The sequence below is a fragment of the Orbicella faveolata genome, unplaced genomic scaffold (assembly GCF_042242905.1).
Source record: "Orbicella faveolata isolate gen_17 unplaced genomic scaffold, um_ofav_v1 contig_12, whole genome shotgun sequence".
In the NCBI taxonomy this organism is placed as follows: domain Eukaryota; kingdom Metazoa; phylum Cnidaria; class Anthozoa; order Scleractinia; family Merulinidae; genus Orbicella; species Orbicella faveolata.
The window spans coordinates 7,977,501-8,097,500 of NW_028301539.1; the positions used below are offsets into that span (position 1 = coordinate 7,977,501).

The 120,000-nt window shown below is 39.0% G+C and overlaps 7 protein-coding genes, 2 long non-coding RNA genes and 1 pseudogene across 12 annotated transcripts in view; 8 read left to right on the forward strand and 2 right to left on the reverse strand.

Moving 5' to 3' along the window:
- Positions 1-1,791: 1,791 nt before the first annotated feature.
- LOC110047762 (uncharacterized) lies at positions 1,792-3,836 on the forward strand. The gene has a single exon (XM_020753510.2). It carries the CDS (start codon positions 2,359-2,361, stop codon positions 3,286-3,288), a length of 930 nt encoding a protein of 309 aa, XP_020609169.1. The 5' UTR covers positions 1,792-2,358; the 3' UTR covers positions 3,289-3,836.
- A 1,746-nt stretch (positions 3,837-5,582) lies between these two features.
- On the reverse strand, positions 5,583-32,745 carry LOC110047734 (uncharacterized). The gene is made up of 5 exons (XM_020753474.2): positions 32,635-32,745; positions 17,557-17,660; positions 14,705-15,417; positions 10,657-10,708; positions 5,583-7,396 (listed from the first exon to the last, which is right to left on the reverse strand). The coding sequence occupies exons 3-5, from the start codon at positions 15,387-15,389 to the stop codon at positions 6,679-6,681; spliced, it is 1,455 nt and encodes a 484-aa protein (XP_020609133.1). The 5' UTR covers positions 15,390-15,417; positions 17,557-17,660; positions 32,635-32,745; the 3' UTR covers positions 5,583-6,678.
- LOC110047733 (uncharacterized) lies at positions 25,345-28,661 on the forward strand (annotated as a pseudogene).
- Positions 32,746-34,769: 2,024 nt separating the features above from the next.
- Positions 34,770-41,106, forward strand: LOC110047742 (uncharacterized). 2 transcript variants are annotated; one of them, XM_020753486.2, is made up of 2 exons: positions 34,770-35,535; positions 39,844-40,036. In XM_020753486.2, exon 1 carries the CDS (start codon positions 34,870-34,872, stop codon positions 35,530-35,532), a length of 663 nt encoding a protein of 220 aa, XP_020609145.1. In that variant the 5' UTR covers positions 34,770-34,869; the 3' UTR covers positions 35,533-35,535; positions 39,844-40,036. The 2 variants fall into 2 exon arrangements, with proteins under 2 accessions (XP_020609145.1, XP_020609144.1); XM_020753485.2 differs by having other exon boundaries at positions 34,771-35,535; positions 39,949-41,106.
- Positions 41,107-42,347: 1,241 nt separating this feature from the next.
- LOC149116402 (uncharacterized) lies at positions 42,348-47,567 on the forward strand. The gene is made up of 2 exons (XM_089282316.1): positions 42,348-42,967; positions 44,921-47,567. The coding sequence occupies exon 1, from the start codon at positions 42,584-42,586 to the stop codon at positions 42,953-42,955; it is 372 nt and encodes a 123-aa protein (XP_089138442.1). The 5' UTR covers positions 42,348-42,583; the 3' UTR covers positions 42,956-42,967; positions 44,921-47,567.
- A 4,430-nt stretch (positions 47,568-51,997) lies between these two features.
- LOC149116403 (uncharacterized) lies at positions 51,998-61,944 on the forward strand. Its single transcript, XR_016205405.1, has 2 exons — positions 51,998-53,504; positions 60,815-61,944. It is a non-coding gene; the product is annotated as an uncharacterized LOC149116403 (long non-coding RNA).
- Positions 61,945-65,176: 3,232 nt separating this feature from the next.
- On the forward strand, positions 65,177-102,298 carry LOC110047749 (eukaryotic translation initiation factor 4 gamma 3-like). Of its 2 annotated transcripts, none has more exons than XM_089282319.1 (28): positions 65,177-65,493; positions 65,656-65,687; positions 65,848-65,888; positions 75,202-75,462; positions 76,431-77,913; positions 81,509-81,627; positions 82,723-82,828; positions 83,311-83,503; positions 83,859-83,922; positions 84,244-84,333; positions 85,064-85,144; positions 87,108-87,245; positions 87,382-87,441; positions 92,701-92,853; positions 93,619-93,726; positions 94,234-94,362; positions 94,817-95,054; positions 95,458-95,582; positions 95,973-96,148; positions 96,831-96,999; positions 97,108-97,284; positions 97,442-97,614; positions 98,274-98,481; positions 99,005-99,103; positions 99,477-99,620; positions 100,256-100,340; positions 100,716-100,862; positions 101,490-102,298. In XM_089282319.1, exons 1-28 carry the CDS (start codon positions 65,429-65,431, stop codon positions 101,666-101,668), a joined length of 5,043 nt encoding a protein of 1,680 aa, XP_089138445.1. In that variant the 5' UTR covers positions 65,177-65,428; the 3' UTR covers positions 101,669-102,298. The 2 variants fall into 2 exon arrangements, with proteins under 2 accessions (XP_089138445.1, XP_089138446.1); XM_089282320.1 differs by having other exon boundaries at positions 85,067-85,144.
- Positions 102,299-104,369: 2,071 nt separating this feature from the next.
- Positions 104,370-110,064, forward strand: LOC149116404 (uncharacterized). The gene is made up of 4 exons (XR_016204022.1): positions 104,370-104,865; positions 105,238-105,303; positions 105,545-105,626; positions 109,815-110,064. It is a non-coding gene; the product is annotated as an uncharacterized LOC149116404 (long non-coding RNA).
- Positions 110,065-118,462: 8,398 nt separating this feature from the next.
- Positions 118,463-120,000, reverse strand: part of LOC110060720 (uncharacterized) — a 38,313-nt gene continuing 36,775 nt past the window's right edge. For both annotated transcript variants that reach the window (XM_089282323.1, XM_089282322.1), the window contains exon 15: positions 118,463-120,000. This exon is cut by the window's right edge and continues 359 nt beyond it. The gene's annotated coding sequence lies outside the window, so the exon portion shown is untranslated.
- On the forward strand, positions 119,402-119,788 carry LOC149116405 (uncharacterized). Its single transcript, XM_089282335.1, has one exon. The coding sequence runs from the start codon at positions 119,402-119,404 to the stop codon at positions 119,786-119,788; it is 387 nt and encodes a 128-aa protein (XP_089138461.1).

Here is a 120,000-nt window from a genome sequence, read left to right on the forward strand (position 1 = left end):
TATCTAGAGAACAGAAAAACAGCAGTGACTATGAAAATGAAATAACAAAAAAGTTGTTTTAATAATGAAAATGGCAATAAAAACAAGGAAATATTTTCTGAATTATTTGAATATTTTTTTCTAAATAAATGAACAGAAAGGTTTGTAAAAATGTCAAAATTAGTTTTCACATTTTTTTTTTTATGCATCAAAGAAACCGATGAATCCATGACCAGAGTGGATTCATCAGTTCCTTTGATGAACCATGATCCGAGTGATCTTGGATCACTGATCCTGATCCAGATCACTCCAAAGGCACGCACCCTTAGTGTCAGCACCCCCATTCTTCCCTCCCCCCCCCCCCCCCCCCCCACCGGGCTTTCAATGTTGAAAAATGGTAAAATGAAAGCGTTTTGTCAACATTACACAGGGGTAGAGAGAGGCAGAATGCGTATAAAATGAATTTCTTTCGACCCTTATCACCAAGGCTGTTGGTGTGGTTGGCGCCGAAGAAGAAGAGAACAGGGGAAGAGAATTATTGACCACAATGGAACAACAAACACGACAAACAATTTAAATTTTCCTATTTTTCATTCTCATTGACTTCTGGCTAAGGTCAGCGCACATATTGAAGGATGCCTGGTATATTAACTTGTCATCTTGACCAGCAACGAAGAAGGTGAGAAAGATAAGAAGTAGGTTCTCCCAGCTATGACTAGGATAGGAAATTAAAAATGCTATTTTAAGAAAATTTTGCTTATCTTTTTAATGAGCTTAAATAGCTTTTTTTAATTACATTGAAACATATGAGTGGATGATCAATTTTTACAACGTAATGAGAGGACGAAAGAGGTTTCTGACACCAATTTAGGTTGAAAATTATACTATCTTGATGTATTTTTTGAAAACTTCAAAGTACCACTATTGGCCAAACTAGCTAATCAAACCGTCAATTTTCGTCCAAAAGAAAGGCTTATTTTCTATCGTTGTAAATATATTGTTGACCTGGTGATCCCAATTAAACACCGGTTCTTTTCAGAAGTTTACAGATAATACGGAGCCGACCATCTGTGGGCAATCCGAAAATAAACGTGCAACGCTTTAGATAAGTTAAACTCCGCGATGATCAACCTAAGAATTGTCATTAAAGTGCGTAACAAGTTTTGTATAATGGTCACATAGAGAGTGAGTTCAGTAAAGTTCACTAAGAGAATATGGCTAATGAACACGCATAAAAAGTTGGCGGGCCCACCATGCATAAGAATTATTAGCATTTATTAGCGTTTCGACGTTTTGCGCGTAGACTTCGAAAATTCAGTGTAGTCGGGTTAAAAAGTCTTACATTAAGGTTTTTCTCAAAGTATATAAAAGACTCGGTCTTTTCTATACTCCTTATCTTTCACACTCCCCATTTTCCATACACCGCGTCTTGTATACTCCATGTTTTCCTCGGGCCTCATTCTGCATTCCGCGTTCCACACTCCTTCTTTTCAATCCACATTCCATTAGAACTCACATTTGGGGGTCAGATAATCCCATTCAGTTTTGCCATCTACAGTATTAAACATAATTCCAAAAGTTACCTTCCCGCTTTGCCCGTTATTCAACCAACTGTGCGATGACCGGTTAACTTCATTTGTCGATCATGGACAAATCTTGGCCTGTACTTGTCATTTCGATAAACAGAAAGGGAATATTAGTTACGTGACGGTGTTCTAAACGAAGAACGAAGGGTTAAAAAAATAAATCGATGCTGGAACTCGGGAGAATTTGCATTCACATCGGGCTGAAATGGGTAATTAATTCACTAAGTCGATCATTTAATTCATTAATTAAGTGGAAATTGATTCCGCTATATATAAATGGTTGGACAGTTGCCTGACATACAAGAAAGACGATTTCGTGCTTGTTTACAAAGATATCGACTTAATGCAAACAATAGGTTCTTTAAATGTTATCTCGAGACATGCCAGTGATTTTCATACAGGGCTTGGCTTCCCGGAATATGTAAAACGCGATCCTAGCCTTAAATCGGCATCCTTCCACAAACAGCAGGTCACCAAACAAGTCTTGTTGCTAACTAAATTGTTTTCTCGAAATCACTAATCGTCTTAAAATAGCTGATCCCTCAATATTTATCTTTCGTCTTTCGGCGGGGTTTCAGTGAGGTGCAGAAGATTTAAATGCTTGTCAGCAATTATGTTCAGAGTGACAGTGTCATGTAGCTCCCTTGAGAATGCTAACACTTATTGGCTGAAAAGTTTCCCGTATTTGTTGATGTCTGAGACACCGCGATCATTGCAGCCAAAAAAATGCGTCTGGCAGTTTTAGTCTGAAGTGGAAGCGGTCGGTGAAACAGGCGCTTCGGCCGAAAGAAACATGCTTCAAGAAAAGAACAACCTCAAAGTTGGGTTTACGATCCGTAAAAATCGATTACTATGGTGCTTAATCGTTCTGTTAACAATCTTCTTAGTTGTGGCCATTGGAATGTTTGTTTTCCTTTCACTCAACGCCAAATACCAGTTTACGTGCCTGTTGGGATGTAAACAGTCTGAAGACCCATCGGCTCACGAACAGATTTCTGCTTCGGTGGCAACGACTGTCTCAGCGGGTACTCTTGGCAACTTCAAAACGTCGAGTCCTGAGATTCGACAAGGTGACAAACCAACGCAACAACAAGCAGTAAGCACCGACAAGTCGACAACGGTTATCAAGATTGACGGCGATACCGTGATCATCCGTTCGACAACGCCGATTATCCGTTCCAGCACACCGTCAACAAGAGCCAGCACGCACTCTGCAATCACCAAAGCCAACACGGCGATTGCCAAATCACGTTCACACGGGAAATCCACCACTGCACGCCGTGTAACTCCGCCAGCTAACACTTTGAATCTCCGAACCACAGCTAAACCGCACAGCCAGAGCGGTTACATCAACATAAGAGGTAAAATTTCTTTCCAAGGCAAAGCTCCAAAACGACTGCCGCGAAATTCGAGCTTGACAGTTGAGTTTGAAGATGTTTCCCGTATGGATGCACCTTCCCTTCTGCTCGCTAGAACTGACGTGGATTTGTCGCGGTATCGCCGAGGCAGACCTCTTTTCTACACGATCAACTGCAAGAGACCTGAGCTGGCGCACACATTTTACAGCATTTCAGCTGTTTTGAACATGGGCTGGAAACCAACTGGTAAAGACGACTGGCTGAGGAAAGGGGACTTCTTCAATGATATGTTTTTGCGAGTTCACATCAAAAACGGCAAGAGTCACTATGAAAGAAACATTCAGCTCATTAAATACAAACCGTAACCGAGGAGGGACGAAGATTGACGAACACAACCCGAGCCTTTACGAAGATTAACGAAACTAACTTCAAAATTTACGAAGATAAACTGACCTGACTCGAGCTTTTACGGTGTCCGCCGGAAATAACTGGGCTTGAAAGAAGTCTAACAAGCGTGTCTCGAATATTCACGAAATGAACTTTTGTCTAAAGTAATGTCCTCGGAATCTAAAATAGCTATGGGCAACTGAAACTGAAACATTGCCCTGTTCTGTACAGCTTTTTCAGAATTTGTTTGCGGTAAAAGGCATGCTGTAAATACCCACCCCTCCCCCCTTCAAGTATCATCAGTTTTAGCTTAGAGCTCACTAATAACTGGGTCAAGCCTAAGAGAAACTGGCCCCAATACTCCTATGCCTTAAAACTGTAAGCGACGCAACCTTTGTTTTGTTTTGTCACGTTCCAGTGAAGGCGAATTCACCCTCATATGTTCAATCATAGACATGGACAGCCTTGTTTCTGTAGAACTCACTGCCATTTACCTGATAGGAATAAATAACAATGTATATGGAAAGCGTTTCCACAAAACCTTTTGAAAGACACCTGTTTAGAGGGTGGCGGGGATTACCGAAGGGTTAGAGGAACATAAATGAAACTTGTGATACTTCTAAAAAATGTTCATACCTGTAAGGATAACGTCATCATAACACCGACCTGCAGTCAGACATGGTTTTTACGCGCCTCTATTCAATAAGGAGGGTTTTCTATAGTTTTTGCGTGAAGCGTGATTGGGGCTATTTATTTTTTAGTAAAACATTATTGAAGCTTTTATTTATTCGTGATTGCTAATTTAAAACTTTTTCACGTGCACGGCAGTTTTTGCCTGCAGCGTGATCCGTGATTCAACGTAATTCGTGAATCATCTGTTACTTTGCGCGAATTTTAGCGTCTACCCTGTGTGTTCAGCGCTGTGGCTGGGCGCTGCGATCTGGGCATCAAATTTCTGCGATTCTAACCCTTTTTCTACCTGTGAATTAGCCATCGGGTCTTCTTGGGCCCCGTCTACGCCGCAGGAATTTCAAAACGGACGTTTCACTCTGACAACGTACGCGTCAAACGTTTTCCGTCTACATTACGTCGCAGGACTTTAAAAACGGAACAATCATCAGTCATTTTGGATTTGCGTTTGCAAAAAAACTCGGGTAGGGAAATCACGAGATTATCGTGGGGTCATCGTTTTCAAAAAGCCCAGTTTTTAAAATGTTTTCTGTCCACACGAAAACAAAAAGTCGGCGTGTTTGAAGAGCGTTTTCGAAAAGCTCCGTTTTCGTGACGGCTTAGTGTGGACGGTACACCTAACAGTAGAAATAAAGCTGCGTTTTCAAATTCCTCCGGTTTGAAGAGCGTTTTCGAAAAGCTTCGTTGTCGTGACGGATTAGTGTGCACGGTAGGCCTAACAGTAGAAATATGAAGCTGCGTTTTCAAATTCCTCCGGTGTAGTGTGGAGGCGTCCTTAGCTTACGTCATTTGCTTACCATAACAGTCTAAACTGGTTGGAGAATGTGACAGTGTTAATTGTGGCTTTGTTTTCTCTTTATTACAATATAATGCAATACTTTATTTAGACACGTCACGTCTAAGAGCTGTACAAACTCGTTCAAAATACGTGTATTCCTACAATACAAAGATTTACGTAATTTGCAAAAAGTAATCGCATAAATTTTCGTGTGAACGTGAAAAAATTTGGGTTATATGTGCCACGTGAAAAGCCTCAATATTTCTACGTGACTGAATTTTGGAAGAGTATGAAACCCTCAATAAGAGTGTTATCACAAGGGTTATCATATGGCACGTAAATGATGTCATACGATTTAGCGAGATATTTCAGTCCAGTGGCCGGCCCAGACCAGATGACGATCAGGTGTGAAAGTGTGGGTTCGAATCTTGCATTTGCTTTCCGCCATTTTCTGAAGAGCTTTTGTCTACAAAGTTTGCCGTGTGTGATTTGACGGACACATTTATGGAAAATAAATAAATAAAAAAAAAAACGCTCGGAATCCAGGAACTAGTCTTTATTGGTGAAAGTCAGTTTTTTTTTGGGGGGGGGGGGGGAAGGACTGCGGGGTGTGCTTCTTGGAGGAGGGAGGGTGCACTTAATTTGATCAACTCTCGAAGCTCCCTAACAGATTGAATAATAATTCGTAGAAACAAAAAAATAAAATGAAGCAACCAGTGGCGGATCCAGACCTTGAGCTGCCGTGCGATTTTGATGCATTGTGGTTCTGAATCACGTTCCTTGATCACTTGCTCTAAAGATATGTAAGTAATCTTACTTTTAACTCTTACTTTTAACTCTTGTCTTTTCCTTTCTTCTCTTGGTTTAACGCTTCTCTGCAGGGTCGGTCTCTACTGGTATCACATTCAATTATTTTCCTTCTTCACATTTCACTGACCTGATAAACGTTCCTCTAGATTCTCTTTTGATTATCTTTTCCTTACAACTGATAGCTCAAAAGATAATCATCGTATGTTTATCACGCGATTTCAGTTGCTAACCAAAGTTTTTACACTAAGGTTAAACTTATACTTTAAATTATACAATACAGCTTTCACTAGTAAGAAAAAACACTAGATGTTACTAGAAACTATTTACCGGTGAGAAACCTAAGTTTAATCAAATAAACACATAGTTAGATCACGACTCAATTCTTAGCTGTTCTACAAAATTCTCAACAAGAGGCGACGCCCAAGTTGACATAAAAATGCTGAACTAAAAATGGATTGATATATCTAAAGGATACATCGGAAGTTTGTTTCCTTAAGTTATTTAGGCAATGCATATATGGGATTCAAGTTGGGAAAGTTTACTAAAAGCATATTCATAACTATAAATGTCAAAGTAGAGTCATGATGTCCCAAAATGGACGGAGCAAAATACATTATGTCTGTTACCAGTATATGCAGATCACGTAGAAAACCACGAAACTTCATAAGGACTTTTCCCCTAGACCTAAATCTCATCTAAAGTAACTAGAAACAAGTAAAATTCTTAAATGTCCGCAAATAGGCCTGGTCTAAGCCTCAGTCGAGTAGATACAAAAATAGTGTTTTTATTCTAACTTATTAATTGAAATATATTCCATCAACAATGTTCAAACTAGTTAAGTTGGAATTCTACAGGCGTTACGATTTCTGGTTATTTGTATTTGTAACTGTTTTAAATTATGCTGATAGAATAAACTATTGTTTGTTTGTTTGTTTGTTTGTTATAGAATGCTTTAGTTCCTGCAAAGTACTAAGCAATTACCAATTGAAAAGGCTTGATAATAATTCCACTGACCTCGACTTCTTCGACATTTAATTTAATCTAGGGGTGGCACTGTTGCCACGGCATCTGTTGCCATGTCGATAGTTTCTCACGTGTGGCTGAGGGGAGACATCAAGTATTTAAACATATCCCACCCCCTAAGGCCAATCACGATTGAGGAATAACCAAGCCCACCACTTGGGGGTAACTCCTTGAAAAGTCTGCCGGCGTTGACGCTGTATAAGTCACCACTCGCCAGGAACAAAAAATGATTGTAACCATACCAGCGCTCGCCACCGATAAAATCAGACGACCCCAGCCAGCTGTCATTTCTATCTACGGGGGGTTTCCGCTTATGACACTTGCCGTTTTCGACGCCATATAAGAAACCCTTTGGGTCGAAGAAGAGGAAATCGAAGTCGGACCACCCTGCCGCTCCAACCAGTGTGGCAGATCCAAGCCAGTGATCTTGGTCGCTGGACGGGGGGTCCCGCTTGTAAAGCCTGTCATCATGAACAGCATACAGCACTCCTTCCGGATCAAAGAACAGAAACTTGAAAGAATCCCATCCACCGTCGCCTATAAGAGTAGCTTGAGCGATCCACCCCTCAAATGATGAACTCTTGGGGGGTGGTGCCTTGTAGAACTTGTCATTCACCACGCCAAATAAGGTGCCGTCTGGATGGAAGAAAAGATGGCGGAAGTCGGCCCAACCTGTTGTTCCAATTTGTACGGCTGAGGTCATCCAGCTTTCAGAAGTACTCATGGGTGGAATTCCCTTATAAAATTCACCTCCGTGCGTGACTGCATAAAAATGTGCCATGGTGCTAAAACAAACAAAACAAGATCCAAGTTGAATGAAAATAACTTGTGTAAACAAGTAGCCTAGAGCGCCAATTTTCTCCTACGCTCAAGAGAAATTTTAGAGTTGGTCCAAAAAATTCCAAATTGATGACTTCACTCTACAGAGATCCATTTAAGGCCTCTGATTGACAGTTGCTCAGTATAAACTTTCCCGCGCGAGTAACAACCCACCAATCAGAGACAATTTACCGATCTCTTCAACGCACGTCGCCTGAATGGGCGTATGTAACTTTCGGTCTAAACTCCTCAGGGTACTCGTATAGTCGTGACTGATTCTTTGAATTTGGCAGCAGAGTAATAGACTAGTTTCTATAGGTAGGTCGACCAGAACATCAAAAGTATTACCTCTTATTTTTAATAACAAGAAAATCTGTAGGTGAAAACGTTCATGACTTTTAATGCTTAACTGAAGATAAGCCGGTCCTGACAGTGCGCTGGTATTTTTTACATCAATTCTGGGTGCGACCAGACACTGGGAAAGTGAGATGATTTTCCCACTAAGACTACTGAGACACACTGACTCCCATGCGGGCTCAAACCCTGACTGCTCAATGCTGAAGCCAGTGCACAAACCGCGATGAAACCATCGCGGCTCCCTTGTGGTGCAGCCAAAAAAAAATTCAGAAAGAATTCAGCATCATCCAGATGGGCAGTTCAGATTTATTCACCGTGCTTTTATAACTAAACTTAATACTCGGTCAATTTGTATGAAATTTAGGCACCAAACAGATCAGTTTGGACAGAGCTGCACATTGGAAGTGTAAAGTCGTAGCCCCACCAATATCAGACTTGACCAGATCGACAACCAGCCCTCAAAGTTCGCCAACTTTTGCCTGTTATACTTTTATGGTCAAGTGAATATCTGATTAAGAGCTGCAAAGGAAGCTATCGTATGGGGGTATACCCGATAAATGCAAAGAACAAGGTACATTGTATTTTTGAACGTTTTTCTTTTTTTCATTGTAGATATTCTTCAATCCAACCTGTGACATCCTACTTGTCTGTTGCGGTGATTTATGGTATACCCAAACGATACCTTTCAATTAGTATGTAACTTGTGGTCTTTAGGTACAGTTAAATATATTGATTCTCATTTTAGAAAGACTATTCCCACCGAGGCTTAAAAAGTTAAATCCTCGGGCACCCAAGAAAACAGAGCTAGCTGAGTGTATCATTTTCTGAAATACACTCGGCTTCCGTAGGATTGTGAGCAAATATTGTGCACAATGGCGCGCCACAGCCTTCAGCAATACTCTATTCCAAACACGACGCCTTTGTCTTTTTTAAAAATTTGTGGTCTGTCTTTACAAGTTTGACTTAAAGCAGCTCAGTCACGGTATTTTGAGTTATTTTGGCCACATACATAATAAAAGATAATGATAAACCACAAAGGAACAAGGATGGCTAAGGATGGAGAAGATTAACACGGATTAAAAACGACAAATTTGAAAAATTGAGGCTAAACTTTTCAATATGCGCAAATCGTGACTGAGCTCCTTTGACTTGCTTGCGCAGTCTTCAGAGCGGAAACGTACTGCGCAGCTTTCTGCGCATCCCTTGGACTGCTAATAAGGTACGCGAGGATGTAGTTCGGTTGATTTATTTATACTTGGGCAAGCTTGCATTTTTTTTTAGGCATTTTAGCGTTAAGAAAACAAGTCTTCCCCTGCCTGCTGAGGGTCTCTCTTTTTTATATATTCAGTGGGTTGCTTACATGGATGCAATACGTAAAGAGTGTTTGAGGGAAAAATGTGTCTTCGCACCGAAATTTCTTGTATACCGTGGGAAAATAAAAGGTTCGGACACTTTCTCTAGGTTAATTTTGTCCGAAAAAAAAATTGATTCTCGAAAAAACAATACACCAGCTTTCTGTTGGTGACGTTAAAATGTTGCTGCCGACCAGGAAAATTAGGAAAGCATATGAAGTTCGTAACTCTTTTGTTTACATGATCGACGAAATTCCCGCCATTTTTTCAAACTTGGAGTCTGGAGCACAGCCAAACCTCGCGCATGCTTATTGCGTTTTTCGTCTCTGAATGCGCAGTCCAGATAACTCGCGTATGACATTATGAGTAACTGTATTTCCGCTTGTCACGTACTCTCGTGTTACATAACAACGCGTTCAATCATCTTTATGATACCATGATCATATCATTTCGCTACCAGAAAATCAGCTTTATTACTGATCATGAAATTCCAGGCGAGCAAAGGCGCTCTTCTCCGTTACCCTACAATAGCAAAGATATACCTTAGAAAATCTCATACAGAAAACGAAATGTCCTACGTCACTTTACGAAGGCACATTTTCCTGCTCTGACCCCTTGGGTAGGCTGACTATTTTTCCGATAAGTTGTTATTGGAACACCGTGATGTGTTAAAAGTCACTACTATCATTATGTTGATTTTCTATTATTGTTAAAAATATTCTTGCACAAGCCATTACCCACCAAAAAATCATGCACAACCTTAGGGTGGGAAAGAAAGTTTTCAGGCCCCAGAAAACTCTCTGCCCCCACCCCCTTTGAAAAAAGAATTGTATTGTATCATATCATATCCCGTTGTGCGATATATTTCTTTTTGGGTGGCCCTGAAGAACAATTGAATTTTGACAGATATGATTGCAAAGTAAATAACGTTAATGAATAGTCGCACCGCGTGACCGAGCTCCTTTAACTGCGTATTGCGTGACATTACCGCGTGCTCGGGGCGGAGAGGAACTCCCTTTTGAAAGAGACATGGATGCTTATCATCTCGCTTAGGGGTCTAAATTTTGGATTTTTGGTGTTCATTTTAGCTGGTAGTGTGTAGCTTAAGGCAATAACTTGACTACAAATACACTAGTTTACAAATTACGTGTGCCACTTACGTCTGCTTACTGCTAAGATGATTTGGGTGTCCTATTACGCCCGCTACATTGTACGTGTGGTGGTTAAATATTTCACGCGGTGCACTTTTTTAATTGAAAGTTGACGTGGTGCATGAAGCAGCTTACTTTAATTTCTTAAGAGTAAAAACAACATAAACAGAAAGCAACTATGACTGAACACAAAGAATATGGCACACGGTGTAATATACAGGAATTTTAAGAGATCAAGTGAAACTTATGGCTTCCCTTGCACATTCTGTCACAATGAATTGTTCAAATTAATTATTATAACTTTTCAAATAAGTTTAAAATTACCATTTTGTAGATTACTGAACAACTGTTTAGTCTGGCACTAACCTCATTCCAATACCTTTGTGATTTTCTGTGTGACCTTCTGCTTTTACCCTTTCTGTTTGAAAAAAAAATAAATTCAAACCTAAATAGTTATGGAACAAAAGGGTATGTGCCAAATTACTTGAAAGCAACACTCGATACATCCCTGTAAGCCAACACAAAATCAGTTTGGAAACAAGTGTGTTTTGGCCAATCCCCCCTGAAAAAAAAGCTATAACCACAAACAGCTCAGATCTTATGAGTTGTATTTGATATGTTTGAGATAACTGGCCAGAACCGTAATTACATTTCTTGACCAAAAACACCACAACATTTTACTAAGCCTGTGACAAAGCCCCAGCATGCTTCACAGTTGACATGCTCAATCCAGACCTATTGTCCCTAAAAATAGTGCCTGCAGTCCCGCTTCGTTTAGCATCTGGATGGTCACTCTGTGAACTGTCTTTGCCTGTTAATGTGTCTAAAGACCTTTAAGAGAGAACCTGGTCAAACTGACCATCTTAAAAACTTAACACTTTATCACCAAGGGCAATCATGGGATTGTGCCCATTAAATAATTGGTGCCCATAAAAAAAATATCTGTTCTTTACAGCAACAAACTTGCTCTTAATTAAGATTTAAAAAGAAAACTTTACAAATACACTACTATATTTTTTAACACCAGTTGAAACTGCGGGGATAATATAGGATGTCCACAGAAACTCCGATTCTATCGGTGATACAAATACATAAACCCTCGTATGTGACACAGCCTTTTATATATTAGGAACTTTTCAGTTTTCCACACTTCCATTTTACTACAGTGTGATGGTATACCAGTTCTTATCAGTGCAAGTTAAACTTCGTTTAAACCAATTGGTCAGGAACATCAATCTTAACAGTGGTAACACAAAGGTACACAAAACTTTGGGGATCATTTGTTTTACAAGCCAATTGCTACTGATGATGGCCACCACTCTCAATTCCTGTTTTCCCGATGAACTGCTGAGCACATGTTCCACTGTTTAATGCCTCTCTCACAAATCGATTTTCTCAATAACAAGCATTAATTTTGGCTATTTTTGTGAACTCAAGACCCCTTATGATCCTTTTCTGGTTGTGAAATCCTTATTCCAGACTGTCATTTGAATATTTTTATAATATAGACATTGCGTGTTTAACAGGAAAATACACCATTCATAAACTTAAAGTTTTTTTTTTTTTTTTTTTAAATGAAACAACATTCGGGACCTGAGTAGTTTATTTTCCATATCCTCACTAGCGAGGATATTGATGACGTCATTTCCTGAGCTAGCTTTATCATGATAGTTTGTACAAAAAGTCAGTTTGTCTATGGTAGGTAGGTAAAGTCTGCATATGGGCCAAGTGGGCCACCAGGCCGGAGCTTATCCTGGTTTCTGTAACATGAAGCGGCTAGGATTATTTCTAATCCCCCCTGGATGGGATGCTAGTCCATTGCAGCGTTACCCCCAAGTAATCAGTTCGCCGTTACAAATTTATACATCTGGGTAGAGAGAGGCACTGTGAGAGTAAAGTGTCTTGCCCTATAACACAATGCAATGTCCCCGGTCAGGGCTCCAACCCGGACCACTTGATCAAGAGATAAGCACAGCAACCATGAGGCCACCCTAGTTTGGCTATAGTTATAATAAAAGGAAAATTAATATTGTGCACACGGTGGCTTGAAAACATGAATTTTAACTTCTCTCATAAAAAAAAAAAACAATATTTTACTCCCTTGCTGAGTTAATTCGTAAAATATTGTTTCGCGCTGCCGTGAAATATCATCTATTATAATCCATCAAATATTTTAGCTTGTGTGAGATTGGTGTAAAAGCGTCATATGGCTTAATATTCCCCAGCTAAAACCGCACAAGTGGCGAAATACATTTGAAGGTTAACAAACACAATAGCCTCCATTTGGCACAAAAATATGCTTGGATATTTGTCCTTGGACATTACCTGTTCCGCAGAGTTCACAGTTTTCCTTGAGCTATGCTCTCAGAAAACTGTTCTCTTCCCGGAACAGGTAATGTCCACGGACAAATATGCAAGCATATTTCGCACCAGATGGGAGCTATTGCTTACCAAAAATTGACAAGTGTCAATATCTTTCTTATTAATGCCCATTAAAGGGATGTGACATAAAGTACTTTTTTTCGCCATTTTAGTCTACTATATTACATTGCTTCCTAAATCAAACATTCTTGCCAACATAATGGTCTACCGTAAATCCTGAGGGATTAGCAATGCAGTGTATGATGAAAATCGCATCTTTCCTATCTAAGCCATTTTAAAACATAAACAAGTAGTCTGTTTGAGAAGAAAAATGCTGTTCACTTTTTCAAATGTCTCTTTCCGTTCCAGAGATATTCAAGTTTTTAAAATATGCAAATTAGCCAAGTGATGACAAATATGATGAAGAAAGATATCTCAGCCAATTTGTATCAGGAATGTTTGATTCTTTGCAGTAAGGTTTTTACTAATGTGTTCCACAATACGAGCTTAATAGTTTTGTTGCCCTGGCAAAATACTGGGCTCCAGACCTCCCCAACATTCAAGGCTTTTCTGGCAACCTTTGGAGTTCCATTTTGATATTTGCAAATGGTGCCTCAAGCATTTACACGTTAGCTCGAGGTTGTGACCTCGTTTAATGTTTGTCGAGCTGAAAATCACTATCATATTGAAATCAAGTGGGTGAGGACTGGAAAAGAGTGAGTTGCTAAGGAAACAGAATTTTTTATAGCCCAGATGTGTTTTCTTTAGAACTATTAGCCTACCGTGTTTCAATGGTCTGTGCTGCAAATTGGCCAACATAGCTCTATTTACATACTTGGTATAATATTGGGTTGAGCGTGTGACATCATCAATCATCTCATTTGCATATTTTGCACATTTTTCAAACTTAAATATCTCCGGAACTAATGCAGATGTTTGCAAACAGTAAACGGGGTTTTCATTCTTTCATGAAATTCTATGCACTGCACCTAAATATCAAGGGGTAAAAATTTGATCAAAGTACCACTTTAATATTTTTACCCAAGGCTTTAGATGAATTTTCATTAACCAATAAAGTTGTAGGCATCAAATTTTTGAGAACAAATAAGTTAGGGTCATCCATTCTTTGGCAAGTCCTTTTTTGCTGTGAAATAAACTGTTCTACACCTTCATGATTGTCACAGACATTTTCTGCTATGCCAGACCCTATTATATCCAGGGAAGGAACTTTTATGTTAAGTCACCCACAAGATGGTCATGGCCCCATTTAGGCATACACATTGTAAATTGTATACTTTGGTATTACTTAGGGTGTTCAGGACAGAATTCCAATGTTTTAACCCATCAAGTACCTTTTAATGTTAAATATTATTACATGACTAGCTCCGTGAGCGGGCAAGATCAACCAAATCCTGCGCTGTGATTGGCTACCCGAGTGGGCAAGATGGAGCTATCTTGCCCGCTGACTGCCCGCCGTGTCCTGCAAGAAAAATTTCTCCGAAAGCCATACAATAAATCTTTTATTGACCAAGCTTGTTCAGGATGAGTGGATATTGGCAAAAAAGAACTTATCAATATCCCGCTATCTTGACCTCACACTTGGTAAATAACCTATATATATGTACACATAAAGAAATAGAAAAAAAAAAACACCCATATCATATTGTGTTGATAGTTTAGATAAATGATAAAGGCATATTAATTTCAACAACAATGTATTTATCATTCTTAAAGACGTTATTAATTGCTGTTATTTGTGTGTCTGTTTTAGAATGGCAGCTTTCAACGATCAAATAAAGTATGAGACAAACCCAGATTGGTCTCCTTCAAGGGTCCATTTCAAATTTTTGGATGACGATCCCGACACATTACATGGAGAATCCCCATGGGACATTACATTTATATCAAATATTTGTTTGTAAAACTAAAAGAAAGTCATCACTCTAAAGGTGCAGCATGTCAATTTAAAGGTGCACCTCACCACTTTAAGGTGAGCTTCATTACTTTAAAGGTACTTTTTATAGAAGTAGATTTTTATCACTTCTTAACTCACCTGAACGAATTGTTTGATTGTCAATTTCTTGGTCTCCAAGCAATTGTTTTAGAAAGTCCTTTCTTGTTAAGAACAAGTGAATAATTGAAACTATGCAGAGAACAATGGATATTGCCATAATTGTAACAACGCCAATGTTCAGTTTGGATTTCTGCCTGTGATGTAAATCATTGCATGTCATATTCACTTGGTTGGTGGGAATTTGAGTGCTGTTCCCTTGTGAGCAGATGTACACCACTGGAAGATGAAGGGTCTGGAAGCCACAGAAGAGCCCCATCATCACACCAAGAGCAGCAAGTTGAATGCAAACATGAAAAAAAAACCTCCACATATATCGCTTTGACAGGCATTTCTTTTCATTGCTGTCCCCTTCCTTATTGATTTGCCGTAGTGCTAAGACACTGTAAAGAATAAAGACTACCCAAAAGAAACCCAAAATACCACCGATGATAAGAGCAAAATTAAGTGGTATTAACAATAGGCTCACGGTGGAAATGTAGTCATTATAACATAGTTGTTGCGTGACATCACTAGGCTTGGGGATACAGTTGAAATTCTCCTTATCTGTGTCATGCAAACCCTTCAGCAAACCAATTATTGTGGGCCAGGAGACCAGAAACAGAACAAAATGAACAGCACCACATACAGTTTGCGACTTGAAAGCAAGTTCAGTTATTTTATCCATTGTACAATGTGCTCCAACCGATCATGATCTAAGAGAAACAAAAATAAATCAGTATTCCAAAATGCATTTTACAGTTAGCTGTGACAATACTTAGTGCCAAAAATAGTCTTTAATCTCAGATTGCCATAAAGCAAATAGCTGACACCCACACGGTGCATTCAAGATTTATAGCGCAGTCACAGAATAATTACGAACTGTACATGACCGTATGTTTTTTTTACTAGTCACAAAGCACATTGCAGCCCTGTAGTTCATTTAGGAGAACAAGTGCCATTTAAGAACTCATCACAATACAGTACCGATCAGAAGGAACGCTTGACAGAACGCGTTCTGTTGCCATTCCACACGCGTTCCTGTTCCCGTTCTTTATCCGTTCCATATCCGTTCTCTATCCGTTCTGTTTTGGTCTGTTCCCGTTCTGTTAGCGTTCCATCGGTAAGCTGCGTTCTCGGAAGTTGTTCAGAAGAACGAGGTTTACGAGAACTCGTTTACAAGAATGCTTCCAAGAAATTAGCGACACTTGGTTAAAACTGTCGCCTTATGCGAGAATACAAACAATAAACTTAATGCATTTTCGTGGTGAAAATGTGAGTCCAGTTCCTTGAAAAATACGGGAAGAAGATGGTATTGTAACTTCAAGGCCAGTGAGGGAGTCTTTTTCCGAAACGATCCAAAGGGACCGGTAGTCTGACTGTGTGCCCAAGGAAAGGAAGAAGTAACCATTATTTGGATATATATATAGCTTGCCGGGGTTTGTTGACAATAACAAAATGGCCACGATGAACACGAAATGGACAAGAAGATGCAGATAAGATGATGCATAGTGCGTGTACAGAGAAATAAAAGAGGACATAAGATGATTCATTCTGCTGCGCGCGCCATTTTCACAAGATCGCTGGGCCAGACAAAATTTGGACGAAAGTGTATTGACAGTTGCATCGTTTCCAAATGCCTGGTAAGCACCCTGATAGCGTAACTTACTAGCGTGCATTCTGAAGAATGCGTTCTCTTATAGTTTTCCCTTTTTGTGATCCGTTAACGTTCCGTATCCGTTCCATTTCCGTTCGGTATCCATTCTGTATCCGTTCTGTACCCGTTCTGTACCCGTTCTCTACCCGTTCGCAAACGCATTCCCTGTTACAGAGTTTGTACTCTTTGAGGCTTTTAAAATTCCATGACTTTCCATGACCTTTCCGAGTTTTCCATGACCAAAGTTAGGCACTTATTCTCCCAGCAGTATCAAAACAATCATTTACTTAATGTATTTTCCAGCATTATAATGCATAAAATGTGTGCTTGTTTCTATTTCTACTGAAATTAAAGCCTGTTTCTGACTCGTCTGTTATTTTTTCTATTTTTTTAAAAAATATCTTTTTGCCAAGCACATTGCTTTTCCATGACTTTCCATGACCCTCACTTAAATTCCATGACTTTCCAGGTTTTCCATGACCTGTACGAACCCTGTGTTAGGTTTCTTCTGAGCGGTACTGCATTTACAGAGCAGCCACGTCAGCCGAATAGCTGTGAATCCTCCATTCTGGTCGAATTAGAATTATAAGATGTTGGTTTTTCTTGATCCCAGAGGAAAACTGGAGTACCCAGAGAAAAACCCGGAAGTTATCTCAGTGCCCTAGTTTTTGTGACGGATTACTGCGGACAGTAGGCTTAGAGTATCTTTAGAAATAACGAGCCCTGCATTTTCAAATTCCTCTAGTGTAATGTGGATGCAGCCTTTATCTACTATACGTTATGTCCTAATTTCATCAACACACCTACATGTGTATAAATTAATTAGGCAGAATTCCATCTGCTTAACAGCAACATCAGATAAACATATATACCGTTCTGTACACAGTTTTCAATATGCAGGGTACTGTTTTTAATTTTAATGAGCCACAAGCAACTTGCTTCATGGCTTTTTAAACTTACCAAAACAACGACTAACAGTAATTAATCTCTTGCAGGGTTGTGAGGACTTAACAAAATAAATGGATCTGACTAGGATGTCAATAGAGTGAATTGCAAGGTTTCAGTTTCTTTGTAAATTCTTTGCCAGGACTACATGTAGTATTAGTAAGACTGACACATTACAGTCAAATAACTTATGTTCTGAAAATTTAACGAACATACAATGATTACTGTATATCATTCTGAAGTAACAACTTACATTTATGATGTGCGTTTTCTAAGCTTTCAATTTTTTATCACACTCCCCATTTACTTCTACAGACTCAGACATGGCATCTGTTAGATTACAAGTCAGAGGTTAACCTGCAAAGAACACATCCATCAATTAATACATGGGTAACGCAATACTGTATGGCAAAATGATGAGTACAGCCTAAAACAGGGGGGGGGGGGGAGAGAAACAGGCAAGTCTGAACTTCTCTCCTCCTGTACCTCTTCAATAGACTACTTCGTGGCTCTTGCTTGGTGCAAAATATTGAGCAATGATTATTGTTGCAGAGTTACCCCCTATATCTTGAGCTTCTCACCACCTTAGAATTACACGTCCCACTTGTTCTTCTCCTGCCTTACTGAGGACTAATCTTTTTTGTTAGTTACTCTGACTAGACAAATAAATTTTAGCCAGCCATGTCTTGTCTCGTTCGCCAAAATTTATACTGAAAACCCACCTCCCCAGCATACTAGTCAGGTGTATGACAACCACTACACCATCAGGAGAACTATGCTAGGAACACAGCAATCGAAGCTCAAGGTGATTTTACAGTACAGCCCAAAAATAATGCACGTGCAAGAAGTGGCACAAGCCGCCGAAAGAAGTAAAGTTGTCGTGTTTTCACGGTTTACCCGCCATACAAGAACATTTAAAACGCAAGAAGTTGAAATTCCAACTGCAAGGAGCCGTAAGAAGTTGAAAATCTAACTGCAAGAAGCCGCAAGAACTTATGAATCTTAACGCAAGCTGCAACAAGGCGCAAGATGTTGCTACAGTGCAAAATATGCTCAGCGCTTCCTCGCAATGTTAACCATAAGATAAGTCACTACAGTGGGAAGAGATATATTTCGAACAGCTGAGACCAGATCTGGATTTATGTTTGCTTATACTGTGAAAATAAAATCGAGCGTACTCCCTTATTACGTACTTACGTGTCCATGACACCTACAGCAGGAAAAAAGCCTCTCGATCACTTGAACAGTCTGGTAGCAGATAATTACGCGACAATCACAAAACGTCTCCAAATAATGAGGCCCATAAAGAAACAGTCCATGTGGAAAAATTGAACTACGGTATACACTTGTAGTTAGCCTGGGTTCCAACGCTTTTTGCTTCTGAATGCCAAATTCATGATCTGTGAGCAAAGCTGACAACCTTCGTTCAAATCGCACACAGAATCGCAAAGACTTCGTGTGCCGTAAACAAATGAGACACTACAATGTTGTAAACTTCTTTAAGAACTTTTTGCAGAGTTATTATTACAGGTGAAAAGCTCTTGCAGAAAATATATTTTGTATTTCTAAACAGGCGATCAAAAGGCTCATCTCTGTCTCAATCTGTAAAGTTATTTGAGACACCCTTGATTCACAGGTTGCTCAGCACGAGACCAAAATCTTCCCACTGTCAGTGACAAAATCTACTGAATGATTTATTCGTGAACGAAATCTCCAGAAATGACTTCAACAGTGTTTGGACTTTATATGGCTTACACTTAAGAACTAAATATTAGTCACATCATTCAGAAACTTCCCAAGACCTCTTGTGTAAACGGAGAAGTGCATACGCCTGAAACTTCTTGTTGGAAGAGAACCTCTGTTCATATTAGGAATATGTGGGCAGATAAAACAACTCAGTAATCATAAGGTTCGAGATTTTGCTATGGCTTTCCGGGTGCGAAAATTCTTCGGGACCTTCGAGAAACGGGTCCTGGTAACTTGGCGAGTATCGTCTTGATAAGTATTTTCGCGTGGTAAGATGTTTGCGTAAAGAAGTTCTTGCGGTTTGAAAATCCTACCGCAAAGAAGTTCTTGCGTTTCGAAAATCCTACCGCAAAGAAATTCTTGCGGTTTTAAATTCTAACCGCAAAGAAGTTCTTGCGTCTCGCAGGATCCAAGCGCAATCGACCCGCAAGAACCTGAAGACGCAAAAAGAAGTTCTAGCACATGCATTATTCTTAGGCTGTACTGTAAATGATTAGGATGTGGGCTTCCCAGACAATTTTATTTTGAGGTGACAAGCCGGGCAGGGGAAGCCTATACTGTAACTCGGCTTCTCAAACTCATTAATAATTCATCAAGTTAAAACAAAGAAAATCACAACCGCGAAGGAGGTTTGGATACCCAGTCTTAATTCGCATAGATTTTGATGATTTTACTTCTCCGTTTACTCCTTAGTTTTTGTTTCAATTGAGAAGATACATCAAACACTCGAGACAGTGTTACATCAGCTATCCAAACACCTCGAATTTCAGTGTTTGGATATCCCAATGAAACACCGTCTTTCCTCTTACGTTTGAGATATTACTTGAAACCCAACTAAGGATCCAGTTGAGAATTCTTTCACTGCAAGTGCTGCGAACAACTGTTAAATGCAACAATTAGGGCGCGTTCGTTTGGGATCAATCCGGAATAGGAATAATTGGAATAATGCGAGCAAGCGTTTGTTTGGGAGCTATTGTCATTCCGGAATCCCTGGATTTCCATTCTGGCTGTTCTGCTTCCCTTTGCAGAAACAAAGATGGCGTCGTGTTCAGGTGAAAGTGTTCAGGCTGTCGATAACCTGCGATTATACCCTCCCTCCCTTATGTTCCCTTCTTCTTTCCAGAAAAAAAAAAAAAACGCCTGATCCCAGGTTAGTGAGAAGCAGGAACTTCAACTCAGCTTATCACAGCTAAAGTTTTCACCAAACACACGTGCCGTGATACGACAATTGACATCTTCGATAACGCACTGATCAATCTTCTGAACTCTCAGCTAGTTCGCTAATCGCCCAGTAAAAACTCAGGACGACTACAGCAATCATTGCAGGGCGTGTAGCTGGAAAAGGACTCGTTCCAAGTTACATCCGCGCGTTACCTGACAAAATATTGCGTGACTTACCAAACTAATTTGAATTCAGTGTCACGCGAGTAATTGAGAGTTTCAAAAACAGCAAACGATCGTAGTTCGGCAACTTCTCTGACTACTGTCTGCTCTATAAGGAGTGTGTAAAATACTGAAAGTTATACAGAGGATTCAAGCTACACAGAGATGTATACACTTGCTAGGAAAAAAAAAAAACATTAAGCTCAGGTTAAACATAGCAATGACAGTGTTCAGTTGCAAAGAAGATACGAAAAATTAGGCATTGCAGGTGGCCGTCGATAAAATCAGGAACATGGAACATTCCGGAACATCTCGGAACATCCCGGAACATCGAAAAATCATGATAATTATGAGAAAAATATGTAAATTTAAATTTTCGAAAATCAAATAAACAAACTGGTATCACCTCGAAATATGAAAAGATATTTTGGGGGGTAGGGGAGTTGGTAGGGGAGACCACAATGAGAGCAGGCTCCTCTTCTTTCCTGCCAATTGCGTCACGTGGTTTTACAGCACTCTGTTTATCAACACAAACATGGACGATTCGAACGATGAATGCCAGGTAATTCATTGTGTTTCCTTTGCTGATCCCTGATTTCTTCAACATATGAGGTGTTCGTGGCATCTGAGCATCATACGGTTACTTGTAAAGTCAGTAGCCATAGTTTTGTCACTATTCCGTCTTCATGTTGCAATTACCATTCCCAGTTTTGCGCTCTCCGCTAGGAACGCCTGGCACTATGACCCACCAAGTGCAGACTCGGTCTTTCCGGAAACCCGAGTAATCAAAGTGCGTCCACGCGCGTACTACGCATGTTTGGTCTACTTTGGTGGCGTTCGAATGGCTCGATAGGAAGCTAAGTTTGATCGAATGTCAGATAACGATCTGCACGCGAAGTTGAACTAGCGATGAATAGATTATAGCCTGCGGTTTTAATTAAATAAGTATTAACTTGTAGGCGAGAAAACATTTTCCAGTAAAGGCATTTGAACTGTTGGCGACACTTAGAATTCAGTTTCAGATCGCCAACATTTGTAACAAATATTTCTTGAGACAAGTAAGTTTTGACCAGCGACCCTGCAAGACAGCGCGTCGCCAAAAGTTTTTAGGTTTTCTGCTTGTATTTGCTTACACTGTCATCAGAGCTTAAGCAGTCCGACCTAGTTTACACAAGACACTCAATGCAGAAGAGTTCCTATTTCTATCTCATGGAGAAACTATCCCTTCGTCAGAAATCGTATGCGCATACCTTTGAATTGACGTAATGAATTGATCACCTTTACAGCGTGACTAGTTTCAATTATATGGAGGAGTTGGTACTTGTAGTTCTACTCCCTCATACTCCCTAATGGATGCTGGATGGGATGCCGCTAGTCCATCGCAGGGTTACTCCAGCATTAAATTCGCCGGCACCCATTTGTACACCTGGGTGGAGAGAGGCACTGTGAAAGTGTACAATATGTTCGTAACTAAGACTTGGAAAAGCAATCCGTCCAGCATTGTAGCTTACCGAGGAGTCACAGAGATACTAGCACTTTTGATGTCTCTTATTTATAATTTAAACCTATAAGATTTGTCTAGTTTTAATTTTAGGTAGCTTCTTTTTGCATTTACAGTACTTTTTCCGACTTTTTAGAAGGGGAAAAGGCACCAAATGTCGACAAGCTGACTGGTACAAATAAAAACGTGTAACCCGGCGGAATCGATCCGTCGAAATCAACAAAGGGTCCGGACGCACTGGACTGACAAAATTTGTTTGGCCCTTCCAAAAATCTCGACAAAATTTGTCTCTGCCAAATTTTTAATTTGTCGAGCGTGGGCGCACTGAATCACAGCAAAATATTTGTTAACCACAAGTGTCAATCACATGGAAATTAACACCATCGCTTGCGCGCTTTCAATTTGATTACGTGTAGTCGTGAAATTTGCACTTGTACTTGTACTCGGCTGACTCGGGTGGACATACGGATGTACAAATTGAGCAGAGCTTGGTCCTGGAGATGCAGCTGGAACGTTAACGTAGACTTGGGAACCGTAATAGTTGTACTGTGCGAACGGATCGTCATGGAGCATACCGAGGTACGAATCTTCCATGTTTATCGTTGATTGCGGCGCAAATATAAATTTAATTTTGGCGGGCTTCGGACTGAAATACTCCGACTAAAAATAGAGATCAAATTTTCTTGACTGACATTTTCCTTCAAATCATGGCGTGTAAATTGACAAATCTGTCAGATTTCACGCCTGACAAAAATTTGTCCTGCTCCGAGGCAGGACGACGGCGTCTTTGAGGTTTGGTAAGCCTTGACAAAATTTGGTAGATCTAAAAATCACCGGACGCACTTGTCTCAGGGAATTGATGACAGATTTTTTCGCAAAATAAACAAAAATTTGCCCAGTGCGTCCGGGCCCAAATTTAATCACTGCAGCGTTCCTTCAGATCACGTAAGGCTACAAACAATCGATATCAACTTGTTATTACGCTTAGCAAATGAACGTAGAACGATTTTCTTTCTAGAACTAGCCAGTCTTGTAATTTAAAAAATGATCAAAGAAAGAACGACAGCTTAAAACGAGATAGCAGTAACACACGAACTCCAAGTAAATTGCTTTTAACTGGCGTTTTTAATTACCGAAATTTCTAAAGCGATACCTTTCAAAAATATTAAAGTTAAAACGGGTCCATTCTGTTTTTCTTTATTCACCCAAATGTTCTAAGATACCCTTCTGCGGTTTGTTGGTTAAGATGGGCGGTCCCAAAGGGTCGCTTTTTCAGCCGTTTTGGTCATAAATGGGGCATAATTATCAACTTCTTCTCGCGAGGCGGAGAAATCAGATACAAACTATTTTTATGGCCAATAATTCTGGTGTCGTCAGAAGAAATGGGAAGCTTAGTAGTCCTATAAACACAAAGTGAGAAATCGATCCCTCAACATCTGCACGCGCTTCGATAAGGACGGTTTTTGGAAGGTTTCTTGGTCCCATCTTTTGAATTTCTTCCATTGTGTTTTCTATGAAAAACGAACGGCTGATAACGGGAAAGGAAAAGTAAATTTTAGGTCCATGTCTGCTTCCTCCGCCCTCATGTGATAGCAACTCCTTATATTTTCCGAGGAAAGGTAGATAAAAATTGAAAAGGTGCAATGATTGTCGTCGTCCGGTCATACTGAGAAGATTGCACTAGTCCAAAAAATTAATGGGTGGCTTTTTCATTATCAATATTGAAATGAGAAAATCTTGCCGGCGCGCGCGGGGTAGGGGATTTGCCCTCGGCCCCTGGTAATTGGCCCAGGGGGGGGGGGGGGGTACTTCCAGAAAAGTTGAGTGGGGGTGTGCGGCCCACTTCCCAGAACCCTTACCCTCTTTATGACCAAAATCTGCGTTTTTTGCTACCCTATTTATGACCTGACCAAAAATTCGATAGCCTATTTATGACCGTTGCGGCTGACACAGTTGCCCTAAACATACGTTATGAAGGGCTTTTGTTGAAGGTCTTATTGATAATGATGAAAAAGTAGCTTCTGCTAAGAAACATACCCAATTCAAGACTAGAGTGCTAAAACCATACCCAATTTCCAAAAGGTGTAGATAGCAGCAGACATGTAAAGATTTTAAGGAAAACGACCACTTTTTTAAGTTTAAAAAACATGTTTCGACAGAACTTCTGTCATCTTCAGTTGCATGAATGATTACAAAGCAAGTTGAATAATAAGTAGGCAAAAATGCTAATTAAGACAAATAGTAACAACAGAACGTGAAAAGGTGTAAATTAAAAGGATAATTTTAGATTTACATGGTGTAATTGTTGATTGAGGCAAGGTAGTTCTTTTTGAATATGGATAGCCTCCTTTATCTTGAGTTGAAAGCTGGTAGTGGCGTGATCTAAAATATGAAAGCAGTCTATTGAACACAATGAGCGACAACGTTCAGAATTCTGAAGATGTTTGAAGATGTGAGAGGCCCTATCAACGGCTAAGTGCTCACGTACGCGTGTGGAAAAATGTCGGGAGGTTTCGCCGACATAACAGGCATTACAGCCCGCACATGTAAACTTATAAACCACACGTGAACGAAGCCCGCCGGGGATAGGGTCTTTCACACCAAAAAGGTTACCTATCTTAAAGGAAGAAAAAACTAATTTGATGTCTAAATCATTGCAATAGCGTTTGATTAAGTGCCGAATCTTCTTCTGAGTGATGACAGAAAAATGGCCTATGTACGGCAGCTTAAAGTAAAACGTGGGCGAGGTGGTAAGGGGGTAGCCCCGGGGACAATGATTGCTATGGGTCCCAGTGATGTAACGGTTAACCACTTTTTCAATTAAATGGGCAGGGAAAAGGTTCTTTTTGAGAATTTCAGTAAGCTTGGTTATATCCTCGTGTAACCCCAACCAAGTGTTGTTGATCTTGTAGGCCCTGTCAACAAGAGTCCTAATGAGACCTACTTTGTATGAGTACGAGGTAAAGCTAAAGTAATTAGTTAATAACCCAGTAAAGGTTTTCTTACGGTAAACCCTAGTTAGGAAGGAATTAGTGTCACTATTATCAATAAGAACATCTAGAAAGGGTAATTTGCGATTAAGTTCTTTTTCCATAGTAAACCTTGTGTTGGGGTGCCTAGAGTTAATGTAGTCAAAAAATATAACAGCATCGTGCTCCGAGTGAAATAAACAACCAAGTGTCGTCAACATACCTACGATAAAATAAAATTTTAGAGTATTGAAAATTTTCCAACCATAGTTTTTCATGATGTCCCAGACCTTTCTCATTTAGCCCATTCTTATGTCTCTTCATACCGTCCAACGACTGCTGACCTCAAGAAACTCAGAGTTCTTAAGGAGCTAAAGAAGATCAACAACACTTGGTTGGGGTTACACGAGGATATAACCAAGCTTACTGAAATAAACGGTCCGATAAACGGATCCCGAAGTTTATTTTATGCGCTGTGCAAGATACTAAAAGATAAGCATCAAGCATAAAACAGAAATAAAGCCCATCATTCATCGCAAAACATAGTTCCATTCAAGCGTGTCGTGTTCATTCAGGTTCATTTCCCAGCGATGCAACCTGCAAGTGTTCGTTGTTGTTGTTTTTCAAATTCGGGCATATAGCCCTCAAGCTCCCAGTAGTCTTGGCAGTAGTACGGGATTCAGTTGCCATTAAACGGTAAATGAAAACTTACGATTTTCTTCTTCTCCTAGTGCTACCTCTGCGGCAGGATTTATTGAAGGGTCAGGACGACGGCTACGGTTAATTTCTGCAGACCGGCGCCATTATTTACTTTTGGAGTCTCGCAAGTCTTGAGAATTGATCAACTTAAACGCAACCTTCACCTCAAAACTGGATCTAGAGTGTACACAAGTATTAAAGGAAGCTATTTGCCACTACTCAGAAGGTCAACAAACGAACCTGAACGGAAGAAGATGTATTTTCACCGGGTGCTAGGGTTATGCAAATGAGCTTTGACACGAGCAATAGCTATGTAAACACACTGACTGTGGCAGATTTTAATCTGTTCTCGCGTGCAATACAAGGAGATACCCACCGGTTTGAACTTATAGAACGGTTGATTATGGTATGAAATGTACTGTGATGTGCTTTTTAGGCTTCATTTAGACCCAACTTTTGAGATTTTTCCCGTCAAATTTGGCTAAATTTAAGTAGGCGATCAAAGGCCTCGGAGTAGGGTGTCTTCCAGCCTCGCTGGTAAGCTTAGAATTTTTCGGAAAGTTTCCGTATTTCGTCAGTCAAAGTAATGAATGTACCTTAAAATTCGTATGAAAACGAAATTACGTGAGCTACATTTTAGGCGACGTAGCACGCTTCACAACATCGGTGAATTTTACCTTTCTGATTACGGTCGGCAACCTCAGTTCGGCCAAAATTCAATTTTGGCTCTTAGCAAAGCAAAAATACGGAATTGGAAAATAATAAATTGCTTTTATATATATGTGTGTCAAACCCTTTTCACTGACTAAAAATGAAGGAAAATTATTTTTGGTCCCGAAGTCGAGTGGACCGCTTTTAGCGGGACTGCCACTTAATCTCGTACCCAGACCTCACTCGAGATTAAGACTGCGTAAGACGTGTAAGTGTAAGACTGGTAGCAAGATCAGGAGAGGCTACCAAGCTAGGCAGCTAGCAGAACGTCGATGGAACGAAGAGGAACCCGGAAGAAAGAGCTAGCCAGTTCCTTTTTGGTCCTTTCAGCCGCGGTCGAACCCTTGTACTGTTCACAGGCTATGGCGGATTCGGTGGTTTCACTTTACAACCAAGAGGAGAAGAACGAGTGCAGATCCAGGCTCATTAAGCACGCCATAAAATGTCTGACAACGGAAAGAGATACATCGGTTTGTGTAACACCATATCATGTTATCAATATCTGGACGAACCTTCTGAAAACTCAAGAGGCCATGCAGCATTTCTCCTTTGAAGAAAGACAATCCATAGCGAATGCAATTGAAGGATGGAAAATTTTCCATGAAAGTTGTTTACAGATCAAGACACCTCAAAACCTGCGGGTGTGTTATCTTGCGGGACACAACCCCATGAACGATCTCCAAGTTCTTGTCGACAACGGCATCCTCACCCAGAACATCTGAGCAATCGAGAAAGATGCTACAATGATAGAGAGCGTGGTTAAAACTATCAATCACCAGAGTTTGAAAAATTTCAAACTCTTCAAAGGTGATATAATAAACTTTCTGATAGACTTGGAAGGACAGTTTGACATCATTTACTACGATGCGTGCGGCACCCTACCATCAAAGAAACAGAACACGTTGAAGGTCATCGGAACCGTGTTCCTGCACAACAAACTTACATCTCCGGGTGCGCTAATAACGAACTTTTCGTTTCCGCCTGAACAGGCGTCTGAACAGGACACGAAAAGTTCGTCACCTCAAGGTGAGGAAAGAAATAGAATTATGTTTTTAGCAGAAAGGTATTTACAGTATAGAGAATTAAATACCCCTGCTTTCCAAGATAATAGTGAAAATTATGAAAACATACCGGCCAATATTAATACAAGGACTGCCGAGGATACCTACAGTGATTACATAACCTATCAAGTCATTGATGCAGCCGCTGTCTATATCCCTGCCCAAAGAATGCTCCTTTCAGGCAGGATGTCACTATGGGATCAACTGTATACGAACAAACTTAAATTCCTTGAAAAGGTTAAGTTATATGACACAGGAAAAGAATACAGTGAAACTGCCAGTACATCATACTTGAGAAAGATCGGTTCTGCCATCATGATGATACCAGGAAACGATCTGTGCAGAAACTGGGTGAATGAAATTTTCCCAAACTGGAAGACATCATCTCTAAAAAAGGAAGAGATATCATCACTTCTTATGACTCATCATTTATCATGTTCAGAAGAGTTCATTGCGAAATTTGCCAATAAAGACTTTCAGGAGAGATGTCTGCTCAGAGAAGCTCTTGATCCTGATACGAATGGTGCCATACGTCCCAGTTTTTGTGATACACTAGATGCAGCTAGTGCGACCCGTTTGGTTGGTGGCATTCAGTACGGCCAATTGGCGAATCCATCTTTTCCGGTTGTAGACCAGTTACTACGACTTCGCTACACTGCTAAGAAGAGAACAATGTTTTCAGATGTATTTATTTTTGATAAATGTCGGTATTTTTATGACCAATTTCCTTCTGTTGATTTTGCAATTAATTCTATCAAGTCAGAACAGCAAATGTTAATAAAAATGATAGTGAATGGCTTGAGAACTCATTTGAGAGAAATTTGTTATGACCAGTTTTGTAATGTTGCTGACTTGCATGTAAACAGTTTGCAGATTCCACAATGGCAAAATGTATATGTTGATTCTCCAGATCTGTTGCATGAAGCTGATTTACAAGATGCATTGTGAAGTACAGGTACTTTTAGGATTTATGAGTAGCCACAATTTTTTGAAGTTTCTTTTTAGGGGGCTGTTACTTTTGGAAATTTACAGTAGTTAGTAGTTAGAGTGTTTGTTCTTTTTTTCATGACGTGAACCCTATGATGAACATTAACAACATTGCTAAGATTTTTGACTCTATTCTCTAGAATGCCATAGTGTATAAGTACACTTGTCTGAAAGCTTTGCTACATTGAAATGTAATAATAATTATTATGAATGGTTAAAATTATAATTTCAATGGTCTGCTTGGTCAGTTTGAGACAATAACTGTGTACTTTTTTGAGTTATAAAAAATTAATTATCAGGAGTTTGACCAATGGGTGATTCCTTCATTATTTTTTGAGTTATATTAGCACTGGGGAAGAACACTTGAGGAGTGCAAGAAACTCTCAACTGCACCACATGATCTGATCTTTATGTACTTCTCTCATGTTATTCATAATTTGTCAGAATTTTAGGCAAAATATTAAACAGGTCTTGATGTCAATATTTTCTCCCAATGCCATCTTTGAGTCTAACAAAGTCTTGATCATGCAAAAGGGTCATACAGGCGTCTGCAAGCATTGTCGTTTCACAAAGTTTTGGATTTACCCCAACTGTGAACAACTGCTGTCTATTTTGGCATCGAAGTCGCATATTTGATTATGCAAGAGTCGCCATTGTGAGTAATGTGTGCTGCTTGAAATCTGGAAAGCTTGTCCCTTTTTTTCTTGGCAAGAGAATTTGATGGTTTCCACTTGCTTTCTCTCCTTGTGGAGTCCAAGGTAAGCTTAATTTCAATTATAAGTTCTTGGAAAGTTTTGGTTTCATTGTTTCTTTATTGTTTTATTTTGTTTACATGCATTGAAATAATTCTGCCTGTGTTAGTATCCGACGGAAGTTCGAAATTTGTAAGCTTATTTTAAAATATTTCAAGTAAGAAATTCAAATTGCCTTATCTTTTACATTTGTTGTCATTCACACTACATTTCTTTTGTATGTACGATCAAGTAAATATACTCCACAATATTTTAGTGATCATGGATGGACAAATTAGGTCCAAGAGACTGTGCAGATCTACATACATGTACTTTTTGCGAGAGAGATATGCTATCCAATTGTGTCAAACATAAGCCGGACGCATGGTGGCTGGTGATAAAGAGTTTTTTGTTTTTTTACTTAATCCAGAAATGAGAGATTTAAACAAATTAAAATCAAACCTTGAAATAATTATGGAGAACAGAATGCTTGATACTTGTCAACATAAGTATGTTCTGTAATCATTGCAAAAATCTATTACAAGAGACATTAATCTGCACTCCTTTTGAATATCACTGCATTGCTTGTGAGATTAGCACAAACAATTACCAAGATATATGGAAGATATTACACGGTGGCAGGAAGATATGAATTTTATGTTCGAATGGCAAGAACAATATCTCAAGAGTTCGCTGCGCTCACTCGTAAGATATTGTTCTTGCCACGAGAACATAAAATTCATATCTTCGAGCTAACATGTAATGTCCTTTTTGTTATATAGACATACTGATGACAGCGTTTCTGACAATTTTCCGAAAACTTCCGAACACATTTTGAAGATTTCCGAAGATTCGCCAAAACTTGTTCGAAGGTCACACGAATGTTTCCAAACATTTTCTGAAGATTACCGAAGATTGCTGAAGACTTTCAAGGAAGACCCGAAGATGTTTCGATGACACACCAACGAATTTAAGTACAATTAAAGAGACAAACTTGATATCAGTGAAATCATCGATATCCTCACTAGTGAGGACTGATATGGAAAATACGCCACCCGAGTCCCGGATGTGTTTCGTATGAATTTTACGAGTGGCGTACAGTGGTGTCCATATGATAAATAGGAATAAAATACCGTGATGTTGTTTCCAAGAAAGAAAATTATTGTTATTTTACTCGCATACACTACAATATGTAGTACCCTTATTATTGCATTGCACCAAGTTGGGGCTTCTCCCTATAGTTGACTAAAGGTGCCCTTTTTTCAAGCTGGAGGTTTTATAAGACTTAACAGGACAGGGTTTTCAAACATTATTCGATTATTTATCTAAGATATAGGATGTAGTGGGGCCACATTAGGTTTTTGAAAGGGGTTTCAAGCTAGAAGCTACATGTATATAAAAGAGAAGTCTTTCCTGTCAAAAACACTATGTAAGGTGGATAGGGTTTTGACCTTGGGGCAGAGCGTCCTTGTATAAAAGTTTGTTACTTCCCTTTCCCCTCCCCATGGACATAGTTATAGAGTAAAAAACTTATAAATTGTAAATAAAAACAACCCCTTCACTTCGGGTTCAAGATTGAAGCAAAACTGTCTGAAATGATTCTTATAATATTGAAGGAAATACTTTTCTTTCTATAGATTTTCCATTTACCAGCAAGCTAAAATCAAATTGTTTATGTTTGACAAATTAGCTTAAAGTAAACAAGATTTTGCCAACATGGATATCCATGCCTCGCTTAAGTGAAATTGGGCAAAATACCCTTGGCAGTCTCGGCATTCTCAAGTTGATTGTCTAAAATAAATGTCAAAATCATGAATTATAATTTTTGCATAATAATTATTATTGTTATACAGCTGTTTCATAATGTTAACTGAGTAAGGACCATAACCTATTTACCTTGACCCAAAATGCACTGCCAACCCACCAATATTATACATATATTATAACCAACTTCAGTGACTAGGTGTCAATTTTGGACTGACTGGTAAATATGGTGAACTCTCATTTAATGATTTCATTTTGAAACAGACTGTTGTTATTCTTTGACACTACATCATGTATATGTTAATATAACAACAATTTTCCAGTTCCAATCAAAATTAATTATCCATTTTTAAAGTTATAAGTAGTCTGTAAACAACCTGTTATTTGATTTTTGTATTTCTTTCTATTTTGAGCAGTCTGGGTTCGAGCCCTGGCTGGGAACATTGTGTTATGTCCTTGGGTGAGACACTTTACTCTTACAGTGCTCCTATCCACTCAGGTGTATAAATAGGTACTGGCAGATTTAATGTTGGGGGTAATCCTACGATGGACTAGCATCCCATCCAGGGGGGAGTAGAAATACTCTTAGTCACCTCATGCTACAGAAACCGGGATAAGCACCGGCCTGATGGGCCACTTGGCTCGTATGCAGACTTCACTTCCACTTCTGAGTTGCCACTTGCCTCTCTTTTTCAGAACGAGTGCTTGTGCGAAACGTTTCCCATGAAAATGACTTGATTTTCACGAGAATGAACGTACGGATGACATACAATACACATATGTTCGCACAAACACTCGTTCTGCCACAGAGGCAAAAGTCAACTTGGAATTGGCCTATTCATCCATGAGCTGGTTCAGGGAGCCTTTGATTCCGCTCTGAATGTGCAATCAAGATAGCTCGTGCGTGACGTTATGAGTAAGTGTATTTCCGCTTGTCGCATACTCTCGCGGTACATAGCAACGCTTTCAATCATCTTTATCATTTCGCCACCAGCAAATCAGCTTTACCGCTGATCACGAAATTCCAGGAGAGCAAAGGCACTCTTCTCCGGCTCCGTTACTCTACATATAGCAAAGATCGCAAAGATATACCTTACAAAATGTCACAGAAAACGAAATGTCTTACGTCACTCTACGAGGTCGTGGCCAGGAAATGGTAGACATGTTTGGCACATTTTCCTACTCTGACCCCTGGGGTGGGCTGACTTTTTTTCCGAAAAGTTTTTTTTTTTTATCGGAACACCGTGATATGGTAAAAGTCAATGAATGGGAAAACCCTCAAATAAAAGGAATTCTGCTAATTTTCGAGGTGGCCTTTTTTCAGCAGTGACGATGGCATCTCGCTCCAGGCATTATATCAGCTCTGTTCCTCTCTCACTATTTTCTGTTATGCACAAATGCTTCAGGTCAAAAGCCCTATTTTGCATATTTTCGTTGCGTGATGAATATCATGCGTGTTCAACATCACGCTTCAGATTAAAAGACTGGAAATTGAGCGACGCTTTGGAAAAGCACATCCTAACGAAAAGGAAAGGCGGAATTTATCTTCAAATAAGAAGGCGAAAATTTCATTTCACATGTAGTTCAGTTCAAAGTTTGGTTGTGACGAGTATTTGATAAATCCCGTTGTCTTTGACATGGCAAAGCGAGCATACAAATACACACGGAGTGCAATCTCTAACGAATTAAGAACGAATTTTTTTCAACTGAATAAAGAACGCGTCCTCAAAATTTATCAAGTTACCTTAAATTACTACTTACATTCGATTTAATACTGACCTGAGTAATATTCCACAGCGAACACTTTCTGTATGTTCCAAGAGCCTTTGGATTGTGACGCTCTGCTGACCTTAAAACTTTGTTTGGTTTTATTTTCGCGAACGTTTATTGGTGCATGTTTATTTGTTGACCCGGGAGGGAGGTCAGCCAGCCGGTGAACATATGGGAGGAGCTAGACGGGTACACGTTTTATCATTTGCAATGGTTTGGGGGAGCTTTGTAAAGGGGTGTTCAAAACTAAGGCTAAAGGACTATAATACTCGGTCTCGGTCTGAAGAAATTCAACAATACTGTTCTAACCACTTCATACGGCGTACATATTTCATTTACGACCGTGATCTCATTTCCAGGGCTCTTCCTTCACCTCACAAGTTCTAAGGATTTTATCGGCGCCTTGTTCCAAACCGGTTGCCCTTGCAGGCCAATCACGATGTGTTTCCTACACACGAGGAATGTGCCCAATAAATAAAAACCCTGACTGTTTTCACATACGTACATCGATTTATTGGTGCATACAATTCAGCCCAATAGCCCTTTTAATTTAACTGGTTAGCTTTCCTCATTTGCATTACAATGTAATCGAACGCAGATGCGATGCAATAGACCAATTTCGATATATTAATATAAAATTCAGACTAACACAATGGACACAATAGACCTCACAAATAATAAACCCCACAAACTGTGTAGAAGTCCAGTTCTGTTCTCCTCTCTCTGTCACGCAACGCTACGCCCTCGGAGAGAGAGGGTCCAGGAGTAAGGTAAACATCTGGAACTTACTTTGCCTATCTAGACAACTGGTTATCTGAACCGAACCAACAAACATGTACAAAAGCACTTTTCCTAATATTTTAACTCCTAAAATGGCTAAAAATCTAAGTGTATATTTTTCGACAAACGCGATCTTAGCTTCATGTCACGCACCGCCAGGACTCCGAAATTCCCAATGCGCTAGTTTCCAAACGAAGGATGCTATTGAGCTGGCAAAAGTAGTAAAGAGATAAAAATTTAGTACCTCTTAGAGGAAGGCCTTGGGATTTTCGGTTTTACGGATTTGGCTGATTTTTAATTTGGTTCGGTTTTTCCGTTTTTGCATCTAAAAACTACGGTTTTTCGGTTTTGGCGTCTTGCGCGGTTTGCAGGTTTTCTCCAATTTAGTCATTGGTTTTCGGTTTTTGTCAACAATAATGGCGGTCTTTCGAATCTTCTGTCCAATGCATTTTCTGGTTTTTCTGGTTTTACCGTGGAAATTACACCCAGGAGACGCCCTAAACTGTAATTTCAAGGGACCTCTTCTAAGCTTTCTACCTAGACTTTCTTTTAGAGGAATGCATGACAAGTCTAGTCTCTTTAGCAGCTGTTATTTGGGTCGTAACGGCTGCCAAGCAGACTATGAAAGGCTAAAGATAACATCAAAGCAAAAGACTATTTCTCAAATACCACGCAACTGGGATAATAACTGTGGACCATCGAGTTTCTCATTGCTCGATTACGAGTTGTCTCTCCTTTCCGTGGCGGGAATAACATTGCGTTCACGCGCTCCGTTCACGTGTAATAACAGTAAAAGAGAGATTGTTTGCTGGTTGTAAAATAAAGTAGTTTGGTTATAAAATACGACTGCCATTGTCCCTACACAAATGAAAATTCTGACAATGGCAGTCAAAATGCAACTTTAGAATGTCGTGTTTCTTTGAAACAAAAATTACCTAAAATCATTTTACCGTGCATTTTTTTCTAGTCTCACATTGCTATAGATCTGTTGAGCCGATTTACAAACAAATAAGCAATTTTTTAGACAACGACGAGTTCTGTACTAACGAGGGAAGGCGCAGAAAGAACTTCGGCAAGTACAACAAGTTTAGACATAAAAATCAAATAACAGAAAGAGAGATTCTGAAGCCTGCCAAAGCTTTGTCAGTTAGGGCTTTTATTTCGGTTTTCGGTTTTGAAGGAAATTTCTTGCGGTTTTGCGGTTTTGGGCGATTTTTTGCGCGGTTTCTCGGATTCTAATAGGCCCCAACGCCCCCCTCCTCTTAAACCTTTATTGATGACGTCACGTGCAGACACTCTGTTTTTAGTGGTGCTGTGATGCGAGTAATTCGCTTGCCCATGATTGGCTGCGTGCAAGTGCTGATATCTGCGATTTTCTATGATGACGCGAAACGAAAACGAGTCAACTGAGAGACGAGACCCAACGACATCTGTTTTGAAACAGCTACAAAGCGATCAGTACTCATGACAAAGTACAAGGAAGTCGACTACAAGGCCCCGAAAAGCCGTTGGCCGCTTTGGGTTATCCCATTTCTCGTAGCAATCTTGCTTTTGTTGATCGCTATTTTTATTTTTGTGACCCTCAGCGCTAAACACCATTGTTTGTTCTTCGACTGCGAACAACGAAGAATTGACGATGGAGGCCTTGTACCACCAGATCAAAAACCCCGAGAGGACGATGAACTTCTTACTCCAACTGCCGAACCAGGTTCTAGTCGAGGGATGAAGAACGAGAGCGGAAAAGCAGACAGCGCCAACGAAATAACCGTTCACGGAGAGTTGATGTTCGAAGGAAGTGCTCCAGACCGTCTCCCAGGAAATTCGTCCTTGAAAGTGAAGTTTGAAGACGTTAGCATCATGGACGCCAGTTCTGTACTTCTTGGAAACACTGTGGTCGACTTGTCGAGCTACAATAAAGCAACGAACCTCAAATACGAGATCAAGTGCAAAAAACCCGATCCTCATGGAAGCTACAGTCTTTCTGCTGTGTTGAATATGGGCTGGCAAGCAGATAAGAACTCTTGGATAATGCAAGGGGACTACCATACGGATACCCATCACATAGTTAAAATCGAAGACGGAAAAAGCGAATACAAGAAGGATATAACTTTGGTTCGTTTTTACTAAATGGTGAGTGTCTTTTCGAGTTAGATAATAGACATTTTATTCTTCGTGATTTTCTCTTCGAGGCTAAGCTTTTTCGGTCGAATATCAACTTCAGTAAAGAGTACATATGAGTCTTATAAGTGTTGACATGATGTGTTCTAAAATTCACTGTGCCCGTGTTTTAACGGATTAAGGCTAACATAAATAAGAATTGGACCCTTAAAGATCACGCACACAAGCGGAGGATTTCAGCTTAAAATTCGTGTTTTCGATTCTTCTCGCAAGATCGGTGATCTCTCTTCTTTTGGAATGTATCAGACTTTATTTTGATGATTTAAGCTTATATTGAGCTAACTCAAACGTGAATAGTTCGATCTCAACCCAAATAGCTTTAAGTTTCATATACTTTTATTTTCGCGGAGTAGTGGAACATTTACATGCATAATGTTAATCGAGCCAGGTATGAGAAATTCTGTTTAATATTTGTCCACCTGCGCAGTCGCTCAGCCCGTAAAGAAATATCAAATTTCTATTTATATTGAAAAGTTTTAATAAATCTAGCTTAAAGATCTTTTTTATTCAGACGGTTTTAAAAGGTCTTGCTGGCAGTGTTAGTATCAAGAATAATCTTTTATTTTTCAGAGTAATTGTTTTATTGTTGTTAAAAGGACCTTTGTTTTGATTGGGAAAATTGTTAAATGAAAGAAAATTGCCAGAGTGAACTTGATTCGCATAACTTGCATGGTTTGAGGTAACATATCATATAATGCCATCCTAGTGATACTGATAGAGGGTGAACATGCTATTTTAGTACCAATAATTCCATGAAATTAAAGTTCAAGTTCCTTGAAAGTAAACCTTCTAATAATAGGAGTGGCAGATGCCAGGTGTTAAGGTTACACAATACATGTACCTTGAGAGTGCAACTTTTGTCAATTTTTTTCTTTTTAAACAAAAAAGAAAGGTTGCTACCATAAAATTCCGAAAAAGAGACCCTCCATGTTTAAGCCCCTCCATAAAGAAGCCCCCCAAATCTGAAACGCAAAAATACCTCCTATAATAAGCCCCTCCGAATATAAGCTCCCGGGGGCTTGTATTTGGAAATTATCCTCAATTGTACAAACCAAAGCAAACTACACATAACCACCTTTATCAGGAAGCCTTTTTTAGTCATAAAAGAATGATTCCGTGCACTAGAGCAATGTGGTCGACAAGTGTTAAGTTACCGTTTTTACTGTATTTCTGTACTAATAAAGTTTATTGCCATTGTGTTTGAACTTGGCATTTTCAGTGTGATTAATTTGTTACAAAATTCTAACCAAAACCCTAAGGCATATCAAAGGCATATCAAAGGCATTCCGTTTTATTGAGTAAACTGTCCCGTTATGGCGTATATAACATGGAACTTCCATGGTTTACTGATTATTTATTCCATCGCAAGCAGATCGTTCAATTTCATGGTGTGCTTTCTGAACCAAATCCAATTAACACTGGAGTTCCTCAGGGAAGTATTCTTGGGCCCCTCCTTTTTCTCATCTTCTTTAATGATGTACATAGTCCCCTTCGTCATTGTAAGATGATCACTTACCCTGACGATACGGTGATTTTTACATCCTCAAGTGATTACGATGCGATACAAAGCAACCTTTCACAGGACTTAGACAATCTCTCTAACTGGTTTCGTGAAAATGAACTTATTTTTAATCTGAAGAAAGGAAAATCTGAGGTGATGCTGTTTGGTACCGGTAAGCGGTTGAATCTGTTTCAAGGCTGTCAAGTCAAGCTCTCAGTCAACGGTTTTCCCATCAACACCACTACACTACTAAGTACCTTGGTGTGCACCTGGACCCGACACTTAATTTTGAAAGTCATTTTCAAAAAATTTACAAGAAGGGAGCAGGAAGAGTGAACCTCTTACGGCACATCTGTTCCAGTATTGATACTTTTACTGCCCAACGAATTTACCAATCGATGATTTTGCCAATATTTACGTATTGCGGCTATACTAGTCTTGGATGGTCAGAGTCCCGCAAACGCATGATCTGCTCCATTGAGACCTGAAGCCTCGAAATCATTTCCCCAAAATGCAGTTCGCAGAACTGTGATCTTCGATTTTTAACTGTTGATAACTTTTTACAAAAAAAGAGCGTGCTGCTTTGTATTTGACTGCCTTAATGGAACTGCATGCTTTCCATTTAAAGAATATTTTCACCGATTACATCATAACGCTTTAAACACTAGAAATAATGGGAAAACTGCAAAACTACCAAAAGTCAGACTGGATTTTGTGCACCATAGCTTTTATTTTTTAGGTGCCTCGATTTTTAATTTATTGTCTTTAAGTTTAAGAAACATTAATTCTAGAGTTTTATTTAGGAAAGCCTTAGACGAGCATTACTTGTAATTTCTATTGTATTTTTAACAGTTTTTAATATATATCTTATTTTATATATCTTAATAATTCTTGTTTATTAGTTTTTAATTCTTAGCAGGACCCCGTTGATAACAGTACTTTGTACTGAAGGGTTATCCTGAGGAAATATTCGATTATTATTATTATTATTATTATTATTATTATTATTAATATTACCAGTTGCACATTCTAAAATTTTGACACAAATTTCCCTCCTGTAATAAGCCCCTTCCAAAAATAAGCCCCTCAAAATGGTCCTTTGAAAAATATAAGCCCCAGGGCTTATTTTTGGAATTTTACGGTATAACATCTAACATTTGCCAAAAAAATGAAAGAAAAATCTTAAAACGCATGCGAGGTATAACTTTATAAAAAAAGGTTTTTTAATAAAAGTTAATAATACAGTTAGGTGTCATAATCCTCATAGCACTTCAACTTTTTGCGCAGAGCTCTTGTTACAAGGGCTTCAATTAGCGTTTTTTATTCACTAGCAATTTTGCACTTTTGTTTCTTGCTCTTCCATCCTTTCTATCACTCCTTATTGAGATCATTAAACATGCTAAAAAAAAGGGACTAGAAAAGTCCTTGGACAGTGAAAAAATCAAAGCCAGGACTGATTACAAACTAAGAAGAAGACATAAGTGGAATTTCTTGAAGGCAACAAGAAAACTTTGGCTGACAGTGACAAGGGATCGTGCATGCTCATACCCATGCTCTTGCCTTGCTTATTTCTCTTGGTTTTCCCTATTTTGCACAAGAATAATTATTATTATTGATAGCAATTGGCAATTGGATAGCAAGCAGTGATTGATACTTATTGATATTTTATTGACTATGCCTAGTTATTGGTGCTCAGAAACATTGGTCTTGCAAACTTGTGATCTGATCTCAAGATCTCAGAGACCAAGTATAATTAGTCATGAAGTCGTGAGGCCTTACGCATCACTTGGTGCAAAGTAGTTAGGTGAAAGTGAAGTCTTATAATTTTGTCTTTTTGGTAAGTTTTTTGACTGTCTCCAAATCAAAACACTTAAGAGTCTCAGTCTTAAATTAGCCCCTTCCAGAAATAAGGTCCTCAAATCTCAGACAGAAAAATCATTCAGACAATAAGTAGAAATATCCTTGGTCACGCTTGTAAATAGCCAACTGGTCTGCCTTCTGCCAGTTGGGATTTTTAAGCCTATTATGTTTATTCACAATATTTCTTTCATTCAGTTTAAGTGGCATGCCTGAAAACTAGCCAGCTGTAGCTAAGTGGATCGACCACTTAGCTACATTCAACAACGTGCAACTTCTTGTGACTTTATTAGCGCCCTACTTATGTGCTTACTTTATGTCATCACATAACTAACAAAGGGATTTCAATCTGATTTTTCTTTTTACTAACTTATTGTTTCTAATAGTACATTTGAAGAGTTTTACCATGAAGTCTTTCTTGTACATTTTATGCATGGTGCATTTTTTTGTTTTTGTTTTTGTTTTTTTTGTCACAATGCGAAAAATACCAGATCGGAAGCACTCGAAGCGATATGAAGCAAGGATGGAAGTAAGGAGTCATCACAAGCAATAATTTCTGAATGTTGGTGAAGAATCATAACATCGTAATATTATTGCAATTGCTTGGCGTGCTTCCGATCTCGTACTTTTCAAGATGGTGGCACAAATGCATGAGTTATTTGTAAGATTTAAAGATGTCTTTTTATATCTGAAATTGGTTGTCAGCTTACACAGTCTTGCACACTTATAGGTAAATTACTTGGTTTGCGTAAGATGCCTTTCCATTTTAGCAAAAAAACTGAGTATGTAAAGACTTATTGTTAGTATTGTGTATATCAAGATATGTATCATATGAGGAAATGTATCTTTGCAGCACTGCAGTTGCATTTATGCGTGTAACAAAAGTTATCATCTTTTTTTAGGTGGAAATGCTCTGGCTGTTTTGTGCATTGTATATCAGTCAGAGTTTGCCTGGAACTTGTAAATAATGTCTTACATGCCCTTGTGCTTTTTTTTTTTTTTCCCAGATCTTCCCTAAACAGTGTGGTACAAGATTTGGCATTTCTACACGGTGCAATATTGGATTGTATTTTATTAAAAGCTGTAAATTTACTCTATGGAGCATCATTCTTTCCCTATCTATCAAGCAACCAAAAAAATTTATTTGATACTGTAGGTTAATGGATGATGCTTGGACATTAAGTAATCAAACAAAAAATGTAAATATGCAATAAGGGCATAAGGGTAACATGTGTGATAGCCCAGATTTTGCAGAGTTTGCCATCAGCCAGTGGCTTCTAGCCCTCACTTTCCTCATGGTACAATTTGCCAAAATTCAAATTATAGAAGAACTGTAAGAGATTGTGTAATTTTTTCAATTATTAAATGATTTTTAAAAGAGTCAATTCATTATTGTGTTGGAAGAAAATGTTTTTGCCTGGCTAATGTAAATGATTGTCAGGCCAGTATATCCTAGTTGACGCTTGCTGTAAGGGCAAGCTGGAAAACTGATTTCCTTGGCACCTTAAGGGGTACTTAAGGGCTTTAGTATTCCATTCCATTATATTTATTCTTATTGAGTTCTTCAATGGGATAACATGGTACAAAATTAGAGGGTACAGCAGTAGTGTATATATTATTTGCCAAATAGAAGATGCTGTTCCTTTTTCTCTAAGAAAATAATGCACACAACTGCTGGTAATGTAACAACAACAACAACAACATACTTTTAATTATTTCCTCACAATTTACATTGACAGATAAAATTACAGCTTTTTTACGTTTTTTTTTTTAGACAGTGCATGCGTGAGTGGAACATGAGTGCGTTCAGCAGTTTATCTAGACCTCAAAAGTGCATTATTTTCTTAGAAATGTAGGAACAGGGTCTGTCTTCCATGTGGTTAAGAATAACTCATGAAAAAACGAAAATATTTGCATCTGAGAAGGGGCAGTGATTGGGCTGGAAACAACATCCAGGTCGTATGTGCTCCATAATTTTCAGCCATGTATCTAGTATAGATACAAATATGACCGCTTAGCTCAAATAGCCTGGGGTATGCAGTAGCTATAATCTAAGTTTCATATGTCATGTGCATGCAAGTGTTTTCTTGACCTTACAGTGCTAAATGGCATAATAAACAGTGTTGTATGTAATTACCATGTTTATTAAAGCCTAAGTCTGTAAACTTGTCAAAGACTCTATTTGTGTGACAGCAATTATTAAACTTTGGGGACCATTGAATTTGGAAGCTGAGGGCTTTATTTAATCATGATAAGACCGAGCTCGAGATTTCTATTGCGTTTCATAGTTCAACAGTAAATTTTCTGGGATTCTTATTGGTTTAAATTGATCACGTGATGCAACAGTACTCATCGGCAGAGAGACACCATCTGCCCATAGTGCCCTTCTGAGGAAAATACTCGGATCGATACTAGTCACCTGCGAGCTTAAAGAAAAAACTTGAACTATGCAATTTGTTGTAATAAGTACATTGTACATTTGGCTTTCATGCCTTTCATCTAAAAAATTTGAAAATAACTCGATATGATTTTTGGTGCTAATTGGAACCTTGTTTTGTGTTAACAGCACATTTTCAATTTCCATTCGTTGATTGGTTACATGCAGTTTTTAATGGTGTGTATTTTTTAGGGCATGCCATTGACTTGAGTTTTGGAGTTCTCTCTTATCACCCATCTCTGTTCCTTGCCTTTGCTCTCAGGGGAGGAGCACAGGCTCATTTTCCTCATCATTCCAACATGGTGCAATACATTTGGTTGCTAGATGTGTTGCTTGGCAAATTTGATAGCTGGAACTGTTGACTTGGTAAATTTGTACAAACCGGATGTAGTTTGAGGTGTCTTAAAGCAGGTCTGGAAGTAAGCATTAACCGGTAACTCTTCCCTCTAAAAGAGACTCCAGTCATTGCTTCTCATCTGTTTAACTCTTCATCCGGTATCCTCTCAAACACAAGAGACCATGTCTTACCATATTCTAAGTACTGAGAAGGGAGTTGAAATTAAGATTTGCATATTTTTGATGCACTTTGAGGTGTGCACACTTCGTCTCGGGGCAACATTGAGATTTTCGAGAAACAAAATTCACTGTTCCCCTCGGGATCAGTCATTAAGTGTCAAATGTTAACTGGATGGTGAGGGGGTGGATGTAAAATGGTACGGTCCTCAGGGGAGCATGGGTTGGATAGCTGGGGTGGATGAGCTGGACAGGAGAAGGGTCATTTACTTTTCAGCCCTGCTTTCCAGTTTATGTTTGCAGAGAGCTTTTTATGTTCAGTTTTTGCCTGCTTCCAACATCCTGAGAGATTTGAAGTTTGGCCAGCGCTTTGCTTTTCTTGTTCTAGCAACGGGGTGGGGAGGCGGCTGGAAGGGAGGGGGTGGACGTAGTAGAATGACCTCGGAAAGCTGGGCATGAGACTGGCATAATTTCAGCCCCCTTTCATTTGATTTCAGTCTTGTTTGCAGAAGCGTTTTGTGTTCTGCTTTCTTTCCGAGCTTTTGTTAAACAGCTGGAAATATTTGAAGTTTAGCTAACTACGTTTTGGTTTTCTTCTACTGAAATTGCTACTACACTGTGTAGCTAGATAGAAGAGGTTAATTTGTTCTGAAACGGAGATTCGTCCCCGCCTGTAAACCGACTTATTACTTATGGAAATTACTGGAGAGGTGAAATTTAGCAGCGATTCGGCGCCCGATGTCCTTCCAGCAAACTCTCACTTGACGGTGAAGTTCGAAGACGTGAGCCTGATGGATGTTCCGTCAGTTAAGATTGGAGAATCTGTAGTTGATGTGACAAATGTTTACAAGAAAGGGGAACCCCTAATGTACAGCATAAAATGCCCAAAGCCTTCTCCCATTCACGTCGATTACAGTGTTTCTGCCGTGCTGAACGTGGGATGGAAAGCTGATGTTCACTCCTGGATAAGGAAAGGAGATTATTTGAATGATACCACGCATCATGTTGAAATGGAAGAAGGAAAAAATGTTTACCAGATGGATATCGAGGTGATAAAGTATTGATTCTTTTGTTTGGTAAGTTTTGTCTCACTATTTTGTTAATAATTGAGAACAGAAAAATACTTTCAATAAATTATTAAGATGGATTTGATCCAAAAAGAACTCTCCTCAAAGTCCTACCACCTGTAATTAGCAAGGATTTTTTAATTAAGTTTTCAGCATGAGGCAATATTATTTTAGTTTTCACAGGCAGGCAAATCTTTTGAACTAAATTTCTTTATAAAAATCAATTTCCTGAAGGTGGTCAAACCAGGTGGGTTACATGTACATTTTATTGCAGTGGAACCCGATTAATATGACCACCTTCAGGCCATGGAAAATTGGTCATGTTAATGGGGTGGTCGTATTGATGAGGTAGGGTCACATAATGAAACACCCTTTAAACATGTACTGCACATGAATACCTTTAATCCTGCTCTAAATCAACCTTTTTACAATAATATTATTCTTCAACCTTACAACAGCAATTCATTGCAACTGAACAAAACCAAGTAGTCATGTAATGCAAAAAAACAATGACATCTTTCAGTTCTTCAACAGGATATGGCCTCTTGTGAAATGTCCGTAAGAGCCGTTATTTCTGAGATTATTTCTGTTTTCATTCAGCTTCCTCACCAGTCAATTTAGCTGGTCATTTTAGTGGGGTAAATTAAAAAAGAAAATAAGGACTGAGAACTCCAAAACGTGGCCAGTCATAATAAGAAGGTGGTCAGATTAATGGGGTTTTCAGATAGGAGAATGTGTGGGCTTTTGCTAAGGGTATAAAACATTTTCTGTAATAAAGGGGTGGTCATTTTAATGGTGTGTTCGTATGGTCGGGTTCCACTGTATTCTCACAGCCACTCATGTTGTCTGGTGACCATTAAAATACAGAATGTTATCTACAGTAATGTTCTTTCTATTACAGTTACGCTGGCATAGCAAGGCAGCATAAAATATTTCCACATTTTGGGGTGCATACATGTAAAATATGAGATGAGCAATCCTTAACCCTAGAGCTACAGGTTAAAACTGTTGAATCAGTGCTTGGGGTGTTGTTTTTCTCACCTCTAGGAAAAACATCTTCATTTAAATCGTCTGTAAGTCTCAAAAAAAAAAAAGAATTGTATTTTCCTGGAGTTCCCTTCAGGGGATGATCAATCAAATGTGTATGCATTACCCAACTGCAATATTGCAGGTTTTGAATGAAGCTAATGTACCCAGGCTCTCACAGTTAACAAGTACATTTAGCAATGTTATTCTGTGGAGGTAGATGGTGGGGATAACAGCACCCAGAAAAGGGGGGGGGGGGGGGGGAGGACAGTCAGATGTTGGCAGCAGTCTAGCTATTGAATATTAGTATAAATCTACTGGCGTTTTATCGCAAATGTTGTTCTATGATTGGCTTGGCTACTCACTATCAATTCTGTGATAGAAAGTGAGTAGCGTAACAGTGTGCCCTTGTGAGCTAAATGATGACCACTTCTAGGCATTTTCAAAGTGTTTATAAAGAGGATTTAGATAAAGTTTTGAACAACTTGTAGATTTATTCTAAAACAATTAGATTATTCACTCTCGATTTCTATGCATGATAGCTGACTTGGACTGTGCTTTCGCCAACTATCACGTGATAGAAATCTCGAGCTCATAATCAAATTGCTTAATATAGTTTGAATTCTGAATGTTTCCTGTAACAGCAATGCTGCTTCAGCCTCCTGTTAATATAGAGATTGACATGCTCATCTCAGCTATTCCGCAAGGCCCTGCGTCCAAATAATTTTGAGATTTTCTCGAGTAGGACCCCAAGAGAGATATTTAAACCACATTCAGTGCTAATTTAGACAGTGTATTTTACTACAAGGAAGACTCTTCTGTGAACAGCTGGTATTATGGTTAGCCTCGCACAACAAAATGCAGTAATATATGGTTAGTAATTTATTAATTTTGCTAATTAATTAATGTCCTAAATTTATTATTATTTTCTTTCAGCTTCTCCGGGTTGCAATATCTTCAAAGTAACATTTAGCTTAACGGTAACGTAATGGAAAACAAAGTTAAAACACATTCTGCAGTCGTCTGATGAACATTTCAACAATATAATGTCATATACTTATAGTTAAGTATCATGGTCAGGGCAGGAAAAATCCACTTGCCCAGTGGGCCAGTGCACTTCAGTTTTCAGTCGCCTCTAGTAAAATATTACTTGCCCATTAGGTGCACAATGTTCATTCCTTATAAACTAACAAGACTACTGAGGCTAATTTCACTTGCCCACTGGACCACCAAACTTCCCTTTTCATTCTCCCAAGAGCAAAATTTACAGCACTTGCCCAGGGCAATCAGTCCTGGGTTTTTCCCAACCCTGATAGTGTGATGCTTAATATGTAGAGCAAGGAGAAATCAAGTCTTAAATATTTCTTTAATTGTGGAGACCAGCATTACTGTACAGAGTAAGGAGGGTGTTAGTTTCTGAAACCCAAGGGGTGTATTTATTGGGCAGGAGTTTAATTTATCTTCTTCAATATTCTAAGTTTTTAATGCACTACCAATTAATTTAATATATAATTAAATGATATACATGAGATTTGCAGATAGCAGATCTTTTAAAATTAATATGATTCTGTTACCAAATTAAATTAACATTATTAAGAGCTAATGATAACCACACATAGGCTGACTCAGCATTGCTTAGCCTAAGTGGAACACTATTCAGGCTAACCAGAGTGTAGTCTGCTGTTTTTACCACATTTTAAGGTCATCTGTGATCAATAATTATTACTGAACAGATGCAAGGCCACATAGAATCATTTGTTAAATACTAGGCCCCTGATATGTGAGAGGGGCGGGGAGAAACAAACCCAGCTGGGAGCAGAGTTTGTTAGTAAGAATAACACCTTAATTTAACTATGAATATTTAAATGAGATTTTGTGCCCCACTCAATTCTGAACCATAAATGATAAGCATGTCACTCATTTAATTAGTTCTTTCATAGATGTAATCCTAAACCTCAGTGATGAGAATGATGTAAAATTTACAAGGGGAATATTTATTGAGATTTTGTGAGTAATTAGTATTTATTTGTTATTGTGGTTCATTTTGCTGTCATGATGAAAATGAGAGTTTTGCACTTTCAAAGAGCACAATCATGATTTTACAGTTATAGTTGAAGTTTTCCAGTCTTGTGATCACTTGTAAGTGACCAGGTTTCTAGTCAGCAGCCCACAAAACCCCATAGGGCCTATGAAAACTTTGCCATTAAATGCTACCATAAAAGACCATGTTTACTTAATGTAGACATGTGTTGGCCTAATGGTTAGTGCACTAGACCATAGATTGAGCAGTCCAGATTGAAGTCCTGTCGGCAGTCATTGCATTGTGTTCTTGGGCCAGACACCTCAGTCTCACTGTACCTCTCTCCACCCAGGTGTATAACTAGGTACCGGTTGCATGGGCCATTGGCCTGACCCAAACATTACCTTACCAGTCAGTGCTATGCTATTCTAGCTAAGATTTGATTTAATGCAGAGATAAGATTGTAATAAAACTCTATAACTGTATACTGTTGTACAAGAACACCCAATTAGTAATGCAGTAAACATGTTGGGAGGCCATTACTAGGATTTCATTCAAGTAACCAAGCCATGCCAGGCACCATCACTTTTTCCAAATCTCCAAGGTGGTCTCTTATGAGAAGTTTAACTGTATAATGGTATTTCAAACTTGTGGTTTGAGTATTGTTGCTGTTCGACGATGACTTTGTATTTAAAGTATAGTAAATTGAATTAGATTAGATAGATGACCTTTATTTAACACAATAAATTTTGGGGCCACTGGCCAATTATGGGGTAGTGTGAAAATAAATACAAATCATTAAACAGTTAATGATTACTTTTCCTTGTTTCCATGGTGTTGAAACTGAAACTTTCAACTCTGTGAAACAACATACAGTCGAACCTCCAGTTACGACCACCTCTCATAAGCGACCACCTCTCCTCGACGACGAGTTTTGCAAAATACCAAACGTTTTTAAGTCAAATTACTATATTTGGAACCTCTTATAAGCGACCACCTCTCGTAAGCAGCTAAGAGCTAAAAGTTTGAAATTTTCTTTTGTTTTCAACCTCCCGTAAGCGACCACTTGACAGATAATAGAGCAGAAATTGGATAATAAGGTGTTGCAACATTATCGCATTCCTGGGTTGCACAAGAGACGGAAATTTCTCAATGGGAAGTACCAGATTGTTCTCGAAATTGACTTTTCACACAACTAAAACATTTCAAGCTTGAGGTAAGTCTCTGCAGTTACAATATATTAATGAAGCAAAATTTTGATCCAATATGGTCTCATCTCTTGTAAGCGACCACCTCCCTTAAGCGACCATCTAGACCTGACATTTTAGGTGGTCACTTATGGGAGGTTAAACTGTAGAAGCAAAGTGGGACAATTTGAAACAATAAAGAAACCATTTATTTTCCAGTCCATAGATGTTTATGCCATACAAACTGCACTCCACAAGCTTGAAATATAAACAGATTAGATGTAATGATATCATTTTTTCAAAACCTGTTAATTAGATTTTCTGATGTAAGCAATAAAGGGAATGGATGAATAAGAATAAATTAATAAACTAATAACGTTTTTCTTTGACTACTGTTAAGATCTACCAAGTACTAGCAAAAACTGTGTTGGTCTTACTGAACTCCCCTCTCCAACCCCCCCCCCCCCCCCCCCCCCGATCCGTTCAGGAAATTTCCCATCCCATCTGTTGGGGGAGTATGTATATTACTTGGAACTGCACATTTAATATTTACACAGAGTCTTTATTTCAGTGATCGAGGTCAAGCACTCAAACAAACGTCCTTTTAGGACTTGATAAGGGATGGTTGGTTGCAAAACACTTGTTTTACATTCTAGGAGGTCCCCAGTTTTGGCTGCATCACGTGACAAGTTTAAACCATTTGCGGGTATAAATGAAGTCAATGGACTGTGCTCTATAGCGCGCGATTGGCTATGGCTTAAATGTGTCATCTGAAATTGAGGGATACCCGGAAGGCATAATCCATCGAATATATTTTCCCACTTGTTGGCAGAAAGTGAACCACGCCTTTGATAGCTTTAGAACCCAACGAAATAGAGCCACGCCCACAAAACATTATCTTGGTACCTCGAGCTCTTAGGGGTTCTTTTGGAAATTTCGGACGAGCACCCCCATCCTTTTTACATGGGGGTCGTTCTCCCATCGGGTTGAAATTCCGCACCACTTTCTTAACGTTATTCCTCAGAATTGCAGTGCGCATCGTTAATGCGCAAGTACGAGTCATAAATTAGCGCACATACACCACATCAAGAGATTTCCTTCAAGCTAAGCTCGGCAGCTAAATAAATGCTTGTTTCCTCTTGAACGAGCATGGTGACCTATATTTTTTAACATACAATTTTGGTGTACAAATTATCCTAAAAAGTTTTTTAAAATTGTGCAAATTATGACCTTGAAAACAACGACTCGAGGAAAGCTTGGAGTCGAAGTCGTTTAAAATATATTGTGTCATTGCTCCATAAATTATATATTACATTGTTCCGTACACTCAAGACTTTCTACCTACCAAGTTTTTTGTCTTGCTTTGTTTGTTTGTTTATTTTCAAGTATTTCTTTTTATATCTGGCTAGTAAACAAATAAGTGGAGACTTAATAATAACAGCTAATTGCGTTGTTTACTTAGACCCAATTAATTAATATAACTCCAAAATGAGCTAATTAATTATAACGTCACAATCAAAGCACAAGTCATTTACGCGCGCACTTCAAGCAGGGTGGACGCGTAATTTTGAGGTGCGCTAAACTTGGATCGTAGCATTTACTCGCAAGTCCTCTCAACCTCAGAGGTCATCGTAACAAAGTAAGAACATGGGGAACATTGCCTAGAGAGGTGCCTTTGATAGAAGAAACAAAGTTGAGGTAAATTTTAAGACTTCGGTCCTGGGCGCGCTCGTTCGCGAGAAGTTCACCTGAAGACTAAAAGTTTTTGTTGTTGAAATTCAGTCAGAAATGTTTTTTTTTCCTTTCGGAAAAGATAATCGCGTTGAGAAATAGAAGAAGTGGGATACAACGAAAGAAAATAACGTGCCGAAAGATCAAGAGAGCAAACGAAGTTTGCGCGAACGCAAACTACGGGCGAAGGTTTGGATATTTGCTTTGCAGCTTACCCAACCTCCTCTCCGGCCCCCACAAACAGCTCACATCAGAGACCTTTGCGTGAACACGGGGCGTGTTTTTTGGGGACGAACCATAAAATTACGGGTCAGCAGTACGTTAAAACGATTTTAGATTGTTTAATTTGTCAAACATGAACAAGAATATTAGCATGGACGTTCTAAGAGAAGCAGCTTATTTCCATTATTTTCATCTAACTTTTATTTCGAAATGGGTCCAAAGAATTAGACTAGATGGTTTTCTTTCAGGTTACAAAGCATAAAGTTGGAATTTTATTTAGTAATGTGACGTCATAAGAGTATTTACATGTAATTGATCATAATTGCACGCGCCTTCCCAGTTCCTCATGTGCACAACCGGACACATGTAAGCGAACTCAGCTCAACGTAAACGTTAGCGTCGAAATGAGAATTTTTCCATTTTCCAGCAGTTGGTATGCATGTGCAGTCGCTTTAAACCCAAAGGTTGTAAATGCTAGTACAAGGCAAGCCATTAGCCATCAATAGAAACCTGGCCCAATTGACCGTTTGAAACACTAAGTCCTTGCTCGTGCTTACGTTAACATTTGCGCTTTTCGAGCGTGCGTTTTCATAGAGAGCTACGATGCTTGGGAGAGACAGAACTAGAGAGCCAATCACAAACACAAGGTTTGAAGCACGCGCCAGGGTTTAAATTGCTCGTTCAAATGACGAATTCGACTACATTGCAAATTACGTTCAAAATCAACTCACGTGTAGTTAAGGTGGCCGAACACAGTTTTCCGCGCGCGCTTTTCCTGATGCAATTCAGCGCGCGCACAAGGATTGCAAAAACAAACATGCCGTCAACAGAGCGATCATTTTATTTACTCAACACCCGCACTATCTGCGCTATTTTTCTCTATTATTGAACGCAGTATATTGATGGCTTTAGTCTTTTATTACAAAGATATGTTAGAAAAGGTAGCGACGCAACGAACCCAGCAATTCTCAGCTTTTTCTTTGTTGCCGAAAGAACCCAGTTAAATGCAGCGCATGCACAGTTGCTCGAAAAATTGAGACCGATTGCTTTTGCAGAAACATGCCGATTTCTAACGATCCAGTCGTTAGAATTTCAAGAAATTTGGCAAAAAAATAGTTCAGAAACCACGTGAATGATTTATCGCGAAAAATTTGAATTTTGACATAGGGAATTTTTAATAATACAGAACATGCAGTGAAAACGGTTAACGGCGAATTACGAAAATCGCCTATGTCAAAATTTTATTAGAACAGTGTTGACAGAAGGGATTTAATGTCAATTCGTAGTGGGCAAATGATGAAAAAAATCTAACCACTGGACTTTTTTTAAATAAACAAAAACCATTTTCTAAGCCTTGTTTTTAACCAGCCCCGTTGCCATGGCAACAGCACACACCTTAGCCAAAATGCGATAATAAACCCTTCTGTGGTTAACCTTGACGCTTGCAAAAAACGGGCGCCAAAGCATAAATAGCTTAAAAGTAATGGTGAATTAGGCATAGGCTCTTGAAAACTGTGTTCGGCCATCTTAAACCAGCAACCTGATAAACCAGAAATTAATCAAAATTGAGCCTTACCACACATGGCAAACCGAATCAGTCAAAATCATGAATCTAATGGAAAACGAGGAAACAGAAACATAATCTGTCCACAGACGTTTTAGTCTTTTTTGATATGAGCTATTGTTCTTAATCGAGCGCGGTCTTGCGAGCTCGCAGGAGCAGGCGGAGAGCGCGAGAGCGGCCGCAAAAAAAATAATCTATTTTTGTCTTTCTCCCTGGCCCCACCCGATTGTGTTCTGGCTTTTTTCAAAGCCCTTGCGGTTAATACCTTTTTTCTTGCGATCTCCACAAACTCAAGACAAAAAATATGGTCTACATTTGGACAGACAAGAAACATCGTGAAATTAACTGCAAAGGTGGGAGAAGTTAAAATCATTGAACCAGTGGAAAGTGCACGAAAACGAAAAAGATTAGAACACGCGGGAAAACAAAATCATGAAGTCTGGAGAGGGCAGGAGAAGTGAACTAACTAGTTTCAGGTGGGGGAAAAATTAAATCATGGAAACAAGCGGAAAGGGCGCGAATATTTAACCAGCGGATAGCGCGGAAAACAACTGTGCACGAAAAGCAGGATGAGTGGGCCAAGCATGCGTAAACCAAAATCATCAAACCAGTCATGAAGCCACTACAGTGAAGAGCGTGACAAAACCAGGCCATGACACTAGTGGCGAGCACCGGAAGGCAAAAACAAGCTAATGCAACGGCTAACGGAAACAACAACAACAAGCGCGTGAAAAATAAAATTCTGATTAAAGTCGTAGGCGGGGAAGCACCTGAAGGCTAAGATAATATCAGTTTGTTTTTGCAGCTGAATGGCCATCATGCGTCGCCTCGTGATTGGTGGAGAAAATGTAACGAACAAAGTTCGGCGATGGAATATCAAGGAAAAAAAGTCATCGATTGAAATGAAAGAAATTATTTGTGGGAATGCGCGACGAGACCAAACAGGGACTCACCATCTTGGAATGGCCTACCGGCGAGAAAGGAAGAGCAAAACACTTGACTGAAAATAAGAAACGAACAAACGAACGAATGATAGAACGAATGAACGAACGAAAGAACGAACGAACAAACGAACAAACGAACGAACGATCGGAAAGACGGACGGACGAACAAACGAACGAACGAACGAACGAACGAACGAACGAACAAATGAACGAGAGAGTGACAGACGAACGAATAAGTGACACAATAACCTGTATCAGTACAGCTCAAACTGCCAGCCAATTGATCCAGGGTCCAATGTAAAGAAAGGCTCTGAGTACAAATATGGCTGATGACCATGACTGATTCACTTTCTTCTGTTTCTTCTATTTTCTATTTTTCCCGCTCAGCGGTTACTTGGTTGTAACGAAAGTTGCCCTCAGCCTCGAGCGTTTTGTGGCATGGCAAATAACGGCTGGATGTACTTATATGCTGGGCCTTTCTGTATCTAATCCTCATAAATTAATTATAATATTTACTCACATTTATATAAGCAACGTTTTTTCCCCCTGAATGTTCGTTGCTTATGACTAATTTGCGTTTATGTCTTTAAACTTTATTTAATAGGTAGCACGAGTGCACATCAAGACAAGACAAGACAAGACAAGCTGATAGCAGGCCGTTGTACTATTTTTCACATAACGCTACATCACAGAACAAACTGTAACATTACAATTGACATCACTCAACTGTGACGTAACGTCACCTAACTGTAGACACGACGTCACGTTACGTTACAATACACAACGTTACGTTACAATACAGACACTTTTCACCCCACAGGTTAAGCTTGATATAAATATGAGCTGAAGGACTGGTTGGGGGTACCTTACAAACAGCGACTGTACCGCTGACTGCTCACAGACAGACGATACAGGACTGACTTGATTTAATGACAACTGACATGTACGTTGCGCCCCCTTCCAGACCTTCTTATGAGGGCAGGATGAGGTGGTGACGCCACGGAGTCAGCGTGGAGCAACGTCACGTTCGCCTCTCGGGGAGTAGCGACCCCGCCCAATCCAAGTCTGTCCCCCGGCCCCTCCGGGCCTGGGGACAGCCGCCTTGACTCAGGTCATCATCGTTGTTGTCTTTCGTTCGTGGGTGGTAACATGTTGATCTCTGTTTGTTGTTGTTTTGTGTTTTTTATTTGTAAACATTCTATTCATATCAAGCTTGCCTGTGCTCTTCATCACATGCTTTTGACAACATAACAGCCAGCTTTGCTACCGTATCTTCGGCATCGGTGTCAATGTATGGCTTTCAACACCCGCTTTAATTTTTTTTTTATTATTTTATTTATTTGTTGGCACCGTTGTCGTTCGTACGATTAGCCAGCGGTTGTTATTGTTTTTCCACCTTTCCTTTTTCTTTCTTCTTCTTCTTCTTTCCTGCTGCTATCATTTTTCTTTTTTTTTTTATAATCGATATTGCAATCGTTAGCACGATAAGCGATATCGATATGGCTTTATATTGCTGCCACTGCATTCTGTATCTTCATGGCTTTAATCACTGTCTTATCTGCAAGTTGTTATCTGTCGAGCAATCGATGGTGACAAAGATGAGACAGTTTCGCTTGCTTTGCACTCGCTACTGCTCTTGCCTCTCTCTGCTTTCTTTGCTAAGTAAGTAATTCTGAATTCTTGTCGCCGTATTTGTGAGTTTTCCCTTTGTTACTAACGTTTTGCCAGTGTGTCGTTTCAGATCTCAAGGCCAAGACAAAGACAATAAATATATTATACAGCAGTGGCAGCAATATACACTACGCGCTCAAGAACAAGTTCCATGATGTTCTTTGTCAATCTTCATCCGAAGGTAATTTGATTTTTGATGTTTATAGCTTTAAGTTGTTAGATCCGAAATTTCGACATTCTCTCTTCTGCTGTCACCCCTCTGAACCTGAAACAACTTCGGCCCGTTGTTAATTTTACAGCTACGAAAGGCCCTACTACGTTAGAGGTTTTCTTTTAGCACAGCACAGGATTGTGCCTGGTAGCAGTCTAAAAATGTACTCCCTCTCAGCCTAGCTTTAATTTGCAAACTCCAAATAATCATGAATGGAATGTCCAAGTTTCGAAATTTTTTATCAATATCTAGACGTACCTATGCTATAAAACTATGGTCTATCTCATATGGCCCAGCTGCTGTGTTCTTTGATGCTCCTCTATACTCTGTTCTGTCATTTTCTGTCTTTTTCTCCACGACTGACCATGACGGCACAGACGTACAACACAAACCCAACTGTAATTGGTTAAAAACACCAAGCACTTGAACTGTTAACAGTCAACTGAACTGGAAAACCATTTAAGTGTAACATATCTATCCGTGCTTCGTTGAGAGAGGCGGAAGTTGGATGAACACAAGTTGGTGCAAATTCCTGGAAACATTCTTGCGTCATTCTTAGAGGAAATCGGATGATGGCTATTTCATCCCTCAGCATGCATCCTTCGACACTTGTTGCGGAAGCCACGCAGTTCATTTTTGCTTGGATTGCACTTCAAGGAACTAATGAGCAAGTTGACACTACAACTTCCCGAGTGTTTAATTTTACCGTAAAATTCCAGTTATAATTAGTTCTTATTAACCTAGCAGGAGGTCTGTATGGAACGTAAATGGGAAAATCTTGACCGAGGTCGTGAGTACAGACCGGACGCAGTGAGGTCTGGACACACGACCAAGCTCGGTTAATGAGATGTTTATTATATGGCAAACAACAAAAATTTAGTTCGTTTTATATATGTAACTGGCTTGTACTGACTGACATTTTGCTTGCGAACGGCGATGACGTGAACTTAATTAAATCTGCCAAAGTTTGCTCATCCTCTTCACTTGTTTTTTTTCTCATCAGGGTTTTTGGCCGCACTTCTACTAACATTTTTAGAAGAAAATAATCATTATTTTTTTTGTATTTTAGCGGTGCAACTTTTTCACCGCAAAATGTAACCGGTCTAACCGCGAACAATATCGATTTCAGCCAATCAAATTCGTGAATTTTGTAGTTCCCAGAACTTGTGAGACACAGCCATATTACGCTCTAGGCTTGTACGTATCAGCTGTGTATATATAAGCGGGTTTTGGTGGCCTCATAGGTAGAAGGGGGTTCAGTATAAGCGATATAAAAGAAAGGCTTTTCGAAACAAACTTTAAATATGAAAAGATTAGATGTAATGATATCATTTTTCCAAAACCTGTATATTGATTTTCTGATGTAAGCAAATGTACGCGTGTCTACTGTTAAAATCTACGAAATAAGAGCAAAAAATTAGTTGATCTTACAGAACTCCCCACCCCCACCCCCCGTCCCTCCCCAGGAAATTCCAATCTCTTCTTTGTGGAGGAGTATAGACAATTTCTGGAACTGCACATTTAATATCTACACAGTGTCTTTATTTCAGTGACCGAGGCCAAACGCTCAAACAAACGTCCTGGTTGCAAAACACTTGTTTTACGTACTAGCTGGTTCCCAGTTTTTGCCGCATCACGTGACAAGTTTAAATCAATTGCGGGTACAAATGAAGTTAATGGACTACACTTTATAGCGCGTGATTGGCTATGGCTTAAATGTGCCATCTGAAATTGAGGGATACCCGGAGGGCATAATCCATCAAATATATTTTCCCACTTGTTGGCAGAAAGTGAACCAGACCTTTGATATCTTTAAAACCCAACGAAATAAAGCGGTTTTCATTTCGGAAGTAATACCAATGACACTCACTTTGGTTTAGCGTCACTGCGCTTAGTGATTGTAATACCCTGTTGTTGGGGGAGACTCCCATGTTCAATGCGTGGGGTTCTCGTCGCACCTTTTAGGGGTTAAAAAAGCGGTTTTGTTTCCACTCAGGGTGTTCAGCCTTAAAAGGTCCCCAGCAGGAGCTTTTGTGTAACCTTTAAGGGTATCGAACCAGAAAACGTCAGTGTTAGTTAATGTGTAGTTTTAGAATTGGTACCTCTATTTGGGGTGAAAGAAATTTCAAGCCACGTCCATAAAACATTATCTTGATACCTCGATCTCTTAAGGCTCGTTTTTACTGGCGACGGTGTCGTAGTCGGAGTCGTAATCAGAAGCGTAGAGCCATACGGTCTAGTGAAAATCAAACCGACGGAGCCGGAAGCAGAACATCGTTTCCGCTTATGACTCCGTCGCTCACGATCAAGTGAAAACTCCATTGTCGGAGGTTGAAGAATAACCCAATCACAATGCTCGATACCGGGCCTCGTGAGTGGTTGGTACTTCCGCTTCTGTTTCCGACTCCGACAATCTAGTTTTCACTGGATCATGAGCGACGGAGTCGTTAACGGAATCGGAAGAAATGGAAACCGTTCTGATTCTTCTGACTACTCCGATTTTGTCGAGGTTATGACTCCGCTTACGACTCCGATTTTCAATTTTCACTGGTCATAAGCTCTCTTACAACTTCGACTACGACTCCGATTCCGACTCCGTCGCTGGTGGAAACCAGCCTTTAGTGGAGTATATGGGAGTACCTCTCCCAACGGGTTTAAGTCCCACACCACTTTCTGAAGCTTATTCCTCAGAATTGCGTTGTGCATCGTTAATGCACACGTACGAGTCACTTGCACACTCAACATCAACAGATTTCCTTCAAGTTAAGCTTCACAGCTAAATATATGCTCGTTTTAACTTAAACGAGCCTGGTGACCTACATTTTTAACGCATAATTTTGGTGTACAAATTGTCCTAAAAAGTTACAAAAGAATGTGCGGAGGCTGAGGGTAAAAATGATATAGGTAAAAGGGTGTACAAAACCGTTACTCGAGGATGCAAATTATGACCATGAAAACGACGACTCGAGGAAAGCTTGGAATCGAAGTCGATTAAAACATATTGTGTGATTGTTCCGTCAATTATATATTACATTGTTCCACACACTCAAGACTTTATACCTATCAAGTTTTTTGCCTTGTTTTGTTTGTTTGTTTGGACTTTTTTCAAGTATTTTATTTTTAAACTTTGCTCCCGACTTGGCCCTTTATATCCTTTTTGGGAGCATGGTGACCTATCTATTTCATCGTATTTTTCGAAACAGTACTTGGTTGGTACATCCGAAAAAATCAAAAAAATTGTTGGACAACTTTTATCAGTCTGAGGAATCACCCTATTAACTTACCAGGAGTGAAACGAAACCACCCGTGACGTAACTCGCTCGCACACATTTTCCCGCGCTTGTATTTCCTTTGAGTTTTGATTGGTTGACAAGATTGTCTGGGTCCTTTGTGATTGGCCAAACTGTTTTGGTTGACAACGAGCAAAAGAAAGCTGCCACTAATTTGTAGTCAACATTTAAAGCGAGATTGGAAGCTAGTTTATTTTAGTTTAGTTTAGTTTCCATTGATTATGTTTACTAATTATTTTCATTTTGTTTTGGAAATGAGTAAATTTACGCTTTGTTTGTTTAATATATTTGAATTTTCTCCCCGATAGAAGGGAAATTCGCAATATCTGACTAGTAAACAAAAGAGTGTAGTAAACAAATAAGTGGAGACCTGATACATAATAGCAGCTAACTGCGTATTTCACTTAGACCCAATTAATTAATATAACTCCCAAATGAGCTAATTAATTATAACGTCACAATTAAAGCACAAGTCATTTACGCGCGCACTTCAAGCAGAGTGGACGTGTAGTTTTGAAGTGCGCTAAATTTAGATCGTAGCATTTACTCGCAAGTCCTTTCAACCTCAGAAGTCATCGTTACAAAGTAAGAGCCTGGGGAACATTGCCTAGAAAGGTGCCTTTGATAAAAGAAACATAAAGTCGAGGTAAGTTTTAAGATTTCGGTCCTGGGCGCGCTCGTTCAGGCGAGCAGTACAACTTCACCTGATGACTAGAAGTTTTTGTTGTTGAAAAGTCAGTTCAGAATTTTTTTTCGGAAAAAGTAAACGCTTGGCGAAGAGGTTTAAGGAAGTGGGATACAACGAAAGGAAAATAACGCGCTGAAAGATCTAAAGGACAAACGAAGTTTACGCAAACGCAAACTACGGGCGAAGGTTTGGACATTTGCTTTGCAGCTTACCCAACCTCCCCGACTCCTCACAAACAGCTCACATCAGAGACCTTCACACGGGGGCGTGTTTTTTGGGAGACGAACCATAAACTTACGGAACAGCGGTATGTTAAAACGTTTTTAGATTTTCAATTTGTCAAACATTACGAAGAATATTTGCATGGACGTTCTAAAAGAAGAATCTTATTTCCATATTACTTCTAAATTATTTTCATCTTGCTTTTATTTCGAAATAAGTCCAAAGAATTAGACTAGATGGTTTTCTTTCAGGTTACAAAACATAAAGTTGGAATTTAGTAACGTGACGTCATAAGAGTATTTACATGTAATTGATCATAATTGCACGGGTTTCCCAGTTCCTCACGCGCGCAACCGGACACATGCAAGCAAACTCAGCTCAACGCAAACGTAAGCATCAAAATGGGAAAATTTCCATTTTCTAGCAGTTTCTCTGCATTTGCAGTTGCTTTAAACGCAAAGGTTGTAAATTCTAGTACAAGGCAAGCTGTTAGCAATCAATAGAAACCTGGCCTGATCGACTGTTTGAAACACTAAGGCCCAGTTCAGACGCCGAACTTTTCATGAGCCGAACCTGATACGTTGAATTAAGTACATGAAAAGTTCGGCGTCTGAATCAGTTAAGAACGGCTATTTGAATTTGGAATGACTCAGCCGTTCTTCTCGCCTAGCTCAGCGGGGAATTTGGGCTTTGGAACGGCTTTGATTCAGACGTTGAACTTTTCATGTGCCGAACCTACTGCATACACCTTGCCTGAAAACCGCTGATGTTTCGATGTGTTTTGGTTCAAACTAATTAAGTTCGGTGAATTAAGTTCGACGTCTGAATCAACATGCGTACTTTTGATAATTTGGGTCGGTCCAAATTCGAATTAAGTTCGGCTCGAGCTCATGAAAAGTTCGGCGTCTGAACTGCGTCTAAGTCCTTGCTCGTGCTTGCGTTAACATTTGCGCTTTTTGCGCGTGCGTTTTCATAGAGAGCTGCGATATTTGGGAGAACCAGTAATAGAGAACCGAGCATAAATACAAGGTTTGACGTGCGTGCCAGGCACACATGACAAGTCAAATCAATCAAAATTATGAAACTAATGGAAAACGTGGAAAAAGAAAAAGAAACTGTCCACAGACATTTTAATTTTTTGCTACGAGTATTTGTTCTCAGCCGAGCGCGGTGTTGCGAGCTCGCGGGAGCAGGCGGAGAGTGCGGCCGCAAAGCGGGCGCAAAAAATTAATCTATTTTGTACTCGTGAGTTGTGTTAACATTTGCGCTTTACCCGCGAGAGCTGCGATGCTTTGGAGAGCCTGAATTAGAGAATCGACCATAAACACAAGCTTTCACGCGCGTGTCAGGGTTTAAATTGCTCGTTCAAATGACGAATTCAACTACGTTGCAAATTACGTTAAGTACTTAAACTAGGAACGCAGGCCTGAAAAACCAGACATTAATCAAAATTGAACCTTAGCCACACACAACAAGCCAAATCAGTCAAAATCATGAATCTAATGGAAAACGAGGAAAAAGTAACATAATTTATCAACAGACGTTTGGGTTTTTTGCAACGAGTTATTTTTCTTAATCAAGCGCGGTGTTGCGAGCTCGCGAGAGCACAGCGCGAGAGCGGCCGCGAAGCAGACGCAAAAATTTTTTATCTATTTTTTTCCTTCTCTCGGGCCCCACCCCATTGCGTTCGGAATTTTTTCAAAGCCCCTGCAGTTAATACTTTTTTCTCGCAGTCTCGACGAACTTAATACAAAATATATGGTCTACATTTGGACGGACTAGAAACATCGTGAAATTGACTGCAATGGTGGAAAAAGTTAAAATCGTTAAACCAGTTGAAGTCGCGCGAAAACCAAAAAGGTTAAACCTAGTGGAAAGCGAGGCAAACGCAAGATTGTCAAACTAGTAGAAAGCGCGGGAAAACAAAATCATGAAGTCTAAAGAGGACAGGAGAAGTGAAATCATGAAACTAACTAGTTTCAGGTGAGGAAAAGGTTAAATCGTAAGATCAAGCGGAAAGGGCCCGAATATTTAACCAGCGGATAGCACGGAAAACGACAGTGCACGAAAAGCAGGATGAGTGGGCCAAGCATGCGCAAAGCAAAATCATCAAACCAGTCATGAAGCCTCTACAGTGCAGCGAAGAGCGTGAGAAAACCAAGCCATGACAGTAGTGGCGAGCACGGGAAGGCTAAAACATGCTAGTGCAATGGCAAACAGAAAAAAAACAACAATAAGCTCATGAAACAAGCGTGTGAAAAACAATATTCTGATTAACGTCCAGGGCGGGGAAGCACCTTAAGATAATATCAGTTTGTTTTTGCAGCTGAATGGCCATCATGCGTCGGCTCGTGATTGGTGGAGAAAAGGAAAAGAACAAAGTTGGGCGATGGAATATCATGGAAAAAGTCATCGATTAAAATGAAAGAAATCATTTGTAGGAATGCGCGAAGAGCCCAAACAGAGACTCACCATCTTGGAATGGACTATCGGCGAGAAGGACGAGCAACGCACTTGACGAAAAACAAGAAACGATCAAACGAACGATCGATCGATCCAACTATCGATCGAATGAACGAACGAGTAAACGAACAAACAAACGAACTTAACGTACGAACGAACGAACGGAAGGAAGGACGGACGGGCGAACAAACGAACCAACCAACGAACAAACGAACGAGAGAGTCACAGGACCAACAAACAGACGAACGAATGAATGACACAATAAACTGTAGCAATACAACTGAAACTGCCAGCCAATTGATCCAGGGTTTTCCAATGTAAAAAAAAGCCCTGGGTACAAATATGGCCGATGACCATGGCTGATTCACTTTCTTCTGTTTCTTCTATTTTCTATTTTTCTCGTTCAGCGGTTATTTGGTTGTCACGAAAGTTGCCCCTTGAGCGTTGTGTGACAAGGCCAATAACGGCTGGATACACTTATGCTGAGCCTTACTGTATCTAATCCTCGTAATCTAATTATAATATTTACTCATATTTATATTAGCAACGTTTTTTTCCCTTAAATGTTTGTTGCTCATGATTAATTTGCGTTTATGTCTTTAAACTTTATTTAATAGGTAGCACGAGTGCACATCAAGACAGGATCAGACAAGACAAGCTGATAGCAGGCCGTTGTACTAATTTTCACATAACGCTACATCACAGAACAAACTGTAACATTACAATTGACATCACTCAACTGTGACGTAACGTCACCTAACTGTAGACACGACGTCACGTTACGTTACAATACACAACGTTACGTTACAATACAGACACTTTTCACCCCACAGGTTAAGCTTGATATAAATATCAGCCGAAGGACTAGTTGGGGGTACCTTACAAACAGCGACTGTACCGTTGACTGCTCACAGACAGACGATACAGGACTGACTTGATTCAATGACACTTGACATGTACGCTGCGCCCCCTTCGAGACCTTCTTATGAGGGCAGGATGAGGTGGTGACGCCACGGAGTCAGCGTGGAGCAACGTCACGTTCGCCTCTCGGGGAGTAGCGACCCCGCCCAATCCAAGTCTGTCCCCCGGCCCCTCCGGGCCTGGGGACAGCCGCCTTGACTCAGGTCATCATCGTTGTTGTCTTTCGTTCGTGGGTGGTAACATGTTGATCTCTGTTTGTTGTTGTTTTGTGTTTTTTATTTGTAAACATTCTATTTATATCAAGCTTGCCTGTGCTCTTCATCACATGCTTTTGACAACATAACAGCCAGCTTTGCTGCCGTATCTTCGGCATCGGTGTCAATGTCTGGCTTTCAACGCCCGCTTTAATTTTTTTTATTTTATTTTATTTATTTGTTGGCACCGTTGTCGCTCGTACGACTAGCGAGCAGTTGTTATTGCTTTTCCACCTTTCCTTTTTCTTTCTTCTTCTTCTTTACTGCTGCTATCATTTTTCTTTTCTTTTTTTTTCTTTTTTTTTTTTTTTTAATCGATATTGCAATCGTTGGCACGATAAGCGATATCGATATGGCTTTATATTGCTGCCACTGCATTCTGTATCTTCATGGCTTTAATCACTGTCTTATCTGCAAGTTGCAATTGTTGTCTGTCGAGCAATCGATGGTGACAAAGATGAGACAGTTTCGCTTGCTTTGCACTCGCTACTGCTCTTGCCTCTCACTGCTTTCTTTGCTAAGTAAGTAATTCTGAATTCTTGTCGCCGTATTTGTGAGTTTTCTGTTTGTTACTAACGTTTTCCCAGTGTGTCGTTTCAGATCTCAAGGCCAAGACAAAGACAATAAAGATATTATACAGCAGCGGCAGCAATATACACTACGCGCTCAAGAACAAGTTCCATGATGTTCTTCGTCAATCTTTATCCAAAGGTAATTTGAGTTTTGTTGTTTATAGCTTTAAGTTGCTTGATCCGAAATTTCGACATTCTCTCTTCTGCTGTGACCCTCTGAACTTGAAACAACTTCGGCCCGTTGTTAATTTTACAGCTACAAAAGGCCCTACTACGTTAGAGGTTTTCTTTTAGCACAGTACAGGCTTGGGCCTGGTAGCAGTCTGAAAATGTACTCTCTGTCAGCAGCCTAGCTTTAATTTGCAAACTCCAAATAAGCATGAGTGGAATGTCCAAGTTTCGAAATTTTTATCAATATCTATTAGTAGCTAAACGTGTCAGTACTAAAATCTATCTCTTATGGCTCAGCTCCTGTGTTCTTTGATGCTCCTCTATTCTCTGTTCTGTCTTTTTCTCCACGACTGACCATGACGACACAGACGCACATCACAAACCCAACTGTAATTGGTTAAAAACACCAAGCATTTGAACTGTTAACAGTCAACTGAACTGGAAAACCATTTAAGACATATCGATCCGTGCTTCGTTGAGAGAGGCGGAAGTTGGATGAACGCAAGTTGGCGCAAATTCCTGGAAACATTCTTGAGCCATTCTTAGAGGAAAGCGGATGATGGCCGTTTCATCCCTCAGCATGAATCCTTCGACACTTGTTGCGGAAATAACAGCAGTTCATTTTCGCACGGATTACACTTTAAGGAACTAATGAACAAGTTGACACTACAACTTCCCGAGTGCTTAGTTCTACCGTAAAATTCCAGTTTTATTAGCTCTTATTAACCTAGCAGGAGGTCTGTACACACGACCAAGGTCAAGATTTAGTCAAGATTTTTTTTTTTTAGTGTGCAACTTTTTCACCGCAAAATGTAGCCGGTCTAGATAGCGGTGTAGACCGCGATCAATATCGATTTCAGCGAATCAAATTCGTGAATTCTGTAGTTCCCAGTCCTTGTTCCCTAGGCTTGTATGACTCAGCTGTATATATAAGTGGTTTTTGGTGTCCTTATACACAGAAGGGGTTCCGTATAAGCGATATAAAAGAAAGACGTTTGGAAATAAGCTGAGGAAACTAACATGCAGTAGTATAAAAAAGATGTGTTATGTTCTTGAGAACAAGAACTACAAGGCACAAGTAAGGAATCGAGTATGCGAAACATGGAGGTCGTTGTATAAAGCTTTTTGATAATGAAAACTACCAGCCAGTGAGCATGGTGAGGTTCAGAAAGGAAAGGAAGGCTTATATTCGGGGGGTTTAATTACACCGGAATTGTTTTTTCGTAACATGTAGATGGGCCTACAGCCGGGAGGCTTATAACTGAAATTTAATTTCTATTTTTATATTTCTACTTTTTATTCTTGTGTTTTAGTCAGCAGAACCACGTTGATAACAGTTCTGTTGTACTACCGTAATTGTACTTAAGGGTTATCCTGGTAAAATATCGATGATGATGATGATAATGATGATGATTACTGTTGTATCTTTATTTTACTTAATAAATGGAGACGTGATTGTGGTGATTCTTCGAATGAGACCAGTTCCGATAAGCTATTTGCCTTCACTGTGATGAAAGGTACGCTTTTATGACAGCTTCTGACAATTGCGCATGACTGAAAACGTAATAACTCTAAAAGCACTGGCCAGAGAGTTCTAATGTAAAAAATCTTTCAAAGAAAGACCGGTATCAGGTCTCAGGGTCTCTTGCAGTCTTGCTTCGAAAACTAAAAATATTTAAGTAAGAGGTCCCTGTCTCCTTTCCCCCGCCCCCCCCCCCCTCCTTGTGTCTCGTGTGTTTTATGCCATTTGATAGAACCTTGATTAACAACGCTTTCTATATGCTGATCTGATAGAAAATTATAGGACCACTCAGAAAAAAAAAATCAATTTCACTGGAGATTTTATGACGATTTTTTTTCTGAGAAAAGAATTCAAAACCTGGTTCACACTTGTGAGATAAGCACACTGACAAGCATAAGTACACAAGAAAATGCTAGTGTGCACTGAGGTGAAATAAGCACAAGCATAAGCACAAGAAAAAGAAACATTTTCCTTTTTCTTGTGTTTGCGCTTATGCTTAATACGCTTATTTCACTAGTGGGAACTGGTCTGAAATAAGCACAAGCATAAGCGCAAGAATTCAACCATTCAAAATAACACTGTTCCAGATCTCCTCTCGGTCAACAAAAATGGCGGTTGAGAGGTTAGCAGAGCTTGTCTGGAGCTATCCAATTCTGTACGATAAATTGTTGGTTGACTTCAAAAACGCACATAAAAAGGAGTTGGCGTGGAGCGAGATCGCACGAGAGCTAAATTTGAAATCAGGTAAGCAAAAGCACGAATCGAACTGAGTTTGTTTACCCAAGGAATGATTATTAAAATAAAGTGTAGCAGAACTTTGGTTGTATTCACCAACATCAACGCAGCAAACAGCGCATCTTCCTCCGCCATGTTGTTTCTCCACTGACGTATTCTCCTTTCCAGAGCCTCTGTTCTTTTCACATTTGAAAACGAATAGAAGTGGGGACGAGAATGTTTCCGACATGACTCACACTGCGCATGCATATGTCGCTAATGCGAACATCCTTGCGCTCCCGTGTGCTCATGCTTGTGCTTATGCCTGTGCTTATCTCACAAGTGAGAAGCAGGCTTAAGTGTGCGAATACAAATGTCTCGTAGATCCTTTTTGTGATCTTAGGTGACCGTTTGAATTATTTGGGCGTGTCTACCCTGCACGGGTCCCCAAATTTTAGAAAGAGGGAGGGAGGAAAAAGGGGCGCAACCAGGAGTATTAGAAAAGAAGTTCCTAAAGCAATGTAAGCTTTGAGGTCTGAAACTTTTCCTAACTGAACGTGAAGGCTTCCCGTTTTCAGAGCCCTATATACTCAATGGAAGGTAGTGAACCTTACCTTCCGTCTAGCATCTCCTAGGAGGTGTAGTATTTTACCCAGGCTATCGTCTTGAACCCCTTAGGACTCTATAAAAATATAAACAGACTGATACAAGTTCTTCGGACTTGTGAATGTATCGAAAGTAAACAAAGAAGACTTTTTCGCGGGAAAAATTTTAAAATTCCTCCATGTGCAAATCACGTGTCAAGCTCTGGCTAACATGACGTCACACCGGATTTCTCTGCGGCTTCTCGCCGAAGAGCAGCCATGTTGGATTGAAATAGTTTTCATCCCTCTTAATCTGTACGCTTGAAACATCATCAAGGAACCAAAAGATAAGGAAAGCACCCGACATTAACTACAAATACGCTGCTGCCTTTTTTTTGTGTTTCTGAACGGTTTTCACAGTCAAAGTCCGAAGCAACGGAAGACCTTCGTGAGAAGCTTCATTTGTCGCTAGCGTAAGAACGCTTACGCCGCTATGCAGAAGGGGAAAGCTGCCACTTCCCCTCCTGCAATGGGTTTTCAAGGAAGACCACCACAACAGTATCCTTGATTAAATATCATTCATGGCGTAAGTGAGACTCGTAAATACTGATGGAAAGTCATCCGGGTTTGATCTTGGTGCGTCGTGAGGTTAGCCTTTGTTGTGTCGTGTCATTTTCCCGAACCATATTTTTGTTGTATTCCTTAATTCCTTGATCTTAGAAATGCCCGTGGACCACCTTCGTCGCAGCAAAGTAAGTCTTGATTTTCTGTGATTCATGAGTGTAAAATTTAGATATGAAAAGGGAGAAATGTGGTCCGCTAAAACTGCTGACGTTTGTATGAGAAGAAATGGATTTCCGTGAACTTCACACGCAATTGAATTTTTTCTTCATTCATTTCGTTACGTTTTAGGGCCCGACGAGTTTAATGCAAGACAACCACAGGCCTTCCAAGTGAGTGAATTGTTATTTTATGCCATCAACACCATATTTACGTCGACGATCCCTTCGTTTGCTGGTGTTTTGATGTCTCGTGGAATTCTGTGACTTTTTTGTTGCATAACAGTTCTTTCGATTAGTTATGAATGAATTGCTATTTACAGATGTTTTGTTTCGTTTCTATGGAGTGGGTGTTTTACCAAAAAGTTTCTCGAGCCATTGAAGATTCAAATTTATCTCTTGTAGCTACAGAGGAGTCGATCATTTGATTAGCTTTCTTGATTATTGTTTTAGGAAATAACCTTTATGCATTACTTCCGTTAAGACGTTCGGATCTTCGCGTATATTTGTACATTATTTGAAGAGTAAAGTTGGGGAACTGGACCTTTCGAAAGATTCTATTTTTAAGCTCATGATTCTACTGTCCCTTTCGTCTTGTTATTCCTAGGGAGTTTTTTGCTCGCTCTGATGTTCAAATTGATCGATCTTTCTTCTTGAATCGAAAACATTCAAGCTTACTTCCAACAAACGTATTGAAGGTGATCGGTACAATGCCATCCGGTTAGACGAACAGGTTGTTTTTTTCTGTTATCAAACACGCTTTATTCCGAACAGACAAACACTTTTAAACTCACCTTTCACGTGGTTTTTAACAAACTAAAAATTTCTCGATGATCGCGACGGGTTTTAGACGGGGGTGGGGCGAAAACACCGGTTAAAGAATACATTAAAAGGCGACGAGAAGTTCGAGAAGGGAAGTACCTGGCTGAAAGGGAAACTTAAACTCGTCTTGGAATCCCCTCTGGTGAAATCTATTTAAATACAGAATTTGATTTCAAGCGCATAATTCAGTTCGCAGCGTCATGTATGTATGTAGATCGTGTGAATACCCTGTGGAACAAAAGCGAAACTAAATTTTGCATACGGCCTCGAACAAAAGGTAAATTCACATTGATTGCTCAATATTCTCAGAAGTTTTCCAACACTTTCTTTTTTAAGCGGCTTAGGGTCTTGAAAAGTTAGCTGGGGTCGATCTTTGCCCCTTGGCTTCATTGTTATATTGCGTAGAGAAACTTCCTCCTTGCGTAGGGAAAGGTTTACGTGAGTCTAAATATTTATGCGTTCTCTTTGATTGCTTGTTGTCATGTCCATTTTACATATCTTAAAGGCCAGACATAGAGTGTTTTTTTCTCGTCTCAAAAACTGAAGTGAAATGTATCTACCACCGTAATTGATACCAATATTTGTTTGATGTGGAAGAGATGGCTGTTATGTTTGAATTACTTTGCTATTAAGTTCTAAAAGAGCTTGGAACCAGGTCTGAGTCAGCATATCAATTGTAATATATTGATCATTACAATCCCAACTAATATACATATGACCTCCATCTCTGGCGACCTTACATAACAACAAAACAACCAAATAACCAATGCAATTAACAGCAATCTTGTTTAATTATGATTAAATTCCAATTATTGACGAAACTCAAACTCCTGAAAACATTTGATAAATTAACATGGTGGAACATTATCTTTCTGAACTCTTGTTCAACGAACTGGAACCCAAAGTTCTACAATCCAGTCCTTCATTCTATAAAACAAGATTTGCATGATTTATAAGTGCCAGGAAGTACCATTGGACGTTGATTATCTAAACCCTGATTTCCCAGATTTATCAATCATTAAGACCTTTCTTTCTGGTTGTAAGTTGTGGATCTTTTGTATTTATGTACAGCTATGTAATTTTCTGGACCATTGAATATGCAGACTATATTGAGTCTTAGGCCCAGTTCATACGTCGCATTTCTGCCGTGTCAAATTCAATTCAATTAAGTGCCGCAGAAATGCAACTGTCGATTCATACGTCGCACTGGTGTGGCACTTAATTCGGAATTTGTACTGTCGGTTATGTCAGCTAGCGGAAAATGTTTTAAACGGAGGGTATTCAATATGGTGGACGAAAATACTGAGCGACGAAGAACTTTAATTTTGCAAAAAATTGACCGCCAATGGAACGAGAAGGAGAAGGCTGACAACGGAGCAGTATGTGTTGCAATATGTTCAGGTTGCATTGGGTCGAGAATGGCCAAGTTTCTTCTTTTTCTTGAGCGGGAAAACATTTACGCATGCTCAATACATTAACATAATGTATGCATTAGACTTGACACGGCAAAAATTCGACGTCTGAATCGCTGTCGCATTTCTGTCGGATAATGCGACAAGACCAGTCGAAGGTGCGGCAGAAATGCGGCAGCCAATTCAGACGTTGAATTTCTGTCAAATTTAATACATTGAATTGAATTCGACACGGCAGAAATGCGGCGTATGAACTGGGCCTTAGTGAGTCTGTTAAAGAGGTTTGAGTATCTGTAACAAAGATTGCCGGCTGGTACATGGATAGCACAGTGGACTCCAGATTGAGTGGGCTGGGCATTAAGGGTGACTAACCTCCCATCCAGGGTAAAAAGTAATACTCCTCAGTGGAGGTGTAGCGACCAAATGGTTTTGTGCAGGACTCTGGATCAAGCAGTCTAGGCTTGAACCATGGCCAGGGTCATTGCGTTGTGTTCTTAAGCATGACACTTATCTCTCATAGTGCCTTTCTCCACTCAGGTGTATTAATAAGCACCAATGAATCAAATGCTAACTTGACAAATCAGTAACAGCTACATTATGTTTGGTTGAGAGAATTAAGTGACAAACCCTGTTTTTGGTGTAAAGTTTAGGAACAAGATCAAGTTACAAAAAACAGTAGTATGCCTTGAAACAGCCAGACACCCAGTGGCCCACGAAGCCAGAGCTTGTCCTATTTTCTGTAACCAGGGCTCGAAATAAAAAAAAGCTGTCACATTTTTGCGACCCGTTAAGAAAAGTTAGTCACAAGTTCTCAAAATTTAGTCGCTGAGCATAAGTTAATTATTAATAACCACTTTGACTAACGTATTAATAAGAATGTTTAATTTTATTTCTTCATTCAGCAGCTTTGACTTAACAGTTTCTATTGATATCTGAAAACGGATTGTGTATTACTGACGCCACAATCATACAAACAATCAGGAAAGATCGTATAATTATACCGTTCACTCAATTTATAAAAGTTCAATGCCACTCAAAACCTGCTGAACAATATTAGTACCCAAGCTAAAATTCTAGAAGGGACACAATCTTTAAACATCTCTGAATGATGTGAAATCCCTGTTTCCATTTGCTAACCAAGCGCTTAATTCGTTATGAACTTGTAGTGTAAAGCCTAAATTAGCTGTGTAAATATGCATTCACGATGTTCAACACTTTACCTTTCCCAGTGTTTCACTTATACTTCAAAAAGACAAAGGTTGTGTTTCACCCTAAGCTATAAATCTTAGGTATAGTAGTCTAACAAGTAATCATGCCAAAACAAGAAGGTATTCCCATGAAATCTTTGCAACGAAAGACGTGTGTGAGAAATGAGCCGTTTCCAGTGTTACTTTCACTGCTCTGGTCACATCCTTGAATGCTGCTTGTTTCCTGGCAAGCAAACTTTTCGCTTCGCCGATTTCATTATTTAAAAGATGATTCTTGAAACTGGTTAAATCTTGAATATTGGCCAACATTCTTTAAAGTTGTTTGAAATACCAGAAAAAAGCGTCACGTGTTGGCATCCTGAGACTGCGGTTTGATAATTAAGTTGACAATCCAGTGGTTTCACAACAAAATCTGCGTCAGCGAACATGTTTATAATGAAACCACTGTAATGGCATCTGATCGAGCAAATCGTGTTACATAGTGTTGCATGGAAATTGAGAAGGATTTTCGCTGTACATTTTTTAATCTCCTGAACAAGTATGTCACAAAACATACAAAATTTTTATTTCTGTATTAATTTTGGGGAAAACTAGTCACAACGTTGTGACTGCTAAAGAAGTTTTAGTTGCAAAGGGAGAAGATTTAGTCGCAAATGCGACTGTATTGGTTGCAATTTCGAGCCCTGGTAACATGAAGCAATTAGGAGTATTTTTATTCCCCCGTGGAGGGGATGTTAGTACATTGCAGGACTACTCCCTGGACGGCATTTACTATCCTTTGCCTGTTTCAAAACGAGTCCTTTTTCTAAATGTTTCTTATGAAAATGAGTTTGATTTGCATGAAAATGCACTTACAGATGAAATGCATTTTCATAACAATGGTTTTACCCAAAGACTCATTTTGACACAGAGGCATAAAGCAACTGGAAAATGGCCTATTTGCTGGGACCCATTTATAACTTCTGGTCAGCTTCTAACCAGCTGGGATTTGTAGCAAGTTTTAGTTCTATTTAAAGTACATGTTTCTTCATTTATAGTGTTCCCAATTAGCACAGCGGTACTAAATACCATGACACTTAAATAAAGTGGTAACTTGTTATTTTTAGTTGTTATACACATGGCCCCAGTTGTTCGAATGCTGAATAATGCTATCCACCAGGTAAATCGCTATTCAGTGGATAAATGTTAACAAAACAAACCACGTTGTCAGCTGGATAGTGATTTATCCAGTGGATAGCGTTATCCACCTTTTGAACAACCCAGTCCTGGGTGGCAAGAAGCATCAAGAGAGTAAAGTGTTTTGCCCTGGAACACAATGTTATGAGCCAGACAAGGGTTGGAACTTGGAATACTGGATCCTGAGTTCAGCGCACTAACCATTAGGCTACTGCACCTTCGCATAATGGATTGTAGGATGATTATTAAAATAGGCAAACCTCAGATATCTTTAATTTTTTAAAGTGCACCTAACCCCCCAAATTTTTTTTTGCTAAAACGAATCTACTTGTTATTTGAAATAGTTCTGCGAAAAAATTTTTGGATTCCATTAAATCCTTGATTTTCTGTGCGCCGACGAAATCTCGAAAAATAGCTCCAAAATACCACCATTTTGTTGCACAACCGAGTTTGAGGAGAATGGGTCCAGTGGCTCTTGTGACATCTAGCCAGGAAGGTTGGATATCTCATGTCCTCTCATTTCCTTCAGGATGGCGCAATACACATTCGAAAAGTGCGCAAACGCTTTCCAGAGGTGCTGTCGGCTGTTACAGCAATGTTCCAGATTTAAAGAAGGATATACTGTACAATTTACTGACGATCATCGGCTAATGGTGCAATAAAGATGTGAACGATGGTTGATTTGTCAAACCAAAACAAGCGAACTGAATCTGTGAGAACCATTGAAGAACTCTCACTGGAATTTGTTCTACAGACTTTCGAACGCTATTTTCATAAATTTTCTGCTTAAGGTATCATGGTAGGTGGATTGACAGTGTTTGGAAATCGTGCTCTTACACCGGCACTTTGAAAGAAAACCCCATCAACCTACACATTTTCTGAAAGCTTAATAGTTATAGAATACAATCATATCTTTGAAATTTTCTAAAAAGTTATTGTCGCAGTGATATTAAAAGAAATACCCAGAAACACTGCTTTGCTTAAACTGATTTGCTTCCGCGCGTGAATTATCGGAGCGGCGCGATTTACATCGGAAATGTTTTCTCACACATCACCCTCAAAAATTGTGTCTACGATTTTCCAGACGTGGTTTGGTTTTTTTTACACCCTCCTAAACTTTGATATTTTTAATGCGGTCGTTTCCTTCTACAAAAGAGGCCATAACTTTGAAACGGAAGCGAAATTAAACAAAGGCCGACACGATTTTTCGAAGGAGGTATCCTAGAACATACCTGCCGATTTTCAGCCAATTCCATCGGAAGACGCGCGTAAACAAACTAAAAATGTTTGTCCTTATATGCAGTTTTATTTTATCGAGAAAAACAGGAAAAACCTTTTATGAGATTTGTATGGATAGGTGTTAAAAATCCCCTCCGCAGGCTGCACTGCAGATGTCGGCATGGGTCAGTTTACCACACAATAGGTTATGACAACTTAAAATAAACAGACGACTAATATTCTGGCGCGGAAACCCGTGTCACAGTGAAGTCATCCGAGAAGGGACAAACTACAAGTTAAACTGACGTGATCTTTCACTTAAGAGATTTCGTCGGCGGAATTGGCATTATGTTGCTTAAGTTTAGGCTCCTTTGTTCTCCAGACATTTTTTGAAGCCATGCCTCGTGAAGCCAAAAAGCATGAAAAAGAGGAAATCTCGAGGTCTACCGACATTGTCAACATCTACATCTGCGCTCTCTCTTGTTGTGGAAGTTTCGGAATCGCGTCCGTTCTACAACAATTTTGTGTGACTAGCACTTGTTGTATTTTGTCCTCTAGCTTCATTGGTGGGACTAGTGTCCTCGAGTTCCTTCAACCATTCTTCTTGGTTACAGCGTGACCCACGGTCGCTCAGAGCCAAAGATCTAGTTCAACGCTGAACCTGTGGGTTCCGCCAGATTTTCGCCTCTTCGGTGGTCTCTTCGAAGACGAAAATGGCCAAGAATTTTTCGTCCTGACATAAAGAAAATTTGACAAGAACGAAAGCCAGCCTGTGATGAAACAACCAGATCAAGAACAGTTCGCGTGTACAAATGAAATATCACACCGCAATTCGCCTTACTTGTGACAACTGGCGGTGAATTTTAATTAGAGGTGTCAACACGCTGTAAGGGGTTAATAATATTCAAAAATAGTTTTTTTGCTTTAACTTAAAAAGTAAAAAAGCCCTTTCCCCCATTCTTTTGGAAAATATTTATCTCCGTCTTCTCAATTTGAACAGCCAAGAAAGGGTTTTCGCATTTTTTGTAAAAATCCACCTACCATGATACCTTAAAACTAACCAGCAATTTGTAGAAATAGTACCGACAACTTATATCTTCCAATCCCACAGTATTTATAACATAACCGGCAAAGTTGTGTGATCTGATCATGATCAAGAAGCTTTTTCTGATATGTAAATAGATCACAACTGTACGCCGCTAACCAACACTTATTTCTCTTTCGATTTAGATGAAAGTCTAAGATTAATCCTTTAGAATGACATGACAACAAAATTGTTAGACTTGCAGAGTTTTTCGAAGGTTTGGAAATCAGCAGTGCGACAAAGATTCTGTGCAATACTGTTGAAAATATGACCACATAGCATTGTCCGCGGACCGCTTAGGGAACACATCCTTTTCGTTTATCCGACAAATTTCATTGCAAACTTTGAGAACAATTTACATTGGTTATTTGGAGTTACGACTTAAAACGTGTGACAATGTGAAATCAGTAATTGTATGAAATGTTTCCTTCCACCTTGCTTCCTGCAGCTTCAAAAATACAGGTCCAAACAATACGATTTTCAATCAATCGAAGCCAATGTTTTGGAGGTCATCAAGTCTCAACAACTGTAACACGTACGTCGCTCTTATAAACATGAAGCATTCAACTGAAAGTAAAACACAAACTGGATTTAACAGAACAATAACACCTTGACAAAATACATTCTCGTTAAGGACAAATGTAAATGGGCTATAAACACACGTGGGAAATCTAATATAAAAGCAGCTCTTCCGCAAAAAAGTCTTCCCCTTTGTTGCTTGAAATATTGTAAATTGCCCTCAAAGCTCTAATCAGTGAGTTCACAGTTGTTGAACGTTCTTGATTGAAGTTTATTTCAGAGCCTGCCGAATCGAAACTTAAATCTGACTCCAGTGATGAAAAAGAAATGATTTTGAAACAAAACTTGGACATTTTAGTCTCAAAATACATCAGAACAATTAGTTTTGCACTCAATTTTCTCAAGCAAATACAGAGAGTTGTCTGAGGCGCTATTGTGTTTGGTTCCTGGGTAGATGTCATCAGGTACCGCTGCCCCAGACTCCCTAAAACGTGGTTGTGAAACACTTCAAGCGCAACTTTGAAAGGGCATAGAAAATCGAGGATTCAACCAAATTCAAAAATTTCTTCGCCCAAATGCTTCAAATAAAGTCTAGATTCGTTTTAGTGAAAAAAAAAAAAAAAAAAAAAAAATTGGGGTTAGGTGCACTTTAACTGGGTATGTTTGGTTAATGGCTGAGGTTCCTTGTTCCTACTGTGCGCAGCTGGGTGATGTATGTAGACAGTTTGATGTTGCAATGCTCTGTTGTCCCAGGCAACTGAATTTAATGTTCAGTGTAACCTTGTTTCTCAAGTGTGCTTTATAGTTACGAGAAGCCATAAAACTGTTCTTAGAATGCTGCCATCCCTGCTTACTGCGAGAAAATGAATGCTTTTGATCGAAAGATGTGAACTGATCAGGCTTTCAAATGGTTGCTACGGATGCATTCAACTGTGAACAAAATGTTTAAATTAAATAAACTGAAAGAATTCAAAGTTCTAAGAATCATGTATCATGATTGCAAAGGAGCTATGTCTTAAAAATTGATCTATAGTTTACTGTAGTGTGATAAAACATATTCTTGTTCAAGTACTTGGTAACTTCATAGATACTGGGAAAGGTGTGTTGGGGTAACATTTCTAATATGAATAATCAATTGAAAACATCCTGGTTGCAGTTATCCTGGTTAACAATGCTTTATGACAAAGTCTTTCGTTGAAAGAATATCGGTACCAAATTGACTAACAATTTGAATTGCAAACCAGAAACTACATACCGTCACCTGGTTACCAGTTTCTAACTTGCATCTCACTTTGATATAGGCAGTGAATGAACCCTGAAAGTTCTTGAGTGTGTTTACACAAATTTAAGGAAAGACCTTGAAAACTGAATCGGGTGCTTAAAAGTTCTTGAAAATAGTTGATTTTTTGAGTGATCACTTTATTCATTCCCTTGTTGGTGTGTGTAGTGATTTTTATAGTGCAATAACTCAAATAATTATGATGTGTCCTTGAAATCCTCAGAAAGTCCTTGACTCTTCTATTTGACTGCTTTTCTACTTTAAGTAAGCTTAAAACAAAATTATCTGTGTTTTCAATCAAACAAAATAGGATTTTCTCACTCTTCCATTACAAACAGTCCTTTGGGTCATTCGAGATGTCATGGTAATCTTGTCAGCCAGAAGCAACTAATGTTCTGTGACGTCTTTTCTAGCAGAGCAGACTCTGATGGTTAACTTTGCTGTCCAGCACAAATATTCTATACTGCTTTGCTTCTATTGTGCAGTTCCAGAAAATATCCATACTCCCTGCACAGACGGGATGGGAATTTCCTGGGGGTTGGTGGGGTTCTGTTAGACCAAAAGATATAACTACATGTACATGTATATGAAATTTCAAGAGGGGTGAGGTAGTCTCAGAAGAAAAATCCCTTCCTTGGGAGAGGTATGGATATTCTCTGGAAGTACACATTATTAACTAACCATGTTCTACCATTGTAAACATAGGTTATTATTTTTTATGTACTGTAAGTAACTAATTTTGTCTTTTTTGATTTGTTTGACTTTATAGCTTCAAGCACAAATGCCACAAAATTTAGTCATGGGGCAGATGCCTGGCCAAATGCAGACACCCCAAGGACAACCCCGCCTCCCAAATCAACAGCCGTTTTACCATGGCCAAAGACCCATGAGAATTCCAAGACACCAAAACCCAAACAATCCGCCAATGTATGCTTCACCTCCAGGGGGTCCCATGGCAGTACAAATGATAGGACATGGACCACCCCCCTTCATTCCCCAAGGGCAAAACCCACAGTTTCTTCCACAGCATGTAAGTGTGAGCTGGTTAAACGTCATTTACAGTTTACAACCTGAGGCCAGGCTTTTAGCCAGATGGGTGTCCGGGAATCCTGTGGATGGCCACTTAAAAAAAAAAACAGTTGTTTTATTTTTCATATGTTGCCTTACAAACTGCTCATTTGGGCAAGCCCTATAGCACAGTTTGGACAGCCACTTTTCAAATTCTGGCTAAAAACCGGCCTGAGGCAGAATTTTTAATGTTGCACAACCTTTACGGTCAAACCATTCTTGTGACGTTTGTGATAGGGCTGTGATAGGCAGTGCATCTTTGCCACTTGAGGTAGCTAACAAAAGGTCCCGCATCTTGCTTGTGACTGTCACACATGACAAAAAATGTTGCAGGATATTGAAGAGCCTGTTACATTTGCTGCCTCAGACAATGTTGTCTGGTCACTATGTTTTGGCTCAATCCTGCCATCCCGACCCACTCAGTATGTTTATGCTGATCCTGCCTGATAATGCATGATTTTCCATATGTCATCGCAGATCCTGCCATCATTTTTAAAACTATCCCGTGAAAGATTTTATGTTGGCTTCAGTATTGCTGGCCATCTTTCAACTGGCATTTGGCAAAGTTTGGCAGCCATGCAGTGCACTGGTGGGAAATGATGTCATTGACGTCCTCACTAGTGAGGACATGGAAAATACACCGCAATGGTGCTGGATGTAAATTTGTATGAATTTTACAAGTGGTGTATTTTCCAATAAAACAATCCTGTCTATATGGTTAACTCTAGAAATATCGGTAGATCTCTCTCTTCTATAAGGGTGGCCTCTCTAACGTTCAGAGTAACAGGTTGTTATGAGAGGACCCACAGCATAATATCCTTTACCTTGTGTTTAATTAAATTTCCCTTTTCTTACCTTTTACCCCCTTTCTGTCCTCAGCGCACTGGGCAATGCATTTTCTGATCTTTATTGATGTTTATCTCTTAACAGGTTGAGTACACACAAATTCCAATGGGTGGTCCACCTCAGATGCAATACAGACCTCAGCAAGCGATGCAGGGTCAATTTCCACCTGTATCTGGTCCTTCACCATCACAAGGACCATTCGGCTATCCACAGACGACAGTTTATCCCATGGGACAGCCCTCACCTCCTGTTTATATCATGAGAGCCCCCACAGCTCCCATGCCTGGAGTGCCACAGTATCAAACTCAAAATTTTGAGCCCCGTGCACGGGAGAGAAAAATAATCCAGATAAAAGATCCCAACAGTAACAAAGATGTAACGCAAGAAATCCTAAATCGTCAACCCTCAGGAAGTTTAACAGGCAGTACCACTGGCACCCCTAATAATTCTACCCCAGATATTTCAGGACAGTCTAGTAGTTCAAGCACTCCTCCTTTGACGTCACAACAGCAAGCTGAGGCCAATGTGCGAGCGCAGTTTGCAGCGCAGGTCGCTGCAACCTTAGCCAATGATAGCGAGGAGAAACCTAAGAAGGTTGCTGAATATACCATCCAGAAAGCACCGGTAAATAATAAACCAGTGCCAGTAGATACTAGCAAAGTAAAAGAAGTAGCAGATATATCAAAAGACAAAGTAGCAAAAGAAACTGAAATTAGTTCGAATATTAATGTATCAGAAACTCAATCGGCTGAAAAGCCAGTTGAAAATGTTGTTGAAACACAAGCCAAAGAAGAGGATGCAAAAAGACAACCCAAGGAAGCCGTACAGGGCTCTAAACTTAATGATGCAGTTTCCATAGAGAATTCATTGGGACCAAAATCTTTAGTCAGTTCAGTGGATGCAATCACATCTACAAAAGGAATAATCCCCAATGTCAGAGTAGAAATCTTTAGGGCAGATGATGTGCGCAACAAAGAACAAACTCTTAAGGAAGCACAACAGAGCAGCACAGCTGCTAGTGATGTTAAAACTGCAAAAGAACCTGCAAAAGAACCTGCAAAAGAACCTGCAAAAGAACCTGCAAAAGAACCAGCAAGAGAACCTGCAAAAGAACCTGCAAAAGAACCTGAAAAAGAACCTGAAAAAGAACCTGAAAAAGAAACTGCAGAGCCAGCTGTTACTGAAGTGGTACCAGTTGAAGAGGCCAAAACATTAAATGGACCAGTATCACTTCCGAGTGAGGAAGTAAAAGAAATAGAAGAAGACGTTAAAAATGTTGAAGCTCAAAAGGAGGTTGAAGCTCAACCAAAAGTGGAGGCTCAATTGGAGGTTGAAGCTTCACCTGTGGAGAACGTCACAGAACCTGTGGCAGACAGCAAAGTTGATGAAGTGGTGCAGCAACAAGTTGCTGAACCCGAAGCAACAGCCAAAGAATCTGCAGAAGCAGAAGTTTTGCCAACAGCTCCTGAGTTGGAGGATACAGCTAGCGTTGAGAAGCTGAACGGCCATGAAGGTGACTTGAAGGTGCCCGTTGTTCCAAAGAATCCTGTAGACACACAAGCAGCCGGTTTGTATTTATTTCTTTTGTTCTTTATCTCGAGTGTTTTTTTGTTGTTGTTCACCCACAACATCTACACGTATCTATGGCTCTGTTTAAGTGTAGTGGAAAGTTCTTCAGAAATCTGTGGAAAGCTGCTAGAGCTATCCTCAGGAATCTTGAAATGACCAGTCAGCAGTGTGTATTACCAAATACAAGATGTATTGTCATTTGAATAATTATACAAGACGTCTTGTAATTGAAAGAAAATACCAGATGTATTATTAATTTGTCAAAGGAACTGAAGCAAATTTCCAGTTGTATGAAAATTAAGGTAGTTTTAAGTTGTTCTGTAGATTTTGTTATGGAACACCCTGTTAGGTTGCGGATAGTTATGATTGGTTTTCTAGAACTCTGTTAGAAGCACAAGAACTCTTGCAGGCTGTTAATGTAATGATTATGCAAGCAAAGAGAAATATTTACTTTTTTCTTATTGCAATAAACCAGTGATTTTCTATCCTTTTTCTTGCATTGTCTTCCTTTGTCTTCTAGGAGAAGTAAATGTAGGAAAATCTTTCTTCAGTTTTCTGTAGCGGAAGACGCAGCTCAGATATATATATTTTTTAATTTCTCCTCACTCACATATTGTTCTTTACTCTAAATGTAGGACAGGCAGAACTCGTCATTGATATTTTCCATTAAACCAACTTGATACAACATTTCAGTTAAAATAAAAGAAAATGTTAGTTCTATTTCCCCTCAGTTAACGATATAAAAATTTGCACTCCTGTGTATAAAATGAAAGTGTTGATATCTTTCTGACAAAACTTTAACTTATGTGGGAGATGGGGTGTGGGGCATAGTGGTCTTTTCATGGTTATTGAGTGGTCTGGGTTGGAGGCCTGGGACATTGTGTTGTATTCTTGGGCTAGTTGCTTTACTCACAGAGTGCTTCTTTCCACCCAGTTGTATGAGTGGATGGAATCATGAGGGTAATCTTGCTCATCCCATCCAGGGAGACAGAGAAGTACTCTTAATCATGTAATGTGAAGGAAACTAGAGATAAGCGGCAGCCTGATGGATCACTAGGCTTGAATTTAGGCCTCACCTATAAAAATTGTACTGTCACAAACCAGCATATATTGATGGAGATTGAAAAGATTTTTATTGCAACATAATTTATAGTGTTTTTTTTAACAATTCAAAGAAGAAAAAGTTGTTTCTTTAACATTTTTATCAAACCAAATTGTTTTCTAGTGGTCAGCTAGATAGGTCATGGCCCTAAATTAATTTGTTAATAATTAGTGCTATTGATATTGAACTAAAGAACTTAATTTAATGGATCCGCTATGGAAGAATTTAATCTTGATCCATTGTTTTTGCCTGAGTAGAAGGTTTTTGTGGATTTGCTTTGCTATGCAATATAATTGTCACAAAGTTGGAAAAGGTTAAAGTAACCATCACACAGGGTGATTAAATATTAACAATTAAATTTGCATGACTCCTGTCAATATGACACTTGATTGTTTACCAAGAATGTGATATTGGCCCCCCTTGATGAGGTCAGTGTCTATTAATGGGTGACTCACAACTGAATACCAAGTATTTCATTACATTTCCAAAATTGGGCAATACACACGCGGACTCACATCGCATGGCTTTCTGCTTCTGATGTTTGGAAATACTTAGGAATTGCTTCAAGCACTGGGCAAGTTCTTAATTGCGTTCTTTTTCGATTGAAATTGATGGTCTTTGTGATTAATACTCCCTGCCCTAAGAAGCAAACATCTGGCAAATATGCGTGTAATTACCATGTGAAGTCATGCAACCATTGAAAGGCATATCCGCTTATGAATCCCTTGTGTTTTATCCTTGAAAGTGAAACTTAACCCGTGAATTCCTTTCTGTCTCTTTTCTGAGGATGTCTTTTACCATCTAAAGTCTGTAATTTGTGTTATAGTTCTTGATATTGTAGTGAAAAGGCAAGCAGAGCTCTGATTGTTTATGTTGCTGACAAATTGAAACCATGTCTTGTAACATGTTCTTCACACTGTGTAGTTTCAATTGAAAGTTTAATACCTAAAGTGAAAATGATGTTTCAACACTCTGTGTTGGGAGGCAGGGACATGAAAATTTTGTTATTTCTTTTTCAGTTTGTCTTTTCATTTTTTCATGAATTTTTTTGTGTAGAATTTATTTATCTTCTAAAATTGTGTAACTTCCTGCTTGAATTGTAGGAATTGTTTCAATTAGCTTTGTTACTGATCAAATTACCAGTGATTCAACATTCATTACAGCTGCAATCTAGACTACTTTGCAGGGATTTAATCTACAGTAATTAACTGCTTTGTTAGGAAGTTTCCGAGTAATGTTGTTGCCCTAATCATCAGATGTGGTTGTAATAAGGTTGAATTTAGAGGTAGTGGGTTCAGTTTCTTTTCCTGTACTAACATAATTACATAACTATCATTGAATTATAGAAAATAAACATTTAGATTAATGGTCTGAGCTAGATTGTAACATGGACAGCATTTTATATTTGATGTACATGTATATATTTACATCACTACAGAATGATTCAGCACTCTTAGGCCAGCTTTCATTAAATTCCATCCATGCGCTGTCAACTGATTATCGCAACATTACAGTTTTAGGTTATGATAACTGTATCATTCCATTATTGTACAGAAAACCAAATGTTTTTGAACAGATAAAATCTTTTCAACAGTAGGAAACTAGCTGTAGTGTTGTAACTAGAACACAGAATTGTAGTTAAAAAAAATGTTGCAGTCTCTGTCTAGTTTTTTTCTTTTTGTGAGATTTTTGTGGTAGGGAATTAATTTTTTGGATGTCAAATTAATTTGGCAGTATGCTAAAATGTCCACTTGCAAAAACATGTAGGAAAACCAAATGCATCACAGAAACAATTCTTGAATTACATTAATCATTTGAAGTTTGGTTTTTCGACCACTGAGCTGCTCTTTAAGAGAAGTCTTTGTATCCAATCATTTTCATTTCTCTTGTTAATGAGTCTGGGTACTAGCCACTGTCTGGATAACAGGCCTGTGCTCCACTCCAGAAGGATGGGTGGTGTTCAGCCATTTCTTCTCAGGGAGGAATGAGAGTGAACTAATCGAGAGAGTGCCAGAAATCAGGGTTAACTTGTGAAGTGAAGGGAAAACATACTGATTTGTCACAGGCTGAATTGGTTATTGTCAGGCATTAACATATTTGGCTTATAATTACATGAATTACAATGTCACAAATATTTGCTGCTGCCTGAGATACTGGTTTTGGTGTGATTTAGGCAAGGGGTTTAGTGGTTAGATTTTTTTTTTACGCAGGAATGCCAGACTACAAGAGTGATTTAAATACAGGATTAGATAGATGTACTATTATTACTGTTTTGTTGCATGTAAATAAAATCACTATTCCTTGAAAAGCAATAGCATGTGTCTGGATCCTGCATGGCCTCAAGATACAGTCTTGTTTAGACCCAACCCCACTATTTTATCTGGATAGTTTTGCCAAATATGCCATAACAATATCCAGCAGATAAGAATTTCCTCACTTCTCTATGATAAACTATAATGTAATCTAATGTTGTGATTGTTTTTATTTTTAGCCAAAGACAATATGAAGAAAAAGAAACAGAAGCAACGCCTCAAGGATATGGAGAAACGTTCTTCGGAGAAAGAAATGGATCTCATGGAGGCTTACACAGAAAGGCCTCCCAAAGAAGAGGTAAAAACAGTTTAATACCTGCAGCAATGCACACTTAAACATTATTGGCAACATACACACATGCAAGATGAATGATTGCTGTTATTCTAAAACAAAACAAAAAATTCATTGGGGGGTGGGGGGACATTTCAAGTTTAGTTATCCAGTATATATTGGTGACTTACAGTAGGATTGTATGTTTGGGTTTTGAGCAAGACAAAGACAAAGTGTTGCTCTCACACTGCCCCTGTCCATCCAGCAAAGTTCTGAGATAGTGACCCTCCACAGGAAAACAAGGATAAAGGTGATAGCATGCTCACAACATGCTAACACAGCACACTTAGCGTGTCCTAAGACACACTTTATGCACATATTTAATTTGTAGCACAATGAAAGACACAAAGATGTTAACACGCTAAACCTTTTGTTTTGATTAGCGTGCTAACCGTAACATGCTTAGTGTGTGAGTTAGCATGCTAGAACACGCTAGAACAGGCTAGAACATCCTCGAGCTAAAAGGAACATGGAAGAAAGTTTACAATCTCGCCCTCCAAAAAGTTGGAATTTATTATTTTAATTACTTTAAAAGCTTCTAAATTAGTGTCATTTAATAAATAGTGACAAAGAATGGGACAAAAACTTAGTATCCGCATTGGACGATGAACAAGAGGTACTATTAACATCAAACACAAGTAGAATGTTTTTAAACAAACTGATCACTGACAAATTGTAAAGCCTGCAACACGATAGGATCGCTTTGAAGAGAATATTATCAGTGTCTGCTGTAGGCCTACTGCATGTAGGTGATTTTTGCCAATCTGCAGGCAATGCAATCTCCAATATTTTTACACATCAGACATCTGCAGTTTTGATCTCGCATCAGTATGATCGGATCAGGAATTACTGGTGAAAATTTCTATTATTGTTGTGGGCACACCTGGTGCAATGTTAGGGGTTTACCTGTTACAGACTAATGTACCATCTTGGGGGAGTAGGTTTAATCCTGTTGGCTTAATGTGTTGGAAACCAGGACAATTTCTGACAGATTGAGCTAGTCTCGCCAGGGTAATGTCAGTAATACAAAAGTTTTGACTGTTTTAACTACTTTGTACATAGGTTCCTGAGGACAGCGAGGAAGCAGCTGCTGAAGAAACGCAACAAAAAGAGGAAGAAGTTAGCGAAGAAGTTCAATCAGAGGATGAGACATGGGAGGATAAAGAAGGTAAGTGGTGAAGAATAAATGATGTTGATGGTGTTAGATGCTGCAGTGTGCGGTCGTTGTCATATTGTGTTCTTCTTTAGTTCATAACTTAAACGTGCCGTCCCATTATCTTGGATAAGTAGATTTTCCTTCTGGGCGAGTAATTTTTCCTTCTCAGTTGCCTGATGGGCAAGAGATCAGACAAATCATCTGCCAAGTAAATCATTAAAAGAGCAAACTAATATGTGCCCAGGGGAAGCAAAAGTTGAGAGCTACTTGTCCTAAGGGCAAGCTGGAATTCGGGTTTTTTTCCAACCCTGTGTTTAATGAACTTGAGCCTGAATCTTGCTAAGGTTGAAGAAGTAAAATTATTGTGATTTTTTACAACTGATTAATGAACACTAAAGAATGGCAGTGGTGACAATGGCTTAGTCTGCCTATGTTAGGTGTGTCGCACTTTCCCCCAATTTTGTTTCCAACTGTCATTTATTTCCTGTCAACAGAATCAAGTTTTCCAGATCTTGATGGGGAATCAGACATGTCTCGAACAGATGGTGGAAAGCTCACCTATGAGAGAGATTTCCTGTTGCAGTTTCAGACAAATCCCATGTGCATGTTGAAACCTGAAGGCCTACCTGACTTGGAAGTTGTACTTGGCCAACCACGAACCCCATCTAAATCCGGCTATCAACAGAAGTAAAGCAGACAAGACTTTGAGTTCATATAATGATAGAGGGTTTTGTTTATTGCAGTCAGGATAAAGAGTTGTAAAATTGTACCTTGATGCTAGAAGAAATAATTTTTATTGCTAAATTGTGTAGCTACTAAAATTGAGGGAAGGGGAAAGAGCTTTAAGCTAACACATCTCTTTACTGATCATAGTCCTTTGTATTATAGTTACTGAGAATGTGAGTGACTTGAAAACATAGCAAAAGTTTTGTACTAGTTCTGCATTTGCTTTGTTGTCTAACTACAGCACCATTGGCATACAGCTACCACTGTTGAATTTTTATTGGTCCTAACTTGTGCAACTGTGTTCTCTCTGTTGCAGAATGCCTAAAACTGATGCCGGTGAAAATATGTTTTTGCCTGCATATCTTCGCCAGAATTCAAGAGTAAGTCACTTGCTAGATTGCTAGATTTTGCATCAGTTGAGTGATTATGATGGGGCATTAAATTACCAGCCATGCACTGTTTATTTAAAGAGTTTTTGCACTTGGAAACAGCAAACAACGATCTTAAAAGAGAGAGATTTCTTGCTTTTGGATTCCATTACTTCTAGTGAAAGATTATGTAATGATGCTTTGTTACGCACTTCTACTTGTTAAACAATAAGCAAAGTACTACTTTCCCTTTTTGTTAGAGTTTTCTGATGTACATGTGTGTTTTCCACAAATTGAGGGGAAAATAAAACATTTTTTCCTTTTCATTTGCAGAATAACTCTTCCAACCAAAGAGCCCGAGGTAACAGAAATGTGCAACCCAAGAAAGTTATTGAACTTGCACCAAAAACTACGGGAAGTGAGGTAAATGCCAACCGATACATGCCAATTTTATAGAATAAGATTGTTTTTTTTTGTTTAAGTGGAGAGTTTCTTAGGACATGTAAGAGTAAATTTCTTAGCTAGCTCTATCTGCCGAATTTGGAATGCCAGGTTACAGTGTAAACTGCACTTCTTCTACAGTAACCAGTTGTGAAGGTATGACCCTGTGCCAAATCCATACAGTTTGGAGGGTCTGATAGTCAAGAATTGGTCAAATTGCCTTGAGTGTTCTGCTAGAAAAAGAGTAGAGTGTTTTGACTGTCAGCTGAGAAATGACACGAGATCAGAGATCTGCAAATTTTACTTGTAGCTCAGAAATGAGCTGAAATTTAAACAGATAGCTGAAAAACTGCTGAACAGTTTATTGGTTACAGTGTTTCAGATAAGTGAGGGGTCTCGGGTAGAAAACCTGACAAGATCAGCTACATGACCCGACATATTAATAGAAAATTTATAATGATTTGGTGGGTGCAGTGGGAATTGACCTGTTGGAATTGCTTTTCAACACGCTATGATCTGGAACCCTGCAGTTACTGAGAGTCCACCACCCCCATCCAGGACCTGAATTAACTAAAGGTCAGTTTAAAAATGACTGCGTCTGTAAATTGGCTAGTCAATTCTGCACAGGGGTGGCTGGTGTAGATTAGAAAGGTTTAATTGTAACTTGATGTCCAAATGATGATGTTGATAATAATTGTTGATTTGTTTGCAGCAGTTGAGAAGAACTGAGAAAAGATGGGTGCGACCAAGTGAGATAGCCAAAGAAGGTTCTGAAGAGGATCTAAAAACTGAGGTAAGCTCTATTTATCTGGAGTATGCTGTGTTGAACTGTTAAGTTTAATTGCCTTCTACTAATATTGCATAATTTTATATGTCCCAAGTTTTACAGTGTTCTTCAGGGCTGTCATTAAGTTTTGAGGCACCTGTAGCCTTGTTCTCCACACCCATAGCAAACTTGTTACTTTGTGATTCTATCAAGAACAGGCAATTTCACCCATAGCAACGAGTTGAAAATCAAGCATATTCAGCTGTGACAGGTGCTACAGGTTACTGCCTTTTAATGATAGCCCTGTTCTTCAGGGTTTTTAGGAGAGACATCTCATGCATGTAATCAATTCTAACTAAAAGAGTGTTAAAGGAGACAGACAAGTATATTACTAGGAGACTGTTGAGCAATTACATCATTCTTTAGCTAAATAATAATAATAAGTTACAGTACCGATCAGAAGAAACCTAACGGGTATGAGAACGCGAATGGAACGGTTACAGAACGGGTATAGAACGGATACCAAACGGATACCAAACGGATACCGAACAGAAATGGAACAGATACAGAACGGTTACAAATCACAAAAATGGGAAAAAGCATTCTCCAGAACGCAAACTATAAGAGAACGCGTCCTTCAGAATGCATGCTAGTAAGTTATGCTATCAGAGTGCTTACCAGGGATTTGGAAACGATGCAACTTTAAATAAAAGTTCGCCCAAGTTTTGTCCAGCTTGGCGATCTTGAGAAAATGGCAGAACAAATCATCTTCTGTATTTTTTTATTTCTTTTTACACTCACTAAGCAAGCATCTTCACTGCATCTCCTTGTCCATTTCGTGTTCATCGTGGCCATTTTGTTTTTGTCAGCAAGCCCAAGTTATATCCACATAAGGAAATGGATGGACGAGTTGAGTTAGACTGGGATTGAAAGGTTTCTGCATGGAAAGAAACAAAACAAAATATTGATGTCTTGGTTGACCTTTATTACGGTGTTGTTCGCCAGCTTTGCGGAAGGATCAGCAAGGATAACATTCAATCTTAACTAAGCAATGTTCGCCTGTGAAAATAACATCACTAAGTACCACAAAATGCTCGCTTCAGCATTTTGTTAGTACTTTGCACTGCTCGCATCCTCCAGCCAAGTTTCTGCTGCATTCGCCGAAGAGTTTTCGGCGATACTTCAGTGTTGAATCGCACTAAAAGTATTCATGTAAATGTAAGAGCTGAAAGTTCGTCTTTTGCTTGCATTTTTTCATCGATGGCATTAAAAGTGCTTGGCAAGCTGGTTACTTCTTCCTTTCCTCAGGCAATCACACAGACTACTGGTCGCTTTGTATTGTTTCAGAAAAAGACTTACCAACTAGCCTTGAAGTTGCAATACCATCTTCCCATATTGTTCAGGCAACTGGACTCACATTCTCAACACGAAAATTTAAGTTTACTGTTCGTATTCTAGTGTAAGGCGACAGTTTTAACCCATTTCATGATATGCAAATGAGTGTCGCTAATCTTGTAAACAAGTTCTTGGAAACCTTGTTGTTGTGAACGAGTTCCAAGAATGCTTAGCTATGGAATGCTAACAAAATGGAAACAGAACAGCACAGAACGGATAGAGAATGGATACGGAACGGATATGGAACGGATACAAAACGGGAACAGAACGGATACAGTATGGATACAGAATGGGAATGAGAACGTGTGTGGAACAGAAACAGAATGCATTCTGTCAAGCGTTCCCTGTCAGGCTTCTCTTGATCGGTACTGTAACTTGGATAAATATGAGGGTTCTTGTAAAGAGACCTTTTCCATTTGAGATTTAGAAGGCCTAATTTTGGGTGTTTGTAAAAAGTTATGCTGTTTTGGTAACAGAATAATGTCAGAGTTATTCTAAGTATTAATTATGTTCTTGGTTTCCTGTTACCGATAACCAACTTAAAATGATATTAGTGCCTATTTTTGTAACTTGTATCAATCTGTTTCCCTTTCAGGAGCTGTACCGTAAAGTTAGGAGTATACTGAACAAGTTGACGCCTCAGAAGTTTCAGACTTTGACACAACAGATCATTGACCTGGATATTGACACAGCAGAAAGATTAGAAGGTGCAATTGATCTGATATTTGAGAAGGTAGGTACGCTTTATAGAAGCAAATTGGATGGGAGGGGAAAAGTTTTCATTTTGGTATGGTTTATGCCATACATAACTGATGTTTTTTTTTCTGTCAGTTCACCTACATGTAACCTTTTGCCTTGATTTGTTGCAGGCCATAGATGAAGCTGCATTTAGTGTAGCTTATGCTAACATGTGCAGATGCCTCATCCCTGTAAGTAATATTTGTTTAACAAATGTGACCCTATTTGGGAAAACCAGGCTTAATGAAAATATCGTTGTAACGTTTTTTCATTTTAATGCATTTTCAAACATTGAGAATGCATTGGGTAACATTTTCATTGCATTTTGAAATGTTGGCAATGTTTTCACACTGAAACGAAAGACGTTGAAAACCATTTGAAAATTGTTGAGAAACATTTACAATGTGTTTTCAATCATTGACAACGCATTTCAATGAAACCACCCAGCATTAAAAAGCATTGCTATCAGCATTTGAGAGAAAACAGTCATTGGGAGCCCCTGTTCTCAACTTAAAATTTGGGAAATCAATTATTTTTTGTTTATCACGAAATTCTACTAAAGTTTACTACTAAGAGAGAGGAAAATGACACTACTGGACTGAGGTATGTGAGACAGAACATTGCTAATGCTGTGTTTTCACGAGAGAGGTTTACTATGGTTACTGCTTACCAAGGTTTGGTAACTAAACCGCAGTTATTAAAGAAGCTGTTTACATGGAACTAATTAACTAAAGTAGGCCTCATATAATGGACGGTTTTAGGTTTTCTTGGAAAGTAAGTGCTGCAATGTTGCACAGAAACATTGGAAAATTATAAAATTTCTGACTTTACCCCAATGCCGAATGCAGGTTGTTGTCAATTTGCAGGCGGTGATGTCGAGCCAAACTCATGTAAAGCTTTGTAGATGAATAGTGGAAAGAAAATTCTAATATCTCGCTGAGCCTCTTCCCGCAAAAAACCTGAAACGGCCTCTGCTGCGGAGCTCTGGCTACGTAGATGTTTACTGGTACTTCTTCTTATTCAGGGCCGCTTTAAATTCTAACATTTGCTTTTCTTCTCCATAGACCTCATTATTATGATTTTTTGCTGTCTCTTTGTGGTAGGTCTTGCGCCTGCCTGTACACTGCTACTAATGATTTGCTACTGATTCTAACAGAAAGGAAATGCTTACGGCACTTGATGATGAAAGGGAAACAGCAGTCCGAGATTTCTTTGTCTAAACATGAGTTAATTTAGCTTTTTTGCCCATTGACTTGAAACCTACTTATACTAGGAGGAAGCTTTGTCTATTTTTCTCTTCTTTACGTGCCGAACGCGTGAAAACTTGCCGCCAAGATGTCGGTACAACATCTGCTTTTCCTCGGTTACGGTCAGTTACTGAGCTAAACCATGCCTGAGGCGTTCAACTGTCAACAAACCTAGGTTGGCTTACTTTTGATTTTGCCGCCATTTACCGAGGTCTGTTACTGTGTTTACACAATTAAAAATTACACTTCAGTAAAGTTAAAACAAAACCAAAGTAAACATCTCTCATGAAAACACGGGCTAAGTCACTTACATTAGTTTTGTGGTTTGTATCGATAAGCTTTAAGTTTGAAAGGAACATTATGTTTACATTTATGCCCATTCGTGATAAATTATGCCCATATTTGGCAAACTTTTTCTTGTATGAAAATCCGGCAAATGTAATAATAAGGTTTGTCCAGAGATACAGGTGATGATGCTACGAATAAAATAGTCGTGTACGTGTCCGTGAATTCAAACACCTCCCACAATGATGAACAAAATACCTTTCATCACAAAGCAGGTCAATCAAGCATCTTTTTATACTTTATAGTCCTCTTTTGTCATAGTTTAAGCTGCAGGACCTGCAGCCACTGCAATAAATATGTCAATTAGAAATGCATAAAAACATAGTGTTAAGTCATATGCTACAGGGAAAGGAGACTACTAACAGAACTAAAAGAACGTGATATGTTATGTTTAGGGTTTGTTGTACATTATTTTGGAATTGAATATAATGTATGTTTTCAGTTGTACTAAACCGCCATTGCAAGCCGTGTATGGCTAGAGGGCCGTTGCTCATCAATCAAACATTAAAAAAGCAATGAGAATTCGTGGCCAACACTGGCTACTGAATAATGCTTGCTATGCTTCAAAAGATAATTTACTCAATTCATGAAAAAGTTGTCATCGATAGCCGCTCGTAAATGCACAGTAGATGTCATGTGCAATCAAGCAAAACATCCTGTTCAAAAAATACTCTAAAACTTTAACTTCTTCCAGGGTTCTTAGGCTCCACAATTTTACTAAACTTCACATAATCGCATGCAATGCTACAGGAAACAAAAAGTGTACTAATTATTTTCAAAGTAAAAATCGTGTAGATGGCGATGTATAACGTTACATTATTTTGTACGTGCCATGACAAAGTAAACACGACAGTTGATCAATGATTTGTAACCTAAATCACGTGTCATTGCATTGAGCTAATAATTATAAAAAGCATTTTTTGATACCATTCCTCCAAGTGTTGTGAAAAGTTGCCAATGTATTGAAAAACATTACTAGTGCATTCTGGAACATTATCGAACATTGCTTGCATTTAAAGAATTCGTCAAGAAACATTGAAAATGCATTGAGGATCATTCGCCAAACATTAAAATGCATTGACAATGCGTTCAAAATTCATTGAAGTGCAATTCCACATAATTTTCGTTAAGCCTGGTTTTCCCAAATAGGGTCACAAATATGTATTTAAAAATTTTAGAAAATTGTGCTCTAGGTTTCCATCTGTTACGTATGAAGTGACAGTTGGATGTGAAGGGCAAAGGGCAAAGGTTTCAAATTTTTTTAATATAATAAAGACAGTTTGACATTTCTGTGTATGTAAAAGTGATTCGCTTTTTGAAAGTGTGTCCAAGGCAAGCAAACCACATTCTGGTGAGGAATTGCTTACTTGATGTATGCAGATAGAAATTAGAGGAAGTTAAAGCATGTGTATGTTTCAGTGTGAAGTTTTGCAGGGGTATATTTCAAGAGAGCTTTTACTATTGTGAATACCTGGAAATTACCACATTTTGTAAAATAAAGTAGAGCCAAGGGTTTCATTAATGTTTTTGGCAGTAGGATAACTGGTTTTCACTGACAGGCAAAACAACTTTCCTCGGATGGTCAAACTAAGCAGGCAAAATCATCCTCACCAGCAGTCAAGTTGCCCTGTGCCTGGCCTTTAAGTGCACTTAACCCCCCAATTTTCTTTTTTGGTCAAAACAAATCTACATGTTATTTGAAATACTTCTGCACAAAAATTTTTGGATTCAGTTAAATCCTCGATTTTCTGTGCCCCGAGGAAATCTCGAAAATAGCCCAAAACACCGCCATTTTGTTTCACGACTGAGTTTGAGGAGAATGGGTCCAGCGGCTGTTGTGACGTCTACCCAGGAAGGGCGAATATCTCACGTCCTCTCATTTCCTTCAGGGTGGTGCAATACACATTCGAAAAGTGCACAGAAATCCCTTCCAGAAGTGCTATTGGCTGTTGCAGCAATATCCAAGATCTAAAAAAAGATATACTGTACAATTTACTGGTGATGATCGGTCAATGGTACAATAAAGACATAAACGATGGGTGATTTTGTCGAATCAAAACAAGCAAACTGAGTGTGTGAGAAACATTGAAAAACTGTCACTGGAATTAGTTCTGCAGACTTTCAAACACTATTTTCAAAATTTTCTGCTTAGAGCCAACCAGCAATTTGTTGAAATACTACCGACAACCTATATCTTCCAGTCCCGCAGTATTTATAACATAGCCCGCAAAGTTGTGTGATCAACCAAGAAGCGTTACAACCAAATATGCTGATGTGTAAATAGGTCGCAACTGTACGCCGTCAACAAACACTTATTTCTCTTTTGATTTAGATGAAAGTCGAAGATTAATCCTTTAGAATTACATGATAACGAAAGTGTTACACTCACAGAGTTTTTTGAAGGTTTGGAAATCAGCAGTGCAACAAACATTCTATGCATTAGTGTTGAAAGTATGACCGCATAACTTTATCTGTGTACTGCTTAGGGAACACATCCTTTTTGCTTATCCAACGAATTTCACTGCAAACTTTGAAAAAAAATTTACACTGGTTATTTGGAGTTAGGACTTAAAACGTATGACAATGTGAAATCGGTAATTGTATGAAATGTTTCCTTCCGCCTTGCATCCCTCAGCTTCAAAAATACAGGTCCAAACAATTCTACGATTTTCAATCGATTGAAGCCAATGTTTTGGAGGTCATCAAGTCTCAAATACTGCAACACTTATGTCACTCATAAACATGAAGCATTCCAGAAAGTAAAACACAAACTACAGGGTTCGTACAAGTCCTCGAAAACCTGGAAAGTCCTGGAGTTTTACTTTGGCATTTTCCAGGACTGGAAAGTCCTGGAAAAGGGCTACTGGTCCTGGAAAGTTCTGGAAATCTGTTAAACTCAAAAGTATTAAATGTATGGCAGACAGTAAGGAGAATTAACATTGAGATCTTGGGAGTGGAAGGGTTAATATGCATTTTAGAGTCCTGGAAAAATCAATCTGAGTCCTGGAAAGGTCCTGGAAAGGTCCTGGAAAAACCGTGGAAATTTGTTTCTGAAAAAGAGTACGAACCCTGAAACTGGATTTAATAGAACAACCATACCTTGACAAAATACATTCTCGCTAAGGACAAATGTAAATGGGCTATAAACATGCATAGGAGTCTTGTGTTTAGATGACAAAATTACCATCCAAAGCAGTCCTTGAGTTTTCTTTCCTGTTTTTCGTTTTCCTGCTCCTCCACTTCGTATCTGGCTTTCCATTCCTGATATACAAGCAGCTTGTCCACAAAGAACTCTTCCCCATCGTCACTTGAATTATTGCAAATTGTTCTCAAAGCTCTAAGCAGTGAATTTATAGTTGTTGAATGTGCTCAATCGAAGTTTATTTTGGTGTCTTCCGAATCGAAACCTAACTCTGGCTCCAGTGATGAAAAAGAAATGATTCTGAAACAAAACTTGGACGTTTTAGTCCCAAAATATATTGAAACGATTAGTTTTGTTTTCAATTTTCTTGAGCAAATACAGAGAGCTGATTGAGGCGCCATTGTATTTGGTTCCTGGGTAGACGTCATCAGCAACTGCCGCCCCAGACTCCCTGAAACGCGGTCTTGTAACACTTCAGGCCTGACTTTGAAAGGGCATAGAAAATCGAGGATTCAACCAACTTCAAAAATTTTTTCGCCCAAATGCTTCGAATAACAAGTGGGTTCATTTTAGGGGAAAAAAAATTGGGGGGCTAGGTGTGCTTTAAGTAGAACCCTTGGTATAGCACCATGCAAGAGAAAAGAGTTGCATATACTTGTTCTGTCTGGTGCATTTGAAAATGGCAAACAACTAATGGCTGGAATTTTTTTGTGCAGAAAAAGGTTGTTGTGGAGAAGGATGGGGTGAAAAAAGAAATCACTTTCCGCAAGATTCTGCTGAACAAATGCCAGAAAGAGTTTGAGAAAGAAAAATCTGTGGAGAAGAGAATCCACGACAAGCTGGAAGAACTCTCTAGCAAAGGGCTGAGTGTAAGTTGTTTGATCATAGATGTGAGGGTAATTTTAGCATACAACTGATTACTATCCTCATGAAACCTTCAAGTTAAGTTGTAAGAGCAAAGCAATTAAAAAGTTTGGCTATTTTGTCCATGCCAAATTGATCAGGGAAGGTTATAACTTGTAATTTATGTTAATTGTGAGTCTAACCCTAGGTGGCCCCCATTGCTTAACTCTGTATTCTGGCATTGTGTCTTCATGTAACTATTATAAAATTGTTAGTTCCATAAGCGACCTATGTGTCAAGCCTAGGTGGTCGCTTATGGGAGGTGGTCACTTATGAGAGCTTTGACCATAATGGGTCAAAGTATTTTCCTCATTGGAATATAGTAACTGCCGAGACTTAGCCCATGCGCCAATGCCGAAGCAATGTTTTATTCATGTAAAAGTCAATTTTGAGGGGAAAAATCTGGTTCTTCCCATTGATAAATTTCCGTTTCTAGTACCGGGCAGGAATATGATAAGGTTACAACACCTTATTATCCATTTTTCGCTCCATTATCTGTCAAGTGGTCGATTACAGGAGGTTAACAACACAGGTAAATTTCAAACTTTTAGCCCTAAAAGTGGTCGCAGTTGCTTATGAGAGGTGTTTGTTTACAAGAGGTTCCAAATATAGTGATTTGATTTGGAAACTTTTGGTATTTTAGAAAACTGGTCGCCGAAGAGAGGTGGTCACAACTGGAGGTTCAACTGTATATGTATGTTAAGAATGTATACATGTTTTATGTCCTTTAGGAAGAGGAACTTCAGTTGAAGAAAAATGACCTTCAAGATGAGGAGACCCTTCTCAAACGACGCACGTTAGGAAACATCAGGTTTATTGGTGAACTTTTTAAGCTAAAGGTTAGTCGAGTATGATTAGATGTAATTCTAAACTCCAAAATGCTTTTGAGAATAGAGTTCTGATACATCTTCCCTTGGCCCTCTAGAAGGAAATAATGCACTTCCATGGAGTGCAAAAAAAATTAAACACAGTTTTAGGCTTGCCCTTTGGGGGAGATATAACTGATGTGCTAGCCCAAAACTTGTTCTCACTAGCCCTCAGAGCATTTCTCAGAGACATGATTAATAAATTTTCAACTTAATTAATAGAACAGTTCCATCTCTTACATTACTTCTCTAATTTGAAATTCCTCAAACATTTTCCCCCCAATACCAGCCCTGGGCTATTGGACACAACTTTGTTTGCACACATCTTCCTAGTATCCTACCTTATTGTAAAAGCATGCTCTTTGATGTAAACCGTCTCAGATTCTCCTTTTTCTTGGTGAAATTTGGGTTAGAGCTCTTTGTTCTCTGGATCACTCACTACTGAAACTTCCTTTACCATGTAATTGTCTGTTTACACAGATGCTGACAGAGAACATCATGCACGACTGTGTAGTGAAGCTGTTGAAGAGTAATGATGAGGAGGCATTTGAATGCTTGTGCAAGTTGCTTGTTACTATTGGAAAAGACCTTGACCATGCAAGAGCCAAGGTGTGCACAGTACTCATAAGTTGTTGTATTCTCCCTGGCATGTCAGGGGTGTCACGTTATCCCAAATCCTTCAGACACTTCTTTTCAAAATTCGTTTTTATGACACCTAAGGGTGATTGCATTGTAGATTTGAGTCTGAAAACTTGATATCATTGGAGGGCAACAGTCTCCTCTGCTGCTTGGAGCTTTCTGTGTCAGTGCTGTTACACAGCACCTCAGGACAGACTCAGAGCAACTTATGTGTGGAAGGGAGGGACAGGAAACAGAAAAAGCAAGTCAACCAGCATTTGGTTGATTTTAAACTCTTAATTTACGTGTTACATCATAATACATGTACCCCAACTTAAACTACAGTAGATGGATGTGGGTTTTTTGTTGTTGAAAGATTAAACCTGGTATGCCTGCTGTGCCTACAGTAAGAGGTTAATAAGTAGACTTAACTTTCTATTTCCAGCCAAGGGTTGACCAGTACTTTGCACAAATCAACAAAATAATCACAGCAAGGATAACATCGGCTCGTGTGCGATTCATGATGCAAGACATTGTTGATCTACGGGAAAATGACTGGGTCCCTCGTAGGGAGGATAACAACCCCAAAACTATTGATCAGATCCATAAAGAGGCTGCTGAAAAGGCCAAGAAGACACAGATCATGATTCAGATGGCCAAACAACAGGATAAGAAACTTAGAGGTGGGTTTGGCTTCAAGACTGTCAGCGTAAATTTGAGATGAGAGCAGTAACTTGCTTAATTTGGAACATTATTGTAGTCAGCATGGCAGCTTTTCAAAATGCCCCCGATGTTCCACAGTAGGTGACATATCCAGGGCTGTCAACCATAACCCATCACACCTGTTATGCTGGAGAATGTTTGATGGACCCTTGATGTTGCAGGTGAACTGGCCTGTAGTTGATACAATGCACCCATAAAGTAACGAGTTTGCTACGGATGTGAAGATAAAGGCTACAGCTGAATCAAAACTTAATGACAGTCCTGATATCATGCATGGGATGCCCATTGAGATTTGACTGGCTTGATGAGTTTTCATGGTTTGTTTTATCTAGTGTACATTGTAACCATGCTTTTACGCTTCAGGAAGTATGGGTGGTCGTGATAGTCCTCGACCAAATGTTGTTCCACCGGGTGATGAAACCTGGACCACTGTGGGCAGAGGGCCAAAAAATGTTAGTGTGGACCCAAAGAAGTTTCAGAACATCAAGGTGATATATTTGTTACAGTATACCAAACGCAATATTATTCTTTGAGTGTTTTGCTTTTTAATATCCAACAGCAAGAAGAAATACATGTATGTTGATAACGTGATAGTAGTAATATAATATTTTGTTTACTGCAAAGTATTGAAATGAATTTCATAGTGTTCACAATTGTGTGGTCTCCTTTTTTAGTCCTCAATGAATTTGCAAACATAAAAGAAATGCAAGAGAATTTAAGCAAAAATTGATAAAATCCAGGAATCTGATGCCAATTTAGGTTTCCTGAAATTGGTTGCTCAGAAGGTGAATTCTCCCAAAAAGAAACAAACAGCAAGAAGAATTTGGGTAGTGAGGCTAATGACTTGCAGACTGAAATGGTCCTTTCTGTTTTCCTAGCGCCCTGTTGATTCTGAGAACATCTCACTTGGACCAGGTGGCCGAGGGTATGGAGCATGGGCGAGAGGCAGCAGCGGAGGAACGGGAACAGTTGGCGCTGGGGCTGGTCCATCAGCTGCCACTTCTGGACCTGTTCCTGGCGCTGCAGCCGATGACAACAGACCTACTGGCAACAGGTGAGAGGTGTCTAGTTACCAAAAGCTGGTGGCTGGTTAATTCACAGATACTTTACATTTATTTGCCCACTTTTATCAGTAACTCAGTAATTTCATTAATCCCTTCTTTCCAGAGTTTTTTTTTTTTCTTAGCACTTCAAAACCTCTGAAAATCGCAGGCAGTTTTTTCATAAAAACCTTTTTTTTGCTTTGTCTCAAACTTATGTTGCTTGCCGTCTTTCCAAGGTATCCATATTATCTTATCTATTTAGAACACCATGGTTGCCCTTTACAAAGTTAGTGCCTTGTTTTCCTTTCTTTTGTACAAAGTTTGAATGGTGCAAAATGCCTTCAAGTTGACCTCTTTTATGACATGTAACACTGAAGTTGTAGCCCCTGTTAAAATATAAGGTGTTTTATAGATGTTTTCACCCAGAAGAAAATAAATAATAAGCAGCAAACAGGCTGAATATTCTTCAAAATTCTTCAAAGATCAAAATTCTTCAAAAATCAAAGTCAGATTCAAACTTCATGGACTAAACTAGTTATCCCTCAAATGAGATCAAATTTGATCTGCATGACAAGAGAGTGTCCATAGCAAGCAACACTCCATTATTATTGTCTAGGTAGGTAATAAATTCATTATCTTATTATAATAATTTTATTCATTAGTACAAGCCATTAAATTTCTATCTTTTTCCAGATACTCTGCCTTGGCAGGAGAAAGAAAACACTCTGCTCCCGCAAGACAAAACTCCGCTGGCCGGCAAGAACCTCGTAGTCCAATATCTGGAGGTGGGCGTCGTGGACCTTTCCAGGCAGGAGAACGGGAGAAGGCTCTAGAGGCTGCGCGGGCAGTAGCACAACCAAAGGTTTGTAGTTCTTCCATAAACCTCCAAATTAAACCTGGACTTTGCATGAACATCCTTCCTTGACTTTGCAAGTGATCTTAAACATTGCGTGCTTTCTTTAACTTTCAGCGTAACAACCAAGAGCGCGAAGGAGGAAGGGAATCTCCAAGACTGATCCCAGTAGCAGCTTCACCCGTAGAGGCTGCTTCTGCTTCTGTTTCTCCAACACCTGAACTATCAGAAGAAGCAATGAAAAAGAAGGCGCATGCAATTATCGACGAGTATCTTGACATAAGAGACATGAAGGTGGGTGAGAATGCAGCCTTTTCAGGAGAATTAGACTCTTTGTGGGCAGTCACATAGAACTGTTCCCAAGAGTGTTCATCTTGGAGAGAGTTCACTTTAAACTGTTTTATTCCCTGGAATGCTGAAGTTTAAAATCTCTGTGTTTTTACCTTGTTAGGAGGCAGTGGAGTGTTTCAAAGAACTTCAGTCCCCTTCAACACATCACGTCTTTGTGAATCTGGCATTCAACCATACTATGGAGAAAAAAGCTTCAGACAGAAGTGCTACTGGCAGGCTGCTGCATTACTTGCTCCGTGATGGGGCACTTACGCCTGAACAGTATCTCAATGGGTATGTCTGTGATCTGGGTATTGTTTACTCCTTCATCTTCAGTCCTTTATCTGTAATCATTCTGTAATACTAGCAGGTGGTTGTGTCTACTCAGCGTTATCAGTTCTCTCAAATCTCTCTTATCAACAGACCATTTTCAAATAATCTCTAGTCTCTTTCTCAAAGCAAGTCCTGGTGCCAATATTCTCATATAAAAATGAGACTTCAGTAACATTCAAATCAAACTCATTGTCATACAAGTGATTGTGCAACAGGTCTCACTTGGATAGAGTGGCAATGAGCAATTTGGAAATGGGCTATGACAGAATGATGTGTTGGCATCATGTTAGTGATGTGCACAGACTCATTCTTATTAAATAGCAGACAAGAAGAATCTCTGTAGTTAAGCAAAATACCACAATTATATCCTTGTAAGGATCCATAGCTCAGGGAATGGGAAAATTCTGATTGACAATAAGATTGCTGACAACAGTTTCCAACACTTTTCAGCAGTTATACTTTGATGGATCAATACTACATGAACTACACTTTCTTGAGAGACAGGGCAATATTAGTATCACACAAATGCCCAATCACTGTTAAACAAATTTTTGAAAAATTTAAGGTGGTTGCAGAATTCATTTCACCCTAATTATTTCTTTTTTATGATCTCTTTTCAGTGTTGAACAGATATTTACATTTGCTGAAGACCTAGAAATTGACATTCCGCAGTTGTGGAAATACATTGCAGAACTCATGGGACCAACAGCATTTGATGGCAATCTTGATCTTGATGAACTATTTTCTCAACGGGTGTTGAAATATGTGTCGAAAAACAAAGCTGCCAAACTCTTTGCGCACATGTTGCAGACTGCCACCAATGAGTCGGTAAGTTCTGTTACATGTGGGTGGTTCATTTTATGAGAAATTGCGGGGCAACATAGCAATACCCACTGCACTTGCTTTGTTCAGGAGGCATTGTTTCGTTGTTGTTTATCATTATTTTTGGTTCTTTTGTACTGATTAACAGGGTCACAAGCTCAAAACTGTGGCCTTGTCATGTCTAGAGAACCGCCATCCTGAAATCGAGTGGTTAAGTCAACTTTTCCATTAAAACAAGGACTATAGTGTTTATCATATCGTTTTTGTTGGATGACAGGAGTTAGAAAATGTATTGTGATTTGTAGATCACTTTCAATTCCAATATTGCTGTTGTGAGTTTGTATGTGGGATGTTACCTGTCTTCCCTCAGTTTTTGTTAACAGATGAAAGAACTACTGTTAAGGCAAAGAGTTAAGGATTTCACAGTTTTCTTCTGGCCTGTCACTGAAGGTTCTTATTCTTGTTGTTATTAATAAAAGAAGCATAGTTAGATGAGTAGAGTTCTTACTTTTCTTCCGTCTGTATCTAGAGCCGTGAAGATGTATCTGCCATTTTGAGTAGATATCGTCTGAGGTTAAACACCTTCTTTGAAACTGAGGAAGAAGCTGTTAAATTTGCCAAGGACAAGGTACAGAACAACTAACTTTGTGTTTTAATGTTAATGTGAGTCTTTCATTTCATGTTATCTGATGTGCTATTGAACCAAGGGCTGTATTTGGGCGAAGGTAAGGGGCCAGTCTTGTTATCTGGAGGTCACGGGAGCTATCCTGCTACGAGATGCAGTATTGTTATTCGTTATGCTGTTGCAAGGATGTAGCTAAGAGCCGGCTACTGACCAATTTCACCAGCTGAAAGAGAGCAAATTACACTGTAAAACCAAGACTTTGGGTACTTTGGAAGGTGCAGAGGTGCAACTGAGCTTGTTCATGGGCTTTGTTACCTTCCTGTTGTTTCATCATTTATACTGGAAATTATTATTTCGTCTTTCCTTTCGCTTGTAGAATATTGAATTTGCCCTTGGACAGCATAATTCATCGCAGCCCACTGGCTCAACAGGGCAACACTCCGCTAGAATACAGGAAGAACTTAGGACTCTCGTATTAAAGAGGAAAGCCAGGAACGAAGACGTGTTCGAATGGATCGATGTTAGTGGAAATTTGAGATTAATTTATAACCTATTTTGAGTAGGTTCAATTATTAGCCCCTGTTTGGGAAATGAGCCACCGTTTCCCCCTCTTCCCCTCTCCCCCTCTTCCCCTCTCCCCCTCTCCCCCTCTCCCCCTCTCCCCCTCCCCCCCCCCCCTCCCCCACCTGAGGAATGTAGACCAGAGTCAAGACTGGAAGAAAGCGAGGCTAATTTGAGTTGCTTTTGAAGATGATTCTTTACCTTTGATTAAGATCTTTACAAAGCATGTTGGCTTAATAAAATGGATGGTGACCTACAGTAAGGTGGATGTATGTCCTCATACATGTACGATGACATACTGTGGGGACATGAAGGGAAAGTAAGGATGGTGTATTGGTGAGAACTCTCGCCTTCCATTATGGTAGCCCAGTTATGAACCCTTAATAGTTAACCTAGAGTCACGTGCAAGTTGATTGTATTGTAAAAAACAGCACCTCAAAGTCTGAATTCAGTTTGGAAACAATTATTTAGACAAACGGCCATTCCTTGGTTATGTCACTGCTAGCTCCTATTTATTTTATTTTATTGACATAAAAATACATCAGTCCTAGTGTACAAAGGTGTTACGTAATTCTGTTTAACTTTGTTTCTTAGAAAAACGTTTCTCCGGCTGACACTAAGGAGTCCTCATTTATTAGAGCTCTTGTAACAGTTGTTTGTGAAGACACAATGGACAGAGGTAATTATTAAGCCACTGCAAGCTGGCTGAAATATCTCCAGCAAACAAGAACTTGGGAATCATTTTGAAGGAATCCTGGTCAAAATACCCAGCTGAGCTTGTTCATGAACCAGCTTGGTTTGTTTTACTTAGCTACATCCTGCACTGTATTGCTGTAAGAAACTAGTGACACATGTTCATAGGAGTTCTACAATCTTTTGAACGTGTCAAATTATTTCCTTTTCCAGCTCTTCTACATCACTCAGACTATTGTAGCTCATGTTTCTTTTTGTTCTAGTCGTACGAGAAAAAAATATTTGGTGTCATTTGGTTGTGTAACTGATTCAAATTCAAATTATCTTTAACTGGTGTGTTTTTCTTCGTCTTCTTCAAAAGAAGAGGGAGGCCAGTGCAAATGCAATATCAATCACCTGAAGGAAAGGAAAAATCTACTCCAAAAGTACATAGACGATGATACCAGTCGAGAACTCCAAGCTCTTTACGCAGTGCAGGCACTCTTTGTTCAGCTGGATCACCCACCAGGTAAGGTTTGTTGTTGAATCAAGGGCTAATGTTGTTATTTTCTATGTAATGATTTATGTACTCTTTGAAGTTGCCCTGGCATTCGTTCTTAGTGTTGTAATTCCAAAATTGCCTCGTTGAAGTGAGAGTCCACAACGAAACGTCTTTCTGTCAGGTTCTCAATGGCCAGTTCCCCCTCTAAGACACACCTGCAGGGAATTATGGTAGTTGTATTCGTCAAAGCAAATATCCAGTTCAAGGAGATAAACACAACTACACTGATTCCCTGCAGGTGCATATCATAGAGGGAATTAGCCACTAAGGCGCGATCCTTTTACATATACATACAGTACATGTAGTTTTTGCCGAATTGCATTTTGTTATGATACTTCATGATTCTTTTCTGTGGCAAAAATCTCATTTGATGAATAACGAATCGCTCTACTTGTTTTGGTGGAAGACATGGCCTTTTAATGGTTAGGACCTCCGGATTGAATTGTCTGCATTCAAGCCCTAATAAGTGCCATTGTGTTGTGTTGTGGGCACAACATTTTACCTCACAGTGCCTTTCTCCACCTACAGTAGGTATATTGGTCCCTCGCAAAGTATACCTTACCTTTACCCTCTTGCTTTGAATCTCTCTCCCAGGTTTCATCAAGTCGTACTTTGACAGTTTGTATGACGAGGAGATCATCACAGAAGAATCTTTCAACGCCTGGGAAAGCAGCTCCCAAGAGGAGCCAGGAAAGGGCGTGGCCATAACCGCCAGTTCAGAATTCTTCCGCTGGCTTGGAAGCGCCGCTGAGGAGCCTGGGGAAGAGAGTTGACCTCCACGCCTACTGCAAGATGAATTTATCTAAAGAATTGGAGCTGGTGAATTGAAATTATCAAGATATGCTTTAGAACGTCTGCCGTGCAATGCGCGGAGACAATTTAAGAAGAGACCAGGGAATCAGTGGTAACGAATTTCGCCGGCGAACTCAATTAATAGAGCGAGAGAGAAGCTGGAATCTTCAAGCTTCCGAGAACTCTTCTGCAAGGAAATATTTATATACGACTCTGACGGGTCCTTCATGTAAGGATCGCCAAGAGTCCTCTGCAATTCAACGTGACACTTGGGTCGGTTTTCGGTCTCAGTGCAGTTCTTGCTGATATGCGAGAGACAGGAATCAATCACAAACGCGCGCTTTTCTGTTTGCATTTCACGTCTGCTTCGTTACTGACAAGTCGAATTTGTGGTCATTCCAAGCAGATGAACTACAAGCCAATGGTGGTTATAAAATAATTGAGGTTTCTTGTCCGCTAATGAGTGTCGGACATCCCAGTCTGCTGTAGACTTGTAGACTGTAAATACGAAAGAACAAGACTGTAATAATTATTGTGGAACGAAAAAGAAAAGCAAAGAATCCATATTTTGTGCCTCAGAAAGGAAATTAATAAATTAATGTTTGAATGAATTATCTTATTGACTACAGTGACTTGAGGTGGTTGTGAATTTGAACCCGAGGGAAGTTCTCGGAGTGTCCTTCAAGTGTTTAAAGGAGCTACGCCACGGTTTGCGCATCTTGAAAAGTTGAGCCTAAATTTGTCAAGTTCGTCGTTTGCAATCCGTGTCAATCTTCTTCATCCTTAACCATCCTTGTTCCTTTGTGGCTTATCACTATCTCTGTGGTGTTTTCCTATCTTGGAAAACTTATTTCAGGGTTTTTTCATTTTTTTCATTTTAATGGTTATTTGTACGTGGCCCAAATAACTCAAAACACCGTGTGACTGAGCTCCTTTAAACTGTGAGCAAATTCCTAAGAGTGAGTTATTAACACTTCTGTCCCTGTGGGTCGGGTGGCAGCTCGCATGTATTACATGAACGTCTCGATACTCTTAGAGAGAGTAATTAGACAAGCAACAGCAACTATGCCCTTAGCCTTAAAACCTCCACTATGACGACAAATAGATTTACAAACTTGCTAGAGCTGCTGCTTTTCGGACGAGTCCCTACAAAATCAATGTATTTTTCAGCTGTTCAGGAGGTTGAATTAGAGAGGAGACAACCTAAAAATAAAGTCCCATGTCCGGGACTTCGAAAAGCATGCTGGAGAAAACAAGCAGAATGGTGCAAAACCTGGGGTCGACCAATCCCTACCATATTTATGCAGGGCACAGGTCTTATTAAGCCAGAAACTAAGGTACCTAGGGCGGGGATCTTATCGCTCTTTTTGTCGCCTTTTTCCGGTGGAAGAGGAAAATAGCGGTTAAGGCTTTTAGCCAGCGTTTCGCTAGTGAGGACGCCAACGACGAAAGCGCAGACACTGCAACGGACGCGCACAACACGAACAACAAAAGGTTTTGTTGTTGTGCTTGTGCTTATGTCGGTGAAAACGCGGTGCTTCACGCTGTAAGCATGTGCCAAGAGACCTGGTCCCTTGTATAAGCGAAAGCCCGCCATCTTGTTCAAACTGAGGCAATTATCCATTGTACGCTTGCCTACGTGCTTATGTTGTGGACGTCCTCACTACCGTTATGATTATGCGTCGCAGTGAAAACCAGGCTTTGAGCTTCTTTGCTCGTTGAGGAAAAAAAGTCCTTTAAAGTCAAGATTGTGATATTACACGTAATGAAATCTCTTTTTGAATGAGTTCACTATTGAACTGAGGCCCCTCGACCACATAAATGCGTTTTTAAAAGTGTCCGTAAACGAAGCAAAATATTTTCGCCTACGCTAGCGTTTTGGGTTTTGTTTTCACCTGTCCACACTATGCGTTTCGTATGAAAACGCATACTTTTTGATACACGTTTTAGCCTATTGTCCACACTAAAACGCCCGAAAACGCTGATGGAAATGACAGAATTTGACGCTTTTTTCGGTCCGTTTTCACCTATCAACGCCAGAAACAAAGCGAACGCGTTTTCAAAAGGCTTCACTTTTCAAATCGTCTTCGAAAGCCTCCGTTTTCGTAAGTCCTCAATTGTGCTCACTCTATCAAACAGGGTTACAGAAAAGTCAATGGGCGTGACAACCAACTCATGCACCCTCCCTTCCCCCAAACAGAAAATAATCTCGGCAGTTATCCAACCGCATTCCTCTGAATCATGCAAGCTCATAAACGCAGGTTTCTAAAACACACACAAAAAATACTTGGGAATTATAAACAAAAGACCGCTCCAGTCCTCCCGCAAATTTACTGCTTGGTGAATATTTTTGAAATTCAAATCACGTTCACTCATTACTATTCATATTTCATCTTCACCTTCGCACGCGGTATCTACCAAGTGAAGGGAAAATAAAATTGCGTTGATTCTTCGTTAATAATCCTCAAGAAACTAGTTCCCGTGTTGAAAATGTCTGTTTAGAACGACGACAAAGAGGTCTCAGATGTCTTACCGTGCACTGAAAGGGCGGTGAACAAGTGGCTAATGTACCTGTTGGCAGAGGGAATGAAGACATTCAAGCATGCCGGCCACAGTGTCGAGGTAACGCACCATAGTTTCTTTACATTTAGTTGTCTCTGTGTATGTTGTTTAAACAAGTTTATTTCTTTACTTTTTTAATATTCGCACCTTGTGATAGAATTCCAAACGGTTTGCTCCACTACATCGAAACCGAAGATTATATTTGCATACCCAACGTTGTTTACCTGGAATAACGTGGTTTAAAATGTCTTAAAGGGAGATGTACATAATTCCGTCCTTTTTGACAACACTGATTTAATCGAATTGTTAAGGGGAGGTGCATACCTACCCCGAGAGAAAATTTGAAAATCTAGATTCTCCTAAAAGATATGAGACATTTGCAACCAGAAGTTAGTTATGACTCCGAATGACGGCTCCCCTGGATTCGCTTATGTTTACACATTCTTGACAGTTTTATCTCCGAGTACCAATTCCGGGCCAGTAATGTATTAAATAAATCTTAACATCACTACTTTTTATTTGTTTACATATATATGAAGAGCATCGTATTGGACGGGTCAGCTTGAAGAACTGGGGACAACGATGACGACAGAAAATTGGATGATAACCATGTGAGGTAAATTTAATGATTTATTGATTTATTTTTGAAGGGAACAGAGATTTTAAGCCGATGGTCTGGATTTGGTATCGACAGACGGATAATAGAAATTCGTGACGCAGATTCCATATCATTTCTTTGACGATCTGGCCATCATTTTGGTCGAGAAATTACACAGAAAGGTTCGCACAATTTTGTCTGTGTGGGGCCAGAGAGGGAGTGTGTGAAGAGAGAGGAGTGGGCAAGGGGTATGGGTATTTTCATTTAACATGTGAAGTCTTCTTCATTTATTTCATTTTATTTATTTTTCAGTAAGGGTAACTTTCCTTGAGAAGCTTACTGTGACACCCCTTGAGAATTTCACCACGATGTTCTTATTCACGTTTTCAGATGCCTGGATGACGTACACGCTGTACGATGATTGGTCACCTCATCTGTGAAGTAATCACAAACAAGGTAATGGAAAGATTTTTTTAAAATTAAAATGGCAATTCTTCGACGTTCGATCAGACTTTTGATCAAACATTCTTCAAGTTGTAACGTCTTCAGTTCCAACCGTAAAATATCAATTTGCCTTGCTAAGTTTCATACATTTCTGTAAAATAAACCTTAAATCTTAAGCTTTAAATTACTTATCAATTATCTCTACTAGACCTAAAATGTACGATCTCTAAATTGCTACATTATATTTCTTCAGGGACAAATGAAGAACAGTTTTGGAAAGAAAGCTTGAAGAATTAGAAACAAAGATGTCGTTTACTGGATGATGAAAATTCTAGGTAGGTTTAATTGCTTTATTTAGCTCAATGCAGTGGAGTAGTGAAAGCAGTGTCTGGCAGGGGCCAATGATATGTCAGTTATCGGTTTTTTTTCCTAACGTTTCCTCAACTATGAGTTACAGTTTTAACCAGATTGTATTGACGTGGTTGCGTGAATTTTGAGAAGTCATGATCAGAGACCAATATCAGGAAGTTTACAATACGTTTAATGCTTTCGGTTGTTGATCTGAGAAAAGAGCAATGACTGTGTGATTACTTGCCAGAACAACAATGCGAGTCCAACTCCTGCTTTAAATAAAGTCATAATTACTTCTTTTTGCAAGTCTGCATTTGCCACTCGGCAAAGTTTTTGAACTTTTGTGATGGTCTTTTAAAACATTATATACGATTTTGAGAGTTAAGGTCCGAGTCATTTCTGTGAAGCCTTAACACGTTTGTTTGGAATCTTTTGAGATGCCTTTTAGGAAATCTTGAAGACGTGGATTGAAATATGTAGAGGTATTTTTGTTTTGTTTTGGGACACTTTCTCAAATCTGTAAGGTCGGATTGAAATTTGTAGATGTCGTTTTGAAATTTTGTTGCCATCAGTTTGACTGAAATTAGTAGCGATCTTTTTTTAAATTGTTTAGACATTATTTGAAATTTGCAGGTGTGGTTTTTAAAAATTTCTTCATGTCTTTTTGAGTTAGATTTGTGGAAACTTCTTTGAAATTTGGAGTTCGCCCATTTATGCTGTTTTTTTTATGTAGACAACTCTGGAAATTTGTGCATGTATCGCCTATGTGGAAATTTGAGGACGCCTATTTTGATATCTTGTACACAGCTTTTCACATTTAATTTTAAACTACCTTTTTGAAATTGATAGTCGCCTTTTCTAAACGTTATATACGTTCTTTTCAAACTGATGGCCAAGGTAAGACGGAAGTAAAAGAATTGCCGCACAGACAAATATCAGATCTACGACCACCAAGCAAAATAAAGTTGAATAGGTGAAAGAAAAATTGGGCACATGCTTAAGTAAAATTGTCTTAGTAGCTCTCATTCCAACAGACAGGCGGTTTTCTTGCCTGTACTGTTTCCAAAACGGGATGGAGTATAACTTGAAGAAAGGAAAGATTTGATTTGCTGATAATGATCAGTTCAGGCACTGTAATTGTGACGCCACTCTCGATATTTAACAGAAACCAGATGCCGTTTTGTTAGAATTATATATTTACTAAAAGGCACTCAAAAAGCCTGCTTTCTACCGTGTTTCTTGCACTTCTGTTCCGTTTCTGCTTATTTTGGACACGGGATGAAGTATTCCTGATATGTACGGGAGACAACTAACAAGGGTGGGAGTGGAGGGAGTCGGGAAAAAAATTCAAAATTTAAAGGCTCAGTATACTAATTTTCACAAAAAGCTGTGGCATAGCATAAGTACTTGAAAGGTGAAGAATGGATTTTTGCCCCCTTCCCCCCCCCCCCCCCCCACTGTAGGTTTGAAACATGACAGCAGCTTTTCGTGCACTACAGTCATCAAATGCTTGCATGAATGTCTGTCTTGAGTTCACAAACTACGAATATTTCAGATAAGTTTTTTCCATTGATATAAACACAATTTTATGCTTCAGAATGGTGGATCTGCGCTTTGAATTGTTTTGTATACAGCTTTTTGTGAAAATAAGTATACCGAGCCTTTAAACTTTGACTTTTTTTGACCTCTTTTGAGAGTGGTGGTTTCATCTTAAAGCTTTCAGTGGTGGTTTCATCAACGATATAAAAATTATGAGCTCACATGAGCAGCATCAAAAATCTCACAGGTTACAGAGCAGGGAAAAAGAAACGTTCATATTACAGCTTTGTAGTATTTTTAACAATCAAGTCTTAAGGCATGAAGATCATGAAATGAGAAGTGACAAGTGAAGTATATCACTTTATTTCTTGCCTCTGGAAATGCACAAAAACATTCGTTTTTATGACAGTTCAAAAACATTGTTATCCAGGACATTTTAAATTTCTATACAATTTATTTCCTAACTGAAGAACTGAATTGATTCAACAAATATCTCTCCCTCTCCACTAATATCGACACCCGTGTGAAAATCGAATTGGTATGAAGGAGTAAAAAGGAACTGTAGTGTTTTTGTGCTATCCTGAAAAAAGACGGCGTTTAATTCGGCCAACGTAAAAACACTAATAAACGAAGACATTTCATGTTGTTGTTTCGCATGTCAGACAAAATGTGCGAAAGGATCTCATACTGAATTCAAGGCTATTGTTCAGCTCATCAAACAGTTTGTTTGGCGATCTATTGTTTTAGAGGTAATAAAGGTAATATTTGTAATGTTCGTGTCCAGAAACTAGATAAGATATGAATATTGCCCTACCAAAATCTTAAAGACTTGAAAGAATTTAAATGCGAGGTCATTAAATGTAGAAAGGTTTTTTTTTTCGAAAAAAAAATATATATATTTTTATTTATACCGCTCCACCTGGTTCCGCCTCGGGCTTTTGGACTTTAATTTTTCACTTCGAACATTATTTAGATACTTTTTTTTTTATTAAGGTCTAAATATCTTTTACCTGCTTAGAATGTCTCAAATGTATTTCATTATTCAAAAATGTAGTAAAATCTGGGGATGAAAAAGTTACGTTTTTTGAGGTTATGCAATTTAGGGACAAGTCGTTTGAGAGAACGAATTGTCCAAGTCTCACCAAATTTGGCAGGGGTGTGTATTTTTGCCTGTAGAATGCATGATGTAGTTTTTGATGCCATACAGGTGAAACATAGATCATTGAATGAGAGCGAAACTACAAAAAAGTTTTCTTTTATGTTTGCTTGTTTCTATGGAAACAACACCCCCCCGAAGTTGGTGAAAAGTAGGTGATTGCATTTTACCATGTCTCCTGTATTTTCAACGAAAATTTGGCTCAATTAGGACAGGTTTTAAAGGAGATTGACCTGCCCCAAAATTGTAGCTGTTTCACAGTAGGGGCCCTAGTCAACACCCCTTAGCTCGGCCAGGATTTGACGAAACCTCTTAAAACTTATTGTCAGAGGTAGCTGAAGACTTTTAAAAAGTCTTAATGTAGTATAAGTTATGATTAAATATGGTTTTCAGTTGTCATACTTTCTGGACTCCAGTTTCGACAAAATTTGGCCATTTTTGCGGATATCTACTACCTTAAGCACGTACATTTAATGTGCTGCTGGTGTCAACAATGACGAAGCGCGCGAAGTCTAAAAAAACAATGCGAATTATTGGAACCCCGTTAGAGTAAGACAACATAAGCGTGTTCTGAGAGAAATAGGAGGAAAATGAACGCCAAGTTTTCGTTTTAAAATTGTTTTAGGAACACTTGTTTATGCCCTTGAAAAAGCTTCAAAATCTTCCACCCTTCTGTTTTGTTTGTCTGAGTTTGTCTGAGTTATAACGTCACTAGCGCGCTTCGCTGTTGATGCGGCGGAAACAAGAAGCGCGAGTTCTGCATGTGTAGAAGCCAAAAACAAGCTCTCTTCGTGTAGTATTCACCAGTGATCTTGTAAGCAATTTTCTTGTAGGTTATACTGAGCTTTTTTGTAAAAATCAAAATACTTTTGAGTTGACAATACAATTCACATATCACAGCCGGCAACGCAATCATTCGATCAGTCAGATTGGCTCAGTTTTTCGAGCTTATTTAGTTCTTTCTTATATATTCGAGCTTCAATCAAAATAAAGATACGATCTTGCAGCAAAATATGACATTACGAATACAATTTTTTCAGAGAAGAAAAGTGGTTTTGAAATATTAAATCCTAATTAAAGACTTCAGAGGATTGGTTCAGAAGATTTTACGAATATTGAACGAACATTGAAAGAACATTGAAATGTTCCGTTTAAAATATGTAGAATGTTGTTGACAACAGTAAAACAAACGAAACTCGGGAATGGAAATAAATATTCTAACAGTGAGTATATTGTCTTGATGTTTTTTTACATTCGACATCCTTCGCTGGAATTTGTTGTGAACTTAAAATGGAGAATTGAGTTCATTCACCGCTGTTTAAATTCAAGTACAAGCAGAAGCATAGTGAAAATTCTTGTCTACCCTTGATTGTAGCTTTGAACGTTCATGTTTTTGCTTTAGCGTGGCTAAACTTCCCTTTTGTACAATTTAATCTAGCTTACTCGTTCTAATTTTTCCTTCTTTCTTTTTTTTCAGAGTGCCTGGGTTTGTTCTTTAGCGCCATCAAGCTAGGATTAATCAAAGAGGGACAAGCAAAGACAAAATTATTTTTTTTCCGAAAGGTAGAAGTCACATTTCTTAAAACCTGATGTCGCTTGAAAAAATTCGCTCATTCTCCATTAGGCTGTAGAAAATTAAGCACTCAGAGATTATCTAGAGAATTATTTACAAACTACAGACAGAACTTATTTCTACAAAAACTTTTGATGAATAAATACTCAGCTTTTTGCCAGTTGTAGTGTTTTTCATTTCTTAATCTTAGATGAAATTTTTTCCTCAACTCTTTCGCGTATTAAACTAGGTTTAATTTTTTTAAATTTTCCCGCCAAAAGACTTGGAAAAAATACGGGCGCTTAAAATACGCATACGCCCTTTCTTTTCCAAAAAAAATTACTTCTTGTTAACATCTGTTGAAAATTTATAATTTTCCCGCCAAAAGACTAAAAAAAATACGGGCGCCTAAAATACGCATGCGCCATTTTTTTTAAAAAAAAAATCTTCTCAAACTCTAAGTTATTATTTACACTTAACTCAGTAGTCAATAAATGCAATATTTTATTCAGGTGTGCATTTCTTTTGTCATCTTAACTAAGTAAATAAAATATTTCAATAAATTACTCACAACAAGTGTTTCATTTCAATTGTTTTATTCATCTTTAATCGTCTTCTTACAATAGTTAATTAGTTCATTGAAATTCAATTAAATCAATTACAAAGGTGTCATCAAAAAATTGCCCTATATATACTAAGACTTTTGGCGGGAAAATTGGAAAAAATTTGCACAGCGTTTCCCCTGACAACTTTTTTGACAAAAATTTTAAGGGGGTGCCCCCTTCAATTTTTCCCGCCAAAAGTTTAACATATACCATCTTACACACAAACTAAAGAAACATTTTGATTCCAAACATGCAATTTGAATTTAAAAGTTTGTTTGTGTCCAAGATGGTACATTTCATGATGATATCTTGTCAAATAGTCAGCCATAAAATGGCAAGCGGCTAGAAACCTATTTGCAAAGCTGAGAACTGCAAGTTAAAATTTCTGCAACTGCAACGTTTCTACGCAACACTGAGAGGGAGAAAATATTTCTAAATCGAAACATTTAAGAACGTTTATATAGCTGGGTAACTTGAGTCCCAACTATATGAACTCTCTTAACTATAACGATTCCAAAATGTCGCCGTCTTCTCAATGTTGTCCAGAAACATTGCAGTTGTAGATATGTTAACTTGCTCGTCTCATTTCTGTAAATAGCTTTCTAGGTGCCCATCATTTACGGCATAAGCATTTAATGTGTTATCATCATGCAATATATTTCAAGAAGATAGCAAAGGCAAGCCATGAACCCTATTACTCAAACGAAACTAAAAAAAAACAGCGAAAACTTCAATCTAGTCCTACTGTTTGGTAAATTTTAGAACTTCCGTCACTTTTAGCCGAGATGAAAAAGCTAAATCAAACAAATTATAGGCCAATTTAAAGAAAAACTGTTCATGGCTTACTTCGTTATCCTCTAGAAATTACTTCCAGCAAGGTGTTGAAGATTAATGTCTGGTTATCAAGCTTCAAAATACATCACTATAATCCCGCTATGGCTTCTGTTAAATACTTTACGTAAATTTGCGAACGAAAGCAATAACATGCCAGAAGAATCAGACAATTGAAACCTAAGCTTTGAAAGCAATAGAGCTAATAGCAAATGTTTGGAAACTTTTTGTCTCTAGGAAACTATGGCGGTTAAATTTTGGAAGAATCAGACAATTAAAACTACATTTTTGGCAAACCTGCATAAATGAATAACAATGTTTGAAAAAAATCATAGTTTGTCCATTACAAACGAATTTAAGAAGAATTAGACAATTGGAGCTACGTTCGTCATAATAGATTTAATAGTGAATACAAACGATAGCGATAAAATGTTCGAAGAATTAAACAATTGGAGAAATCATAGATTTAATAGTGAATACTCTTACTAAAAATTTCCGTCAGTTGCGGAAGAAAGCAATAACAATTTAGCATAATCAAACAATTAACAATTGCAGCTACATTTTTGAAAAGTAGCAGATCTATATAGTCGCGACTATTTTCATTAAAAGTGTTCGGCAGTCCAAATAATATAGCTCTAGAATATTAGACATTTGAAGCTACATTTCTGAAAAGCAATAGATCCAATAGCACAAACGACGGCCAAAAAGTTTGGAAAATCAGACAATTGGGCTTAAATTTTTGAAAAGCAGTTAGAGGCAAAGTTGCTTGATACCAGACAGAATTCATTACGTCCTCGCTGGAAGTTAAACAGGAGGATATATTTGGTTTCTGGTTGTTAAACCTTTAGTCCCCCTCCGAAGAAATATAAACCGACCGTTTTCCGTACGGAAATGTACAAAACAATATCTGCCGATCAATCTAGTATTTTCAGGATACGAAGATCAATCCAGAAACCCAATATCCTCTTCTAGAATTATTTACCAAGGTGGCTCTGCATGTGCTTTTTACTGAAGTGCGTAAATAAAAAACAAAAACAAAAAAACATACACGAGCGAAACAGGAAAGGAAGCAATCTATATGTTGTGATCATGTCAACAAATATTCAGGAATTTAACTTGAATGGAGTACTTTGGGAACAAATTCAAATTTACTGACGAATTGTTTTAAACGATTCCTCGTTGAAATAATTTTAAAGTGTTTCAAAATTTGAATTGACTTAGAAGAAACGATAGCAATTGTTTGACAGTTGAACTGAGCACTTTTAATTAACTTCAAGCTGCAGCCTTGTCAGAGGAGTTCAGAGCTCATTAATAAATTTCGAGCAGGATCACAAATAAATTACAGTATGTTTCTTTTGCAGCTGCTCGGTGGCCTTTGTGAGATTTAAAAAATGTTCTCGTTTGTTTGACTGAAAATCGAAGAATCGATCAAGAGACTTTTTAATTTCGGAAAATGCTGAGATTTGAGAAGCAGAAATAAATTTCAATGCCATAAAGCGTTTGATAGGTAGACCGAGTACGATCATCTTCCAGACTGAAACGATTTTCCACGACCAGTCATTTAAAATTGTTTCTTAGCAACGGCATTGTCCTCCAACAGACAATCCACATAATAAACTGAAACTACGGCTTGGTAAATTACAACTTCAGTGCTAAATGCGATTTTAGAGAACACAGCAAACTAAAATGTTCAACGTCGAATTGTTTGCCCAATCTTTGTTCTTACGGAATTTGTTATGATTGACATGATCACAGTAACCAATAGTTACGGAAGGCCAGTTGCTACCACAAATTGATTTCAACATGCAGTGCCACCTTAAAATACTTTACAAATGTCATCGCTCAGTAACACGTTTTTAAACTTGGGAGAGTAGAGCAATTGCACAACAGTTTGGAATTTTGAGAAAAAAAAATATACTCGACTTTGAGAAGATACATGTAGTAAATTAAAGCATGCAAATGTCGACCTTTAAAATTTGATTTAATCAAGTTGATGATCGCTCGATCAAAGAAATAAAACTCCCCACAATTTGAAAACATGTTCTAAATGATAACTCGAAAGCGGTTGAAACCCTTCTGGCAAAAATGGCAGAAATTGCTAACATTTCGCGCCCGAATGCGGCTTTAATAAAGTTCTCACTCACTCACTCACTCGATTGCAAATATTACAGTCGAGAAAAAAATTAAAACTTTTAACATCCAAACTGATATTAGACAATCAAATCTTGAATTCGAATAGATATTCTCTAGTTGCAAAACTGCCATTTCTTATCGGAAAGATTTCAATGTAGCCAAATTCTCAAATGATATTCTTAACTTTGTCTTCATCCTCCTCGCTTGAATCCATTTTATCTTCTTGTGTTTTCCTGACTTTTCCGTCTTCAGGCGTTTACTCCCTGAAAATAGAAAAGATAAAAATCGCGTAGGGAACAAACTTAAGTGTGGAAACAAACGAGTAAACGAGGAATAAAAAATTCACAATGAATTATTAAACACGAGTGATTGTTGACAGCCACAATACAAAATTTGACAAAGAAACGCAATTTCTTGAAGAACGCCAAACTCTCTTCGAAATAGCCCGCTATGAACTTAAGCGTCTCGTATGGTTCCTGAACTAGACTAGCTTCTTCATCAAGTTTTACTCCTTTACTGAAAGAATGGGGTTGTTCTAAGTTCAACACGAAACGTAAACCGAGCCTGTCAAGCGCGCGTGGTAGGACTTGGCGCCGGTATTTTTTTTTATAGATATATAGCTTACGAAGTTAGAATGCAAAGAAATTGATACTAACCATTGACATTGGTCTTCATTTCTTCTTCAAAGTAAGAATTTGCTTCTCATCTAGAGAGGAACTGAACACATCTTACTCCGACGGCAAACATATCAAAATGACAAACGAGCACCTCAAATCAGTCATCATGAATATGGAAAATACGATTAGACCAATCAGCTAACAAGTATGTCACAAATTTCAACGAGAACACCCTTTGCACGCTTTGCTCTGAGAACGTTTTGAATTTTATTTGTTTATATGGGGTCCACGTGAACCCGTACGAGCCAGATATACACAAAGGCCCTTTTTCAAATATTAATCACTTTTTGTACAGTTTTTAAGCCCTTGTCAAACGGCGCATGATAGTCTTCTCTCTTTCTCCTTCATTTTAAAAATGAATTCGGAAGCGTTTATTCGATTAACCAGGCGTATACGGTCGTCTCGATAAACTGCTAATCGATATCAATCGATAATTTGTGCACCAAAGTAATGTTATAAAAAACATAGATGCTTTTCTAGGAGAAAAAGAGCATTTATTTAGTTGTCAATCTTAATTTAAGGGAATCTCTTGGTGTTATGCATGCGCAATGCAATTCCCTGAACAACTGGATCAACTGGGCTTCGGGGGACTATAAAGCCCTCGCGAAACGGACTCGCAAGTCAATTACAAGAAGCCGCAGGTTGAACTTGCGTAGAGACTTGCGTTGGGTGACCTTAGTTAATAAGAGGGAGATGGTTATGAAGCTCAGCAAACATGAAGAGGCAAACAAAGATGTCAAGATTTATGTTGGAAGGTCCATGACCGTGCACAGTCATTTGTTTTGCGCTCTTACAACGTGCATGAGTTACGTAACCAAAACGGACTCCAAAATTCACAAGACAAGATCTCAGGATCTCAATTAGCTTATGAGCAGGCTCTTACTGGAGAAAGAAAGTAAGAAAGGAAAATGGGAAGATTTTCTTCTTCCCCTTTCATCTCCTTTTCATTTTCATTTCTTCATTTTGTTTTTTCATTTATTTTCCTTTCTTCTCCTTCATTCTACGCGAAGAGCCTACTCCCCGGCTAGATGTCAATATAAATTCTCATTACTTTCTGCCAAATATTTCTTTCAAGCAAGTTCTGTGAATTTTCTGCCAAATCAAACGTTGAAATGACTGTTAATCCTTGCGATCTGATTGGCTCTCATGTGCGATTTATTCACGAATCGCTCCATTTAACTTGTGCTCTAAATCGCATCTTTTCCTCAGCCAATGAGAATGTTTCACTTGATTAAAGTAACCAATCAAATAGCAGGGAGCTAGGCCAGTACGATTTATTCACTAATCGTACCATTATTTTTTGTTCTAGATCGTATCTTTCAGTCTGTTTTGCATACAAAGTGAGATGTAAAAGCGTTTCCGGTTCCGTTTTTTTTCTTTTTTTTTTAACAAACCAGCTACTGGATCAATAAAATACTTCATCGTGTATTTAAGCGATTAAATTGTGTTATTTCAGAGTGGATATGTTTAAGTGGCAATTGAATTCCGTGTCGTGCTATTCTGATCTGAAAATCACATACGATTTCCAGGACATTCCAGGACCAGTTGTCTTTTGCCATAATAAAATTCCAGGGACCCGTTTCTCAAAAGCCCTGGAAACGTTTCGGGCCTGCAAAGCCATTTTTAATTAATTTGTATCTAATAACAGAGAGGTGTATACGCCTGAAACTGTTTGTTTGAAGGGAACCTCTGTTCATATTCAGTTGTGTGTATAACTGCGATGATCAATCAGATCTTCATATCTTTCTCCGCAATTCAAATATATATGATCGTTCACATATTTTTATCTTATTACATGTTTTGGTGTGTAGTATCGCTGTATATTTTTACGAGTTGTGCCGTATTTCGACGAGTCAAAATACAAACAACGAGTAAAAATGTAAAGCGATAATACACACCAAAACATCTAATAGGAGATTTATTATCCAAATGCTGTAGTCAATAAATTTATCAGTGAGAGGGAGAATGTGACAGTTTCACATGCGTGCGTCCAGCTGTCAGGCAAACAGGTTTTCTACTGTACAAATAACTGTGCAATATCGCTGTATATTTGTACTCGTTTTGCGCGATATTTGGACAGTATTCGCTACAGTTGGATAATAAAGGGCGCTTATTCCGGACAGGGCGCATATTTCGTTTTTAGAGAAATAACCGGATGTTCAAAACAAAACTTGAAGAAGAGATCATTCGTTTGCAGGAATTATGCACTCACATGGACATAACAGTTGGGAGACTCAGACGAAGACCACTGTTTTTGTAATGCGGCAGTATGCATGTGAGCAATCAAAGAAGAGGAACCTCCGTTGATACGTACTCAGACAGCGCTGTAATATAATATTAGAATGGGGGCGCGTTTTAGAATGGGGGCGCTTATTGGAATGGGGGCGCTGATTAATAAAAACACATTCGAAGGGGGGCGCTTATTCGAAAGGTGGCAATTATTGGAAGGAGGGCGTTAAATCGAATCATTGCGGTAATTTTTAGTGTTTTTCCGTTGGTCGTAGTTGAAAAGTAAGGAAGCAGTATAGCATAATTAAGTGCGTTGTAAATAAAATATAGTATGTATATAACTTATATGTTTATGCAATTTATCTGTAATAAATAAAGAGCATTGTAAGCAGGCCCACTGTAATTTAATTAGCGTAATTGTAATTTAAAATATGTATTGTAAGTAGTGCATGTATAAGTAGTGGAAGCGGCAAGTTTATTGTAAGTGTAAATGTAAGCATAATATTAGTACTGTAAGGAGTGTAAGTGTTCGAGTTGTAAATAAATTGCATAAATAGAAAAATAAAAAAGTACACATTCAGGTTTTTCACTCACCGAAGTTGCAGCCTCTAAAGTGCCTGCTATCCTAAAGAAATTTGTCACGAAAGAAGCGACTTCGGAGGCCGCCATTTTGAGACTGTACTTGGTAGCCAGGGCGTGTTTATGTGACGTCTTTCTGTCCGACTCGAAAGAGGCGGGAACGAGAAAAACCTGCAAGTGACTTTGCATCCTTCACAAGGTCAGCAAAATGTATTATCTTTTTCAAACATTATCCACTTCACTATCTTCACCGCTATCATTTTCGGAGTTGAAGCAAAAGGCTTGTCAGAAGCTATTTGGACAAAATCTCTTGGACGGAATGACGTCACGAAAACGTGGCCCGGCTGCTCAGTACTGTTTAAAATGGCGGCAACGATGTCGAGTTTTGGGCTTCTTTGGAGACGAATTTCAAAAGGAAAACCTGCCCTTTAGAGACTGAAACTTTGGTGAGTGGCTAAACTTTGTGCGATGTTTTATTAGCGTTGACAAAAAATAAACGTTTTTAGGAATGACCTCCTCCTTTAATGATCAGCTGCTTTTGCGCTCAAGGGCAACAACGTTAAACTTCTAAGTTACGTCGAATGACAGCGTTGCACTCGCAAAATTGCCTTGATATCTAAACAATCGTTAAAGATTTATATTTAGCAGGCGTAGCCGAGGGGTTTAAACTCGCGGGGGCGTCTGAAACGAAAATGCTACTTCCTTGCTCAGGGCTGTTTCCTCAGTTGTGGAAATGCTACGACGATAGGAAAGTAGTTGTTTCTTGTTCCAAGCTCCTTTTTCATCCTGCTGACCCCTCAATCACGTATCCAGATATTTTAGAATAAAACTCCAGCACCCACATTTCTCATCAACTGCGTGAAGCTATTGAAATTAACAGGATTAACGGGTAATTAATAGGTGTGTGCTGTTGCAATATGAAAGCTGGTCTACTTGAAATAAGCCTGAAAAAGATTTCAGTTATTAAGCAACTAAGACATTTGAAGCAATGTAAGCATTTTGAAATCTTGGTCGTGTTTTAAGGTATCATGGCAGGTGGATTGACAGTGTTTGGAAATCGCGCTCTCACGATGGCTCTTTGAAAGAAAACCCCATCAACCTATACATTTTCTGAAAGCTTAAATAGTTATAGAATACAACCATATCTTTGAACTTTTCTAAAAAGTTATTTTTGCAGTGATATTGAAAGAAATACCCAGAAACACTGCTTCGCTTAAACTGGTTCGCTTCCGCGCGTGAATTATCGGAGCGGCGCGATTCACATCGGAAAGTTGTCTCACACATCACCCTCAAAGAGTGTCGGCGATTTTCCAGATGTGGTTTCGTTTTTTTTTTCTACACTCTCCTAAGGATTGATATTTTCAATGCACACGTTTCCTTCTACTAAAGAGGCCATAACTTTGAAACGAAGCGAAATTAACCAAAGCCCGACACCTGTTTTCGAAGCACGTATCCTGGAACATACCTGCCGATTTTCAGCCAATTCCGTCGGAAGACACGCGTAAACGAACTACAAATGTTCATCCTTATATGCAGTTTTATTTTATTGAGAAAAAGACGAAAAACTTTTTATGAGATTGGTGTGACTAGGTGTTAAAAATCCCCTCCGCCCTGACTTATATTGTGTATAAGTAGACATTCAATACAATAAATCCAAACCCTTCGTGGATATATTACAGCGCAGGTCGTATTATGAGCGAAGTCTCGTGGGAAAAGGGTACTTTCTATTATAGCCGAGAAAAGAGCTCAAACGCGGCTAAGAATAGTGATGATGACGTCATATATCCAATTCTGGTTGCTGCCCAGATTGGTGAAGTGCCTTTTAACCAGTTCGGTACCGGTACTGCTTCTTTTCCTAAGTGCAGTCCACGCATTCATAGGTGACAATTAATAGAGACCTTAAGCAAACACTGGAGGCGGCGAGGTGGACGCCAACCGGAAGTAAAATTTCCTGCTCTCGAGCTAATTAGCATAATCACGTGGAGTGTTGCCCGCGTCTTCCAACAGTGGCGGCGGCGAGAAAGGTAGGTTTGGCCGCCTCGAGAAACGGTCGCTTTATTTTCCCATTTGTAGCACCTAAAATACACAGAAACTCTTTTATAAAGTTAAAAAATGTTTTTTTAACGCGTCTCTTTGTATTTTTTTTGGCAAATATTTGATATTTCGTTTGTTTTACAGCGAAAATCTCAATTCACATTGGAGGTGTGAGTGAAGAAGAAAGATGGCAAGCGAAGGAGAGAAAAGCAAAAGAAATGGGTGAGTTTCCTGGATTCACATTGTTCCGAGTGATGTTCACGTCTTGTAGACTTTAAAAGTTTAGATTGCAAGTACTTGCTGGTACAAAATGCTATTTTGTTCTTCCAATTTGTCTCTATAACTTTGGAATATTTCCGAAAGGTGAATCGATAGACAGGACCTGTTTTTAATAAGCTTCTGTTTTCTCTCTTCTAGCTTGATCATGGAATGGACAGAAGCACATGATTTGATCCTAGCGAAAGAAGTCAGAGCTTCAGAACCATGGATCTTCAAACCAAGGACTGTAGATCGAGGAAAAGTATGGAATGCCATCACGGATCGTCTGAATGACGAAACCTCTGTGAAGTTTCAGGTGAAGCGGAAAAACGTACAGGAACATTTCAACCTACTACTGGACAAATTCAAGGCGAAACGAAAACATCAGGCGAAACTGAGTGGAGTTGACATCGAAGATAGCGAGAAGGATATTCTGATGGCAGAAATATCAGAAAAATGGGAGGAGGCAGAGGCCAGTGACCTTGGTTGCACTAGTAAAGAAAAGGCTGATTCAGTCTTCGTAAGGAAAGTAAAGATTTTTCGACATGTGTAGATCCCTCAACAACAGAAATTCATCCTCGTCTATGATGTCCTCAAAACATGCAATAGCTAGAAGGTCTCGAACTTCTCGAAAAGTTGCCATTATGCTCGTAAAATCCACGAGCAAAGTCAAATTGGACCACTGAAAACGAAAGCAAAACAGCCGTTGCTCGCCGCCGCTTCTACGAAAGCTTAATATTCTAATTTCGCGCCGTGCAATCCGAG

Coding starts and splice junctions, on each gene's coding strand:
- LOC110047762 (XM_020753510.2), top strand. CDS start 2,359: ATGCTTCAAGAAAAGAACAACCTCAAAGTTGGGTTTACGATCCGTAAA.
- LOC110047734 (XM_020753474.2), bottom strand. CDS start 15,389: ATGGATAAAATAACTGAACTTGCTTTCAAGTCGCAAACTGTATGTGGT. Junction 10,709..14,704: donor CAATCAAACAATTCGTTCAG/GTGAGTTAAGAA, acceptor TTTTTCAAACAG/AAAGGGTAAAAGCAGAAGGT. Junction 7,397..10,656: donor CACAAAGGTATTGGAATGAG/GTTAGTGCCAGA, acceptor TGTTTGTTTTAG/CACCATGGCACATTTTTATG.
- LOC110047742 (XM_020753486.2), top strand. CDS start 34,870: ATGACAAAGTACAAGGAAGTCGACTACAAGGCCCCGAAAAGCCGTTGG.
- LOC149116402 (XM_089282316.1), top strand. CDS start 42,584: ATGGAAATTACTGGAGAGGTGAAATTTAGCAGCGATTCGGCGCCCGAT.
- LOC110047749 (XM_089282319.1), top strand. CDS start 65,429: ATGCAGAAGGGGAAAGCTGCCACTTCCCCTCCTGCAATGGGTTTTCAA. Junction 65,688..65,847: donor ACCACCTTCGTCGCAGCAAA/GTAAGTCTTGAT, acceptor GTTACGTTTTAG/GGCCCGACGAGTTTAATGCA. Junction 95,055..95,457: donor ACAGGATAAGAAACTTAGAG/GTGGGTTTGGCT, acceptor TTTACGCTTCAG/GAAGTATGGGTGGTCGTGAT.
- LOC149116405 (XM_089282335.1), top strand. CDS start 119,402: ATGGAATGGACAGAAGCACATGATTTGATCCTAGCGAAAGAAGTCAGA.